This window comes from Rutidosis leptorrhynchoides, chromosome 5 (genome assembly GCF_046630445.1).
Source record: "Rutidosis leptorrhynchoides isolate AG116_Rl617_1_P2 chromosome 5, CSIRO_AGI_Rlap_v1, whole genome shotgun sequence".
Lineage (NCBI taxonomy): Eukaryota > Viridiplantae > Streptophyta > Magnoliopsida > Asterales > Asteraceae > Rutidosis > Rutidosis leptorrhynchoides.
In genome coordinates, this window is record NC_092337.1 from 374,368,052 (window position 1) to 374,512,230 (window position 144,179).

At 34.8% G+C, this 144,179-nt stretch overlaps 5 protein-coding genes across 6 annotated transcripts in view; 1 reads left to right on the plus strand and 4 right to left on the minus strand.

Moving 5' to 3' along the window:
* The window catches only part of LOC139849751 (kinesin-like protein KIN-1), a 10,285-nt gene extending 9,855 nt beyond the window's left edge, over nt 1-430 (minus strand). Inside the window, exon 1 of the mRNA XM_071839377.1 lies at nt 187-430. Coding sequence (XP_071695478.1) covers nt 187-430 — 244 coding nt within the window. The remainder of the gene's footprint in view (nt 1-186) is intronic.
* Nucleotides 431-34,934: 34,504 nt separating this feature from the next.
* LOC139849752 (F-box/FBD/LRR-repeat protein At1g13570-like) lies at nt 34,935-52,029 on the plus strand. The gene is made up of 6 exons (XM_071839378.1): nt 34,935-35,561; nt 35,640-35,747; nt 35,849-36,007; nt 50,989-51,286; nt 51,562-51,635; nt 51,976-52,029. The coding sequence occupies exons 1-6, from the start codon at nt 34,935-34,937 to the stop codon at nt 52,027-52,029; spliced, it is 1,320 nt and encodes a 439-aa protein (XP_071695479.1).
* Nucleotides 52,030-52,789: 760 nt separating this feature from the next.
* Nucleotides 52,790-58,873, minus strand: LOC139849753 (kinesin-like protein KIN-1). The gene is made up of 15 exons (XM_071839379.1): nt 58,769-58,873; nt 58,571-58,673; nt 57,603-57,646; nt 56,783-56,812; nt 56,578-56,700; nt 56,452-56,477; nt 56,227-56,308; nt 55,860-55,901; nt 55,709-55,742; nt 55,521-55,596; nt 55,212-55,431; nt 54,846-54,937; nt 54,340-54,469; nt 53,694-53,888; nt 52,790-52,981 (listed from the first exon to the last, which is right to left on the minus strand). Exons 1-15 carry the CDS (start codon nt 58,871-58,873, stop codon nt 52,790-52,792), a joined length of 1,494 nt encoding a protein of 497 aa, XP_071695480.1.
* Nucleotides 58,874-61,849: 2,976 nt separating this feature from the next.
* Nucleotides 61,850-66,692, minus strand: LOC139847425 (protein RETARDED ROOT GROWTH, mitochondrial-like). 2 transcript variants are annotated; one of them, XM_071837096.1, is made up of 7 exons: nt 66,283-66,692; nt 65,584-65,695; nt 65,153-65,309; nt 63,076-63,224; nt 62,816-62,967; nt 62,440-62,554; nt 61,850-62,342 (listed from the first exon to the last, which is right to left on the minus strand). In XM_071837096.1, the coding sequence occupies exons 1-7, from the start codon at nt 66,615-66,617 to the stop codon at nt 62,202-62,204; spliced, it is 1,161 nt and encodes a 386-aa protein (XP_071693197.1). In that variant the 5' UTR covers nt 66,618-66,692; the 3' UTR covers nt 61,850-62,201. The 2 variants fall into 2 exon arrangements, with proteins under 2 accessions (XP_071693197.1, XP_071693198.1); XM_071837097.1 differs by having other exon boundaries at nt 62,208-62,342; nt 62,440-62,562.
* Nucleotides 66,693-93,926: 27,234 nt separating this feature from the next.
* On the minus strand, nt 93,927-98,840 carry LOC139847734 (O-fucosyltransferase 39-like). Its single transcript, XM_071837457.1, has 10 exons — nt 98,613-98,840; nt 97,925-97,987; nt 97,737-97,818; nt 97,562-97,632; nt 96,979-97,067; nt 96,679-96,882; nt 96,084-96,360; nt 95,230-95,457; nt 94,937-95,134; nt 93,927-94,368 (listed from the first exon to the last, which is right to left on the minus strand). The coding sequence occupies exons 1-10, from the start codon at nt 98,715-98,717 to the stop codon at nt 94,156-94,158; spliced, it is 1,530 nt and encodes a 509-aa protein (XP_071693558.1). The 5' UTR covers nt 98,718-98,840; the 3' UTR covers nt 93,927-94,155.
* Between the last annotated feature and the right edge of the window lie 45,339 nt (nt 98,841-144,179).

Genomic DNA, 144,179 nt, shown 5'->3' on the forward strand with positions numbered 1-144,179 from the left:
GAACACACAGATTATAGATTTAACAAAACCTAAAATCAGAATACGAGCGATCTAAGAGTAACATGAAGATTTCGCACCAAATTAAACCAAATCACGAATTCACGATGTTTACTTGCAGAGGAAGACATAAGCTGAATTAAATTACACAAGATAGAGCGCTAAAACACAGAGATCAGTACACGATACCTCTAACAATTGGAGCAGCCAAAAAGTCGTAGACGTCAGCTTGTGCGGAATCTTCATAGAACACTTTATCGAAATTAAACAAATAGTGTTCATCTTTTTCATCCTGTAATATACAAAAATTAAAATGAACTGTTGTGACAGTAAATACAGACGGAATTAAGTTGCGAATGACTACAGGAGTGTGATCGTTCGTTAACAGATAACCTTGAGAGTAAAACTCTGAGAATCCGAGCGTGTAATGCATATAGATTCACCGTTTTCTTTTGAATTTAGAGGCCTGAATCTCGCGCACACACAAATGTTTGCCATTATTGGAATTTAATTTTGATTGGAGTGTATCTTACTGTTTAAATCGAATTCCGTACTGCCTTTATAGTTCCCGCCTTAAGTTATCATTTTCCGGAATTGAGGGTGGTTGGGTCGGGGTTAGTCTGATCCGCAACCCGAAAGTTTTTTCAGTAATTAAAGGTTAAATGTTACTCCGTAATTGTTATGGGACAATACCTACGGTTTGTAAAAGTGGTGGTAGTGATAATTGTGTTAATTTTAATTGTATATAAAAGAATGACGATGTCGTTTCTAATGGTGTCCCGCAGCCAAATGATGATAACATAACGTTTGCGAAAGCTTGGCGCAATTGAAGGAGAAGAATAAAAAGTAATAAGGATTGTTGGCTAAACGTAAGTTATAATCGAACGAAGATAAGCCTTTAACGGTGTTGATTGGCCGTAATTGAAGAATATATTGGGATTGCGAGGTCCCTTCGTATGATGGTTTTTGTAAATCGTGGTACATCTTGAATAGAGATGTTTCAAGAAGTTTACATGGTGAAGCTAATCCGAAGTCTGGAATGGGGACGCAATTTGAAACTTGTTTTTGGGTAAGTAAATTACTAAACTAGCAACCCCTACAGCTTTCAAAGGGAGTTTACTAATTAAGAGTAGACTTCCTAGTCCATTCATTTAAAGTGACTAGTACGAGGCTAAGCCTGAGGCTTTTAATGATTCAACTAAGATAACCATGCGTGGTCAATTAGTAGCCATTCGGTGGTGAATCACATATGTGAGAGAGAAGTGGGATCGCTTCGAATGGTATTGTTGGGGCACAATACTTGATAAGCTCTCGCAGAACCAGGCAAGTGTTTCAGGACCATAATGAACACGACTATGAGGACTTGATTTTGTCAAGGAGAGTCTTGTGTGAAGCGTATTGTCGCCTACACAAACGGCAGACGAGTTCAATGACATCCCTTCTACTCATAGCTAGTAGACTAAGTGCGTTTCATAAGCGAAGGTTCAAAGGGTAACACCTACCTACCGTATGCAAGATTCAACTGCTGAAACTTCATCGGAACATTGTTGTTTCTGAGATCGATCTCCATTCATGTGGGGGATTGTTGGAAATATGTTGAAAAAAGTGTGTTTCACCATTCTTGGACAACGATTAATATATGATCAAGTGACATATATTAATAACTAGTTAGCATGTTTTATAATCTTTGACGAGGGCTTTAAAATGAGCTAAGATGTGTCCAAAATTAAATAATGGTGAATGAGATATTCGATCTCAAAGTTGGTTGTTTGGTACATAATTTGTAAGTGAAACAACTTGTCCCACATAGGAGTGGGAACAAAGTTGAAAGGTAGTTATAAGAGATTAACTACAGGACATGTTAAGTTGTTATAATGCTAAGTGGATGGATGTGGTTATGATTGAGTGGGCAATTTTTGTTACATATTTTTAACTATAATTGCATCATTAAAATAGCCACATCAGTTACAAGTCTTTTGACTTCTACTATAATGATCAAGTTATGGTATTAAATGTTGAAATGATTTTAATATCTATTGATATAACTGCAACGATTGAGTTGATCATTTTTATGGCCATTATGATGATTATAGGAGTTACAACTTAGTGCTATATATTGATGATTTGTTCCTGGCAAATACACACAACCCAAAAGCAATACATAACAAACAACAAATACGTGCACTAGAAACACACTAGGTTACAACGTTTTTCTCGATTCAACACGGTCTTCCTTTTCGACGATTTTTCAGGCAAGTTCAAGTCCGGCAGTACGCTGCTTAGGACCGGTGTACCCTGGGAACTGAGTACGTATACAACAGACTAAATGCTATATAATCCTAATTAGTTGACGTTTTAATCTGCTCTATAACCGGTGTTATTTGCCTATATGGTATGTTATTGAGTTCCGTATGCTATTGATATATATGGAATAAATTGCATATTTAATTTGATGTCTATATGATTTGAATGGTCATCTTATCTTTTCGGTCCATAATATTGGTTTTAATATTGCACGGTTACTATTTTTTAATTTAATTCATATGGTCATATTCTACCCTGCTCTTATAGTCAAACCTTTTGATTTTATACTAAATCAAATTTATTAGATTTGTTAAGAACTCTTTAGTAATATATGATTATAATTTGGATTTAAGATGCGATCACATGAGATGTATCTATTGATTTAATTGCTACAATTATATTGTTGTTGAATCTATTGTTGAAAGTTTGGTGACGGATTATAATTGTTCGTCGAGAGTGCAATAGAATTTGTAAGGTTCTCTTTCTCTTTTGCTCATTGGGATATTAACAGATGTGAATTTAATTGTTTTATATTATTATGAACTGAGTTGTATAACATAAATTTGGGACGTTTGGGTTGAATATATTATGACTACAACGTTTGGTTTTAATTAAGTGATTATATCGTTTGTTACTACAACTTGTTTGTTTGTTTATAATGTTATGTCGAACATCGTGATTATAGTTTGTTTATGTAGCTACGTAAACTGAAAAGAAATAAACAAATTGAGATGTTAATGACTAAGTGATTTTAGCCAAACTTTGCATTTGCGAATACATGGAAGTTTGAATATTAATTCTGGTTTTATAGTAGCCATTATCAGTATTTTACTCGGTTGTGTTATTAATTTTCTTTTCGACGATTTTTCAGATTTCGGAATGGAATCTCAACCCATGAGCACTCAACCAATTCCTACTTTGGGTGTTACTGTTATGTCTGCAACGATGACATCTGCTACTGTTGTTACCCCTGTGGTGGTTGCACCGCTTCCGAACACGGTTGCAACTCATGCTGAAAAACCCGAGAAGTTCACGGGTTTGAACTTCAAGCGCTGGCAACAAAAGATGTTGTTTTACTTGACAACGCTGAACCTTGCGAGGTTCTTGACTGAAACCGCTCCCCGAGTTGAAGGGGAAGAAAATGCTCAAACTGTGAGCGCGGTTCAGGCTTGGAATCATTCTGATTTCTTGTGCCGCAACTATGTTTTGAATGGCATGGTTGATTCGCTCTATAATGTGAACTGCAAAACAAAGACTGCCAAAGAATTATAGGAGTCTTTAGAACGTAAGTACAAGACTGAGTATGCGGGTACCAAGAAATGGGTGGTGGCTAAATTCTTGGAGTTCATGATGATTGACTCAATGACTGTGATGAGTCAAGTCCAAGAACTGCAAGTCATTATTCACGATATACATGCCGAAGGTATGGTGATTAGTGAAGGATTCCAAGTTGCTGCGATAATCGAGAAATTACCACCAAGTTGGATGGATTTAAAGAATTATCTTAAGCATAAGCGAAAGGAAATGACCGTTAAGGACCTTGTGGTCCGTCTTCGAATTGAGGAAGACAACTGTAACAACCCGAACCAAACCCGTGTAAAATATTACAAAACAAAAAAAAAATTGCCTGACCAGCATATGGCGCGGCGCGCCAGGTAGTTGCGCGGCGCGCCAAACCACCTGGACAGCCTGCTGTCCCCGAGAGTCAAATACACGAAAATGTTTGGCCGTTTCCCGACATAATTAGACAAAACGCTTTTCACAACATATTTATAAATGTAAAACTAACATGTTCCATTAATAAAATGAGTTTTACGAAGCGGGGCCCACACGACCCAAATTACAAGTTTAATACAAAATATGAGTTTCGACCACCAAAAGTTTAAGTACCAAACTACACTACGAGCATGGCGTTTGGGATTAAACTACCCAAGTCTCGGTCAAACTCCAAAAGTCAACACCTCCAAAAGCGTCCCCTAACACAATGGGATCTTTAATCCAAGATAATGCCCTTACCCTTGTCCACAACCGAACCTATAAAAAGGTAAACAACGAGAGGGTAAGCAAAGCTTAGTGAATGCAATAATTATACATACATATATATAACCCGCCTATTTTCAATCACAACCACCAAATACCTCGTACGATCTTGTAACTCAAATAGCATGTCAATCATACCCGTAATACCAACAAGTCGTACATTATCACAGAACCGCATTAGCATATACTCAATACAATGTATATATATATATATATATATATATATATATATATATATATATATATATATATATATATATATATATATATATATATAAACAATATGCTAAATAATCGACAATCTCAATATGGTTAACCATAAACGCTATGGTACTACCGGCTCGTGGTTCACACCATACGCAATTGAGTCATACTCTTTTATAGTGCTACCGGCTCGTGGTTCACACTCGATGCTGCCGGCTCGTGGTTCACATCTTATTTTACAGTGCTACCGGCTCGTGGTTCACACTCGATGATACCGGCTCGTGGTTCACATATAGTTTATAGTGCTACCGGCTCGTGGTTCACACTCGATGCTACCGGCTCGTGGTTCACATCTTATCGCACACATGTTATGGCACTACCGGCTCGAAAATTCATACCATAACACCCACAAATAAACGCGTCATATACACATACGTATAATTACTCCACTCACCTCAAAATCTCTTGTGAAAGATAATCAAGCTCAGAAATCTTCAATGTACCGTACCTATTACATTATACATAAATCAATCACAAACTCAAGTTGGTCAACCAATTAAAACTCCACTCTAGTGTTATCTTGACCCATGGTGCAATTTCGACCCATTTGCAACCCTAACCCTAATATTTGGGTTAACATCCCTAAAACCCTAATCATTATCCAAGTTAGGTCCTAAGACACTTTCCAATACAAAGTTTATGCATCAAACACATACATTTACCCACTTAGGTCCATCATGACCCATTTGACCATTTAAAGTCAATACACCCATTTCGGGTCACCCACTAACCCACTTAACACCCATTTACATATATATAAGTGTGCTAGTACTTTAACTAACCAATTTAGGCTCATAAACATAGTTTAATACTTTGAAAACCCTAGTTAGTCATCTTTGGGTCTACATGACCCAAATTCACCCAAAACACCCAATTTACTAACAAATGGGTTTTAGGTTCATCACTTACCCCAAACCCTAACCCATAATCAAATTAAAATCAAGATTAGAGCATACCACTACCACCAAAACGTAGCTAGAGGAAAGATGAACAACTTTGAAACTCGCACTAAGACCCGATTCAACCTCCTTCTTCCTTTAATGGAGCTTTCTCACTCTAGAACCTCCTCTCTCTCTAGGATTTAATGGAAGATGATTAAGTGGGGTGGAAATGGAGTAAATGAGGCTCCAACAACTGATCCCAAGCCTTAAAGTCGGATTCCTTGTGATTTTACCAATTTGCCCTCAAAATATCTAATTAAAAAGGAATCTGTCACAGAACAATGGCGCGGCGCGCCAAATGGCCGCGCGGCGCGCCAAACGCCCAGACCAGTTTTCTGCATTCTTTTTAATATGTACAACCAAAACTCCACTTCAAGTACATTAACTATACTTATGTACACTACAAATATACGGGTCTTACAACTCTCCCCCACTTGAATCGGAGCGCGTCCTCGCGATCCACGTCGCATGACAAGAAGGAAGATAAACCAACACAAACTCTTCGGGATCCCAAGTAAACTCGGAACCTTTACTACGACGCCATTGAACTTTAAAAGTTCTCACCTCTTTATTTCTCAACATTTTCACCTTCTCATCAAGTATAGCAATCGGCTCTTCAACATATTCTAACTTATTGTTTAGCTCAATTTCGTCTAATGGCATCCATGAAGAATCATCCGCAAGACACTTACGGAGATGGGAAAATGAAATGTATTATGAATCCCCGCAAGCTCTTTGGGTAATTCCAAACGATACGCGACTTCACCAACGCGAGCTAAAACCTTAAATGGCCCAATAAACCGAGGAGCTAACTTTTCCCGTTTTCGAAATCGAATGATACCTTTCCATGGCGAAACTTTGAGCATCACCATGTCACCTTCTTGAAATTCGATCGTTCGTCTACGTTTATCGGCATACGACTTTTGTCTATCTTGAGCCTTCTTCAAATGATCCCGAATAATATCAATCTTGTTATTCGTCTCTAAAACCAAATCGGTACTCCCGATTTCCTTTTGTCCCACTTCACCCCAACAAATCGGGGTTCGACATCTATACCCATAAAGCATCTCATATGGCGGCATCCCAATACTAGTATGATAACTATTATTGTACGAGAATTCCACCAAAGGAAAATGCTCATCCCAACTACCACCGAAATCAATAATGCACGCTCGTAACATATCTTCCAAAGTTTGATTCGTACATTCAGTTTGACCGTCCGTTTGAGGATGATACGTCGTGCTTAATTTTAATTGCGTACCCATATCTTCATGAAATTTCTCCCAAAACCGAGATGTAAAACGGGTATCTCGATCCGAAATAATAGATATAGGAACTCCGTGTCGAGAGATAACTTCCTTGATAAACAACTTAGCCAAGGTCTCCGACAATATTGCTTCTTTAATGGGAAGAAACAAAGCACTTTTCGTCATTCGATCAACTATAACCCAAATCGAATCAAATTGGGTTCTCACCGTTTTAGGTAACTTTGTGATGAAATCCATGGTAATGTGCTCCCATTTCCATTTCGAGATTTCTAACGGTTGTAACTTGCCATACAGCTTTTGGTGTTCGGCCTTAACTTGCAAACACGTGACGCATTGCTCAACATACTTTACAACATCACGTTTCATGCCCGGCCACCAATAATCCTTCCTCAAATCAAGATACATTTTCGTCGCGCCCGAATGAATGGAATACTTTGACTTATGTGCTTCATCAAGTAGCACCCGCCGGTAATCACCCATCTTAGGCACCCACACTCTTTCTTGAAAAGACAATAAACCACGCGAGCCCATAGTGATGAACTCCGATTGCCCCACAATTCGTTCTTCGTTTTTGTTGTGAACGTAAGCCTCTATTTGAATCTCACCAAGTTTTTCAAGAAAATCGTTAGTAATAATCATACGTAACAATCCCAATCGTAACGCCGGGTGATGACTCTTTTGACTTAACGCATCCGCGACCACATTCGCCTTGCCCGGATGATAAAGTATTTCACAATCATAATCTTTCACCACATCCATCCACCTACGTTGACGATAATTCAAATCTCGTTGATTAAAGAGGTGTTTCAAGCTCTTATGATCCGAATAAATCGTACTCTTGACAACGTACAAGTAATGGCGCCAAATTTTCAACGCATGCACAACCGCCGCCAACTCAAGATCATGAGTCGGATATCTCGTTTCGTGTTCCTTTAATTGTCGAGAGGCATAAGAGATGACTTTACCTCTTTGCATTAGAACACACCCGAGCCCATTTAACGAAGCATCACAATAAACCGTCATGTCTTCCACTCCTTCCGACAACACTAACACCGGAGCTTGACACAATTTCTCTTTTAGCAATTGAAAAGCAATTTCTTGCTCGTTCTCCCAAGTAAATCTCGCGTTCTTCCTCGTCAATTTCGTTAACGAAGAAGCGATCTTAGAAAAGTCTTGGATAAACTGACGATAATAACCGGCCAATCCGAGAAAACTTCGGATTTTCGTAGGCGTAGTCGGTCGTTCCCAACTCTTCACCGTCTCTATCTTCCCCGGATCTACTTGAATACCGTCTTTGTTCACAATGTGGCCAAGGAATTGAACCTCCCTTAGCCAAAATTCACATTTGGAGAACTTAGCATACAACTTCTCCTTTCGTAACGTCTTCAATACTTCGCGCAAATGACGCTCATTGATAATGCTAAAAACTAACATATATTTCATAGCATTATCCCTCAAGAAAGACAAGCTTTTATTTGCAATTGTTCTGTTTACAAGTAATATTCGTTTAAATAATAAAAGGTGAAGACGAAAGGCAGATTCGACGAATTGAAGACGCAAACGACCAAAAAGCTAAAAAGTACAAAGTACAATCAAAGTGGTTCAAATTATTGATGAGAAACGTCTCAAAATTACAAGAATACAAGACGCAAAACGTAAAGTACAAGATATTAAATAGTACGCACGGACGTTCGAAAATCCGGAACCGAGACATGAATCAACTTTCAGTGCGCGACGCAACGGACCAAAAATTACAAGTCAACTATCATAAGAATAAAATATAATATATAATTAATTTATATATTATTATATAATATAATTTTACGCAGCCCACGTTTTGGATCAATATGTGAGCTGTAATCCAGACCTCCGCACTCGCGGAGTTCTGATGTATAAAATATCCGCACTCGCGGAGATCTATAGGAAAACGTGGGCCTATAAAAGCCATCGAATTCTGCACGAATTTTACATACCTTTTCTAATTCATTCTCTCTATCTCAACGTATTTATATATATATTTATATTATAATTTTAATTTTAATTTTAAATTCTAATAATAAGGGTATGTTAGCGAATGTTGTAAGGGTGTAAGTCGAAATTCTGTCCGTGTAACGCTACGCTATTTTTAATCATTGTAAGTTATGTTCAATCTTTTTAAATTAATGTCTCGTAGCTAAGTTATTATTATGCTTATTTAAGCCGAAGTAATCGTGATGTTGGGCTAAATATTTAAGACGGGGTAAATGGGCTTTGTACCATAATTGGGGTTTGGACAAAAGAACGACACTTGTGAAAATTAGACTATGGGCTATTAATGGGCTTTATATTTGTCTAATTAAATGATAGTTTGTTAATTTAATATAAAGATTTACAATTGGACGTACCTATAAATAATCATATACACTCGATCGGACACGATGGGCTGGATATTTATAAGTACTAATAATTGTTCATTTCACCGGACACGTGAATGGATTAATAGTCAATGGATTTATTAAAACAGGGGTGAATTATATACAAGGACACTTGGTGTAATTATAGTTTATGTCCCCAATTAGTTGGAATATTTGACTTCAGATATAAGGATAATTTGACGAGGACACTCGCACTTTATATTTATGACTGATGGACTGTTATGGACAAAAACCAGACGGTCATATTAAATAATCCAGGACAAAAGACAATTAACCCATGGTAATAAACTAAAAATCAACACGTCAACATCATGATTACGGAAGTTTAAATAAGCATAATTCCTTTATTTCATATTTAATTGCACTTTTAATTATCGCACTTTTTAATAATCGCAATTTTATCGCACTTTAATTATTGTCATTTACTTTACGTTTTAAATTAAGTCTTTTATATTTTTAATATTTTACATTAGGTTTTAACTGCGACTAAAGTTTTAAAATAGACAAACCGGTCATTAAACGGTAAAAATCCCCCTTTTATAATAATAATACTACTTATATATATATTTATATTTTTACAAATATAGTTTTAAAAATATAGCGTTAAACTTGGCTAAGATCCCTGTGGAACGAACCGGACTTATTAAAAACTACACTACTGTACGATTAGGTACACTGCCTATAAGTGTTGTAGCAAGGTTTAGGTATATCCACTCTATAAATAAATAAATAACTTGTGTAAAATTGTATCGTATTTAATAGTATTTCCTAGTAAAATATAAACTATTTCGTATACACCTCTACGCACATCACTCATGTTCGTTCATACTTTTCGAGTAGACTAGTATGTCGTCAATGAACACAATCACCGACTTGTCCAACATAGGTTGGCACACTCGGTTCATAAGATCCATGAATGCCGCCAGTGCATTCGTAAGACCAAAAGGCATTACCACAAACTCAAAATGCCCGTAACGCGTTCGAAAAGCCGTTTTCTCGATATCTTCCTCACGGACCCGCATTTGGTGATAGCTGGATCGTAGGTCGATTTTAGAGAAATACGTTTCACCTTGGAGTTGGTCAAACAAATCGTCAATCCGAGGTAATGGATAACGATTCTTGATCGTCACTTTATTTAACTCCCGATAATCGATGCACATCCGCATACTACCATCCTTCTTCTTCACAAATAAAATCGGAGCTCCCATGGCGAAGTACTCGGTCGAATAAAACCCTTCTCAAGCAACTCTTGGGTTTGATTTAACAACTCTTGCATTTCCGTCGGCGCTAAATGATAAGGAGTTTTAGCAAAGGGGGTAGCCCCCGGAACCAACTCAATGCGAAATTCAACTTGTCTTTCTGCCGAAACACCCGGTAACTCATCCGGAAAAACGTCTTCGAATTCACTAACCACCGAAATTTCACGAATGGGTGGTGGCTCATCACGAGTATCAACAACATGGGCAAGAAAAGCCATGCCACCACTATCGAGGAGACGACGTGCCCGTGCAAAAGTGCATATCGGCACAAGTCTTCTACGCTTATCACCGTGAATAATTAACTCTCCCCCACTTGGGGCCTTTACACGAATAAATTTTTCATGGCATGCAATATCGGCTCTATTATGATCGAGCAAATCCATACCAACGACGATATCGAAATCGCCCAAAGTCATCGGGATAAGATTAATCTTAAAGTTTTCGGTACCAAACACAACATCACAATTTTTACACACATCAACCACTAGCACCGTCTTGCCGTCCGCTATTTCGACTTCTACCGGACGACTTAACTTAGCTAACGGTCTATTAAGTCTAGGCACAAATCTTGGAGATACAAACGACAAATTTGCACCGCTATCAAATAGGATCCTTGCCGGATTAGAATTAACCATGAAAGTACCTGAGACAACTTTGTTGGATTGTTTGGCTTCGTCATTGGTCATCAAGTAGTTGCGACCCCTAGCTGTACCCGCCGCCTTCTCTAACTTCTTAACATGATCATTATTCAAATCGGGGCATTCCGGCCTCTTGTGCCCCTCTTTACCACAATTAAAGCAAGTGATTTTGGTCGACGCCTTGGTGCAATCACGAGCCATGTGTCCTCTTTGATTACAATTATAACACGTGGGCCCGAAACCCCCGGAAGCACCCTTCTTCACACTATTTACGCTTTCAGAGCCTTTCTTATTCTTTTTATTTGAAAAGTTCGAATGGCTCGAACCTTCAAATTTTCTCTTTGAAAAAGTGAAATCACTCTTCCTCGACACCTCCGGTTCAAAACCCCGAGCCAACTCGAATAGCTCTTCAAAAGACTTAGCCATTCCCCGGCTAATCTTACCCTTTAACTCATCGTTCAAGGTACGGTAGAAATCTTTCATTAGCTTTTGATCGTCACCAACATATTCCGGGAAAAAATGAGTCTTTGCCAAAAAGGTAGACTTGAGAGTAACCAAGTCCATTGAACCTTGTTGCAAATGATGCAACTCGTCCCGGATTCTATCAAGGTCGGAAGAAGTTCGGTATTCTTGGAAAAATTCCTTCTTAAACTCCTCCCATGTCAAGCTCATGCATTGCTCTTCACCATATAAATTGATTTTATCGTCCCACCACAACTTGCCTTCTTCACGTAACATGCTAGACCCATATCTCGTCTTCTTCTCGGGAGGACACTCTGCGGTACGGAACGCCCCCTCGATATCGGAAATCCAACAAGTGCTTTTCAATGGATCCCTCACCCCATTAAACATCGGAGGTTGAGTATCCTTGAAATTTTTGTAGTGGAAGTCCCGCCTTCCTTCACCTCCTTCACCACGAGGATAAATGTTTCTAGCATCAAGTGCCTCTTCGACAGTGGCCTTCATTCGTTCATTAATTAAATCGGTTATTTGCTCGTCAACCGATTCCTTGAAAACCTTTCTCACGCTAACAAGAAAATCCTCATTGTAGTTCTTCAAGATGGCCTCAACCTTGGCCGTAAACTCGGAGTCCTCGCTTGTAACTCCGATATCGTTATGGTGTCCGTTTCTCGTCTTCATTCTATAAAACGGAAAAGGTTAAACAAAGAACGAAAGAACATAACGCGTAAGTATATACATGTACACCACGCTACCCCATCTTGCTCAACAATCGTCGTACATTGCTTGTTTGATACGATTTACACCCGTAACGGTAGCTAATCGTTGCTACGCAAGCACGTCGCATTAACTTGCTAGTACGACGTCCATCTCGCTTGATGTTTGCTAAACACAACACAAAACAATTAGCACAAGGTTAGTTCACATAAACCAAAGCACTAATAATTCCCGATTAGACCCAAAGTCCTACAAGTCCCGCATAAAGCGCTCACACAATAAAGTCTAAGTCTAGGCACCTATCTCAAGTCGCCTAAATCCCTTAGACCATGCTCTGATACCACTTGTAACAACCCGAACCAAACTCGTGTAAAATATTACAAAACAAAAAAAAAAAAAATTTGCCTGACCAGCATATGGCGCGGCGCGCCAGCTAGTTGCGCGGCGCGCCAAACCACCTGGACAGCCTGCTGTCCCCGAGAGTCAAATACACGAAAATGTTTGGCCGTTTCCCGACATAATTAGACAAAACGCTTTTCACAACATATTCATATATGTAAAACTAACACGTTCCATTAATAAAATGAGTTTTACGAAGCGGGGCCCACACGACCCAAATTACAAATTTATTACAAAATATAGTTTCGACCACAAAAAGTTTAAGTACCAAACTACACTACGAGCATGGCGTTTGGGATTAAACTACCCAAGTCTCGGTCAAACTCCAAAAGTCAACACCTCCAAAAGCGTCCCCTAACACAACGGGATCTTTAATCCAAGATAATGCCCTTACCTTGTCCACAACCGAACCTATAAAAAGGTAAACAACGAGAGGGTAAGCAAAGCTTAGTGAATGCAATAATTATACATACATATATATAACCTGAAATGTCCCGTTCTTATTGACTAAAAACGTTCCATATTAATTGATTTCGTTGCGAGGTTTTGACCTCTATATGAGACGTTTTTCAAAGACTGCATTCATTTTTAAAACAAACCATAACCTTTATTTCATAGATAAAGGTTTTAAAAAGCTTTACGTAGATTATCAAATAATGACAATCTAAAATATCCTGTTTACACACGACCATTACATAATGGTTTACAATACAAATATGTTACAACAAAATAAGTTTCTTGAATGCAGTTTTTACACAATATCATACAAGCATGGACTCCAAATCTCGTCCTTATTTAAGTATGCGACAGCGGAAGCTCTTAATAATCACCTGAGAATAAACATGCTTAAAACGTCAACAAAAATGTTGGTGAGTTATAGGTTTAACCTATATATATCAAATCATAATAATAGACCACAAGATTTCATATTTCAATACACATCCCATACATAGAGATAAAAATCATTCATATGGTGAACACCTGGTAACCGACATTAACAAGATGCATATATAAGAATATCCCCATCATTCCGGGACACCCTTCGGATATGATATAAATTTCGAAGTACTAAAGCATCCAGTACTTTGGATGGGGTTTGTTAGGCCCAATAGATCTATCTTTAGGATTCGCGTCAATTAGGGTGTCTGTTCCCTAATTCATAGATTACCAGACTTAATAATAAGGGGCATATTCGATTTCGATAATTCAACCATAGAATGTAGTTTCACGTACTTGTGTCTATTTTGTAAATCATTTATAAAACCTGCATGTATTCTCATCCCAAAAATATTAGATTTTAAAAGTGGGACTATAACTCACTTTCACAGATTTTTACTTCGTCGGGAAGTAAGACTTGGCCACTGGTTGATTCACGAACCTATAACAATATATACATATATATCAAAGTATGTTCAAAATATATTTACAACACTTTTAATATATTTTGATGTTTTAAGTTTATTAAGTCAGCTGTCCTCGTTAGTAACCTACAACTAGTTGTCCACAGTTAGATGTACAGAAATAAATCGATAAATATTATCTTGAATCAATCCACCACCCAGTGTATACGTATCTCAGTATTGATCACAACTCAAACTATATATATTTTGGAATCAACCTCAACCCTGTATAGCTAACTCCAACATTCACATATAGAGTGTCTATGGTTGTTCCGAAATATATATAGATGTGTCGACATGATAGGTCGAAACATTGTATACGTGTCTATGGTATCTCAAGATTACATAATATACAATACAAGTTGATTAAGTTATGGTTGGAATAGATTTGTTACCAATTTTCACGTAGCTAAAATGAGAAAAATTATCCAATCTTGTTTTACCCATAACTTCTTCATTTTATATCCGTTTTGAGTGAATCAAATTGCTATGGTTTCATATTGAACTCTATTTTATGAATCTAAACAGAAAAGTATAGGTTTATAGTCGGAAAAATAAGTTACAAGTCGTTTTTGTAAAGGTAGTCATTTCAGTCGAAAGAACGACGTCTAGATGACCATTTTAGAAAACATACTTCCACTTTGAGTTTAATCATAATTTTTGGATATAGTTTCATGTTCATAATAAAAATCATTTTCTCAGAATAACAACTTTAAAATCAAAGTTTATCATAGTTTTTAATTAACTAACCCAAAACAGCCCGCGGTGTTACTACGACGGCGTAAATCCGGTTTTACGGTGTTTTTCGTGTTTCCAGGTTTTAAATCATTAAGTTAGCATATCATATAGATATAGAACATGTGTTTAGTTGATTTTAAAAGTCAAGTTAGAAGGATTAACTTTTGTTTGCGAACAAGTTTAGAATTAACTAAACTATGTTCTAGTGATTACAAGTTTAAACCTTCGAATAAGATAGCTTTATATGTATGAATCGAATGATGTTATGAACATCATTACTACCTTAAGTTCCTTGGATAAACCTACTGGAAAAGAGAAAAATGGATCTAGCTTCAATGGATCCTTGGATGGCTCGAAGTTCTTGAAGCAGAATCATGACACGAAAACAAGTTCAAGTAAGATCATCACTTGAAATAAGATTGTTATAGTTATAGAAATTGAACCAAAGTTTGAATATGATTATTACCTTGTATTAGAATGATAACCTACTGTAAGAAACAAAGATTTCTTGAGGTTGGATGATCACCTTACAAGATTGGAAGTGAGCTAGCAAACTTGAAAGTATTCTTGATTTTATGAAACTATAACTTTTGGAATTTATGAAGAACACTTAGAACTTGAAGATAGAACTTGAGAGAGATCAATTAGATGAAGAAAATTGAAGAATGAAAGTGTTTGTAGGTGTTTTTGGTCGTTGGTGTATGGATTAGATATAAAGGATATGTAATTTTGTTTTCATGTAAATAAGTCATGAATGATTACTCATATTTTTGTAATTTTATGAGATATTTCATGCTAGTTGCCAAATGATGGTTCCCACATGTGTTAGGTGACTCACATGGGCTGCTAAGAGCTGATCATTGGAGTGTATATACCAATAGTACATACATCTAAAAGCTGTGTATTGTACGAGTACGAATACGGGTGCATACGAGTAGAATTGTTGATGAAACTGAACGAGGATGTAATTGTAAGCATTTTTGTTAAGTAGAAGTATTTTGATAAGTGTCTTGAAGTCTTTCAAAAGTGTATGAATACATATTAAAACACTACATGTATATACATTTTAACTGAGTCGTTAAGTCATCGTTAGTCGTTACATGTAAATGTTGTTTTGAAACCTTTAGGTTAACGATCTTGTTGAATGTTGTTAACCCATTGTTTATTATAACAAATGAGATATTAAATTGTTATATTATCATGATATTATGATATATAATATATCTCAGTATGATGTATATACAGTTAAATGTCGTTACAACGATAATCGTTACATATATGTCTCGTTTCGAAATCATTAAGTTAGTAGTCTTATTTTTACATATGTATTTCATTGTTAATACACTTAATAATATATTTACTTATCATTTAACATAATTAACCAAGTGTATCAATATCTTAATATGATTCATATGTACCTAGTAAGACGTTGTTATAACGATAATCGTTATATATATCGTTTTCTAGTTTCTTAAATTAATAGTCTCATTTTTATGTATATAACTCATTGTTAAAATACCTAATGAGATACATAATTATAATAAAAACATGTTAACTATATATATAACCATATATATGTCATCGTATAGTTTTTACAAGTTTTAACGTTCGTGAATCACCGGTCAACTTGGGTGGTCAATTGTCTATATGAAACATATTTCAATTAATCAAGTCTTAACAAGTTTGATTGCTTAACATGTTGGAAACATTTAATCATGTAAATATCAATCTCAATTAATATATATAAACATGGAAAAGTTCGGGTCACTACAGTACCTATCCGTTAAATAAATTTCGTCCCGAAATTTTAAGCTGTTGAAGGTGTTGACGAATCTTCTGGAAATAGATGCGGGTATTTCTTCTTCATCTGATCTTCACGCTCCCAGGTGAACTCGGGTCCTCTACGAGCATTCCATCGAACCTTAACAATTGGTATCTTGTTTTGCTTAAGTCTTTTAACCTCACGATCCATTATTTCGACGGGTTCTTCGATGAATTGAAGTTTTTCGTTGATTTGGATTTCATCTACCGGAATAGTGAGATCTTCTTTAGCAAAACATTTCTTCAAATTCGAGACGTGGAAAGTGTTATGTACAGCCGCGAGTTGTTGAGGTAACTCAAGTCGGTAAGCTACTGGTCCGACACGATCAATAATCTTGAATGGTCCAATATACCTTGGATTTAATTTCCCTCGTTTACCAAATCGAACAACGCCTTTCCAAGGTGCAACTTTAAGCATGACCATCTCTCCAATTTCAAATTCTATATCTTTTCTTTTAATGTCAGCGTAGCTCTTTTGTCGACTTTGGGCGGTTTTCAACCGTTGTTGAATTTGGATGATCTTCTCGGTAGTTTCTTGTATAATCTCCGGACCCGTAATCTGTCTATCCCCCACTTCACTCCAACAAATCGGAGACCTGCACTTTCTACCATAAAGTGCTTCAAACGGCGCCATCTCAATGCTTGAATGGTAGCTGTTGTTGTAGGAAAATTCTGCTAACGGTAGATGTCGATCCCAACTGTTTCCGAAATCAATAACACATGCTCGTAGCATGTCTTCAAGCGTTTGTATCGTCCTTTCGCTCTGCCCATCAGTTTGTGGATGATAGGCAGTACTCATGTCTAGACGAGTTCCTAATGCTTGCTGTAATGTCTGCCAGAATCTTGAAATAAATCTGCCATCCCTATCAGAGATAATAGAGATTGGTATTCCATGTCTGGAGACGACTTCCTTCAAATACAGTCGTGCTAACTTCTCCATCTTGTCATCTTCTCTTATTGGCAGGAAGTGTGCTGATTTGGTGAGACGATCAACTATTACCCAAATAGTATCAAAACCACTTGCAGTCCTTGGCAATTTAGTGATGAAATCCATGGTAATGTTTTCCCATTTCCATTCTGGGATTTCGGGTTGTTGAAGTAGACCTGATGGTTTCTGATGCTCAGCTTTGACCTTAGAACACGTCAAACATTCTCCTACGTATTTAGCAACATCGGCTTTCATACCCGGCCACCAAAAATGTTTCTTGAGATCCTTGTACATCTTCCCCGTTCCAGGATGTATTGAGTATCTGGTTTTATGAGCTTCTCTAAGTACCATTTCTCTCATATCTCCAAATTTTGGTACCCAAATCCTTTCAGCCCTATACCGGGTTCCGTCTTCCCGAATATTAAGATGCTTCTCCGATCCTTTGGGTATTTCATCGTTTAAATTTCCCTCTTTTAAAACTCCTTGTTGTGCCTCCTTTATTTGAGTAGTAAGGTTATTATGAATCATTATATTCATAGATTTTACTCGAATGGGTTCTCTGTCCTTCCTGCTCAAGGCATCGGCTACCACATTTGCCTTCCCCGGGTGGTAACGAATCTCAAAGTCGTAATCATTCAATAATTCAATCCACCTACGCTGCCTCATATTCAGTTGTTTCTGATTAAATATGTGTTGAAGACTTTTGTGGTCGGTATATATAATACTTTTGACCCCATATAAGTAGTGCCTCCAAGTCTTTAATGCAAAAACAACCGCGCCTAATTCCAAATCATGCGTCGTATAATTTTGTTCGTGAATCTTCAATTGTCTAGACGCATAAGCAATCACCTTCGTTCGTTGCATTAATACACAACCGAGACCTTGCTTTGATGCATCACAATAAATCACAAAATCATCATTCCCTTCAGGCAATGACAATATAGGTGCCGTAGTTAGCTTTTTCTTCAATAACTGAAACGCTTTCTCTTGTTCATCATTCCATTCAAATTTCTTCCCTTTATGCGTTAATGCAGTCAAGGGTTTTGCTATTCTGGAAAAGTCTTGGATGAACCTTCTGTAGTAACCAGCTAGTCCTAAAAACTGGCGTATGTGTTTCGGAGTTTTCGGGGTTTCCCACTTTTCAACAGTTTCTATCTTTGCCGGATCCACCTTAATACCTTCTTTGTTCACTATGTGACCGAGGAATTGAACTTCTTCCAACCAAAATGCACACTTTGAAAACTTAGCGTACAATTCTTCCTTCCTCAATACTTCTAACACCTTTCTCAAATGTTCACCGTGTTCTTGGTCATTCTTTGAGTAAATAAGTATGTCATCAATGAAAACAATGACAAACTTGTCAAGGTATGGTCCACACACTCGGTTCATAAGGTCCATGAACACAGCTGGTGCATTAGTTAAACCAAATGGCATGACCATAAACTCGTAATGACCGTAACGTGTTCTGAAAGCAGTCTTTGGAATATCATCTTCTTTCACCCGCATTTGATGATACCCGGAACGTAAGTCAATCTTTGAATAAACAGACGAGCCTTGTAGTTGATCAAATAAGTCATCGATTCTCGGTAGTGGGTAGCGGTTCTTGATGGTAAGTTTGTTCAACTCTCGGTAGTCGATACACAACCTGAATGTACCATCTTTCTTCTTGACAAACAAAACAGGAGCTCCCCACGGTGATGTGCTTGGTCGAATGAAACCACGCTCTAAAAGTTCTTGTAATTGGCTTTGTAGTTCTTTCATCTCGCTGGGTGCGAGTCTGTAAGGAGCACGAGCTATTGGTGCAGCTCCTGGTACAAGATCTATTTGAAATTCAACGGATCGATGTGGGGGTAATCCCGGTAATTCTTTCGGAAATACATCAGGAAATTCTTTTGCGACGGGAACATCATTGATGCTCTTTTCTTCAGTTTGTACTTTCTCGACGTGTGCTAGAACAGCATAGCAACCTTTTCTTATTAGTTTTTGTGCTTTCAAATTACTAATAAGATGTAGCTTCGTGTTGCCCTTTTCTCCGTACACCATTAAGGGTTTTCCTTTTTCTCGTATAATGCGAATTGCATTTTTGTAACAAACGATCTCCGCTTTCACTTCTTTCAACCAGTCCATACCGATTATCACATCAAAACTCCCTAACTCTACTGGTATCAAATCAATCTTAAATGTTTCGCTAACCAGTTTAATTTCTCGATTCCGACATATATTATCTGCTGAAATTAATTTACCATTTGCTAATTCGAGTAAAAATTTACTATCCAAAGGCGTCAATGGACAACTTAATTTAGCACAAAAATCTCTACTCATATAGCTTCTATCCGCACCCGAATCAAATAAAACGTAAGCAGATTTATTGTCAATAAGAAACGTACCCGTAACAAGCTCCGGGTCTTCCTGTGCCTCTGCCGCATTAATATTGAAAACTCTTCCACGGCCTTGTCCATTCGTGTTCTCCTGGTTCGGGCAATTTCTAATAATGTGGCCCGGTTTTCCACATTTATAACAAACTACATTGGCATAACTTGCTCCGACACTACTTGCTCCGCCATTACTCGTTCCGACACCATTTGTTCCTTTCGTTCTATTAACCCCTGGTCCGTAGACCTCACACTTCGCCGCGCTATGACCATTTCTTTTACACTTGTTGCAAAATTTGGTGCAGAACCCCGAGTGATTCTTTTCACACCTTTGGCATAGCTGCTTCTGATTGTTGTTGTTGTTGCGGTTATTATTGTTGTTGGGATGATTGTTGTAGTTGCTGTTGTTGTTGTTGTTGTTGTTGTTGTTGGGCCGTTTGTTGTAGTTGCGATTGATGTTGCGATTGTTGGGATAATTGTTGCGATTATTGTTGTAATTGCTGTTGTTGTTGTATTGGTGATTCTTATCACCGTTTTCCTCCCACTTTCTTTTGACTTGCTTCACATTGGCCTCTTCAGCAGTCTGTTCTTTAATTCTTTCTTCAATTTGGTTCACGAGTTTGTGAGCCATTCTACATGCCTGTTGTATGGAGGCGGGCTCGTGTGAACTTATATCTTCTTGGATTCTTTCCGGTAATCCTTTCACAAACGCGTCGATCTTCTCTTCCTCATCTTCGAATGCTCCCGGACACAATAGGCACAATTCTGTGAATCGTCTTTCGTACGTGGTAATATCAAATCCTTCGGTTCGTAACCCTCTAAGTTCTGTCTTGAGCTTATTGACCTCGGTTCTGGGACGGTACTTCTCGTTCATCAAGTGCTTGAATGCTGACCACGGTAGTGCGTACGCATCGTCTTGTCCCACTTGCTCTAGATAGGTATTCCACCATGTTAACGCAGAACCTGTGAAGGTATGCGTAGCGTACTTTACTTTATCCTCTTCAGTACACTTACTTATGGCAAACACCGATTCGACCTTCTCGGTCCACCGTTTCAATCCGATCGGTCCTTCGGTTCCATCAAATTCCAAAGGTTTGCAGGCAGTGAATTCTTTGTAGGTGCATCCTACACGATTTCCTGTACTGCTAGATCCAAGGTTATTGTTGGTATGTAGCGCAGCCTGTACTGCGGCTATGTTTGAAGCTAGAAAAGTACGGAATTCCTCTTCATTCATATTCACGGTGTGTCGAGTAGTCGGTGCCATTTCCTTCAAAATAGTTAAATGGAACAAGTTAATCATACAGAATATTAAGAGTAGTTAATAGTATTTCGTAGCATAATATGAACTCATTTATAAAAGCTTTTTCTTCATATTAGCGTTTTATAAGTTTAAATTCGGGTAGTACCTACCCGTTAAGTTCATACTTAGTAGCTAATATACAATTCAACTACTACAATTCTATATGAAAAACTGATTATAATAATATTTCGCGTTCAAACTTTTATACAATATTTTACAAACTTACAATACCGCTTATTTTACATAAAGCATGAAATATAGCACACAATAACTTTGATACAAGATAGTTGTGAAGATAATTCTAGCTAGTACACAAGTCGTTCAGCAAAGGCAATAAAGACACGTAATTCATACGTCCAGAAACAAGTCATGCATTCTGGTTTTACTAGGACTACTTCCCATCCTTGGTCTTGTGCAACATAACCGTTATGGCCGTTGATAAGACAGCGTGTTGTAACGTCGTCAAAGGGACGAGGGTTACGTAATGTCCAACAGTCCCGTAATAATCTAAAAACCTCATTTCTTACCCCAATTACCGACTCCGTCACTTGTGGAAACATTTTGTTTAATAGTTGTAGCCCGATGTTCTTGTTCTCACTTTGGTGAGAAGCGAACATTACTAATCCGTAAGCATAACATGCTTCTTTATGTTGCATGTTAGCCGCTTTTTCTAAATCACGAAGTCCAATATTCGGATATATTGAGTCAAAATAATTTCTTAACCCGTTGCGTAAAATAGCATTTGGGTTCCCCGCAATATATGCGTCAAAGTAAACACATCGTAACTTATGGGTTTCCCAATGTGATATCCCCCATCTTTCAAACGAAAGTCTCTTATAAACCAAGACATTCTTGGAACGTTCTTCGAATGTCTTACAAACTGATCTCGCCTTAAATAGTTGTGCCGAGGAATTCTGGCCGACTCTAGACAAGATTTCATCAATCATGTCTCCGGGTAGGTCTCTTAAAATATTGGGTTGTCTATCCATTTTGTGTTTTTAAACTGTAAAATAGACAAGAGTTAGATTCATAAAAAAATACTTATTAATACAAGCAATTTTTACATATATTATAAAGCATACGAACACTATATTACATATATTACACCACACGAATACAACTATCTTATTTCAACTCGCTCGTTTCTTCTTCTTCGGTTTTGGTTCGTTTTGCTAAGTTTCTAGGGATATATGATGTTCCCCTAATACGAGCCGTCGTGATCCACATTGGTTTAGAAAAATCTGGTGGTTTAGAGGTTCCCGGGTCATTGTTACAACTTAAGGACTTCGGGGGTTGACGATACATATAAAGTTCATCGGGGTTGGAATTAGATTTCTCTATTTTTATGCCCTTTCCCTTATTATTTTCTTTTGCCTTTTTAAATTCAGTTGGGGTAATTTCTATAACATCATCGGAATTCTCGTCGGAATCCGATTCATCGGAGAATTGGTAATCCTCCTAATATTTTGCTTCCTTGGCGGAAACACCATTGACCATAATTAACCTTGGTCGGTTGGTTGAGGATTTTCTTTTACTTAACCATTTTATTATTTCCCCCACCGGTTCTATTTCTTCATCCGGTTCCGATTCTTCTTCCGGTTCCGATTCTTCTTCCGGTTCCGACTCTTCTTCCGGTTCCTCTTCGGGAACTTGTGAATCAGTCCACAAATCATTCCAATTTACATTTGACTCTTCATTATTATTAGGTGAGTCAATGGGACTTGTTCTAGAGGTAGACATCTATCACATAATATCAAACGCGTTAAGAGATTAATATATCACATAATATTCACATGTTAAAAATATATAGTTTCCAACAAAATTTGTTAAGCAATCATTTTTCAAGTAAACACGGTCGAAGTCCAGACTCACTAATGCATCCTAACAAACTCGATAAGACACACTAATGCAAAATTCTGGTTCTCTAAGACCAACGCTCGGATACCAACTGAAATGTCCCGTTCTTATTGACTAAAAACGTTCCATATTAATTGATTTCGTTGCGAGGTTTTGACCTCTATATGAGACGTTTTTCAAAGACTGCATTCATTTTTAAAACAAACCATAACCTTTATTTCATAGATAAAGGTTTTAAAAAGCTTTACGTAGATTATCAAATAATGACAATCTAAAATATCCTGTTTACACACGACCATTACATAATGGTTTACAATACAAATATGTTACAACAAAATAAGTTTCTTGAATGCAGTTTTTACACAATATCATACAAGCATGGACTCCAAATCTCGTCCTTATTTAAGTATGCGACAGCGGAAGCTCTTAATAATCACCTGAGAATAAACATGCTTAAAACGTCAACAAAAATGTTGGTGAGTTATAGGTTTAACCTATATATATCAAATCATAATAATAGACCACAAGATTTCATATTTCAATACACATCCCATACATAGAGATAAAAATCATTCATATGGTGAACACCTGGTAACCGACATTAACAAGATGCATATATAAGAATATCCCCATCATTCCGGGACACCCTTCGGATATGATATAAATTTCGAAGTACTAAAGCATCCAGTACTTTGGATGGGGTTTGTTAGGCCCAATAGATCTATCTTTAGGATTCGCGTCAATTAGGGTGTCTGTTCCCTAATTCATAGATTACCAGACTTAATAATAAGGGGCATATTCGATTTCGATAATTCAACCATAGAATGTAGTTTCACGTACTTGTGTCTATTTTGTAAATCATTTATAAAACCTGCATGTATTCTCATCCCAAAAATATTAGATTTTAAAAGTGGGACTATAACTCACTTTCACAGATTTTTACTTCGTCGGGAAGTAAGACTTGGCCACTGGTTGATTCACGAACCTATAACAATATATACATATATATCAAAGTATGTTCAAAATATATTTACAACACTTTTAATATATTTTGATGTTTTAAGTTTATTAAGTCAGCTGTCCTCGTTAGTAACCTACAACTAGTTGTCCACAGTTAGATGTACAGAAATAAATCGATAAATATTATCTTGAATCAATCCACCACCCAGTGTATACGTATCTCAGTATTGATCACAACTCAAACTATATATATTTTGGAATCAACCTCAACCCTGTATAGCTAACTCCAACATTCACATATAGAGTGTCTATGGTTGTTCCGAAATATATATAGATGTGTCGACATGATAGGTCGAAACATTGTATACGTGTCTATGGTATCTCAAGATTACATAATATACAATACAAGTTGATTAAGTTATGGTTGGAATAGATTTGTTACCAATTTTCACGTAGCTAAAATGAGAAAAATTATCCAATCTTGTTTTACCCATAACTTCTTCATTTTATATCCGTTTTGAGTGAATCAAATTGCTATGGTTTCATATTGAACTCTATTTTATGAATCTAAACAGAAAAGTATAGGTTTATAGTCGGAAAAATAAGTTACAAGTCGTTTTTGTAAAGGTAGTCATTTCAGTCGAAAGAACGACGTCTAGATGACCATTTTAGAAAACATACTTCCACTTTGAGTTTAATCATAATTTTTGGATATAGTTTCATGTTCATAATAAAAATCATTTTCTCAGAATAACAACTTTAAAATCAAAGTTTATCATAGTTTTTAATTAACTAACCCAAAACAGCCCGCGGTGTTACTACGACGGCGTAAATCCGGTTTTACGGTGTTTTTCGTGTTTCCAGGTTTTAAATCATTAAGTTAGCATATCATATAGATATAGAACATGTGTTTAGTTGATTTTAAAAGTCAAGTTAGAAGGATTAACTTTTGTTTGCGAACAAGTTTAGAATTAACTAAACTATGTTCTAGTGATTACAAGTTTAAACCTTCGAATAAGATAGCTTTATATGTATGAATCGAATGATGTTATGAACATCATTACTACCTTAAGTTCCTTGGATAAACCTACTGGAAAAGAGAAAAATGGATCTAGCTTCAATGGATCCTTGGATGGCTCGAAGTTCTTGAAGCAGAATCATGACACGAAAACAAGTTCAAGTAAGATCATCACTTGAAATAAGATTGTTATAGTTATAGAAATTGAACCAAAGTTTGAATATGATTATTACCTTGTATTAGAATGATAACCTACTGTAAGAAACAAAGATTTCTTGAGGTTGGATGATCACCTTACAAGATTGGAAGTGAGCTAGCAAACTTGAAAGTATTCTTGATTTTATGAAACTATAACTTTTGGAATTTATGAAGAACACTTAGAACTTGAAGATAGAACTTGAGAGAGATCAATTAGATGAAGAAAATTGAAGAATGAAAGTGTTTGTAGGTGTTTTTGGTCGTTGGTGTATGGATTAGATATAAAGGATATGTAATTTTGTTTTCATGTAAATAAGTCATGAATGATTACTCATATTTTTGTAATTTTATGAGATATTTCATGCTAGTTGCCAAATGATGGTTCCCACATGTGTTAGGTGACTCACATGGGCTGCTAAGAGCTGATCATTGGAGTGTATATACCAATAGTACATACATCTAAAAGCTGTGTATTGTACGAGTACGAATACGGGTGCATACGAGTAGAATTGTTGATGAAACTGAACGAGGATGTAATTGTAAGCATTTTTGTTAAGTAGAAGTATTTTGATAAGTGTCTTGAAGTCTTTCAAAAGTGTATGAATACATATTAAAACACTACATGTATATACATTTTAACTGAGTCGTTAAGTCATCGTTAGTCGTTACATGTAAATGTTGTTTTGAAACCTTTAGGTTAACGATCTTGTTGAATGTTGTTAACCCATTGTTTATTATAACAAATGAGATATTAAATTGTTATATTATCATGATATTATGATATATAATATATCTCAGTATGATGTATATACAGTTAAATGTCGTTACAACGATAATCGTTACATATATGTCTCGTTTCGAAATCATTAAGTTAGTAGTCTTATTTTTACATATGTATTTCATTGTTAATACACTTAATAATATATTTACTTATCATTTAACATAATTAACCAAGTGTATCAATATCTTAATATGATTCATATGTACCTAGTAAGACGTTGTTATAACGATAATCGTTATATATATCGTTTTCTAGTTTCTTAAATTAATAGTCTCATTTTTATGTATATAACTCATTGTTAAAATACCTAATGAGATACATAATTATAATAAAAACATGTTAACTATATATATAACCATATATATGTCATCGTATAGTTTTTACAAGTTTTAACGTTCGTGAATCACCGGTCAACTTGGGTGGTCAATTGTCTATATGAAACATATTTCAATTAATCAAGTCTTAACAAGTTTGATTGCTTAACATGTTGGAAACATTTAATCATGTAAATATCAATCTCAATTAATATATATAAACATGGAAAAGTTCGGGTCACTACATAACCCGCCTATTTGTAATCACAACCACCAAATACCTCGTACGATCTTGTAACTCAAATAGCATGTCAATCATACCCGTAATACAAACAAGTCGTACATTATCACAGAACCGCATTAGCATATACTCAACACAATGTATATATATATATATATATATATATATATATATATATATATATATATATATATATATATATATATATATATAAACAATATGCTAAATAATCGACAATCTCAATATGGTTAACCATAAATGCTATGGTGCTACCGGCTCGTAGTTCACACCATACGCAATTGAGCCATACTCTTTTATAGTGCTACCGGATCGTGGTTCACACTCGATGCTACCGGCTCGTGGTTCACATCTTATTTTACAGTGCTACCGGCTCGTGGTTCACACTCGATGCTACCGGCTCGTGGTTCACATCTAGTTTATAGTGCTACCAGCTCGTGGTTCACACTCGATGCTACCGGCTCGTGGTTCACATCTTATCGCACACATGTTATGGCACTACCATCTCGATGGTTCATACCATAACACCCACAAATAAACGCGTCATATACACATAAGTATAATTACTCCACTCACCTCAAAATCTCTTGTGAAAGATAATCAAGCTCGAAAATCTTCAATGTACCGTACCTATTACATTATACATAAATCAATCACAAACTCAAGTTGGTCAACCAATTAAAACTCCACTCTAGTGTTATCTTGACCCATGGTGCAATTTCGACCCATTTGCAACCCTAACCCTAATATTTGGGTTAACATCCCTAAAACCCTAATCATTATCCAAGTTAGGTCCTAAGACACTTTCCAATATAAAGTTTATGCATCAAACACATACATTTACCCACTTAGGTCCATCATGACCCATTTGACCATTTAAAGTCAATACACCCATTTCGGGTCACCCACTAACCCACTTAACACCCATTTACATATATATAAGTGTGCTAGTACTTTAACTAACCAATTTAGGCTCATAAACATAGTTTAATACTTTGAAAACCCTAGTTAGTCATCTTTGGGTCTACATGACCCAAATTTACCCAAAACACCCAATTTACTAACAAATGGGTTTTAGGTTCATCACTTACCCCAAACCCTAACCCATAATCAAATTAAAATTAAGAAATCAAGATTAGAGCATACCACTACCACCAAAACATAGCTAGAGGAAAGATGAACAACTTTGAAACTCGCACTAAGACCCGATTCAACCTCCTTCTTCCTTTAATGGAGCTTTCTCACTCTAGAACCTCCTCTCTCTCTCTAGGATTTAATGGAAGATGATTAAGTGGGTGGAAATGGAGTAAATGAGGCTCCAACAACTAATCCCAAGCCTTAAAGTCGGATTTCTTGTGATTTTACCAATTTGCCCTCAAAATATCTAATTAAAAAGGAATCTGTCACAGAACAATGGCGCGGCGCGCCAAACGCCCAGACCAGTTTTCTGCATTCTTTTTTATATGTACAACCAAAACTCCACTTCAAGTACATTAACTATACTTATGTACACTACAAATAAACGGGTCTTACAACAACAAAATAGCTCTTAAAAGGAGTTATGCCCCTAGTTCAGCAAAAGTGAATATTGTTGAACACGGTCAATCCTCGAAAGGTAACAAAGTCAAAGTAAAGGTTGAGAAAAAGAACAAGGGGAAAGGGTCCAAGCTCGGACCTAAAGGTGGTGTCGTGAAAAAGAAATTTCAGGGCACGTGTTATAACTGTGACAAACTGGGTCATCGGGGAAGTGAATGCAAGAAGCCCAAGAAAGAGAACTCGCACCAAGCAAATATGATCGAGGATGTTGAAAACTTTGTGGCTATGATTTCTGACCTCACGGTGATGATCTATGAGGTTAACTTGGTTGCCTCAAATACCAAAGAATGATGGATTGATACTGGGGCTAATCGTCATGTCTGTGCTGACAAGAGCCTCTTCAACACCTTCAAGGATGTTACTAGTGGAGATAAGCTCTTCATGGGAAACTCTGCCACTGCTGATATCAAGGGAGAAGGCAATGTGATCTTGAAAATGACCTCTGGAAAGGAACTCACTTTGACAAATGTGTTGTATGTTCCTGAGATTCCTAAGAATCTTGTGTCTGGGTGGTTGTTGAATAAGTTTGGTTTTAAAATTGTGTTTGAGTCTGATAAGGTCGTGTTGACCAAAAATGCTATGTATGTTGGTAAGGGGTATGCCCTTAATGATATGTTTAAGCTGAATGTAATGGTTGTTAACAATGAACCTAATAAAACTGGCACTAGTTCCGCTTACTTGCTTGAGTCTTATAATGTGTGGCATGGTAGACTTGGTCATGTTAACTTTAATTCCATTCGTCATTTAATTAAATTGAATTGCATACCAGCATTCCATATTGACTCAAACCATAAATGCGAAATGTGTGTTGAAGCCAAACTGACGAGATCATCATTTAAGTCGGTTGAACGAAAAACCGATCCCCTTGATATGATCCACACAGATGTGTGTGATTTAAAGTCTATTCTAACGAGAATGGAAACAAATACTTCATTACATTTATCGATGATAGCACGAAGTATTGTTATGTTTACTTGTTGAAAAGTAAAGATGAGGCAATTGACACGTTTATTGCTTACAAGAACGAAGTTGAGAATCAACTTGAACGCAAAATCAAGGTTGTTTGAAGTGATAGAGGTGGTGAATATGTCACACCATTTGCCGAATTTTGTTCACAAAATGGAATTAGACATGAATTCACTGCACCTTACTCACCCCAATCTAATGGGACTACTGAACGATAGAATAGAACCTTGAAAGAAATGGTGAATGCCATGTTAGTAAGTTCTGGTGTAAATCAGAACATGTGGGGGGATGTCATCATATATGCAAACTATCTTTTAAATAAGATACCCCTAAAGAAAAAAGATGAAACCCCATATGAGTTATGGTGGAAAAGAAAACCATCTTATGAATCCTCAAAGTGTGGGGGTGCCTAGCAAAGGTAGCTGTTCCGTTACCTAAGGCACAAAAGATAGGTTCAAAGATTGTTGATTGCATATTTATCGGATATGCTGAACATAGTAGCGCTTATCGTTTCCTCATGCATGAATCCAAGATTTCAAACATACACAAAGGTTCGATAATGGAATCAAGAAATGCGTCATTCTTTGAAAATGTATTCCCGTGCATTGCAAAAGAACATGTGAGTTCGTCTAGGATAGACGATGAAGGTGTCCCAGATGAAACATCAAAGGAGCTAGTTCAAGAAGAACTAGAACAATCCGAGGAAGAAGAGCTTGAGCTTAGGCGAAGCAAAAGAGCAAGGACAGAAAAGTATTTTGGTCCTGATTTCTACACCTACATGGTAGAAAGTGAACCTACAACATACCGTGAAGCGGTATCTTCCTCAGAAGGTCCTCAATGGAGGGAGGCTATAAAAAGTGATATAGATTCTATTTTACAAAACCATACCTGGGAGCTAGTGGATCTTCCTTCAGGATGTAAACCACTAGGATATCGATGGATCTTCAAGAAGAAGATGAAGCCTGATGGCACCATTGATAAATACAAGGCAAGGTTGGTGATCAAAGGGTATAGACAATGAGAAGGTCTGGATTACTTTGATACGTATTCGCCAGTAACGCGAATAACCTCCATCAGATTAGTAATTGCCATTGCCACCATTAGAAACTTGGAAGTACATCAAATGGATGTGAAAACTGCTTTCCTGAATGGAAATCTCGAAGAAGAGATTTACATTGAACAACCCGAGGGGTTTATAACGCCTGGACAAGAAAGGAAAGTATGTAAACTTGTTAAATCTTTATACGAATTCAAACAACCTCCCAAATAATGGCATCAAAAGTTTGATCATGTCATGCTTGATTCTGGATTTAAAATCAATGAATGTGACAAATGTGTGAAAGACACACCAAATGGATATGTCATCCTATGTCTTTATGTAGATGATATGCTCATTGCTGGTAGTAATGAGAGAATGATAAAATCTACAAAAGACATGTTGAAATAAAAGTTTGACATGAAAGACATGGGTTTAGCGGATGTGATTTTGGGAGTACAAATCACACGAACTCAAAGTGGACTTGTTTTAAGTCAAACCCATTACGTGGATAAGATTCTTGGGAAGTTTAATGCGAATGACTCTAATATAGCTAGAACTCCCATTGACATAAGTCAACATCTAGCTAAGAACAGAGGTGAACCTGTTAACCAATTAGAGTACTCAAGAATCATTGGCAGCTTAATGTATTTAATGAGTTGTACTCGACCTGACTTAGCATATGCTGTAAGCAAGCTAAGTAGATACACGAGTAATCCAAGTACATCTCATTGGAAGTGTATTACTAGGTACTTTGGTACTTAAGATACACTCGAGAATATGGGTTGCATTATAACAGATATCCTGCAGTGATCGAAGGACACTGTGACGCAAATTGGATATCTGACACAAATAATTCCAGAGGGACAAGTGGGTATGTATTCACACTTGGAGGTGCTGCAATATCGTGGAAATCCTCTAAACAAACGGTTATTGCTAGATCCACGATGGAATATGAATTCATCGCTTTAGATAAAACGGGTGAAGAGGCAGAATGGCTACGTCAGTTCGTTAAGGATATACCAAGATGGCCTAAGCCGGTGTCGGCCATATGTATACATTGTGATAGCTAAATAGCGATTGGTAGAGCTCGCATAATGTATAATGGTAAGAATAGACATATAAGACGTAGAAATAATACGGTACGACAACTAATCTCTACATGAATTATCACTGTTGACTCTGTGAAGTCAAAGGATAATATTGCGGATCCGCTAACAAAAGGCTTAAGCAGAGAGTTAGTTTATAAGTCGTCCATGGGAATGGGACTAAAGCCCTTGAGTAAATAAAGTTTATATGAAGGAAAACCTAACTCAGTTGACTGGAGATCCCAAGATCTGAGTTCAATAGGACAACCTACTTGTATGAACTAGTGAAGTCACTGTGGGGGAGTAAATTACTAAACTAGCAACCCCTACACCTTTCAAAGGGAGTTTACTAATTAAGAGTAGACTTCCTAGTCCATTCCTTTAAAGTGACTAGTACGAGGCTAAGCCTGAGGCTTTTAATGATTCAACTAAGATAACCATGCGTGGTCAATTAGTAGCCATTCGGTGGTGAATCACCTATGTGAGAGAGAAGTGGGGTCGCTTCGAATGGTATTGTTGGGGCACAATACTCGAAAAGCTCTCGCAGAACCAGGCAAGTGTTTCAGGACCATAATGAACACGACTATGAGGACTTGATTTTGTCAAGGAGAGTCTTGTGTGAAGCGTATTGTCGCCTATACAAACGGCAGACGAGTTCAAAGACATCCCGTCTACTCAGAGCTAGCAGACTAAGTGCGTTTCATAAGCGAAGGTTCAAAGGGTAACACCTACCTACCGTATGCAAGATTCAACTGTTGAAACTTCATCGGAACATTGTTGTTTCTGAGATCGATCTCCATTCATGTGGGGGATTATTGGAAATATGTTGAAAAAAGTGTGTTTCACCATTCTTGGACAAAGATTAATATATGATCAAGTGACATATATTAATAACTAGTTAGCATGTTTTATAGTCTTTGACGAGGGCTTTAAAATGAGCTAAGATGTGTTCAAAATTAAATACTCCCTCCGTCCCATATTAATAGTCCACCTTTCCTTTTTCGTCCGTCCCAAATTAATAGTCCACTTCCATAAATAGAAAAGAATAATTGGATAAAGTAATTATATACCCTTGCTTTATTTAAGTAAGACAAAAGTATAGGTAAAAAGTAATTGGTAAAAATGAAAAGTATGGAAAAAGTAGACAAAAAGTACATGTGACAGTCACTTTTTCTTAAACTGTGTGTTTTTTGTCTGTGGACTATTAAATTGGGACGGAGGGAGTAATGGTGAATGAGATATTCGATCTCAAAGATGGTTGTTTGGTACATAATTTGCAAGTGAAACAACTTGTCCCACATACGAGTGGGAACAAAGTTGAAAGGTAGTTATAAGAGATTAACTACAAGCCATGTTAAGTTGTTATAATGCTAAGTGGATGTGGTTATGATTGAGTGGGCAATTTTTGCTACATATTTTTAACTATAATTGCATCATTAAAATAGCCACATCAGTTACAAATCAGTTACAAGTCTTTTGACTTCTATGATCAAGTTATGGTATTAAATGTTGAAATGATTTTAATATCCATTGATATAACTGCAAGGATTGAGTTGATCATTTTTATGGCCATTATGATGATTATAGGAGTTACAACTTAACTTAGTGTTATATATTGATGCTTTGTTCCTTGCAAATACACACAACCCAAAAGCAATACATAACAAACAACAAATACGTGCACTAGAAACACACAAGGTTACAACAACGTTTTCTCGATTCAACACGGTCTTCCTTTTCGACGATTTTTCAGGCAAGTTCAAGTCCGGCAGTACGCTGCTTAGGACCGGTGTACCCTGGGAACAGACGAAGAATCTGTTTAAGGGAATTGTGTCAAACGCAAGCCCGGTTCCATTCTCGTTTCGGTTTGATCGTTTATATTTTTGTTTCGTTTATGTGTTTATATATGTTCGTAATCGGTTTCGTTAAGCTTTCCTACCGTTAATCGGTAAACGGGAAAGAAAAATATGTTTGCGGAGGCTTTTGTGGTATTCGATGAAATGATGAAACGTTTGGACGGTGAGAGTGTACTAGTGATGGATCTTCCAATGTGTTATCTTACAAGATTGATAATCGGTCTTGGATGAACACTTTGAAAGAGACGGTTAGTGGTAGGTTGAAAATGACAAAACCTAGAGGTTGAGAGCTTGGGTTGTCTCGTGTTTTTTCGTTTACTTTTTTTTGTTGTTGATTTCACTTAGTTCGTTTGGTTTAGTTCCCGTTATTATCGTGTTGTATTCAATTTAGTGTTGGTTAGTTCGTATTAAGGTTTTTCGGGTTTTTAGTGGAGGCTCGTTTATACATGTTTTTTGTTTAGATGGGTGCTTTTTAGATGCGAGTTTCACGTCTCCCTCGTTCTTTCACACATAGTATAGGGAATCGAAGAAAACTAATTAGGGTGTGGTTAAATCGACGCACCAAGAATTGACATGTAGAAATTTCAATTAATCCAAAAGCGTTAACCAAACTCGGAGTTATATTTTTGATTTGATTAATTTGATTCGGTTTTAACAGTTAGGACTTTAGTGAGTTCAGTTTTTAACGTCCTAATTGGAAGTGGTTTAAGACCGCTGGGATTATAGTAGAACCTTTTGAGCGAGTTTGAAATGATATTTTTTAAATGGAAATAATTAGAAGCATCGGACAAACTTTTTTAAGTTTACTTCTTGTGATTTCAGACATATATTTGTTTATATGATTACATCGTTAAAATTATTATTTTTTAATCAAACCTTACAAATTTCAATTAAAAGTCTAAAACCAAATATTATATCACTTTTAATTTGATCGGTGTTTAAGTTGTGATGCCTAAACTTGTCTTTAAAAGAAGTTGCTTTTTATTAGGCCTGTGTCTGAAATTAAAATAGGATGAAATGGGCCAAATGGGCCAGATGAGCCGAATGGGAAAGATGGGCCCAATGGTCTCTATAGTCTATTGTACTTCCAATTTATAATCATCAACTACAAAAATCGGTGAAATTTCCCAAATTACCGCGTGTCAATTATCTTGGCGCTTAAAATGCTGCTGATCTTTGTAAGTTAAACAACGATCGTATTCATTTTGTAAGATAAACATCTTCTCTTTTGATCTTATAATATGATATGATATATGATGAAGTGTTTCTGTATTGTTTTGATTTTGTTTCTTCTATAGCTTTGTGTATTTAGGATTTTACTACTTTCATTTTACTATTTCGTTTAACTTGTAAACTTGTATGTGTACATTTTGCATAAGTTAGGGTTTTACTGTTTATATAATTGTCTTCTATAATTATATCTGTTTTCATCAATTGGTATCTATTTTGAAAAGTGTATTACTCCACTACTCGTATTTAGGGTTAATGGTCGATAAAACTTCTTCCATTTTTTGTGGTTTGGTTAACTTCTTTCAAGATTACAAACATACTATAAATGCTACACGTATGTTAGTATCATAGTATGTAAGACTGCTATAATGCACAAAGTTGGTTGTATATTATCCAGTTAACTTGTGTCTAAGAAACTCAGTTTATCTTGAATTTTTTTTTTTTTTTTGCAGCATTATATAATATTGGTCCCACAAGATTAATTATCATAATATGAAAGCTCGACGACGTTTTTCTATGGATCGAATCAGCGCCCTTCCACCGCCTATAATTGAAACAATCCTATGCCTTTTACCAATTAAAGTTGCAGTCAGGACAAGTATCCTCTCGAGGGAATGGAAGTACCGTTGGACCAAAATTCCCAAACTCTCTTTTAAAGAGAACGCGTTTAAACTATCAGCAGATGGTACGGATCAACTATCTATTCTGGAGAAAACCTTCAAGTTTTCACATCTAGGAAATGTGATGATCAGGAGATGCAAGTTTTTCAATGCTATAAACCAAGTTTTGTTATTTCATCAGGGTCCACTACTCGAGTTTTCCCTTAGCGCGTTTTGCCTTGACTCAATCAAAGGCGAGATCTGTGTTGAACTTGACCAAATCATAAGTCATTTGTCAAGGAGGAATACTGTTAAAATATTCAGTGTTGACTTGAATGAAACAAGTGAGTATCGGTTACCGTTATCTATCTTCTCGTTGCATCAGTTAACGAACCTACATCTCCATAAGGGTTGTATGTACCGTCAACCACCATTTAATGGTTTTCGCAACCTGACAAGCTTATATTTGCACGATGTGAAGTTCTCTACAAAAACTCTTTTACATCTTGTATCTAGCTGTCCATTACTTAAGAGCTTCACTCTGGTAAGTAAATAACTTGTGATTATATTATGCATTTTAAACAATTTTCATTACTTATCTGAATATTATAACTTGCTGCAGTTTATTAGTGAAGATGATATTCTCGGTAATGATGTATTTTCCATTGCCGACCTACTTGAGTGCTTGCCTGTTATTGAACATTTGATTACTTGTCTTTGGGTTTCCCAGGTAAGTTAGTTAGTTAGTTATTCACATGATGATATATAGTTGATTTCACTTGAAAAATATAGAGTGTGTTTATTAACGTTTGTTTTGGCCTATGGTTCAAGTGTTTTTCTGTAGACTCGCTTCCGCAAGAGCTTCCGATTTACTTAGTCCACCTTAAATACTTGCGTATAGATGACATGTGTTTGCTCGACTCCGGTGGGTTACCTTTGCTTTTCTTTTTGATCCGATGCTCCCCGAATTTGGAGAAACTCGAGCTACATGTAAGTTAAGTCCATCATGTATCCTATGTTGGAAGCTTCGACGAGCCCAACACACCCACTATAGAGGATCTAGACTATACAAGACTCACTACACCAACACTTTGGCGTTGTTTAGCCTTTAATTTTATAAATCCTTAGTGCACAATGTACTTAGGCGACAGTGTCGACCATATATCTTTAGGCGGTATAACCGACCATGTATTACTTAGGCGGCAGAGCCGACCATATAATAAGAACAACAAAAGTGCACTAAGAACTTAAACACAAACTAAGGCTTGATCGGGAAACTTAACAAAAACACTTATATTAAATTACAATTACAATATTACTTACAAGCTTTCTCTTCTCTACTTTCGCTAACTCACACTCTTCTTCTCTTCTTCACAACTCACTTCTTATTTCACTCTTACTCACAATTCTCACAACTTACTTCACACTCTACAAATGAAATCCTCACCCTTATTTATACTACTCTATGAAAGTTTCTAGAAACTAGATCTTTCCATGGATATATATAAATATCTAGATATTTTTATACATATAAATATCTAGATATTTCTTACACACATAAATATCTAGATTTTTCTTTACATTTTAATATCTAGATATTTTTCATATACATATTAATATCTAGATATTTTACCCATATACATATACTAATTCCATATTATTCTAAATTTGCATTGTATTTTAACACTCCCCCTCAATGCAAATTTTCTTCCAACGATGTCTTGCAGACCATTCCAAGTGCTTCTCTGAATTTTGTAAACTTCGGTTTACTTAGGCTCTTGGTGAATATATCTGCAACCTGTTCATCTGTCTTTGTTGGCATCATCTTGATCTCTCCTTCAAGGACCTTCTCGCGAACATAGTGATAGTGCACTTCTATATGTTTTGTTCTCGCATGAAAGACTTGATTTTCTGCTAGACGAATAGCTGATAGGTTATCGCAGAAAAGCTTTACTTGATAATCTGTTGATTGATGAAGATCTTCCATTAGTTGCTTCAACCACATAATTTCTTGTGTTGCTGATGCTGCCGATCGATATTCTGCTTCAGTGCTTGACAAGGATATTGTTGGTTGTCTCTTGCTGCACCATGATATTACTCCCGATCCAAGACTAAACATGTATTCAGTTGTTGACCGTCGTGTATCATAGTCTCCAGCGTAATCGGCGTCACAATATCCAGTCACGTGACATTCTTTTGTTTTCTTGTATAAAATACCAAAGTTAATAGTGCCTTTAACATACCTTAAGATGCATCGTACAACATCAAGGTGAGGCTTCTTCGGATTGCTCATGTATCGACTAACCACTCCAACTGCATAAGATATATCTGGCCGGCTTATTGTGAGATAAATAAGACTTTCGACCATCTTTCGATACATGGTAACATCTTGAAGACATTTTCCTTCATCTGCTCGTAGTTTTGTATTCGGATCCATCGGAGTTGAGATAGGTTTGCAATTAAGCATTCCGTACTTTTGTAAAAGATCTCGCGCATATTTCTGTTGTCCCAGAAATAATCCTTCTCTTTTCTGCTCTATTTTGAGTCCAAGAAAATGTTTGAGTTCTCCAAGCTCCTTCATATGAAATCTGATAGACAGATTCTCCCTTGTTCTTTGGATCTCCTCATAGTGATCTCCCGTGATGATTAAGTCATCCACATATACTAGCACTATGGCTAGTTTTCCTTGATCTTGTTTCACAAATAAACTAGAATCTGAAGGAGCAACTGTGAAACCACTTTGTACTAAGAACTCGCCAATCTTCCCGTACCAAGCTCTTGGAGCCTGCTTCAAGCCGTATAGTGCTTTCTTTAATTTGCAGACATGCTCAGGATGGATCTTGTTCTCAAAGCCTCTTGGTTGCTCCATATAAATGTCTTTGTCAAGTTCTCCATGTAAGAAAGCGTTCTTGACATCCATCTGCCATAACTTCCAAGATTTGCTAGCAGCTAAAGCTAGTAGAGCTCGAATTGTTGTTATCTTCGCCACTGGACTAAACGTTTCTTCATAATCCAGCCCATATTGTTGAGAAAAACCTCTAGCAACAAGTCGAGCTTTATACCTGTGACGATCGCTCCAAATCCATATGGATAATACGTCATTCATTGATTTCATTACGAGGTATTTGACCTCTATATGATACGTTTTGTAAACATTGCATTCTTTTGAAAAGGCACACCATAAATGAATATTTAAATCAAAGGTTTTCAACATCTGATGATTTCTACATATAGACAATCACCGTAAATAATAGTTTACAATAGTACTTCCGTTGACAATGCAGTCAAAATAAGATACATGGTGATGATTTGGTGAATGCAACGTTTCCTTGAAAAATATGCCATATAAGACTCCATGCACATAGCTTGTCTATCATATAAGCAAACAGCGGAAGACTTCTAGGGAACCTGAGAATAAACATGCTAACAAGTGTCAACACAAAGGTTGGTGAGTTCATAGTTTGTATGTTTCGCATAATCTGTATATAAAGATGGATCACAAGATTTCAGTTGTTTCATCCAGAAACGTTTATCAATAGATTCTACATAACAGAGCACCCTGGTAACTAAACTTTAACGTTATAATGATAAATACCCCATTCGTTTTAATACACGCAACCAACGTGTCCTAAACTCAAATAACACACGTCCGTTAAAAGGCTAGCGCTCTAGCTCGGACGGGGATGTCAAGTCCTATGGATCCATATACTGTTATTCGCGCCCACCAGTCCATATCCTATGTACTGGCGGCTACTAGTTACCAAAGCTAAGGGATTTTCGGTTCAAACTCAGTGTAGAATTTAGTATGTACTTGTATCCTTTGCGTTATAAAATAAATTGCATGTATTCTCAGCCCAAAAATATAGATTGCAAAAGCAATTAAAAGGGGAGCAATGAAACTCACCTTAGCAGCACATAAAGTTGTTCATCGTAATGTGACCGAAACTCGGTATATCAAATAATCGTAGATCTCAACCTAGAGAACATATGTTGGTCAATAAATGTCTATCAAGCTAGGTCAGGTCATAGTGTACAACAATCCTAATGCTCGAAATTGACATACAAAAGTTATTCAAAGTTGTTTCAAAAAGTTAATTTTGACAATAGTTCTACAAACGAGACGTACCTTATATAAGGATTCATTTACTCGGTTGGTAATATTTAAAAATCCATTTTATCAATCTCGTAAACAAGTTGTTTAAGTATTAATTGCAGATTCAAAAAGCAATTCCAATTAATGTCAATTATAATTCAGTTGACCATATCTTTTGATTCGTTCCTCGAAACTATTCGATATCTAAATGAAAAGTTATTGATTTTTCGCCAGCTTTCCGAAAACATGTATATCATATACCTTTTACCCGTAATATATGTATTTAATTCGTGATTTATTATAAACTGTTTAACGACGAAATTTAGCATACAAGCATGTATAAATATATACACTCGAGCACTAGTATGTATACACTATTAATTTATAAAATATAAAATATAAATGCTTACGTATTAATATTGAGATTCAATATTGTAGAAAAGTACGTAGACATAACGTAGATGATAAACACTAAGTTTGATTCACAATTATACCCCCGACCATTACCCATAACCTCCTTGGCAATAACCCATAATTTCCTTAGCTCTATCCCGCTTGAAAACCATTTTGAAAGTGACACGCTCATAACCTCGTCGTAGTATTTTATTAATAATATTAATAATAATTAGATTAATAATAATATTAATCTTAATAATAATAATAATAATAATAATAATAATAATAATAATAATAATAATAATAATAATAATAATAATAATAATAATAATAATAATAATAATAATAATAATAATAATAATAATAATAATAAATGAAATAAATACGAAGTAATATATGATTAACAGAAAGAGTGTGAAAACTGGGCAATTTATAGAACCTTTTCTGAAAAAGTACCCCATGCGATCGCATGGGATTTGTGCTTCAAGGCCATGCGATCGCATGGCCCTCTGATCCAGCTCACAAACTTTTGTTTTTTTGTTTGTCGACATATTATTTAAATATATATATAATATATTTAATTTATATAATTAATTATATATTATATTAAATTCATGTGCATAGTTGACCTGTAATTTTCGTTCCGATGACTCGTACGTTGTTACTCAACTTATGTCCCGATTTCGGTTTCTCGAACGCATTTTCGTACACTTAGAAAACTTGCATTTTACGTTTCGTGACACGTACCCTTGTCAAAATATAGCCTTAAATTATCCATAAACTATATCACTCAAAGTATATCTTAATCTTTCGAGTGTTTTGATTATTTACTTCTATAAATCATTGTCTCGTTATTTATTAATATAATAGTATTTATCAAACGTTTCATAACCAAGTTAATATCTATTCTCAATATTTTTAAACACATTTTAAAATATACGTCGCAAGTTATTCATACAATTAATATTCCAACTTATCATATATATTCAAATAAATATTTAAACCAATAATTTTAATGTACGATATCAAACAATTAATACATTGTTATGTTTTCAAGTTATAGTGTGTTATATATATATATATATATATATATATATATATATATATATATATATATATATATATATATATACATATAATTGTTCGCGAATTGTCAAGAACAACCAAAAGGTATTTGAATATATGAAAGTAGTTTAAAAATTTTGAGATTCAGTTTTACAGAGTTTGCTTATCGTGTCGGAAATGTTAATCATACAAAGATTAAATTTAAATTTGGTCAAAAATTTCCGGGTCATCACAGTACCTACCCGTTAAAGAAATTTCGTCCCGAAATTTGAGTGAGGTCGTCATGACTAGCAATAAAAATGTTTTCATGCCGTATATGTGTAGATAAATAGAGTTTTATCACCGTTAAATAATATGGATAAAACAATCCGATTTTTCGAAGCGTATGAGAGAAGTTATCGTAAAAGAGTGAAATGAAGAATAGAGATTCGTCTTAACTCTTGACGTATTAACGATTGATTTCCATAATTTAAGGAATAGAAAATCTTCATAATCTAAATAAGATTTGATTCTTCGGAATTTAAGGAAATTAAGATTTCTTTTGATTAAATGCGTAATTTGTTTCGATTGCTATGTTTGATATTTCGCTATAAATTGACCTCTTCTGTTTCATTATTTTCATCACTCTTACATCTTCTTCCTCATTTCCTATTTTCAAAAGATTGTAAAAAAATGCTTCATCCAGTTCTGATTCTTGATATACTCCTAACTTTCATATCTGTCATTCTTCTTTTTCATCTACCACCGGAGGAGGTTATTTTCTTCTACCATTACCTTGGGGTTATAGTATTTTTCATTCTCCCGTGTCTTTATATTGCTATACGCATTGATATACACAGTTTGTAATTTCTGGGTAGTTGTTGGGTTTTATATCTTCCCTTATATTTCGATGTCTCTGCTTCTGTCTTTCCATAATTATTGACATCCACAGTTAATACTCTCTCCAATTTACTTATATATACTCCCATTGATATTTTGAAGCTTCATGCTTTTGTTTTATCTTCCCGACTTTAAATCAAGCGAATAATGGTCCAGAATTCGTAGGTATGAATTTCGGAATGAACATAATTAATGTTTAAAAAAAAACGGTAATAGCACAATCTGACTTGTCAAATTACCAGAATACCTCGAAAAAGACCGAATCATTAAGAAAATATTTTCTTGATAGTTTAGAGGTTAAATAGAATGAAAGAGTTATGTAACATGGTTTATAATGAGGGTATGATCTGTGAACCTTTATCACGTTCCATTAGAAACTCAGCATGACTTACTGTAATATAATCACGTTGATCAAGTGTCATTATATTATACAAACTCATGCTTCAGTTCCCAACACCGCTTCAAAAATATTCATATTTTAAACTCAAAGGTTTCAGAATTTAGAAACTAAAATAGTTTCTTTTATGATGTTACACAGATATCGTAAGGAGAAAATTGATTTTCGATAAGAATGATTATGGAATTATCTCCAGAAATATGGAGGATATTTATAATGAAAGATACGATGATATCTTAGAATTTCTAATATCAGAGGATGATGAAGAATATTGTCCGCAAGGGTTTAGATTCGGAAGCAAGGTATTCGTTAATGGCTTCAGCAGATACTGAATAATTTGGATTCTTTGAAGGTAGGTTTAGTCTTTGTGATTTATCCACAGCCTCCTTCATACTTTGCTCAATCCGTTTTCCAGTTCCAAACCTTCTCTTTTTCTGAGCTTTGCCAACACACTATTCTTTATCATCAAACTTTTGGCTGTTAAGGTCATTTACAGTTTTTGCTGCTTCATCAGCATTCAAAGTTATCATAACCGAATCGTTGATTATCAATCATAGGTGTTTTCAAAAGTTTGAAGGGTTTGCATGAAGATTGTAATTGTCAAGATACATATGATGTTCTAGAATTTTGAACGATACAAATTTTTTTTTTTCTGGGTTTATGAATAGAAGTGATGTTCTAGCACAGTTTTGAAGTCAATGTATAGCATTTGAAAGATGTAAGAATCTAAGAGTGATGTTTTCTGTTAAATCTTGGCTTGGATTCTGATTTTTCAAAATCAGATTATGTAATTGAATTTGTATGGAAACGATTGTATATCACTGTGAGCATAGTTAATAATTTTTGAATCAAAGTTGAAGAATGTACAGTATAACATATTAATTGTGAACTTATATATTTTCCGAGTATTACCTACCCGTTAAAGATTTCACAATTAATACTTTGTACAAAAGAATTTTTTTTTACCGTCTTTATGAAAATATATGTATGTATATTTTCTTCAGATGTAATACAGATTTGATGAGTTAATATCATATTAAGCTCATTTGATTTTTGAATTGAATGAATAATCTCTAAAACATTAAAGATTACATAATCTTCGCGGAGTATTTCACTAATGAAATCAATACTTCATTATTTATTCTTATTCCTCGGTGAAGGATGTTGATGCTCGTGGAATTCTTCTGAACTTCATAAGATATAAATGATGTTTTCTAGAAAGTTTCGAGTACATCGAAGATAAAAGTGTAAAATCAAACATGTAATTGATTAATACACTAAGTTCATTATGAAATGGAATTCATTGAGTTGAAACAGATATTTGTAGTTAACGATGGTTAAGTTGTTAATGAAGGATGTACATCATAGCATATTAGTAATATGAATTAAGCGAGTAGTATCTACCCCTTAAAATTCACACGTAATAGCTTAGTACGAAAAGATTCATGATGGTTTTAAAATTTATATATATAAGATATACATATAAATTCTTTAGATGAATTGAGTTATTACTTCATAACTCATTGATACAATATACTCGTTGTTGACTCTTAATGATGTCCACGGTGCTATCTTGAACCGACGGAGCTTGTGATGTTAGAGGTGCTGCTGATTCTGACGATGTTGACAGCACTGACTGTGCTGGTGAGGCTAAGGGTATTGTTGATGCTGTTGGTAAAACAAGTCTAGCTTGTATCTTACACCATTCAGATAAGGGTTTCTACTCTATCTGATTTAGGGTTAAGGCTAGAATAGATAATCTCTAAACTTTAGAAATTACATAATCGCCGTAGAATGTTTCTCCGATGAAGTTATGAATCCATACTTCATCGTTTGTCGTTGCTGGTACTTCTTGGTACCTATGGTGCGTATGATGTTGATATCCAAGGTACAAATTGTGATGTTGAGGCGTGTAATGCGGATGTGGTTGTTGGTGGTGGTAATGATCGTGTTGGTGTGGATGATGGTGGTACCGGTTATGCTGCGGGTGCTGCTGCTGGTGTTCGTAACCCTTGTACCATATTCTCCAAAGTCACTACCCGAGCACGAAGCTCGTTGACTTCTTCTATTATACCGGGATGATCGGTGGTTCGGAAGATCGGATAAATAAGATTTATAATATGGGATAGTATATAATCATGATGAGATACTCTGGAAATGAGAGAGAAAATAGTATTACGAATAGGTTCGCCGGTAAGTGCTTCAGGTTCTTCGCCAAGAGGTGAATGTGGTGGATGAAATGGATCACCTTCTTCTTGTCTCCAATGATTAAGTAGGCTACGAACCCATCCCCAATTCATCCAGAATAGGTGATGGCTGATTGGTTGATCCATTCCGGTTACACTTTCTTCAGAGTTCAGGTGAATATCCATATCGGAATAGCTGTCGGAATTTAAGGAATTTGAACTAGATATGAGATCCATCTTGTATAATTAGAGAGATGATTTTTGATATAAAATAGATTATAGAATTTGATTGGTACTCTTCAATACATAATTTACATATGTATATATAATACCAAAATCCCGTAAATTACGGAGAAATTTTCGGAAGATGGCAGTCAAAGTTTACTGTAATAGATATGCCAAGATATGAATTTTGTCTATACACTATCTATGCAATCAATGCAATAAGACGCGTTTAGACTTAAGATGATAGACAGGTAATTTCTGACAAGGAATGATAAGCAAAACTTTTGACATGCAGACACAGTCGAAGTCCAGACTTACTAATGCATCCTAACAACTATCAGTTAGACACACTTATGCAAGACCTGGTTCACTAGGACCAATGCTCTGATACCAACTGTGACGATCGCTCCAAATCCATATGGATAATACGTCATTCATTGATTTCATTACGAGGTATTTGACCTCTATATGATACGTTTTGTAAACATTGCATTCTTTTGAAAAGGCACACCATAAATGAATATTTAAATCAAAGGTTTTCGACATCTGATGATTTCTACATATAGACAATCACCGTAAATAATAGTTTACAATAGTACTTCCGTTGACAATGCAGTCAAAATAAGATACATGGTGATGATTTGGTGAATGCAACGTTTCCTTGAAAAATATGCCATATAAGACTCCATGCACATAGCTTGTCTATCATATAAGCAAACAGCGGAAGACTTCTAGGGAACCTGAGAATAAACATGCTAACAAGTGTCAACACAAAGGTTGGTGAGTTCATAGTTTGTATGTTTCGCATAATCTGTATATAAAGATGGATCACAAGATTTCAGTTGTTTCATCCAGAAACGTTTATCAATAGATTCTACATAACAGAGCACCCTGGTAACTAAACTTTAACGTTATAATGATAAATACCCCATTCGTTTTAATACACGCAACCAACGTGTCCTAAACTCAAATAACACACGTCCGTTAAAAGGCTAGCGCTCTAGCTCGGACGGGGATGTCAAGCCCTATGGATCCATATACTGTTATTCGCGCCCACCAGTCCATATCCTATGTACTGGCGGCTACTAGTTACCAAAGCTAAGGGATTTTCGGTTCAAACTCAGTGTAGAATTTAGTATGTACTTGTATCCTTTGCGTTATAAAATAAATTGCATGTATTCTCAGCCCAAAAATATAGATTGCAAAAGCAATTAAAAAGGGAGCAATAAGTTGTTCATCGTAATGTGACCGAAACTCGGTATATCAAATAATCGTAGATCTCAACCTAGAGAACATATGTTGGTCAATAAATGTCTATCAAGCTAGGTCAGGTCATAGTGTACAACAATCCTAATGCTCGAAATTGACATACAAAAGTTATTCAAAGTTGTTTCAAAAAGTTAATTTTGACAATAGTTCTACAAACGAGACGTACCTTATATAAGGATTCATTTACTCGGTTGGTAATATTTAAAAATCCATTTTATCAATCTCGTAAACAAGTTGTTTAAGTATTAATTGCAGATTCAAAAAGCAATTCCAATTAATGTCAATTATAATTCAGTTGACCATATCTTTTGATTCGTTCCTCGAAACTATTCGATATCTAAATGAAAAGTTATTGATTTTTCGCCAGCTTTCCGAAAACATGTATATCATATACCTTTTACCCGTAATATATGTATTTAATTCGTGATTTATTATAAACTGTTTAACGACGAAATTTAGCATACAAGCATGTATAAATATATACACTCGAGCACTAGTATGTATACACTATTAATTTATAAAATATAAAATATAAATGCTTACGTATTAATATTGAGATTCAATATTGTAGAAAAGTACGTAGACATAACGGAGATGATAAACACTAAGTTTGATTCACAATTATACCCCCGACCATTACCCATAACCTCCTTGGCAATAACCCATAATTTCCTTAGCTCTATCCCGCTTGAAAACCATTTTGAAAGTGACACGCTCATAACCTCGTCGTAGTATTTTATTAATAATATTAATAATAATTAGATTAATAATAATATTAATCTTAATAATAATAATAATAATAATAATAATAATAATAATAATAATAATAATAATAATAATAATAATAATAATAATAAATGAAATAAATACGAAGTAATATATGATTAACAGAAAGAGTGTGAAAACTGAGCAATTTATAGAACCTTTTCTGAAAAAGTACCCCATGCGATCGCATGGGATTTGTGCTTCAAGGCCATGCGATCGCATGGCCCTCTGATCCAGCTCACAAACTTTTGTTTTTTTGTTTGTCGACATATTATTTAAATATATATATAATATATTTAATTTATATAATTAATTATATATTATATTAAATTCATGTGCATAGTTGACCTGTAATTTTCGTTCCGATGACTCGTACGTTGTTACTCAACTTATGTCCCGATTTCGGTTTCTCGAACGCATTTTCGTACACTTAGAAAACTTGCATTTTACGTTTCGTGACACGTACCCTTGTCAAAATATAGCCTTAAATTATCCATAAACTATATCACTCAAAGTATATCTTAATCTTTCGAGTGTTTTGATTATTTACTTCTATAAATCATTGTCTCGTTATTTATTAATATAATAGTATTTATCAAACGTTTCATAACCAAGTTAATATCTATTCTCAATATTTTTAAACACGTTTTAAAATATACGTCGCAAGTTATTCATACAATTAATATTCCAACTTATCATATATATTCAAATAAATATTTAAACCAATAATTTTAATGTACGATATCAAACAATTAATACATTGTTATGTTTTCAAGTTATAGTGTATATATATATATATATATATATATATATATATATATATATATATATATATATACATATAATTGTTCGCGAATTGTCAAGAACAACCAAAAGGTATTTGAATATATGAAAGTAGTTTAAAAATTTTGAGATTCAGTTTTACAGACTTTGCTTATCGTGTCGAAAATGTTAATCATACAAAGATTAAATTTAAATTTGGTCAAAAATTTTCGGGTCATCACAATACCTTTCAATGGAGCCATCTGATCGAGTCTTCACCTTGTAAACCCATTTACAAGATATTGGTTTTACATCTTTTGGCTTTGGAACTAAACTCCATGTCTGGTTTTCTTTTAGTGCATTAATTTCTTCTTCCATCGCTTTCTGCCATTCTTGACTTTGTGCTGCTTCTTCATAAGTGGAAGGCTCAATAGGTATTGATTCATCCACATGAGCAGCATTGGCATACCTCGGATTAGGTTTCCTCGACCTTGTTGATCTTCGTAATTCTTGCACATGCTCCTCGGCATCCATTTGGCTTGGACGAACCTCTTCGGATGTAGATTGATGTACCCCAGTTTTCCATGGACTCGTTTCCTTAGAGTACGATCCATCTCCTTCTTTAATTGGATCCGATATGTGCTCTTTATGTTCTTCTTTTTCTTCTGGACCTTCTTCTAATCCATGAGATTCTGGAAGCTCTATCTTTTGAGGTGACCACCATGAAGACGCTTCATCAAATACCACATTTCTTGAAGTATGACACTTTCCGGTATTTGGATCACAACATCTCCATCCTTTTCTTGATTCATCATAACCGACAAAAATGCACCGAATTGCCTTCTTCTCAAATTTGCTTCGTAGATGATCTGGCACGAAGACGTAGCATACACATCCAAAAACTTTGAGATGGTTGACGGTTGGTTTGATCTTCCATAATCTTTCATATGGTGAAATATATCCCAACTTTGTTTGTGGGAGTCTGTTAATCACGTACGATGCCGTCCTCATACATTCGGCCCAAAATCTGCCTGGTACATTCTTACCATGAAGCATACTTCGACAAGTTTCGGCAAGGTGACGATTCTTGCGTTCCGCCACTCCATTCTGCTGTGGAGTATTGCGACAAGTTAATTGTCTTCTAATCTTGTGCTTCTCAAGATAGATATTGAACTCAGTCGATAAATATTCTCCTCCATTATCTGTGCGTAAGCACCGGATCTTAGTATTGAGCTCACTTTCTACCTTGTTCTTGAACTCTTTAAACTTCAGAAAAGTCTCCGACTTCTCCTTCATGAAGTAAACCCACACATATCTTGAGAAGTCATCAATGAATGTCACCATATATTTCATACCTCCAAGTGATGTTTGTTTCACTGGGCCGAAGACATCTGAGTGTATGAGCTCTAGTGGTGTCTTGGACTGATGCTCTGACTCCTTGAATGGCAATTGGTGAGCTTTGCCAAATTGACATCCAGCACATATTGTATCTGTTCGGATATCAATTTGAGGAAGGCCATTTACTATGTGTTTCACCATCATCTCCTTTAACTTGTTGTAGCCCACATGCCCAAGACGTTCATGCCAAAGATCAGCCGTCTCATTCTTTCGAGTCTTATCGACATATGCCGTTTCAGCAGATAGTACATAGACCGACTCTATTCTTCTTCCTTGCATAATTGGATTGCCAACCACCTTCACTCTCTTGAATACGGACACATCTTCTGGTCCAATGAGCACATAATTCCCTTCTGCTGTCAATTGTGGTACTGATAGTAAATTCTTCTTTAGGCCAGGGACAAGATACACCTTCTCGAGTTGGAGCTTATGAGAGCCGCCTTCATTTGGAATTATTGTCTTTCCAATGTGAGAAATAGACAACCTTGAATTGTTGGCTGTCAACACGACTCTCTTTCCTTTGTAATCCTCCATTTCTTGCAGCTTCGTCCCATCGTTGGTCATATGATTTGAGCACCCAGAATCGATGATCCAATCATCTTTGTAGTTTATTTTTGACTTTAAGGTTGCTGCAAGAGCTTGATCATCCATGTCAGCTTCAACGGAGAGTCCTGCTTCTGCATCCCATGTTTCCTCATTAATGGTTGCTTCGAATGTGACCTCTTTCTTCTCATCTCTTGCGGCGGCCACATTTTCTTCGAAAGTTCGCCTTCTGGGGAATCTACAATCTCGAGCAAAATGACCCTTCTTGCCACAATTGAAGCATTCTCCATTCTTTCTCTTATCATTTTCCCCGTATTGTTGGCGATGATCTCTTCTTCCTTGTTGAGCTCCCCCTGAAGCGTTTCCTTTTGATTTTGGGTGACCCTTCCACCCATATGTCTTACTTTCTTTCATCGCCTCTTGTCTTCGAGATGTTGCTTTCTTCTTATTGGTGAAGAGTGCATCTTCTCCGTCTTTTATGGTTACTTCATTCATCTGCTTGGCTAATGCCTCTTGATTAGCCAATAAATTCTCCAGCTCTATTAATGATGGTTGAGTAGGCCATCCTCTCACAGCAGCTATAAATCCATTATACTCGGATCTTAAGCCATGGATGATAATTCTCTTCATCCTTGCATCACTCACTTTCTCTTCAGGAGCAAGTTGAGATATCTCACGACAAATAGATTTCACCTTGGTAAAATACTGAGAAATAGATAGACTTCCTTGTGAGATACCCGCAAGCTCATTTTCCAAGAGCTGGAGGCGTGCTTCATTCTTCTTTGAAAATAATTTTTCAAAAGTTTCCCAAGCTGCCTTTGGTGTTTTCTCGTCACGGATGTGCTCCAATAGATCCTCCTCGATTGTAGTCTTCAATATAAATAAAGCCTTCCCGGCCTTGATGTTCCATTTTCTCAAGGCTTCGGCATTTTCTTTCGGTGGATGCGTTGTGTCATTGCCAGCAATGATTTCCCATAAATCCTGTCCTTGTAGGTAGGATTCTATACAAGTTCGCCAATAACCATAGTTGTGGTTATTGAGACTCTTGATTCCACTGCTCGTACTTGCAAGATCTGCCATCATGACGTCCAACGTCCAATAAGCTTGGTCCCAGACCGATGAGCTTTCACAGTTCCTAACTGTGCTCCGACAGAATCTCCCTTAGAGCCTTGGTGAAAACAAGTCGATGTAAACGTCCAACATTTACCGATGAGTACCTCCACTAGCAATGGTCCCGAACGACCCGCTCTGATACCAATTGTTGGAAGCTTCGACGAGCCCAACACACCCACTATAGAGGATCCAGACTATACAAGACTCACTACACCAACACTTTGGCGTTGTTTAGCCTTTAATTTTATAAATCCTTAGTGCACAATGTACTTAGGCGACAGTGTCGACCATATATCTTTAGGCGGTATAACCGACCTTGTATTACTTAGGCGGCAGAGCCGACCATATAATAAGAACAACAAAAGTGCACTAAGAACTTAAACACAAACTAAGGCTTGATCGAAAAACTTAACAAAAACACTTATATTAAATTACAATTACAATATTACTTACAAGCTTTCTCTTCTCTACTTTCGCTAACTCACACTCTTCTTCTCTTCTTCACAACTCACTTCTTATTTCACTCTTACTCACAATTCTCACAACTTACTTCACACTCTACAAATGAAATCATCACCCTTATTTATACTACTCTATGGAAGTTTCTAGAAACTAGATCTTTCCATGGATATATATAAATATCTAGATATTTTTATACATATAAATATCTAGATATTTCTTACGCACATAAATATCTAGATTTTTCTTTACATTTTAATATCTAGATATTTTTCATATACATATTAATATCTAGATATTTTACCCATATACATATACTAATTCCATATTATTCTAAATTTGCATTGTATTTTAACATCCTATATTTTTATAAATGTGCCAAAATATATATGGTGAAGAATTAAATACTTATTTCTGGTAGATTCATGGAGATCTTGCTACCGATTCAGTTTTTCTGGAGATGCTTAAAGACGACCCTGTCACGCTTGAAAGGTATTCAGATATTTGGTTGAAGAACCTGAATGAATTAAAGATTGATGAGTTCATTGACTTTAAGCTTTATTTGGAGTTTGTGCAACTAATATTGGCCAATTCCCCCATGCTTAAGAAGGTAAGCATACGGCTTTTTGATGAGGTTACTGCCGATGAAGAGTCAAATATATCAAGAATTCTGTTACATTCCTCACGTGCATCAGGAGCGGCAAAACTGATTGTTAAGCGTTAGACCTCCATCATTACATATATGCCTTGCTTCTTCATGCAATGGCTTAATTAAATCACCGTAGATTACTCTACTTTTTTGCTAGTAACTGTTTGTTAGCTGCTACTTATTTATTTATTTATCATTTCTTTGGTTTTATATTTTGATATTCTTCTACTGAGAGGTGAGTTATATGTCAAGAGTCAAACGAAATAATTCTGTTGACATCTACTGTTTTTGGTGTTGCTGTTACTATGATTTATATCTTCTCATAATTTAGGTTTCATTTCATAGGTACTATGACTATGATGGGTTTTTTTCTTGCTAGGGTTAAGTACGATGGTAATCATGTAATAGTCATTGATCATGTACGTTTCTCCACATTTTAAACAAGGGAAATTTATTAGGAGTATGAGTTTTTGAATATGTACAGTTTTGTCTACTCATATGCAAGGTTAAAAGTTTAAAGAAATGTGGTACTCGGAAGACTTTGAAAGTTAACATGAATTTGGTTATATTTAAATGTGCTAGCTGTAAATCGTTTGCTTGAATGGTGATATTGGGTTTTAAATCAGATATCCTTGCATCAAGTTGATTTTATATAAAAGTTTTAGGATAAACCTGCAAATATTTGACTTTTTGGTAAAAGTCAAATGATTTGTACGATTTTTTTTTTTTTTTTTTTTTTTTTTTTTTTTTTTTGAAAAGCAAGATAATTTTATTGATAAGGAAATGATACAAAGAAGATTACAACATGAGTAACACTAATTTGAGCGAAACTCGAGGACCTATACTAGATATAAAGTAAGAAACTAACAAGATGTAAGAATTTATACTCAAAAAATCAAAAAGTTGAACACAATCAGAGCATAACACAACACTCATGGTAATTTGAAATGTGTAAATGTAATTGAATCATCCAAACAAACTTCCAGTTTCAAACAAGAGATGAGCTTACAATAATGGTATCGGCCTGCTAACCAAAATCAGCCTTAAAGTTAAAACATACATACAGTAAGTAGTTCATATATAGCAATCACCAGCCTCCAAAGATGCTGACACTTTGGTTGACCCATTCAATTCAATTCACTCCAAAACATACAAAAGTGCATACAAACTTAATCTCCTGTTAGTTATGTGAGGTTAAACTTTAAATAGATAGGTGTTTCGTAAAATTTTGCTCGTCTAGGGTTAGTACTCTCCATCGTTAATTTTGTGAATTGTGTTTCTCGAGGAAATTTTGTAAAAGTCCATCTTAATTAGCTGATTAAATGATTCAGTTTTCGAAAGTCATTCTGAACATGCGTATGGAACTTATGTCATCGAATCTCTACTCACGAACCATTTCAATATTACAAATACTATGCATATATTCGAAGAACGTCATAATGTGTATGAGGTAAATCTTGAAGAAAATACACGAATCCAGTAGCGTATGTATCATGTAGTAGTATCTATTACATACATGTATAGAGCTGATGAATAAGTTTCAACGCTTTGTAGACCGACTTTTTACCTGTTATTACATGTTAAACCCGATTGATATTATAATGATGATAGCCAGAACTGAACACATAAAGTAGAATCCCAGGTCCAGATAATCTTGTGATTTTCTCAATTTGGTCTTGAGTCCCCTGACCACACTCACCATGATCTCGTATTCCCCCTTCATCGATTGGTACTGGTTCATCAACATTTCCTTATCTCTTCTTAACTGTCATCATCCCAAAACAAAAATTAAAACTTGCAGTTTGTGTGAAGAATCACATCGAATATGACTCTGAAAACTGTCTTCAACTTATTCGAATGTGGCAATCGAGTTCTTCAACTACTAAATTGGTTAAGTTTATACATTAGAATCGCTTGCAGTTTATACAGGTTGATTATGTGAGCAATAACCTACATGTATCTTTTGTATCTAAATCCGTAAAAGTGATCTGAATTTTGACTTGTACATGAAACATATACTTTTTAACTAAAAAGTAGGATAATAACTATACCTGACAAACGGGCCAGGTTTAGTCGGTTTGGGTAACGGGTCAAAATGGTTTTGGGTTGAAATGGGTCATGGGTCAAATTTTAAACGGGGCCAAATGGGTCATGTTGAGTTGGTTGGGTAAAGGGTAGAAACGGGTCACGGTTCAGATGGGTCCAAGACCCATTGGACCTATCTCTATATATTGAGCTTTGGGTATTAATACCCATTGGACATGTTCCTTTATATTTTGTATAGGACCCAATAGGTTGGCGGGAAACCCATTAGACCTTTTTTTAAGTTGTAATTTACATTGCTAGGCCTAAGTTTTCTTTCAAGACCCAATTGACCCGAAAGCTTGACCCAATTGACCCAAATTCGAGAGTATGGGTCCCAATTGCCATGTATAATAATAACTTATTTCTTAAACTGTAATGACACCAGATGTTACCTCAACAACAGTCTTTACAATCTTATCTGTCGCCTCCTCCCATGCAGATATTGTTTCTGAGCTAAGTGTAATTCCATTTACAGAGCTTGAATTGACCTCCTGATCACTTGAAGTGGGATGAGTAGTAATAAGTCCTTCCAAAACAAACTCCTCCCTAATCATACTCACCGTCTCAGCATCTAACTTCTCTCCAAACTGCACAATTCCATGTCTACAACTTGGTATCACTTTAGCTATAATAAAGATATAATATATAATCATTGATCCCAAACCTAGAGGAAGTTATCACATTTCAGATGTTAACAGTAAAGACTATGATCATCAAGACATGAACCCTCATCAGCTGATATACTCAAGTTATGATTATCAAAAGGGTCGAATTGGTAGAAGAATAGTCTATAAGAAAACATGTCAAACGGGTCTAATAGCCGCCAAAAGTGTATTAATATTGTATAAAGCTTCTTAGATAATCTTATTCATAGATCAAGTTTATTGTTGAACAAATATAATATTTGTAATCATTTTTGTTACTTTTAAGTATTTACCATAACACTAAAATTTGGGTACAACTTGGTCACACTTTAGTTTAAAGTAACAATATGATATGGTGAATTAATAGTACATATTAATATTATTTACCCCGAACCTTTTTTAGGATTCTGTCACGTAGCACAGCTAATTTAAGCTTCACATCATTCATAGACAAAGCCTCCTGCTTCCTGTCAGACAGCTCTTCCTTGCAAACGACGCGCACTGATGCCTTTATATGCTTAGCTCTGCCAATTTATAATTTTCATAAACGCATACCATAAAAAAGGACTAGATGGAAACAATCAAGAACTTAAATAGAGATGTGGTTTCCTTTGAACCAAACTTTGTTATATCACCCGGTTGACCCAATAAAGATAAAAGACGATGCATATCAACTCACTGATAGATATGGAAACTCTAAATTTTATATATTTTCAGAAGTGTCACAGTTACAAATAAAGCCTGAGCTCACTTTTAGTACAATAATTACACTAACTCATCAAGCAATAAGAATATGCTCAAAAGTGTGCCTATTCATTTTTTTTATTTTTTAACAGAAAAAATAAAAGGAAACCACATTGGAGACAGAGACATTAAGGATGACATAGGTGATATACAGACCTTGCTCCAAATCGGAGAGTAGATATAGTCTCTGATGAATTGCAAAGACTTGGTGAGCAACAGCAAAGTAATGCAGTCTGGGAGCTTCCTCCCTGCATCCAAAATAGTACAGATTAACACCATAAGCTCAATGAGATGGAGCTAGAGGTGCCAATTTATACCCATTTGTTTTAGAATGTGTTTGGGTTGATTTTATCTCAATTTGGTTAAGTAAATAGTCAGCTAAAGGGGGAACAGATCCAACAACTTAAAAGTCAATAAATGATTGCTCTTAACACATACAAGCTCCTAAATCAAATTATTCATAGATTTAGGTCACTGTTGTGAAATAAATTTTAAAAGAATGAACTATAGTATAGTACTAACAAGAGCATCCTGAAGGATTCTAGTAAGCTTTGAATCACGATACGGGATGTGATTAGATTTGCCATGTGGACTTGAAGTCAAAGCATTAATGACATTTCCAAGTGCAGAAAGAGATTTGTTTATGGTTTTGGCTTCTTCAAGAACTCTCCCCTCGGCACCTGTTTTCTCAACCTTCTCAGATCCTGCTAAGTCTACAAGAACAACCTTACCACTGCTCACCCTGTTCATAACCCCATAGTAAATTAGTAATAGTAATTTCAGACGTATGATAGTAGAGTAATTTGTAATTGGTTAAGAGAGATATGAGACCTTTGGTCATTTTTTACTTCTTTCTGAATGGTAAATATGTACATGCAATGACTTCTACTGCTTGCCATGTTCATTTCTACACGAGTTAGCAAGTAAATCAAAAAATGAGTATAAAATTCTTGTTTTAGTTATTAAGCATATTAGTTAACTTAAAACAGGACAAGTAAAAGAAAGAGATGGAGGAATACGAGTCTCTCCAACTGCTCTGTTTGCTATTCCACTCTGCATTTACCAAAAGAGACAGAAGATACTTAATATCCACAACAACAACAACAAGATACTTAATATCCAGTTTTCTTATATAGTGTGTAGAGATATGTATAATAAATCTGATCTTACATTTAGGAACTTTGATGCTTCTTCACCATCTGATATCAAGATCTGTGAATAGGCAACTCAATTAATTTATACATCTTGACAGACCAATTACAAGGGAAACTTATTTTGGAAGTACTTTGAGATAAAAAAAGGCATAACTTAAAGTTATAGTCATAGTGATTGTGATCGAGATTTTTCCTTGAAAAGCTGCTCGATTCTAGTTCTGGTGGGGTGGATATTGAATACAATGATCATTTATTCTACATTAAGGTTGGCCCTATAAGTTGAAGGTTTTCTTATAGCTTATAAAGAAATAGTAGTGAGAAATATGAAAATGCCACCTGCTGATGGAAGAGGTCATTTCCATATGAAAGAGATTTAAACTTACTTCTGTTACTCCACACAGCAATATCCCTTGTCCTTTGTGCTCTTTCACCTGTATGTTGTCCTTTGACAGATCAAAAAGGTCCCTGCAGGAAACGTTCCCAGATACAATTATAAAAATACAGCTGATCTTTAATTTACAAACTACATGAAATAATAATTATGGAATTTATGTGTGTTTTAGTGAAGAAAAACACACAAGAGAGATAATTAGTTAACAGTTGCTAACCTTACTCGCTCCATATAAATCTCTACCTGCATGTGTCACATTATTAGAATCGCATGGAATAATAAAAATTGTAAGTGAATTATCACATTTTAATCCAAAAGGTTTCAAGAAAGAGTTATATTCTACCATTGACAGTTTAATTTTGTAAGCAGATGCTTCACGGCCGAGGTTTATAGCCTCAAAGAGTTCACCGACCACTCTAGGCAGTAATCCTTTCTTGCGGTTGTCTGTTTCCAGAATATTACCTCCCTGCTCAAAAAATCCAATAATTCACTTCTTTTTAAACAGGCGTTTTTAAAGCATTGCATATATATACTATAACATGCATCACCTCCATGGTATAAGTCTTCCCCGCTCCTGTCTGTTAATTTATAAACAAGAACTCATCAGTTTGATACTGCATCTAGAGGAATTTCCTTCTAAACTTAAACTGTAGGAAACAATATGTTTTTGTTCAGATCATGTAACTTTGTTGACTAACACAAAAACATATACAGAGTATTTTTTTTTTTTTTTTTTTTTTTTTAAAGCAAACTCACCCACCCACCTAATACTAACACGAATATATACACCACGAAATGTCCAAACCAGGACTCGAACCCTCAACCTCAAGGTTGTAAGAGTGACCTCGATACCGCCAAGCCATTGGCTCTTTGGTCATATACAAAGTATTTATCCAGTGAAAATCAGTGCTTGGACAAATAACATGAACTAAACGAATCTATATAACCTAATCACATAACTAACTAATTATAGATATAGAATCATGAACAGAAGTAGGTATGTTGGCTTCTCATCATCTACTCTTATCCTGCTTCCCTACATAGATTATTTAGCCATTTTCTAATTAAAGAATTTCCTAATTCTTCTTTGTTTCAGCGAGTTCTTTAAAGATATGATTAGATGTTAATAACTTTTTGTGACAAGAAATATTACAACATTTAACATTGACAAAAACTTGTTATGTATTCTAATTACATTTTATCAAAATTCTATCTGCATCTTAATACAACATTCAAAATTCCAAAAACATATCAAAATACAGAATTACCACTATTTCAAATTTCTACTTAAAGAAGATATTTCAAAATTCTATCTGCATCTTAATACATGGAGTAATTTATAAGTACAATAACTGATGCTATACGTACCTGTCCATATGTGATGATTGTACCATTAATTGCATTCAGAGCATCTGTTAAAGACAGATAAATACTCAGATTAGGATTTGAGATGAAGAAATTACTCATGTAGGCTCCAACAATAAGTTACAGTCATCAATATGTGATGATTGTACCATTAATTGCATTCAGAGCATCTGTTAAAGAGCAGAGGCGGATTTAGTGTAGTAGGGGGGGGGGGGGGGGGGGGGCGCCCGCCCCCGGTGGATTTCGAAATTTTAGTGCAAATTTTTTTCGGTTTTTCGATTTCGCCCCCGGTGGAATTTTTTTTTTGCCCCAAATCCTTCATATTTTGCAGCAAAACCTCCATATTTTGCCCCAAAATCTTCGTATTTTGCTCAAAAACCTCTATATTTTGCCCCAAAACCTCTATATTTTGTCAAAAAAAAATATCCACACGTTTTAAAAAAAATTCGCCCCCGGTGAAAATTTTTCCTGGATCCGCCACTGTTAAAGAGAGATAAATATTTAGACCGAGAACTGAGATGAAGACATTACTCATCTAGTCTCCAACAATAAGTTACATTCATCAATATGTTCAATCTATACTGGCATGTAAAGATAACTTAAAACGAAAAGTAATAGGTAATCTAGGAAGCAACATGAAGATTTAGCTCCAATTTAATTTTAAGTACAACAGTTACAGAAATTTAATTGAGGATTTACAGATTATTCACGAAACTAGCCAAAATAGACCATTAAAACACGAATAAAAGCATAGGACACCTCTAACAAAACCTCCGATCAGGTTAGGACTGTAGATCACACAAATTACAGATTTAACAAAACCTAAAATCAAAATACGAGCGATCTAAGAGTAACATGAAGATTTCGCACCAAATTAAACCTAATCTCGATGTTTACTTACACAGGAACATATAAGCTAAATAAAATCACACAAAATAGAGCGCTAAAACACGCAGATCAGTACACGATACCTCTAACAATTGGAGCAGCCAAAAAATCGTAGACGTCAGCTTGTGCGGAATCTTCATAGAACACTTTATCGAAATTAAACACATATTGTTCATCTTTTTCATCCTGTAATATATGAAAATTAAAATGAAATGTTGATAGTAAATACAGACGGAATTGAGTTGCGAATGACTACAGGAGTGTGATCGTTAACAGATAACCTTGAGAGTAAAACTCTGAGAATCCGAGCGTGTAATGCATATAGATTCACCGTTTTCTTTTGAATTTAGAGGCCTGAATCTCGCGCACACGCAAATGTTCGCCATTATTAGAATTTAATTTTTGATCGGAGGGTTTCTTACTGTTTAAATCAAATTCCGTACTGCCTTTATAGTTCCCGCCTTACGTTATCATTTTCCGGATTTTGGTGTGGTCGGGTCGGGTTAGTCTGATCCCAAGGATCCCAACCCGAAAATTTTTTATAAATAAAAGGTTTAAAGTTATGGTATTCCAGGAAAAAGTAGTAGGGAGCAAGGTTGCAAAATTCGCTATTCGGGGATTAATCGGTCGGGACTTTCGAAAGATTAATCGGTAATTCGGGAATTAATCGGGGATTTATCGGATTGTACTGTATACATTTAAATATTAAATTTTAAAAGTTATATGTATAAATATAGATAAAAACCATAAATATAAAAATAAACTTTAACATAATTGTCTAAAATATTCATTTTGCTCAAAAATTATAAAGTTATAGTTTAAATTCATGTAAAAATGTTAACTATTTTTGACTTTGACCGACTTTGATTACCTAATTCGATTTTGACTCATCAATTGACGTTGACCATTTAATTAAACGGATTTTCAGAAATCGGAACGGATTGCTCTTAGAAATGATTAATTGGGAATTAATCGGCGAGTAATCGGGTTTTTACAACACTGGTAGGGAGTAATCTTTGGGGTGGCAGGGGTGGGCAGTGGCCCCTCCAAAAAAATATCTCTTAGTATAAATTTTATTTTCTGGGATCTAAAATATAAATATTTTATATAATAGCCCCTCCAAGATTTTAGAATTTTTCTTAATAATTTTTTTAAATGATTTTGGCCCTCCCACTAAAGTCATTCAAGATCCGTCTCTGAGGGAGTATAAGGATTTTTTTTTAAACAACAATTTTGACATCGAATCCTCTTATTTGTCAATCACACACCCGTTAGGAAGAAACTCCTCGCATCCATCGCGCAAAGCGTACCCAGAATGCTTTAGGTTAACTGCTTGGCCCACACAGAGTGAAGGATACCGGAGGCACAACCTTGAAGAAAACTCCCCCTCAGAAGATTTGAACCTGCATATATTTTTTCAAGGATATGGACCCAGAACCAACTGATATTTTTTAACAATCAACCAATAGTTCGATAGTAGAGTATAAGGAATTTTTAAATAAGCTGTCATTAAAATTTTGATGGAATTATCTTAATTTGCACATGTATTCTTGATAAGACAATTATTAAATTAGGATTTCAACAAATATTCCTAATAATTTTGTATCATTTTCGTCCTGATTTTCCATATTTGCCCCTAGATTTGATTATTTAAAGTGACAAGATAAAGGGTATAATTGAAAGAATTATATGTAGGGTGTGTTTGGCACAACAGCTTATGGGAGCTTATGAGAGTTTATGGGAGCTTGAGCTTATGTTTTTAATAAACTCCAAATAACAAGTTTTGTTTGGTAGACATAACAAGTAGAGCTTATGAAAATCATAAGCTCTAGAAAAATAAGCTACTTCTAGTAGCTTATGAAAAAAAATAGAGCTTATGAATTGAAAAATATACTCCAGCTAGTTTACCAAGCACTTCTAAAAATAATAAGCTCCAACTACCATCTTTTAAAAATAAGCTCCAGCTCCAGCTCTAATCCATAAGCTCCAGCTCCAGCTAATTTCATCCAAACACACCCGTAATATTTAATCTTATATGTAATAATATTCTTATCATATGCCTTTCAGGCACACAATTATATTGATCAAGTATGGTTATTTAAAGAAAACGATAATGTACAAAATAATTATGCATATCTCAATGACATAAAAACAATTATTAAAATTGTCATTAAAATATTCCTAACTAAAATTATTAATTGTTATACCTACTTTTTATTAATAAAAATAGTGCAGTAATTAATTACTATCTTCGTCCCAGTTCAATTGTCCTGTTTTCACTATTGAGGTTTTTTCTTTTCAACTTTGACTTTAAATATATTTATTTGTATTATATATTATTCTATGAAGTTTATATCAATGGATTGGTTTTTTAGTGTATTTTTACACGTATAATGATCGTCAAGTATTATATGACATACAAAAAGTAATTTAAAGTCAAAGTTGAAAAGAAAAGACCTCTAAAGTCAAAATAAGACAATTGAACTAGGACGGAAGGAGTCATTTTGTTTGGACATCAGTTTGGGATCACCCAGGGGGACTAAACGACCCACGTGTTCAGCTCCCGTAGTTGCATACCCTCTCCCAACTATCCCACACTAAGCGAAAGGCAACCTAGGTGGATACTTCAGGTCAGGGATAATATTGAGTGCAATGTTGCAACCCAGCGAAGACGGAAGGAGTATTTAGCTTTCATTTTTTGAATTAAGGGCTATTATTATTATTATTGTTTATAATGATTATAATTTTTTTTTTTTTGGACACCAGTTAGTTGGCGATCACCTAGGAGGACTTACCACCCACGCGATCGACTCCCGCAGTTGCTATAACCGCCCCAACTGCGTGCCGAGGAGGAAACCCGCACCAATCCAATACGGAGCATGGATGGTACCCCCCCCCCCCCCCCCCCCCCCCCCCCCAAGGCATGAGCTTGCATTCAATTTGAGCGAGTGCTAGTCAACCAGGCGATCCAACTGTAACCGAGTGCGAGCGAACCAAGTCTTTCTCCAAGTTTTGTGTGAATTCATGATATCATTCTTTTAAATTGCATGCTAGTTCACACGGTCGTGGCTTGTAAAATGTGTCACGACCTTGTTCAATAAGTTCAGATCACGTTTTGTTCAAAATCAATTCAAACAACTGAGTTCGAACCAATTGTTCTAATTCAGTTCAAATAAAGTGAGTTCGGATCAATTGTTGTTTTGTACATTTTGAAAGGATATCCAAACACTTATTTCTAAACCTATTTGACAAATACTTGATCTGCTATCTGTACATTTTGAAGATGAAACAATCTTTTGAGTGTAACTAACCAAAAACATCCACTATATATATTTAAAAAAAAATAAAAAAATCTTCTGGACCAACAATTATAATAGGGGGATTACATCAGAGTTTATGTTAAGTTTTAACATGTTAAGGTTTAATGGCACAACTCACAACTGTTACCAAGTCAAAATTTAACAACCTGACCACACTTGTGTAAGTGCAAGTTGATATAGTGTTGACTTCAACATATACAAAGACACCATACACATCATCTAATATAGCATTCTCTTACCATATTAGTAAAAATAAAAATAAAAAAATGGCAATATTGTCATTTCCCATTCTTTGGGATAAAATCAGTGTTTGTTTTCCTATTCCGTTCTATGTTCTACTTGAAAAGGGAGAAGCACCTCTAACTTGATCCATCTTTATCAATACATCCATCCTTCATATTACGACTATACTTGTTTCCCGCACAATTTCATATATTCCTATAATGTTCTCGATACTCAGCAACACTATGATGCACCATTCCAAGAGATCCGATTTCCGGTTTTGTAGGGCTTCTTGCAGAAAATGAATATTATGCTGTAAAATAAATAAACACTACAGATAAGTAGAGAGTAATAGTAACACTAAACACGTTAAATTAACTAATACCAGTGACAAACTGAAAAAAAGTTACCTCCACAAACTTCAGTTTATAATCAAGATTCCCAAAGCGCTGAGTGACTTCATATTCTTCACGAAGGTACTCATATATTTGAGCATATTTTGCCTCTCTCCATGCAATCTCTGATCTGAATTACTAAAAGAAAATTATATATTTTCTGTGAATAGATAAAAAAAAGATATAGGTACTTTACGTGCACACATCAATTTTCGATAATATAGTAGGGAGTTTTTTGGTAGAAGGTAGTTAAGACACCAGTTCTATTTATTATTATTTTTTTTTAAACAACAGTTTGGGATCACCCAGGGGGACGAAACCACCCACGCGCTCATCTCCCGTAGTTGCATTCAATAGTTTGCTTTGAAAGTGAAAGAAAAAAAAAAATTACCTGTCAAAAATTCCTACTTTAAGAATGACGTCAGCAAGATTTGAATTAGCCTTTCCAACAAGCTGAAAAAGCTTCTTCCTTTCCATGGTAAATGTGCCGGTTTTCTCCATTACACGATTGATATCCGTAAATTCTTCAACCATGCCATCAACCTTTGTAAAAAAAAAAAAAAAAAACGTAGACGTGTAAGATAAAGTGTGTACACAAATTCAATTTGAACATACGATGAAAATGTTAGAAGATAAAAAGGTAATACACACCTGTGAAACAAAATAATCCAATGCGATACTTTGGCCAAGCACACTACTAATGATACGAATACTATCAATATCTAGTTTTTTCAAAACGATGTAATCTGGGCCACCCTGCATGTCCTCACTCAACAATGGCTTCTCCTTGACGACATAATCTGTTTACTCAATCACACACCTTTTTAAAGACAATAGACATTATGGAGGGAAACATATGAAATTGACAAGAATTAAACCATATTATTTGCAAAAAATTATACCCACTTCGTCATAAGTTTTATAAAACAGTGATTGATTAATACTTGTTTAGAATTAAAAAGAAAACAGAGAAGCAATTTAATTTAAAAACTAAGTGATATTAGTTTAGCAGCTATTGATATCCATTACTATATCTTATGGTACTATATTACTTGGTCATGGGACTTATACATCAATTGTCATTATATACTTATCACAATAATGCATTAGTGGGACCATCAAGGTGTGCTTTTAAGGTTGACATACATAAAGAAAGCTTTATGACACTGTGGAAAGCAAAGGTAAACTGGAATGATGTTTGTAAAGCAAAAAGAAAAGGTGGTTTGAGGTTGAAGAAGCTTCATGAGTGGAATATTATATTGCTCTAATGTCAAGACATGTAAGGAATTTGGCAACAAAATAAAGACTCAATGTGGGTAGTGGTATTCTCATATATGTGTGTGTGTGTGTGTGTGTGTGTGTGTTTCCATTGAGTTGGTCCTACATTATGGGACTACAGAGTTGTGTGTGTGTGTGTGTGTGTGTGTGTGTGAAATGGTATTAAATGAGTCTGTCCAAGGGTGTTCTAGAATACCATATAGGGTTTTGGAGGGGGAGATGATATGGTTTTGGAGGGGGAGATGATATAAGGTGGAGATGGTTAGTTGTGTCAAACTGACTGTATACCATATTTTTATGTTTTGAAAATATGTCATGTGTTTTCTATATATTCTGGTTTATAAAACCTTTTCATAAACTAGAATGGTCAAAATTGAAAAAGTCAAATGGTAACAATTGTTAGGAAAGAAAGGAGAAATTGGTCAATGTGCAGAAGGAGTATTGCAGTATAATCTTATTTAATAAAGGGGAAATAAGGATGGAAAAAATGTTCACTTTATTCCTTATGCTGTTAGTTTGACTTCTGTTAGTCAAACTGATAAATCAAGTAATGGGTAATTTGTGATATCTGATCCAGATAGGCTTGAGAATATTTATATATATTGGAAGTTTATGGTTAAACATTGCCTTGGTTGATTCTATATGCGTATATGTATGCTTGCTGCTGTTGGAAGGAAGTGGACGACAAGTTTGACTGTTCTTGAATATTGAAAAATAGTCATTAAAGGAGAGTTGCAGGATATATCTATCTATGAATTGCTACAAACAAACTGATTTTAATCAGGATGCAATTTTGGAGGGTTTTAAGTATGCGGTCTGGAAAAAGGAAATGGATTGTGTGTAGTATAACCAATTTTTTGTTTGCTTTAATCTTGAAATGCTAGTAGTAGTATATGCAATGAGCTTTATAGTTGTGATATTTTTCGTATTTTGATAAGTTTTGTCACACAATAGGCAATTTTGTTTCAAAGTTTGGAAGGTGCACTAAATAACTTCTCTCTAGCTCTTTGTATATAGTTTTCTTTGATTTATAAAATTTTGTCGGTATCATCCCTTTACCAAAAATAAATAAATATATATATATATATATATATATATATATATATATATATATATATATATATATATATATATATATATATATAAAATAGTCCAGCAGTAGTATTAGGTGGTTTAATTAAATTTTTTTTTTCTAACCAATGTATTTAAAGGCTATTTAAGGTGACATGCCTCTGTTTTTGCCTAAGAGGAAGGGTGAAAAAAGGGGATCGACCGATTGAACCACACTTTTCATTATGCTAGGAATGATTGTATATCAGATAATCTAACATTTAAAATTTAAAATTAACATAAAAGTAGACATAATATGATGTTATAAAGCATGATTACGTTTCTTTTTTTTAAAGACAAAAGAAATAGTAGTAGTATTTCTAGGAGAAAGTTAACTAACCATCTTTTCTTGTGTCTTGAGAACGAATTACTCCAGAAGCATGTCTTCGTATTATGTCAAGGTATGACTCTACTTCATGATCCTCCATGTTAAGCAACACGGCAGATCCATACTGAAACACCACCATGTAGCTATCACGGCTACTGTTTTCTTCACCCTGCAACAAATATACCTCATTCACATTTATCTTTCAGTTACATTATCCTGTTTACTTTCCACTTAATGATAGTTTTGTACAACTCTTAATTCAGTCAGTAAAATTGTAAAATTGTTGTTTTTTTGTCACTTAATCTGAAAAATGGTATGTTTGTAGGAGACATAGAAACAGAGACCCCTCCACCCCTCCACGAACAGAGGCATAAGGAAACAACACTCAATACAAAACAAAAGTAAACAACCCCTAGACAACACGAAGTAGCACATGTTTATACCGTATAATCAGAACTATGATTGCAAAATCTGAGAGCAATATGGTTGGTTGATCGAGAGGTAGGACGAACAACATGGCTTGACATCTCAGTTTGCAAGCCCTTCAAATCGACACTGTCAAAACCATATATCTGAGAAACTAAACCAAGAAAGCAAGAAGTAAAAACATGCAAAAGCACACACATTGATCACCAACAAACCATAAACAACAGTTAACTAGTGCATCCAAGAGATAACATTAAAAGTTCAACATTCATTGCCCAATAAAGGTTAATTAGCTATTAGCTATACATAGGAAGGAGCTCTAGTGAGATCCGGACAAATCATTTCGTACAAGCAGATAAATAAAACTTAAAGGCTTATATATCAAGGGCATTGCTACTAAATTCCACATACGCAAATTAGATGTGCGTCTTAATGTTGAACATTGACTGGTTCATAGTATTCTTGCTTCCTAATTTAATCACTCCTATGTCTATATATAGTATATTACAATCACTTTATATTATATATTACAAGTGTATTACAACTAAAAAAGTAAGGTCATTCATATTGTAATAGCTCTTCTTACATAGCTTAATGCATCTCTTCAAGTCTGCAAATAAAAAAATGCTTACTTTGGCATTTTATCAAACACTTTGCAAGCACTGTAACAAATAGTCATGATACATACATATATATATATATACACACACGTGTACCTGGTACATAGAAAGATGGCTTTCATAGAAACCTTGGTGACCTCATCAATATCATCGTCCATAAACATTTCTTCTGTATATTTATTATGTTCATCATCATAATCATAATTAGTATTACCAACAAGATCAAAAATATGGTTTGCTGCATATGGGTAAGAAGAGAATGGTCTAAAGTTACATACGGTTATGAAAGAATTGGGTGATTGATTGGTGGGTATTAAAAGAGGATTATTAGTAATAAATCGGCGGTAAGCAATATTAGGTTGAATTCGAGATATTGAATCGGCAGCGAATCTTGATATTAATAGCGAGGTTAACCTCCATCTTCCCCCCATTCGCTGATAATATCGATTGATGACGATGGAATTACTTTACTGATTTCGTCATTTTGTGTATGTTCGTGCAAGTGTTTCTGCTTTTGATGAATGCCGGCAAATATGGGATTTGTTCATCGTTTGTGTTATTGTGTTCACTGATCGTATCACCGGCCCACACCCAATTGGGCTTATATCATGTTCTTACTTCACACGTGTATATTATCACCAAAAAGCCCATTTTTATTACCTTTCTTGCGTGAGAGCCAAAAAAATTAAAAAATTGCCAATTTTCACTCGCAAGGAGCAAGGTGCCTTGCTCTCTTGCGCCTTGCGTCCTTGCGACTTGCGTCCTTGCGACCTTGGTTTCACATGGGAGCAAGGAGCAAGGTGCCTCTTGCTCCCTTGCTTCCACCTGGGAGCAAGGACGCAAGGTGCCTCTTGCTCCCTTGCTTCCACCTGAGAGCAAGGTGCATCTTGCTCCCTTGCTTCCACCTGGGATCAAGGACGCAAGGTGCCTCTTGCTCCCTTGCTTCCACCTGCGAGCAAGAGGCACCTTGCGTCCTTGCTTTCAGGTGGAAGCAAAGGAGCCAGATGCACCTTGCGTCCTTGCTTCCACCTGGGAGCAAGGGAGCAAGGTGCCTTGCTCCTTGCTCCCATGTGAAACCAAGGTCGCAAGGACGCAAGGTGCAAGGGAGCAAGGCACCTTGCTCCTTGCGAGGGCAAATTGGCAATTTTTTTTTTTTTTTTGGCTCTCACGCAAGAAAGGTAAAAAAAATGGGTTTTTTGGTGATAATCCCATTTTTTAACAAAATACTGAAATGACCCGTAAAATCACGAGTTTGTTTAAACGAAACAGTTTAAAAATACTACCTCCGTCTCATTCCAATAGTCCACAGACAAAAAACACGCAGTTTTAGGAAATCCCACTAACTTCATTTCTCCACCAATAAAATATCTCCTCTCTCCAAATCCATCAATGAAATATCTTCTTTTCTTTCTATTTATGGAAGTGGACTATCAGAATGGGACAGCCCAAAATAAAATAATGACCTATTGGAATGAGACGGAGGTAGTATGTTTTAGGTATTAAGAGAATGTAAATGTTAAAGTCATTTAGTTTAATGACCCGTGGATAAGAAATTTGTCATTGTTTTTACAAATATATTGACGTACTTAACTTGGTCAGAATAAATAAACTATATATATATATATATATATATATATATATATATATATATATATATATATATATATATATATATATATATATATATATATATATATATATATGCCTACATTACAACCTTTTATTGAGACATGCATTTTGCATACATATGTAACGTAATTAATATCGTAAAAAACACTCATATTTGAATAATAATAATATAATAATTATAATTATAATTATAATAATTATAATAAAGTTTGTTTAAAAATTGAATATTTATATTTTTAATAATAATTATTAGTAATAACAAATGTCTCTTGATAAATTATTAAAAATTAAAATACAATTATTATATGAAGGTTGTACAATATGCTTCAAAATTTGTACACGTGTTTATGAGGTGATTTGTAAAAGATTGTACAAATGGTGATGTGATTGTTTTATCATAAGGTTGTACATAATGTTTCAAATAGTGTACATTTGATCATGATGGTGTTTTATCATAAGATTGTACATAATGCTTCATATATTATAAATTAACATGTTAATATTTTTTTTTTACTAACTACAATTAATTATTTCAATCAGATCATCATAAAGGCTTAGAATTTTTTTCTTTATTTATGATTTTTTTAAGCTTAGATAATCCTTATTTATGATATCATTAAGTAGATTTAATTTAATTGTAAAAATAATTTTATTTATGGCATCACCTACATGCCCTCACAATTTTTCTTTTTTCTTTTTGATTTTTTTATATAAAGAAAAAAGTTAATTATTTCATCATCATTTTAGAATTTTAATAGAACTTATAGATTACTGTACCATTTTAAATTGATTTTCTTTTCTTATACATAGGATGTGTTTGGCACAACTGAGTTTCAGCTTATTTTTTATAAGTATTTGACAAAGTAGCTGGAGCTGTAAGTTTATTTTGTAGTAAATTGAGTAAAGATGATTATAAAATTAATTAATTTTTAAAAAAAAAAATTAATTAATGGCATATAATTATATAAAAGTTACTTATGTAATTTCTTACTTTGTCACCTAAACAATGTTACTAGCTTGGGCTTATGAAAAAATAAGTTTAGTGTTGAACCATTACTTTGTTGTACCCTATTATAACTACACATTTTTTATTGTCATCCCACCGTATTACTAGACCTTGTGACGACACAATGAATGGTAAATAACTTGTTCCAGTGGGCGTAATTAAGCTTTGCGAGATCAAGCTTGATGGGTATGAGATGGGTGACCGAAGTCGCAGTGTAAATTTTATCATATTTGGAAGCTGACATGCTAGGAAGAAGGGGATAGAAATCAGGTCAGAAAAGATGAAGAAGGAGAGGTTAGTAGTGGCAGATTAGGGTTGGAGGGAAGAAGAAACGTTTTTAATTTGGAAGGAGAGCGTATTTTCTGATACCATATTGGAGTGGAAATAATGCGCATGATTATTGAATACCACAGATACAATATACATCAACATATAGGGCTAAGCCCTAACATAATAACCTGCTCGGCAAAGTCGTACGGGTTTATGAAACCATGTGTTATAGCTCGAATCCGCAATCAATCCTATTTCCGATAGGAGCAGTTGACAATCGAATCCAACTTTTTCTAGAATTTTCATATCCGTAATAGTGTGGAAAAAATAAAGATGGCTAGTAGAATTTAGAGATAAAATTCTCTCGTAACCATTAAACACTTAAATGTACGGAGTATGTAATATTCTCTTTAAATTATATCAGTAACACTTATTACACAACTATATTGTAGTTTTATTCATGTCAAGGTTAATAAGATAATTTCACATCATTCAAATAATTCGTTCAATATGATTATCAAACAGATTATCGTCATTTATATGCAACTTTTTCAAAACCTTTAAATTATTCGAACTATTCAGTGCTTAATTATTCAGTTTTATCAAAGGCAACATATAACTTAATGTAGGCATAAAATAATTTGTTAAATATAACCCTTAGCCGACAAAACTTAGAAGAACCTGTCAACAAAAACAAAGTATTCAGCTTTAAAATATTCAAGTATTCAGCTTTATTATGTTTAATTCTCTAATGTTTAATAGTTGTATGAACTATGAGGGTTAAAACCAGATACTTTTTGGATTTTTTCACGTGGGTATTAATGGGCTCAATTTGAATTCAAGCCCTTCGGAAAATGTTGTGTTCAGGTGTGAATGTAATGATGGGGAACTTAGGCAGGAGATTGTGGCGCTTGTAAGGTAATGATTGATAATGATTGGTAAATAGCTCGGTGGTTTGTTTTCATCATAAGAAAAGAAATTTGCATCGCTTAAATAAGCATGGTTTGTTTAGTATGTCCTCGAGAAAAACATTTAAAAGGTAAAAAATGTCTTGATAACTGATAAATGTACCTAGTATGAAAGAGCTAACCTCGTTAATTTTATGAATAAATTGGATGCGGACGATGTTGAAGTCGATTTTTCATCATCCAGTTGGGACACACAGAAGATTGTGGTTGGGGTTGTGATTGGCAATTGCTGCGTATTGGCGCATTGTTATTTCGTATAATGTTATTCGGGGATTAGCTCACCTTCACTTTGTTTTGTCTTTTTTTTTTTTTTTTTTTTTTGGTTTTGATTGGATAATAACGGTTATCTAAAGACTGATCTTCGTTTAGTTTTCTTTTCCGTGGTGTGATGACCCGGAAATTTTTGAACAAATTTAAACTTTAATCTTTATATTATTCCGACACGATAAGCAAAGTTTGTTAAGTTGAATCTCAAAAATTTTATACTATGTTCATACATTCATTTAACCTCGACCAAATTCCAATGATTCACGAACCATTATATGAACGGACATGATTATATATGTATATGTGTATATATTATAACTTGAAAACGTTAACAAAGTATTAGACGTATAATACTTTACACGAACGTATTTGTTTCGATATAGGTTTAATATAATTATCAACGGAATTAAAAGATAATATCAAATGATTGATTTATTAGATACATTGTATGATCGTGAGTCTCTATTGAGAGGTCCACTTTGATTTAGGAAACCTTTCCTTTTTAACGATATTCGGAATAAATGGTAAAGTGACCTACAAGTAAGAACAAATATGTCAATTAACGATTACTGGACAAAGGTTAGTAGAGATTAACTTTCAATACAATGATTGTCTCGTGTCTCTTGATAAAGTTAATTATTTAGTTTTCTTAATATTGAAAACGTTTTACGATATAGATGAAACCTTTTAAAGAATAATTTTGAATATAACTAATTCTGGAAAAACTAAATTATATTTATTCGATTTAGTTCAAATATATGAAAGCGTTCTTTGAAATAATAGATTTTTAATTATTATAACGTTTCGATAAAAAGATGTGAATGTAATTAGTTTTAGAGAACTATAGTTATTCGATTTAGTATGGACACGTTTTTCGATATAATTAAATTTGATTGTTAAAATCTTTTTATGGATTTTCAATGATATGAAAATGAAAATAAAGATAAAATAAAGATTTCTAATGAGCACTAAAAGACTACAACATTTCATCTCAAGATTTCAAGTTAAAATGATGGAAATCACTAAACCTGCGCACTTGCACGAGAAAAATCATAACTAAATCATACTGACTCGAAAAAGGGTGATTCCGGTGTCCAGACGTCCGTAACTCAAAAATCTACAACTTTCGTGAAGACACCATACGCGGAACGTGTACCTATCTACGCGAAACGCGTAATGTTTGTCGACATAAAAAGTTTGTCGACATAAAAAGTGATGGCGGCTTACCTTTTTATTATTATTATATTATATATTATATTATTATATTATTATTTTACATATATATATATATATATATATATATATATATATATATATATATATATATATATATATATATATATATATATATATATATATATATATATATATGAACGAAGTACTTATTAGGAACTAAAAAAAAAACACTCACACACTCACATAAATAAATCACTCTGTATATTTTCTAGCTTAAAATTTTAAATTAGTAGTATGGTACTGTAACAAGTGATACACGGGTATTTTTATTCGGGTTACAAACCGATTATAACTAAGGAAACTATGAGTTATTGCCAAGGAGGTTATGGGCAATATTCGGGGATATATTTATGAATCAAACCTAGTGTTTATCATCTCCGTTACGTCTACGTACTTTCCTACAATATTGAATCTCAATATTGATATGTTGAGATCTACGGTTAATTTTGCATTCCGAATTTCGGTCACTTTTTGGTGAATGACCTTATGTGCTGCTAAGGTGAGTTTCATAAGATCCCTTTTACTCTCTACATTTTTGGGCTGAGAATACATGCAAATGCTTTATTAACAAATATACAATATTTATATGTGTGAGTTTCATAAGATCCCTTTTACTCTCTACATTTTTGGGCTGAGAATACATGCAAATGCTTTATTAACAAATATACAATATTTATATGTGTGAGTTTCATATGATCCCTTTTACTCAATATATTTTTGGGCTGAGAATACATGCGACTGTTTATAAATACTGAAAATACTAGATTTATATGCGTGAGTTTCATTGCTCCCTTTTTAATTGCTTTTGCAATATATATTTTTGGGCTGAGAATACATGCACTTTATTTTAAACACAATGGATACAAGTACATACTAAATTCTACACTGAGTTTGAACCGAAAATCCCTTAGCTTTGGTAACTAGTAACTGCCGGTTATAAGAACTGGTGGGCGCGAGTAGTAGTATATGGATCCATAGGGCTTGATATCCCCGTCCGAGCTAGAGCACTAGCCTTTTAACGGACGTATGCTATTTGAGAAGCGTACACATTGGTTTGCGTGTACTATTAAGATGATTATACAAAGGGTACAAATTATTAAACATTAAGTTTAGTTACCAGGGTGCTCAATCTTGTAGAATATTTTGATAAACGTTTCTGGATGAAACAACTGAAAACTTGTGATTCACCTTTATAAACAGATTATGCATAACACTAAAACTATGAACTCACCAACCTTTGTGTTGACACTTGTTAGCATGTTTATTCTCAGGTTCCCTAGAAGTCTTCCGCTGTTTGCTTATATGATAGACAAGCTATGTGCATGGAGTCTTACATGGCATATTTTTCAAGAAAACGTTGCATTCACCAAATCATCACCATGTATCTTATTTTGACTTCATTGTCAACGGAAGTACTGTTGTAAACTATTATTTACGGTGATTGTCTATATGTAGAAATCATCAGATGTCGAAAACCTTTAATTTAAATATTCATATATGGTGTGCCTTTTCAAAAGAATGCAATGTTTACAAAACGTATCATATAGAGGTCAAATACCTCGCAATGAAATCAATGAATGACGTGTTCGTCCATATGGATTTGGAGCGATCGTCACAGTTGGTATCAGAGCGTTGGTTCTAGCGAACCAGGTCTTGCATGAATGTGTCTAACTGATAGTTGTTAAGATGCATTCGTAAGTCTGGACTTCGACTGTGTTTGCATGTCAAAAGTTTTGCTTATCATTTCTTGTCGGAAATTACCTGCTTATCATTCCTAGTCTAGACACGTCTTACTGCATTTATTGCATAAATAGTGTATAGACAAAAATTCATATCTTAGCGTATCTGTTACTGTAAACTTTTTCTGACATCTTTCGAAAATTTCTCCGTGATTTATGGAATTTGGTATTATATATACATATGTAAATTATGTATCGAAGAATACCAAACTAAATTCTATAATCTAATTCATATCAAAAATCATCTCCCTAATTATACAAGATGGATCCCGTATCTAGTTCAAATTCCTTAAACTCCGACAGCTATTCCGATATGGATATTCACCTGAATTCCGAAGATAGTGTAACCGGAATGGATCAACCAATTAGCCATCATCTATTCTGGATGAATTGGGGATGGGTTCGTAGTCTACTTAATCATTGGAGACCAGAAGAAGGTGATCCCTTCCATCCACCACATTGTTCTCTTGGCGAAGAACCTGAAGCACTTACCGGCGAACCTGTTCGAGACACCATTTTCTCTCTCATTTCCAGAGTATCTCGTCATGAAAATATACTATCTCAAATTCTGGATCTTATTCATCCACTCGTCCGAACCGCCAATCATCCCGGTGTAGTAGAAGAAGTCAACGAGCTTCGCGCTCGGGTAGTGGCTTTGGAGAATATGGTGCAAAGGTTACAAGCACCAGCAGCATCACCGGCATCAACACTACCACCGACAACAACACCAACAGTACCATTACCACCACCAACAACATCCGCATTGCAAACCTCAACTTCACAATCTGTTCCACGAGCATCAACGTCATACGCACCGTAGTTACCAAGAAATACCCGCAACAATAACCGATGAAGTATTAACTCATTTTCCCTGAAGAAATTTTATGTATATTTAATATATATGAATTTTGAAATCAAAATAAATCTTTTCGTACTAAGCTATTACGTGTGAATCTTAACTGGTAGGTACTACCCGGTTAGTTCATATTACTAATATGCAATGATGTACATCCTTCCTTAACACCTTAACCATCGTTAACTACAATCTCTGTTTCAATCTAATGAATTTCATTTCATAATAAACCAAGTGTATTATTCAATTACATAATTGATTTTACATTTTTATTTTCGATGTACTCGAAACTATCCAGAAAACATCATATGTGCCTTGTAAGGTTCACAAGAATTTCACGAACATCAACATCCTTCAGCAAGGAATATCAATAAGAATAAATAATGAAGTATTGATTTCATTAACGAAATAATCCGCAAAGATTAAGTAATCTTTAATATTTTAGAGATTATTCATTTCTAATTCCAGCCAAAAATCAAATGAGCTTAATATGATATTAACTCATTAAATCTGTATTACATCTGAAGAAAATATACATACATATATTTTCATAAAAACGGTAATAATAATTCTTTTGTACAAAGTATTAATTGTGAAATCTTTAACGGGTAGGTAATACTCGGGAAATATATAAGTTCACAATTAATATGTTATACTGTACATTCTTCAACTTTGATTCAAAAATTATTAACTATGCTCACAGCGATATACAATCGTTTCCATACAAATTCAATTACATATTCTGATATTGACGGATCAGAATCCAAGCCAAGATTTAACGGGTGACATCATTCTTAGATCTCTACATCTTTCAAAGCTATACTTTGACTTCAAAAAAATGTGAAAGATCCTTTAGCATTGTTATTACCGAAAATAATCTTGCAATCCCTTTTCAAAGTATTCAGTTTTATCACACTTTCAACCAGTCAACTTCGACTTTTCAGATTACCCTTATTATAACCTTGACATATACATTTTTGTTACTGGGGAACCTTTCATGTTTCACCACATTAGCAGTAAATTTACCAACAACTTTATTAATCCTTGACCTTTCGAAAAATTCTTATACTCATTGAAACCCTATCATGTACTCATTCACATCTTGTAACAATAATTGCCATACCAACCACCGGGAATTAGCAATCAGTATTTTGAATCTCGCAGCATTTTCTACGACAACAGTTATATATAGATAATATCTATCTTCTCGACTTACATACTTCGAATGTGAAGTTTCTGAAAAACATCCCAAACTATGAACTAGTTCTCTGAAATTAGAAAAATGCTGATGAAGCAGCAAAAACTGTAAACGACCTTAACAGTCAAAAGTTTGATGATAAAGAATAGTATGGTGGTAAAGCTGAGAAAAAGAGAAGGTTTGAAACTGGAAAACGGATTGAGCAGACCATGAAGGAGGCTGTGGACAAATCACAAAGACGAAATCTACCTTCAAAGAATACAAATGATTCGGTGTATGCTGAAATCCTTAGCAAATACCTTGTTCCTTACTCTAAAACCCTTGCGGACAATATTATTCATCATCCTCTGATCTTAAATGTTCTAAGATATTATCATATCTTTCATTATAAATATCTTTGTTGTTTCTGAAGATATCTTCACAACTATTGTTATCCGAAATCATTTACTTCTTCGCGCTATCTGTGTAAAATCATAAAAGAAACTATTTTAGTTTCTAAATTCTGAAACCTTCGAGTTTAAAATATGAATGTGTTTGAAGTAGTGTTGGGAACTAAAGCATGAGTTAGTATAATATAATGACACTTGATCAACGTGATTATATTACAGTAAGTCATGTTGAGTTTCTAATGGAACGTGATAAAGGTTCACAGATCACACCCTGATGTGCGAAATCGTGTCTATTATTTATCTTATGGAAAATACCGGTTTTAAAGATTGCTACACACTAACGGGCAGTGTACCCGATCGTGTAGTAGTATAGATAATGGTAAAATCCGTGTATCGTTCCAAGGACAGTATATCAGTCAAACTAGAAGTAGCAACTATATTATGATTAACTAAGTTAATTAAAGTAAAAAGTACAAGTTTTATGTTTTGTGGCTGTTTTAACGATTTAGCCAAATCAAAGAAGGTTAAATGTAAAAACAATATTTTTAGTCTTTTGATTTATAAGATGCAAATAAATGCAAATAAAGCAATAAAGATAGTTTTGAATTAAATCAAAGAGATGAAATGTTCATCTAGATATTTTACCCTCGGTATTGGATGTAAATTAGATATTAAGCCCTGATTGAATAATTATGTGTGTAGTTATCTAATAGGTTTTACTAAGAGTTCTCTCGGATAAACACTCAAATACAATAACAAGCTCAAGGGTTCCCTTTTCACTATAGTTCTTGTATTTGTAATTAAATAACTATAAGCATGCTAATCACCTAAATCGACTCGCCAAGAGTTCTCTTTAGCAAGTACTCAAACTAGAATTACTAAGCGAGGGTTCCCTATAACTTAGACCTTTTCGTTTGTGACTAGTTGATCAACAAGATTAAAGACTTGAATAACAATTGCCTTTGCGTTCGCTCTACACAATTCATTCCTATTTTGTCTAACCGTTTTAATCTAGTTTACCCCCTTGGTCCGGTTTAGCAAACAATCAATCTAAGACAAGTTGATTGTAAATCAATATGATACATTAACAAGAGTTCTCTTTATCAACAACATATCAATTAACTAGATACAAATGGTTCTAACAACAATAAGCATGGTTCTCTATTCAAGCTTCAATCTAACACACATAATACATTCAATCAATAAGATTACATCCAATACCTTGGTTATTAATCTAGACAAACATTAATGAAACTAGCCAATAATCATTGTAACAGACAACAATTCACTCAAATTATAAACTGAAATCATTTCTGAGAACAAGTATATAACCTACAAGAACAAGAGTTCTTGGATGAAGAAGATGTTGATGGATGATGCTTTGATCTTTGGCCTCTTCAAAGAGGATGGAATTCTCCAAGATGCTCCTGAAAATCGTCTCTAAACTTCTCTGTACGTAACTCTAATGAAACAGTCCCAAAAACTGACATTTTAAGGTGGAGAAATTAGGTAAAAAGCAGAAAGTTCGGTCACACCTACTTTGGGACGGCGTCCCAAAAGGCAGGACGGCGTCCCATTTAACTGTCCAGGACGGCGTCCCAATCCACCAAAACGGCGTCCCGTTTCTCAATCCAGGACGGCGTCCCACAGCCCAAGACGGCGTCCCAGGTGGGTTATAAGCACTGTTTCGTTTTCTTTTCAATATTACTTCATTTGAACGAACTCTCACATATCGGAGGCTTTGTTATATCATTTTAAAGCGCTATCTTGATACTAACTCGTATCGGGATCAACCGATGTCATAAATCATCGAAATTCTTTGCAAACTACTCTTCCGATACAAATTCGCGCATCTTGACATATCCCTTGTAGATCATCTTCATTATCTTCGAATATAGAGTATTTTTAGTGATATTGCGATAGATATATATGATGTAATTGAGCAATATCAAAACACCCCACACTTAAACCTTGCTTGTCCTCAAGCAATTCTTTCGTTACAAAGTAGAACACTATCAATCATAATCACACAATATAGATTACAAACATTACATGAATTACTCGAAACACACGAAACACACACGTTGATATGAAAACACAATTCACACTATATGAAACGCACGCTTTAAGTAACACACTCACGCTATATACACTATGGAAACACATGCTTTAAGTATAGTATACTTTTATTGAAATCACACGCACGCTTTATACACAATGGAAACACACACACACATTTTTGGGAGATTAGAGCCAAGTATCCGAAAAATTTGATCCTAGGGAAATCAGGACCTTGATGAAAACGTTTTATGGTTTTGAAAATATCATACTAGTTTTTAAATACTAGACACGTTTTCCGATTTTGTCGGATTTTTAAATTTTTGAAAAATGAGTGCGGGTTTCCCGCTATTGGTCAAGCCAATCCCTCCCACGGTACCTAACATTACAAGATGTCGGTAGAAAATAATGTGCTTAGGAGGATACACATCACATCCGGATATCATTGACAATTATGAGGTAATCATCTAATCCGTTAAGTCAATCATAAAGATTGAATTTTATCAGGCTTAAAAGCTGATATATTACCTTTCCGGAGGTTATCCACTGGGAATCTGATCAATCACTGATAATTTGTGTATCATGGTGCGCTTCCCATTTGGCTAGCAAATCTTCCTCATTGAGATAAGCTTTGACTACCAGTTTCCCTGTTTGATGTTGAGGCCTGGTAGATTTCCAGTCGATTTTAGCAATGACTTTTCAAGACTTTTCGTCACCCTACAACTGGTCTGGACTACAACTTTTGAAATAAATCAGCAAGTGTGTCGTTCGGGAGACTTGACTCCCTTTAGGATGGAATAGATACATCCTATTGGTCATAAGAGGTGGTCGGACGCAACATTGTCCTTGTTAGGAGAAACAATGAGGATCGTCCTTAAGGTTTTCGATCTGGCGCGAGATCCGGTTTCCGACCACGCTATACAATCACCGCTCTCTCACGGTTTACACTCGTTTTGGTACAAGTGACCTACTCGTTAGCTTACTAAACTAGTAGGATTTTCATTCAAATAATTGAATGATGGAGCAACTTCAAAGACTATTAATAATTTAAAATGCAAAACAACATTTGTTTTCTAATTTTTAAGACCATAATGTGTATAAAATGTTTTTTTTTTTTTTTTTTTTTTTTTTTTTTTTTTTTTTTTTTTCGGGCTTTTAATCGTTTTTAAGGCTGCTTGAAAATTTTTAAAAAAATTTTATATAAGCTTATAATCAATTAAATTTATAAAATATCTTTAAAAATTTATATTTATGATGGAAATTCGGTTGTTAAACCTGATCTTAATCCGTCTATAAATTTTAAAATCAATTTTATAAAATTTAACCTTTTATAAGTTATTTTGCCTTTAACGCCTTATTTTTAGTAAAACGAGTTCCCGATAAATTTCTACTCCCCACCCCACACTTGAGATCATGCAAGGCCCTCATTGCATGAAATCAGAAAAAGGTTTAAATTTAGAGGGCAAAGTGATAGGGTGATTGTAGAAATTTCCAATTTTTAACCTGTAAATCGTGGAACAAGTAGACGGATGCCGCTGAACTTACTGCCAGCATAAGAACATCATCTAGTCCGCGATTATCATTATACACACATCATAATATCAAATGTCGCTGAACTTAATGCTAGTCTTGGAAGTTCAATCATGCTGCAAAAAATAAACAAACCACACAAAGCATATAAAAATAACGGTGTTTATTCAACCACATCCGTTTAATCAAACCACACATTAGTATAATTATTACAAACCATAAATGTATCCAAATACATCACACAAATAAAATAGTCTCAAACCAATAGTACAAAATGATCAAATAGGCACGCAGGCCTAGTTACCGTATGGAAAGAAATAATTACCCGAACCATCGCGGTACGGGTGCCCATGTGGATACTCTCTCTCAAATCTTTCCCGAGCTTCCTGCATCGCAGCTGAGGAGTTATAAATCGGATGAGGTGGAGGTGGGTGTTCCGGATCCGTGTAATACTGTGGCGTCAGACGTGTGGTACCGTAGTACTGTTCAGGGTTAGAATAAAATAGCTCAGAGTTATGGTTATTCCAATCAATACCATAACTCATCCATCCCTGATCGTGCACTTGAGCAATCTGTCGTTGCTCCATTCTTTCCTGACTATCCCGCATTTGTTGGTTGTGTGTCCTTTGTTCATTCGGGCTCAATCGCATGTTGTTGACACTACCAACTAAACTATCCCAATTCTCTTGGGACGGTTGCCACGGAACCTGCAAATTAACATTAGTTTGGGCCTCCATTTCAGCCTCCTCTTCCTGCTCCTGTTCCTGTTGAACACCACTGCCACTCGCGCCACCTGCACCGGCTGCCACAAAGGGGACCAAATGCCCATTTGCGTCTTTCATAAGGATTTCGGCATTAATATAAAAAACCTTTTTCAAAGGTTTCATTATACTCGGTAATTCCTGTAATCTGTCGAAATCAATGTTAAAGTGTCGGGCAAATCGGGTTATGTAGTGCCCCCCCAAAAGTGGCTTCCGTACCCGCGTCTCGGTAGCAATGGAAAGAAAATAGTTACCGATTAACCCAGGAATATCGGTATAGGCCCCCCGCTTGATCTGATCCATAATCCACAAATCTAAGGTTTTCACCTTCTCATTACCCTCTATCCTTGCATTAAAAGTACATGCAATGAGGCGGTGAAGCAGCTTATCATCACGGGCTGCGATTTCATTGTACCGATGTTTGCTTGATCGAAAATGAGCAGGCGCAATATTTGGCTTACAAATTCTGCGCCAATAAGAAGTGTCATCAAACTGATGTCGGCCAACGTAATCCGAAGCCCTCAAATATTCACCTAACTGTGTGTCGGTGAATTCTTCAAAAATACCCAAAATTCTACACACTTGAAAACTGCTCAAAGCCCTGTCTTGGCCTCCAAGACGAAACCGTAGAAACTCAGCGGATAAATAATCGGCTACATTGCTAAACCGCATTGTAGAGTAGAATTCTTTAAGAAGCACCGGGTAGATTGGTTCATTGATGCTAAAAAGATGTTCCCAGGCGTGGGCTACTACTCTATTGTATGGAATGGCGAGTAAATTAGTAACATGACGGCGCATGCCCGCCTCCTCTAATGGCCCCCAAATGAAATACCAAGTAGCATTAATGGGCCTGCGGTTTATTCTTTCAAAGGTTCCGGTGTAGTCATCGTCATTCTGTACCTGATTTAACCAAACCCTAGGATCATTGAGATCCTCCCCTTCTTCTTCTCCCGAAGAAGATGATGAATGAGGTTGTTCTTGTGGTGGTGGTGGTTGTCTTGGTGGAGCTAAACCTGATGGTCTTCCCCTTTTAGGTGCCGGTCCTCCCCTGCTTGTTTGTCCCTGCAAAACATTATACACAAAACCAAAAGAACATAGAAATCGTTGTGTTAATGTTAGCCAAAATATAACCGAATAGCAGGAGAGATTAATCACTCAATTCCTAGTTCAAAAGTAGTATGATTCATTTACACAAAAGTGCATGTTCACAAGTTTATACCAGAGTCAACCAAAGTCAACTTGAATTCATTAGCACACTTTCAAAAATGAAAATCATAACATCACAATGTAACACAAACATAGGACTTAAAAGATTCAAGTATGATGTGTCATAGGTCATAGCATTTAACTTTGCATTCTAAACATATTCAACACAAATCATAATGCAATTTTCACAATTTAGCTCAAATGACCTTATAACAACATACATTATGGCATTCCATTCTATTAAATTGATTCAACAGGCCCATACATGTGAAAAACAAGCATACATACTTCAAAATTTCATTACAATTCACAATATGCTTAGCAATTCACTAACTTTCAAAAACGACCCGGCCAAATTGACATCAACATCATCAACACAATCAATTACTTCACAAGAATCATAATCATCAAACATTAACCCAACATCATGAATTAGACACTCACAATTCGGATTTAAATTTTACAAACCCTAGCATCATGAACAAACCCTAAAGAACATGTAATCTTTGCAAAATAAACACATTAGGGCAATTAAAACAATCTAAGGCATGTTAATCTTCACAATAATCAAGCAAATCAAACACCCCACACTAATCTTTAACCAATTGATATATATAAACATACAATGTAAGTAATTGATAAAGAAAAGTGAAGAAATGTAGAATCCATACCCAGAAGTTCATGATTAGAGGCTTGAAATTGAAGAGGAAATCACGAATTTGATGTAGAAATTTAGGGTTCTTGAGAGTGGTTCGGTTTTTGGGCAGAGAGAAAGAGATAAGAGTGTGTTTTTGTGGATGAAAATGAGATAGAATGGGTATAAAACGCGTAAAAATTTTCTGACTTGGGGTTCGGGACGTCGTCTCGGAGTGAAGGACGGCGTCTCGATTAGTATTTTGGGACGGCGTCGAGAAAATTAAGACGGCGTCTTGCTCTTTTAAGTGGGACGGCGTCTTGTCGGTAGGGACGGCGTCTCGGTCTGCATATTGGGACGTCGTCTAGGCCAAATGGGACGGCGTCCCGTAACACTAAAACCCACTGATCTGAATTTTCGAGTCGTTCGCGTTTCGAGGTCATACGGGAATCGTTTTGTACCAAACAAAAATTTATAGCACACACAATACAAACCTAATTACAAATGTGAACCATTTTTTTACGAGTCGTTCACCAAACTCGTCCCCGTTTTGATTTAAGCGTTTTTCTTGAAGTTGAGGCTAACCTCATCCTCAATTTCCAGGGGACCATCAACGTAGTGTTTGACCCGGTGGCCATTCACTTTAAAAGTATCGCCTTTCCAGTTCACTATTTCAATTGTACCATAAGGGTACACTCTTTTAACCACATATGGTCCCGTCCATCGGGACTTTAGCTTTCCTGGCGATAACTTAAAACGAGAGTTATAAACAAGGACACGGTCTCCTTCCATGAATTCTTTCGGGTGTTTCAACCGTTTGTCGTGCCATTGTTTCGTCTTTTCCTTGTAAATTAGAGAGTTGTCATAGGCTTCAAGCCTCAACTCGTCTAATTCATTCAATTGGGTCAAACGTAACCGACCCGCTTCTTTGTAATCCAAGTTGCATGCCCTTAATGCCCAATGAGCTTTATGTTCAATCTCCAACGGGAGATGGCATGCTTTTCCGTATACCATACGGAAAGGAGTAGTTCCAATCGGTGTTTTGTAGGCCGTGCGAAATGCCCACAATGCATCATATAACTTGTTGGACCACTCTTTTGGATTAGCACCAACGGTCTTTTCTAGTATGCGTTTTAACGACCTGTTGGTGTTCTCTACTTGCCCACTCGTCTGAGGATGATAGGATGTCGAAATTTTATGGATTACTCCATATCTTTTCAACACCTTTTCCATTTGCTTATTGCAAAAGTGGGTGCCTCGGTCACTTATTAGAGCTTTAGGCGTGCCAAATCTAGAGAACAGCTCCATCAAAAAATTTACTACTACTCGGCCATCATTTGTTGGTAGAGGCTTTGCCTCCGCCCATTTAGACACATAATCGATGGCGACAAGTATGTAGAGATAAGAGTGAGATTTTGGAAAGGGGCCCATAAAGTCAATTCCCCAAACATCGAACACCTCGCATACTTGGATGCTTTGTTGAGGCATTTCATCCCGTTTGGTTATTTGACCCGCCCGTTGGCACGCGTCACAAGCCTTGCAAACAGAGTAGGCATCTTTGAATATAGTAGGCCAATAGAAACCGGCCTCATAGACTTTCCTCCCCGTAATTTGGGGACCAAAGTGACCACCTGTGGGACCACGGTGACAGTCAAGTAGAATTTCGGTGCATTCCTTCCCTGAAACACACCTGCGGATAATTCCATCCGCACATCGCCTGAATAAATAAGGGTCTTCCCAAAAATAATACTTTAGGTCACTAAAGAATTTCTTCCTTTTCTGATGTGACCAACCTGTTTCTAGGTACCCTCCAACAATGTAATTGGCGAAGTCAACAAACCACGGATCCTCCACCTTCTCTACCCTCATTAGGAATTCTCCGGGAAAATCATCTGTAATACTCGATTCATGGAGTACTTCAAGATTGGGATTTTCGAGTCTAGAAAGATGGTCCGCTGCAAGATTTTCTGCACCTTTCTTGTCCTTAATCTCGATATCAAATTCTTGCAAAAGCAAGACCCACCTTAACAATCGAGGTTTTGCATCCGGCTTAGAGAAAAGATATTTTAATGCCGAATGATCAGTAAAGACAACAGTCTTTGATAGGACAAGATAAGATCGGAATTTGTCAAAGGAAAAGACTATCGCAAGGAGCTCTTTTTCTGTTGTTGTATAATTTAATTGGGCTCCTTGTAAAGTCTTGCTTGCATAATAAATGGGTTGAAAACGTTTCTCAACCCGTTGGCCCAAAACTGAACCAACCGCAAAATCCGATGCATCGCACATTAGCTCGAATGGTAAAGACCAATTTGGAGCTATAATTATTGGTGCGTTAACAAGTTTTTCCTTTAAAATTTTGAATGCCTTAGTGCATTCACTTGTGAAAACAAAGGGTGCATCTTTTTCAAGAAGTTTATTCAATGGCGTTGCGATTTTTGAAAAATCCTTAACAAACCGCCGGTAAAACCCGGCATGCCCAAGAAAACTTCTCACACCCTTTACGTTTGAAGGAGGTGGAAGGTTGGCAATGACATCAACCTTTGCTGGATCCACCTGAATACCAACACTTGAGATTTTGTGCCCTAAGACAATGCCCTCTTTAACCATAAAGTGGCATTTCTCCCAATTCAGCACTAAGTTCGACTTCTCACACCTGTTTAGCATTTTCTCCAAATTTAGAAGGCATGAATCAAAAGTGTCACCGAAGACTGAAAAGTCGTCCATGAACACTTCCATGCAATCCTCAATCATATCGTGGAAAATGGCCATCATACACCTTTGGAATGTTGCAGGAGCATTACATAGACCAAAGGGCATTCGGCGATATGAGAAGGTGCCATAGGGACACGTGAAGGTAGTCTTTTCTTGATCTTCTGGGGAGATGGGAATTTGAAAGTACCCCGAAAAACCATCTAGGAAACAATAAAAGCTATTTCCTGCAAGTCTCTCTAACATTTGATCAATAAATGGTAGAGGAAAATGGTCTTTTCTTGTGGCTTCGTTTAACTTTCGATAATCTATACAAACCCGCCACCCCGTAACAGTTCGTGTTGTGATAAGCTCGTCCTTATCATTGGTGGTAACAGTTATACCACCCTTTTTAGGAACACAATGAATCGGGCTTATCCACGGACTGTCTGAAATCGGGTAGATTAGACCCGCATCTAGCAATTTAATGATTTCCTTCTTTACAACGTCTTGCATATGAGGATTTAGTCTCCTTTGACGTTGCACCACTGGTTTGGAATTCTCTTCCATTAAGATCTTGTGCGTGCAATAAGAAGGACTAATTCCTTTTATATCATGGATTTTCCATGCAATGGCCGGTTTGTGGGCCTGTAGCAAGGAAACAAGACGTTCTTTCTCATTTTGAGAGAGAAGTGAGGAAATAATTACCGGAAGCTTTGAATCTTCCTGAAGGAAAGCGTACTCAAGATGATCAGGGAGCGGTTTAAGCTCCAAAATGGGAGGTTCCTCAATTGAGGATCGACTCCGGTACTCGCTATCCTTGCTCAGTTTTTCTATTTCCTCTTCAGTAGGTTCACACTCATTTGCCATCAAAAATGTGGCCATCACATCCATTTCTTCTTCAGTGAATTCATCATCTCCATTTGCCAAATCGTATACACCTGTTTCATCCGATTCGGGAGATTCCTGCAAGAACTCATAATGCGAATCTATGCCTTGCATAAAATAACAAGTATCATCCGAAGATTCGGGATATTTCAATGACTTGTCAATTGCAAAAGTCGCACTAGCTTCACCAATTCTAAGGGTCAACTGCTGGTCATAAACATCAATGACACATCGAGCAGTATTTAAAAATGGCCTACCCAAAATAATTGGTATTCTCTCATCAACTTCCATGTCTAAAACCACAAAGTCAGCCGGGAAAATCAGATTCCCGGTCTTAACTAACAAATTCTCTATTATTCCTCGAGGGAATTTTATAGAGCGATCGGCTAGTTGAATAGCCATTCGTGTAGTTTTGAGTTCTCCAGGGTTTAATTTAAGGTAAATTGAATAGGGCATTAAATTGATACTAGCCCCCAAATCGGCTAATGCCCTCATGCAATCAAGGTCACCCATTAGACATGGAATAGTAAAACTACCCGGATCTTGAAGCTTTTCAGGAAGTGTGTTAGACACAAGCGCGGAACATCTAGCATTTAAGGTTACTGATGAAACGCTTTCCATCTTCTTTCGGTTAGTAAGTAAGTCTTTTAGGAACTTAGCATACTTTGGCATTCCTGAGATAACATCAATAAAAGGCATGTTTATGTTTATCTGTTTAAACATATCTAGAAATTTTAGCCTTTCGGCTTCCAACCTTTCTTGTTGTTGTTTTCTGGGGAATGGGAGCGGTGGTTGATATGGTTTCTCTACGGGTTTTTCCAGTACTTCATTTTCAACCACTTTTTCCGGCTCCTTAACCGGTTCATCGTTTTGGTTCAACGGAACGCTAAAATCAGATTTTTCGGGCATTTGTGGAGCATCATACGCCAAACCACTTCGTGTGGTGATAACATTGGCGTGCTCATTTCTGGGGTTCTTGCTGGTATCGCCCGGTAAACTACCGGGTTTTCTCTCACTCAGTAAATTTGCTAAACCACTCATTTGTTTTTCCAAGTTTTGGATTGATGCTTGTTGGTTACGAAACTGATGTTCGTTTTTCTCGTTGGTTTGATTAATGTTTGTGACCAGCTGAGTTTGTGATGCTATTAACTTTTCCAACATACTCTCTAAATTTGACTTTTTCTCCTCCTGTTGGGGTTTTTGATAATAACCCGGAGTTTGTTGTTGGAACCCACTACTTGACCCTTGTTGAAAATTAGAATTTTGACCTTGAGGGTTGTAGGGGTTGTTAAAGTTACGGTTAAATTGGGCTCTACCCTGAAACTGGTTATTATTTCTTTGGCTTATAAAAGCCACCTCTTCTTTTTGAGCCATGGTTAACCCGGCATCACAATCTTTACCTAAGTGTAGACCACCACAGTATTCACAACCTACTTTCATACTATGGATTTCTTTTGTGATTTTGTCCATGTTTCGGACAACACCGTCAATTTTTACACCTAGGGAGCTGAAATCATCATAAGCACCGGCGCTTTGGACTTGAGCATTTCGAGAAATGGGGCGTTCTTGATGCCACTCATGAGAATAATCGGCTAATTTCTCGATTATCTCATAAGCCTCTTGCTCGGTTTTGTCCATAATAGAACCTCCGGATGCTTGATCAATGGAAATTCGGGTTGCAACTTCGCAACCCTTATAGAAGATTTGAACCTGTTGAAAGGTATCCAAACCATGGTTTGGACAACCTCTAAGCATTTTGGAAAATCTATTCCATGCTTCGTACAAGGTTTCCATAGGCTTTTGACAGAACTGGGTAATCTCCTGTTGGAGTCTCGCTGATTTAGATGCTGGAAAATATTTCTTAAGAAATTTTTCCATCATACTATCCCATGTTCTTATCGTAGCCTCGGCTAATGAATCTAACCAACTTCTTGCTTCCCCGTGAAGTGTCCACGGGAAAAGTCTTAGAAATATAGCCTGGTCAGTTTCTGGTTTTAATTTGAAAAGAAGACATATCTCTTCAAAGAGACGAATATGTTCGTTTGCGTCTTCATTAGGACCGCCACTAAATTGACACCTATTATTAATCATTTGAAGAATAGGTCCTTTAATTTCAAAATTTACCTCACCCGTGAGCGGAGTAATAGCACTACCTTGTCCGGTTCGCGTCGCTTTCATCCTTTCTGCCATTGATTGTCTTTGTACCAACGGTCTTTCTCCTTCCATTTCAAAATTTGGTGGTTGAACTGGTTTACCAAAGTCTGAATATCTAGGCTTGGTGGTACTTGATTCTGAATCAAAAGTTTCCTGCTTTGATGAAGATTCAAAAATATCAAGCACTTCTTTTGGAATTCTACCAAGCTTTCTATCCGGTTCTGTCAATGGTGTAAATAATGGAGATTCTGAACTTCGGGTATGTGGCATATGCAACCTATAATCTGCCAATCACACAACTAACAAAAACTATCACACATACCGATTCTACAAAATTAAAAATCAAAAACTATTAATAATTTAAAATAATTAAGAAACTACTTAATCACAAATTAGTCAATAATCCTATTTTGACACAAAACTGTCCCCGGCAGCGGCGCCAAAAACTTGATGTGCGAAATCGTGTCTATAATTTATCTTATGGAAAATACCGGTTTTAAAGATTGCTACACACTAACGGGCAGTGTACCCGATCGTGTAGTAGTATAGATAATGGTAAAATCCGTGTATCGTTCCAAGGACAGTATATCAGTCAAACTAGAAGTAGCAACTATATTATGATTAACTAAGTTAATTAAAGTAAAAAGTACAAGTTTTATGTTTTGTGGCTGTTTTAACGATTTAGCCAAATCAAAGAAGGTTAAATGTAAAAACAATATTTTTAGTCTTTTGATTTATAAGATGCAAATAAATGCAAATAAAGCAATAAAGATAGTTTTGAATTAAATCAAAGAGATGAAATGTTCATCTAGATATTTTACCCTCGGTATTGGATGTAAATTAGATATTAAGCCCTGATTGAATAATTATGTGTGTAGTTATCTAATAGGTTTTACTAAGAGTTCTCTCGGATAAACACTCAAATACAATAACAAGCTCAAGGGTTCCCTTTTCACTATAGTTCTTGTATTTGTAATTAAATAACTATAAGCATGCTAATCACCTAAATCGACTCGCCAAGAGTTCTCTTTAGCAAGTACTCAAACTAGAATTACTAAGCGAGGGTTCCCTATAACTTAGACCTTTTCGTTTGTGACTAGTTGATCAACAAGATTAAAGACTTGAATAACAATTGCCTTTGCGTTCGCTCTACACAATTCATTCCTATTTTGTCTAACCGTTTTAATCTAGTTTACCCCCTTGGTCCGGTTTAGCAAACAATCAATCTAAGACAAGTTGATTGTAAATCAATATGATACATTAACAAGAGTTCTCTTTATCAACAACATATCAATTAACTAGATACAAATGGTTCTAACAACAATAAGCATGGTTCTCTATTCAAGCTTCAATCTAACACACATAATACATTCAATCAATAAGATTACATCCAATACCTTGGTTATTAATCTAGACAAACATTAATGAAACTAGCCAATAATCATTGTAACAGACAACAATTCACTCAAATTATAAACTGAAATCATTTCTGAGAACAAGTATATAACCTACAAGAACAAGAGTTCTTGGATGAAGAAGATGTTGATGGATGATGCTTTGATCTTTGGCCTCTTCAAAGAGGATGGAATTCTCCAAGATGCTCCTGAAAATCGTCTCTAAACTTCTCTGTACGTAACTCTAATGAAACAGTCCCAAAAACTGACATTTTAAGGTGGAGAAATTAGGTAAAAAGCAGAAAGTTCGGTCACACCTACTTTGGGACGGCGTCCCAAAAGGCAGGACGGCGTCCCATTTAACTGTCCAGGACGGCGTCCCAATCCACCAAAACGGCGTCCCGTTTCTCAATCCAGGACGGCGTCCCACAGCCCAAGACGGCGTCCCAGGTGGGTTATAAGCACTGTTTCGTTTTCTTTTCAATATTACTTCATTTGAACGAACTCTCACATATCGGAGGCTTTGTTATATCATTTTAAAGCGCTATCTTGATACTAACTCGTATCGGGATCAACCGATGTCATAAATCATCGAAATTCTTTGCAAACTACTCTTCCGATACAAATTCGCGCATCTTGACATATCCCTTGTAGATCATCTTCATTATCTTCGAATATAGAGTATTTTTAGTGATATTGCGATAGATATATATGATGTAATTGAGCAATATCACACCCTCATCATGAACCAGGTTACATAACTCTTTCATTATATTTAACCTCTAAATATATCAAGAAAATATTTTTCTTGATGATTCGGTCTTTTCCAGATATTCTGGTAATTTGACAAGTCAGATTGTGCCATTACCGTTTCTTTCTTAGAACATTAATTATGTTCATTCCGAAATTCATACCTACGAATTCTGGACCATTATTCGCTTGACTTAAGGTCGGGAATAGAAATCGAAAGCATGAAGCTCTGAAATATAATGGAAAATATAAAGCCCGATAACAACCCCGAAATTTACAAACCGTGTATATCGATGCGTATAGCAATATAAAGACACGGGAGAACGAAAAATACTATAACTCCAAGGTAATAGTAGAAGAAAATAACTTCCTCTGGTGGGAGATGAAAAAGAAGAATGAAGGATACGATAGCCAGGAAAATATCAATAATCAGAACTGGATTAAGCATTTTCACAATCTATTGGGATGTTTGAATAAGGAAGAAGATTATAGGAGTGGTGAAAATAAATGAAACGAGAGAGGTCAATTTATAACGAAATATCATACATAGCAATCGAGGCAGATTACGCATTTAATCAAAGGAAATCTTAATTTCCTTAAATTCTGAAGAATCAAATCTTATTATGAAGATTTTCTATTCCTTAAATTTCGGAAATCAATCGTTACTACGTCAAGAGATAAGACGCATCTCTATTCTCTATTTCACTTTATTACAATAACTTCCCTCATACGCTTCGAGTAATTGGATTGTTTTATCCATATTATTCAACGGTGATAAAACTTTATTTATCTACTCATATTCGTCATAAAAACATTTTTATTGTTAGCCATGACGACCTCACTCAAATTTCGGGACGAAATTTCTTTAACGGGTAGGTACTGTGATGACCCGAAAATTTTTGAACAAATTTAAACTTTAATCTTTATATTATTCCGACACGATAAGCAAAGTTTGTTAAGTTGAATCTCAAAAATTTTAAACTATGTTCATACATTCATTTAACCTCGACCAAATTCCAATGATTCACGAACCATTATATGAACGGACATGATTATATATGTATATGTGTATATATTATAACTTGAAAACGTTAACAAAGTATTAGACGTATAATACTTTACACGAACGTATTTGTTTCGATATAGGTTTAATATAATTATCAACGGAATTAAAAGATAATATCAAATGATTGATTTATTAGATACATTGTATGATCGTGAGTCTCTATTGAGAGGTCCACTTTGATTTAGGAAACCTTTTCTTTTTAACGATATTCGGAATAAATGGTAAAGTGACCTACAAGTAAGAACAAATATGTCAATTAACGATTACTGGACAAAGGTTAGTAGAGATTAACTTTCAATACAATGATTGTCTCGTGTCTCTTGATAAAGTTAATTATTTAGTTTTCTTAATATTGAAAACGTTTTACGATATAGATGAAACCTTTTAAAGAATAATTTTGAATATAACTAATTCTGGAAAAACTAAATTATATTTATTCGATTTAGTTCAAATATATGAAAGCGTTCTTTGAAATAATAGATTTTTAATTATTATAACGTTTCGATAAAAAGATGTGAATGTAATTAGTTTTAGAGAACTATAGTTATTCGATTTAGTATGGACACGTTTTTCGATATAATTGAATTTGATTGTTAAAATCTTTTTATGGATTTTCAATGATATGAAAATGAAAATAAAGATAAAATAAAGATTTCTAATGAGCACTAAAAGACTACAACATTTCATCTCAAGATTTCAAGTTAAAATGATGGAAATCACTAAACCTGCGCACTTGCACGAGAAAAATCATAACTAAATCATACTGACTCGAAAAAGGGTGATTCCGGTGTCCAGACGTCCGTAACTCAAAAATCTACAACTTTCGTGAAGACACCATACGCGGAACGCGTACCTATCTACGCGAAACGCGTAATGTTTGTCGACATAAAAAGTTTGTCGACATAAAAAGTGATGGCGGCTTACCTTTTTATTATTATTATATTATATATTATATTATTATATTATTATTTTACATATATATATATATGAACGAAGTACTTATTAGGAACTAAAAAAAACACTCACACACTCACATAAATAAATCACTCTGTATATTTTCTAGCTTAAAATTTTAAATTAGTAGTATGGTACTGTAACAAGTGATACACGGGTATTTTTATTCGGGTTACAAATCGATTATAACTAAGGAAACTATGAGTTATTGCCAAGGAGGTTATGAGCAATATTCGGGGATATATTTATGAATCAAACCTAGTGTTTATCATCTCCGTTACGTCTACGTACTTTCCTACAATATTGAATCTCAATATTGATATGTTGAGATCTACGGTTAATTTTGCATTCCGAGTTTCGGTCACTTTTTGGTGAATGACCTTATGTGCTGCTAAGGTGAGTTTCATAAGATCCCTTTTACTCTCTACATTTTTGGGCTGAGAATACATGCAAATGCTTTATTAACAAATATACAATATTTATATGTGTGAGTTTCATAAGATCCCTTTTACTCTCTACATTTTTGGGCTGAGAATACATGCAAATGCTTTATTAACAAATATACAATATTTATATGTGTGAGTTTCATATGATCCCTTTTACTCAATATATTTTTGGGCTGAGAATACATGCGATTGTTTATAAATACTGAAAATACTAGATTTATATGCGTGAGTTTCATTGCTCCCTTTTTAATTGCTTTTGCAATATATATTTTTGGGCTGAGAATACATGCACTTTATTTTAAACACAATGGATACAAGTACATACTAAATTCTACACTGAGTTTGAACCGAAAATCCCTTAGCTTTGGTAACTAGTAACTGCCGGTTATAAGAACTGGTGGGCGCGAGTAGTAGTATATGGATCCATAGGGCTTGATATCCCCGTCCGAGCTAGAGCACTAGCCTTTTAACGGACGTATGCTATTTGAGAAGCGTACACATTGGTTTGCGTGTACTATTAAGATGATTATACAAAGGGTACAAATTATTAAACGTTAAGTTTAGTTACCAGGGTGCTCAATCTTGTAGAATATTTTGATAAACGTTTCTGGATGAAACAACTGAAAACTTGTGATTCACCTTTATAAACAGATTATGCATAACACTAAAACTATGAACTCACCAACCTTTGTGTTGACACTTGTTAGCATGTTTATTCTCAGGTTCCCTAGAAGTCTTCCGCTGTTTGCTTATATGATAGACAAGCTATGTGCATGGAGTCTTACATGGCATATTTTTCAAGAAAACGTTGCATTCACCAAATCATCACCATGTATCTTATTTTGACTTCATTGTCAACGGAAGTACTGTTGTAAACTATTATTTACGGTGATTGTCTATATGTAGAAATCATCAGATGTCGAAAACCTTTAATTTAAATATTCATATATGGTGTGCCTTTTCAAAAGAATGCAATGTTTACAAAACGTATCATATAGAGGTCAAATACCTCGCAATGAAATCAATGAATGACGTGTTCGTCCATATGGATTTGGAGCGATCGTCACACGTGGTGATTTTTTTTAACAACATTCGTGGTAATTAATTAGCTAGAGTTTGTCCGTAGGTTACTAGGTCGTGTCCATTTCGCATTCTTGTTTTGTATTTTAGGTTCTTCCTAGGTTCTTTAGTTTATACTCTTTCATACGGAGTACGTATTACTATTCATGCTTTTTTTTTTAAAATCGGTGCTTTTATTTGTATAAGATTATACGTTTATACGGAGCATTATTTCTGCTTTTGAAAACAAATAATAATACAACTTCGGCGAGATAATGGATGTACTTGTCTTGTTATTAGTTGAAATAGATGTCCGGTTATGCACCTTTCTGACTAATATGGCTAGCGCGAAATAAAGATCTAATTTTTCCGCATTAGTTTCTGCAAATAAATTGGTCAGTTTTCAAAAATATATCCATTAACTGTTACCGGACAAGTGGACAACGGAGCGCTTAAAACGCGCCAGAAAAAAAAAAGCTAGACAGTTGTATGATCTTCCACCTCACTTAAGCCGACATTGTCGAACCGGACACGGGCAAAATCTCAACAGTATAAATTACACTATATGACTAAGTATTATACATACATAACATGGGCATAAAATCTCAATGCCATTTATATTACAATATACTTTCTTACGTATTGTCCCTGTAACGCATACAACTACTAATAGCCCACGAACCTCTATAGACACGACACACATGTGGGAAAAATACTCTATAACCAAAAAAACGACCATTAACTCGCCTTATTTCAACTAATGATACAACAATGTGTGGGCTGCAAAACTACACACACATGGAACAAGGTTAATTTATAAATTACCTTAAAGTTGTTGACAAACGCAATCAGGAACTGGATATGTATATATCGACTGTTTTGGTTTTCGTTCCTTGATTTCACCTAGCCTGTTTCGTTGCCCTTCTATCACTGATTCTTGAAACTCTGACCAACTCATGCTTTTGTTCATGAAAATTTGACCCAATAACGCCATGTTTGGCCTTATTGTCTTTAAGTTAAGGTACGTTCTATGTCCCAACTGTCATATAAGACGTTATGAGTATGTGCAAAATTCCGATTTTGCGCCGGTGAGATTTACACCACCGATTTTAGTCAATACACCAAAATTGTGCATTATGTATGTGATTGTACAATTGTTGCACAATTGTGGTGTATTGATAAAAATAAGGATTTTTCTAACGGCAACCCTTAAGGCTGTCATTAAGCTGCACTAATGTGTTGTACAAAATGATTATCGTTGAATTTTACATAGCGATTATTAAAAAATACAAGTCTTTTTTCACTTTAATGACAACCCTAATGGCTGCCGTTAGAAAATTCATTAAATAATGGTGTAACTCAGTGGCGGAACTTGAACCCGGATACAGATGGGGCGGGTGTAAAAATTTAATAAATTTTTCATTGTCAGCAGGGTAAACACTAAAAAAACCTCCTTTTTTGGTAAAATAAAAAAATAAAAAATTTAGTGTAAACTTTTTTTCCTTGTTAAATCCAGGCACCACCTTGTATAAAATTTGTTAAATGAACAAAAATAACATTAAAAGCAATGACGATTAGATAATCGATTTCAAAATGCAAATCCTTACCATTGCATTGTGCATATTTCCGGGTGAAGCCGAAATGAAAATGTCACTATGCATGCTAACGTAATAATCAACAGCAGCCGACAAAGAAGCTTTTCCTTTTATGTGGGCCCTTTCAATTGGTGAAGCGAGGCTCTTTTTGTCTTCCATATACGGAAATAATTTTCGTAATGCTACGATCCTAGCTTCTCCTCCGTACACCTGTACACAAATACCAGTTACATTTCAAAATTACCTTTCAATAACAATAAATAAAATAAATAAATAAATTGTCCCAAAGATTAAAGTATGCAGACCTTATGAGAAGCAAGGTACAAACGGGTACTATTGTCGAAACCTAATGCTGCGAGCAACAAACCGATTTCTTCAGGAGTCAACGGGCAACGTCCCTGGTTCCTTAACTCCTCATCCGTGAACCGCGAATTCATCACTCTTCCTTGCCAAATAGTTTGCCGGTATTTCGCCAGAGCAACTTTCTCGGCTTTTCCTCCACCGAAATCGCAAGCCGAATGAGCCGCCATATCCTGAAAAGTCAATTATTGCAAACCAAATTTAAATGTATGTTTTTTCACTTTTGAAAGAAAATTTTGTTCGTAAAAGCAACATACTTCAGTTGATTTATAATTTAAAGAACATCTAAAATTCAAGGGCTATTCAATAGTATTTCGGCAAGTACTCGGTTTTTGCAACTCGGGGAGTACTCGGTCAAACTTGGTCAAACTCGGCCAAAACATGGGATTACTTGAAAATTCGGTCAAAACTCGGCCAAACTCGGTTAATTGGTCGATACTCGGTCAAAATTGGTAAAAGTCAAACTTGGTCAGCATCTGAGTACTCTCGAGTTGCCGTGTAATCCTTAAAAAGTCTCTACCAAATACACTTCGACTGGCAATATTTGCAACTTTGGGCTATTGTATAGTTTTCTGGTAAACAATGAGTTTTTTTTTTTTTTTGGCAAAAAACAGAAATATAAAATATCAAGACTTTTTGATGAAGTTATCCTCATCTCATTTAATTATTACTTTACATGATACACCCTTTATTGTTGATTTTCAAAGTATGTTTCCTAATATAGAAATTGACTAAATTGACGTTCGCTTTACGTGCAATCTCTCTTTATTAGATAAGATAAGATGGAAATTGTGCATACCTTGTCGAACCGCAAGTGTAGGGTAACGAACTTTCCTGCTCCATAGCCATCTTTGGTATCAACAACTTGCCGAAGGTATTTAGTGCCAACAGTGTCTTCGATATTTTTAACAATTGGGTAGCGAAGACGACTTACAAGTGCCTCACCAAGACTTCTAACATGAGGAACAAAAACCAACGCTTCAAAGTTGACTTTGCAACGCAACCGTTGTATTTCAATCGGCATGTTGTCGAAAGCTAGTCGATGCGAAAACGGTGATATCGCCGCAATCCCATAGCTAAAAATCACAATTCAAGTTTAATACATTAACTCTTACGGTTTTTAGAAATAAGTGATCGGTCGTTCGAGATAACAATAATTGAAAGACGATCAGTGGCGGAATTTGAACCCGGATATAGATGGGATCATGGAGCGGGTGTAAAAATTTAATAAATTTTCCATTGTCAGCAGGGGTAAACACTAATAAAAAACCTTATTTTTAGTAAAAAAAAATAAAAAATTAGTGTAATTTTTTTTCCCGTTATATCCAGGTGGGGCGGATACCCCCTTTGGTACACTATATTCCGCCACTGAAGACGACATCTATTATACCAACCTTTCTAAAACTGGAGAGACGTTTTCGAGATACCAATTTGCAGAAGCATGAAGAGGTGCATTTTTAACTCGGGTAGATCTAATAGCCGAAGCATAATATTCCCGTGTACTCCATGCGTATTCATCGGGTAACTCCCTAATTATTGATATGTCATCCTTTAATATATTCACAAAATGATCAACATCAAAAATATCCGTGAACGAGCTGCAAAAGCACAAAACACCACAAATAAATTTCCATTTAATACAATTTTATGAAGATACTAACAATTTGAAACGGCCATAGCTATGGTGCACGAACCTCGTGTCTTGCCAAACCGGATTTACTTCAAGATATGGTATCATCAGTGTTGCGTTAAGGATTTTAGCAACAGCAACCGCATCACATATCTGATACAAAAAATACATATAGAAATGAGTAAAATGAAATAAAAAGCAAACAAATAAAAAAAATAAAAAAATAAATCAGACACTTGTTTGCTCTAGTTGGTTTATGAAAATTGCAAAGTCATTCTACAAACTATCTAAATTAAAATTTACCTATTAGTCCATCATCCGTGATTCAATATAAGTGGGCTCACAGATTGCTCCCATTCTATTATTTGACAAAGTCAACAACTTTTTCAGAAGTCAAACTATGCAAGTTCTTAACATTAAAAGTACTTGAAGACATTGTTGTTAATAAGGAGTCTAATTAGGCTACAATTGTCTCTAACTGACTAAGTAGGTAACAAAAAGCTAGCAAGAATGGAAACATTTTGGATCAATAGATATGAATGATAATATAGCTTTAATAACGATGTTTGATATGTTCAACTTTTTTCGCCACCCGTACTTGATATGAGATATAAAGTTGTTAATTACTTAATATGTCGAAAACATACCCCCATTCTTTGCTGGTTTAATCCTCCATCAAGGAACACTTGGATGAATCCCGTTGATTCCGGCAACTTCGCTAAATATTATTATTATTTTAAAGCAATATAACAATTAAGTTAAAAGATTGAAAAAATTAAGCAAGGTTAAAATGTTTCAACACTCATATATATACTAGCTTACAAGAGGCGGAGGTGGATTCGACAAATGGTTTCCATCCTTGATTGGATAACGGCGTCCAAAGATCAGCTAATTGTTCATTTGACTATACAAGAAAAACAAGGATATTGAATAGTTAATAGTTAATATGAGTAAAAAGATCAAATTTAATACAAGTGAATTTTATCATTCATTATACAAATCAAACTCACAGCTTTGTTCTGTAACGCGCTCTTGAATAGACGTGAGTGTCGAAGCTTTGAAGCATTTGAATCCTGCAAAATTCATCTTTAAAAACTTTGTAACCAAAGAAAACGAAAAAAATGTATACTTTTGCATCACATTTGTGCCCTGAGGGTTGAGACCTCTATAAAAATAAAAAATTTAGGAACTTTCCCTAAATATTAGTATCAGTTTCATTATCTTGAGTTCTTTCTAGGTTTTTATGGGTGTTTCTTGATTTTTCCAAGAAAAAAAAAAAAAAAAGGATGAACATGGGAACAGAGTTGACTTGCATTACACTTTAATTATGAATTTAAGTAACTAAAGATATTGAATTTATGTTATTTCTGGAAAACAAACAACACCCAAGAATCAAGATTAAAACTACTAACATTCTCACATTGTATATGCACCATAATATTATCTACTAATACATGCTAAATCTTACAATAAAAACAAAAGGGCAAACAAACTGAGTGAAATAAAAAAAATACCCACCCAGAATCAAAAGGCTGTAAAAGGGAATCAAAGAATTAAACTTTAATTACAAAAAATTAAATACAGTACATCTCATCTTACTAAACTACTATACAGACACATTACCATCACAAAACCAAAAATGGATTCTAAAAATGGGGTTTTGATTAATTTTAATTAAAGTACTAAAATAAAACTCACCGACAGAATTGATGAAGAAGTAGATGCGTGAGCAAAAAGGTGCAAAAAGATAAGCAATAAAGCAGTAAAAAACACACCACCATGATGGTGGCGGTGTAGGCCCATTTTTTCCACCGGAAAACCCTCAATAAGGCGGAGCTACAGTGGCGTTGTGGTGGCGTTTGAAGAAAGATGAAAACTTGTAAATAAAAAAAGAAAAAATATTTTTTAGTTTTGTGAGAAGAAATAGAATTGAATGAGAGTGGCAAAGAAGGAAAGAAAGAAAGAGGTCAATGAGCTACTAATAAAAAGCAGCAAGTTCACATGGGGTCATTTGTGTTTGTCATACATTCATTAAAATTATTTAATTTGATTATTTAATAATAAAAAAATAAATCATTGAATGATAGTAAGTGGTGTCATTATCTTGTATTAAAATAAAATTGTTTTTAAAATTTTTAATAATTATATTATACTTAAGATACTCCGAAATAAAGTTGAAAAAGAACAGCTGCTAGCAATCAATTTGTTAACATTGCTTTCTGATTCTTGAAGGATATGATGCATCAAGTTTCGGAGAAAGTCATCGTATTATATTGGCTACGTGTCATTTAATAACAACATAGTGCGCTTTTTTCGAATATTTTATCTCCTTTTATTTGTGTATTTTTTATTAATATTAATAGTATAAATAAAATAATAATAAATAAATAGTACGGAGTAATGTTTTTCTCTTACGTTTTATTATATTATTTATATATGTTAATTAATGTTAATATGTTTATTATTATATTAACATATGTTAAGATAAAGTTAATATGAATATTAATAAATAAGTATATAATAATTTCAGGTTAGTGTATGATTTGTTGGTAAAGCTATTAAAGTGGATTTATGTTTTATAGTAAAATTAGCAGTCATCATTAGTGGTGCTATACTACTACTTTTATATTTTTATTAATCAATAAACTATAATAAAGTGTTCTGTTATAAAATTTCTATGTGTGTTATAATAATGATAATATTAAATATTATTTATATGTGGATAATCAATTTTGTACCAATACTTAGTCAATATTGGGTAGCTTTGTTTGTAGTATAAATAGTCATGTATTGCAAGCTAAAACACTTGCACCATTCTAATATACTTTCAAGAAGTATTCTCTCCTTTCTCTCATATATATATTCTATTCTTATGTTATAAGAAATTTGTAGTTAGATTAGTATACTAAAAGTTGTTAAATACAACTTAATTATAACACGTTATCAGCACGAAGTGCTCTGTATAATCAAGGTTTATCTAAGCAAGCACAAGTCACTAATCAATGTAAGAAATTCTTTAACGATATCTTCTATTATTTATTAGTAAGGTAAATATTATTATCATAAGTAAAATTAAAATTTCTGTAAACTAACTTTTATTAACTTCACTAACATTTATATTTATGTTATTTAAGTTATATATGGTCGGTTATACCGCCTGAATTATATTTATGTAATCTAACTTTTATTAACTTCACTAACATTTATATTTATGGTCGGTTATACCGCCTGAATTATATTTATGTAATCTAACTTTTATTAACTTCACTAACATTTATATTTATGTTATTTAAGTTATATATGGTCGGTTATACCGCCTGAATTATATTTATGTAATCTAACTTTTATTAACTTCACTAACATTTATATTTATGTTATTTAAATTATATATGGTCGGTTATACCGCCTGAATTATATTTCTGTAAACTAACTCTTAACTTCACTAACATTTATATTTATGTTATCTAACATTTATGATTACTTATGCAATTAATCATTATTTATTTCATGCATACTAATGTTTATTCTTAAAATTTATTATTTATGTATAATATGTTTATTCTCTTAATCTTCGTATTTATACTAAACGTATTTATACTAAATGTATTTATAGTAATCGTATGTGTACTAATAAAATTCTTTTATTAAAATTATTATTAATACAACGAGTACATAACAGTCGTTAACGTCAACTAACGACGTTACAACGGTCATATATACATAACGGTTGTTAACGTCAACTGACGACGTTACAACGACTATATCTTTTAAATATAAAATAAACATCTTCGTTTTCACATTTTCACAAATCAATCTTCATTTTCTCAGATTACCATTCTCAAAAAGTTTTTTTTTGTAAAGATGATTCACACAAGAATGATTTTTCCTATTGTATTAGTCATACTAACTATCATCATTATTGCTAATATACCACGGGGTGAACCTATATTCTATCCTGCTCTTGTGGTTTTATCATTTGTAATCATGCCATTATTCTGTTGTTTGCTACTTATGAATTTAAAATGATTCTAATTTCATTTTATTATTTGTCTAAGAATAGAAGTTGAGTATGATTATGATTTATGTTGTTCATCTTTTGATAATAGAAAATGTCGAATTTGAAAAAGGCTTAAATTTGCTCCTTTAGAATCAAGTGGGAACAACTACTTAACATGTGTTATGAATGTAGAAAAACATCTCGAATCAATCGGTATTTTAGAAACCCTGAATGAAAATAACAATTGTTCCGAACAAGAGAAAACAATAGCAAGTATTTTTCTTAACAAACATATTGACGAGTCCTTAGAATCTACATATTATATGATCGAAGATCCAAGTGTATTATGGAAAATACTCAAAGATAGATACGATATTAATTATCAAGAAATAATGGTGATCCATGAAATAATAAAATTGAAAATGTTAGTAGACGCTCTTATAAGAATCCCAGAGATTCTTATTAATGATCTGGTAATGTGGATCATCAGTCTAGTATTTTTTGAATACAGGAACATCTTGTTTAGCTCTACAAATAAGTCCCAAAAGAAAAGAAAACGAGAGTGAATCTATTGAAAAATCTTGATTAAATAAACCCTGAGCTACCTTGAGACTTGAATGGTTTGAATTTTCTAAGATGCCTAGCTTGTTATGTATCAATCATAAATAAATGGTTTTAGACAATAACGCATATGTTTATTAAGTGTCATATTTTATGTACTTCAGATTGTAACTTGTTTGCAGGTAATATAACTTGATTATCTTGCTGAAATATAACTCATTATTTGCTTATCTTATTTGAAGTTTTAGTATGTATCCTGCTGAAATACAACATCAATTAAATGGTAAAGACCTGTGTATTGCAGATAGTGATAACATACACCCTATGATCAAATCTAAGAAATATTTCATTGATTTAAATCAAATGAAGGAATTATAAATATTATATCAGGTCTTCCAAACTTGATATAAGGAACGGAAAAGACAAAAAATTCATATTACCAAATGGTACGGATTTTATGATAAACAATGCCTTGTTTTCTCCCAAATCAAAGAGAAATTTGTTAAGTTTCTTTGATATATATCATAATGGATATGATTATCAGTCAATGATAATCGGAAATGGGAAATATCTATGTAGCACCAAAAAGCGCATATGATGAAAAGCGCAGCGCATATGATAAAAAAAGCATATGATAAAAAGCGCATATGATGAAAAGCGCAGCGCATATGATTAAAAGCGCATATGATGAAAAGCGCATATGATGAAAAGCGCATATGATGAAAAGCGCAGCGCATATGATGAAAAGTGTAGCGACCCCGACAAATCGTCAAGTGACGGCGTCGTCTACGTAGATCCCATTACATGGTCATAAGTCTTTAAGACAACGTTTGACCAAAATATGTCGCCTTCATTTCTAAAGTAAAGATTTTTCCCAAGTTTACAAGAATTGTTCATCCAAAAGTTAAGTTACAAAGTTATTAGTACAAATGAAATCTAGGCGACACGGTTTCAAATAAAGTCAAAAGACGCTTCATGAAATGCATGTATACTCGACATCCAATGCAAGTATCAAATAATGAGCGGAAGCATGTTTCACATATCGTGCAGACCTGAGAAAAACATAGAAAATCTGTCAACGAAAACGTTGGTGAAATCATAGGTTTAAATAAGTAAGTGAGTAAAAGTAAGTCGAACCACAAGATTTGCAACATTGATAAAGTAGTAGTACATTCTAAAAGTTAATATTCACGAGCACCCAATTATCAAGGCTTAACGTTCCGTCCGTTGATACCCCATTCATAGTGCTAGAACAACACTGTTTCTCGAAAATATATTTCATCCGTAGACGGTAGCGAACCGTCCTAGATGAGGGTTTGTCAAACCCATATGGCCATACAACATAAGTTCACGCCTACACTTACACACTGCAAATGTAACTAATGATAATCGAATTGAGGATTTTTGTTCTAAACTCGTATGTAGAATGTTTGTTTTCCTGTACTTGTGTTCACTTAGTTTAAAAGAATCGTTTATGTTTTCTCATCCCAAATATAAGTTCAAAAAGAGTAAAAGTGGGACTATGATCTCACCTTGAGTGCAAGAGTTAATAAAGTACTTCAACAAGTAAACACGTGCAAAGACAAAGCTAGTCTTGACCTAAACATATAGGTTGTATCAATAACGGTAAACACGATAGGTCAAAGGTGTTCAATTAGTCCTATGGCTCGTTACGACTCGATTATGTAGCATGTGATTCAAATAGTCAAGTTTCATGCAAGATATAAGTATAGAATCATGTTAGAAAGATTGCATAATCATTTGGTTAAGTTTGACAAAAAAGTCAAACTTTGGTCGGTCAAAGTCAACGAAAAAGTCAACACATTCGGGTGGGGTCCCGAACTATTTTTCTGATTTTTTTATTCATGTATAAGCATGTTAGAACAAGTCTCATGTGAATCGGAGGTGCGTAGCATAGCAAACATTTTCCAAAAATGGACAAAGTTGGACAGCCTACTTTGGCGCGCCGCGCGGGTATATGGCGCGCCGCGCCATTACCTGTGCAGAGAAATCTGGCAGTTTTTAAGTTTTATGCACGAACCTAACTTCAAACAATCACCATTTATGACCCGCAAACAACCAAAACATGTATCTTATATCATCGGAAAGGTATTTTGACAAGGAACACAACTAACTACTTTTCATCAAGCGAAAACATCATTTACAATAACCGATTTCTAGCCAAGTGGTCATTCAAGGTCCATTTTCAAAGTTTCAAGTTCTTGAAATGCATTACATGATTCGGGAATCCAATCCAAACATGTGATATGCGGTTTCGAAGGTAATTACTCATGCAATACAACTAAACACTTACTAACAACATTTCATGGCATCCAAAGTATCAAAAGTTCATTTCAAGTTCATCAAACCCTAATCAAAATTCACAAAAATCACAAATCATGTATTTGAAGTTTTCTTAATCAACCTACGAATCATAACGAAGCTAGTGATACTAGTAACACAATTAAAACATGAACTTTAACAATTTAACAACATTTAATCTTCCAAAATCAAAGATTAAGCAAACCCATTTTCAAGTGTTCAAACTAGTTACTCAAATCAACAAATCGAACAAACAAAACATATATTCATGTTATACACGAGCCATAGACACTAATTAACACTTTTATAATTCAAAAACATCAAGAACACAAAATCTAGTAATTTTAGAAAGTTACCCAAATGAGATGAAATTGGTATCAAGTCGAAGAGGATGAAGGGAGGATTCCAAATATGTAATTTGTTTTGATGTTTGCTTCTTGATCCGGATTTAGATGATGAATTTAGGATTTGGATATTTGAGAGTAAAAATGGAAGTAATAAAAATGGTGGGAGGTGAATCAAATGAATGGGTGGTGGTGGTGGTGACTAGTTAACCAAATTTGGCCAAGTGCCAAGATTAGTCCCTCAAGTTTCAAAGCGGGTGCGGGAATTAACTAAACGAATATTTTTAAAACGCTCGAGTAACCGAGTGATGATATAATTAAATAGCGGGAAATATTATGAACGTTAGTCAACGGAAACTACGAATATAAATAACGAAAGATATTTTTTTAAAATAAAAAGACGGACGTTAAAATAATTTAACGGAAAAATGCGGGATGTTACATTACCCACACCTTAAAAGAAATTTCGTCCCAAAATTTAGTTGGAAGTAATAGTTGATGTCCCTTACTCGAGACCTTATGTTGTCGATGCTATGAATAGGTGAAGATATGTCCTTGGGCATTTCCACGAATTTTGACAGTCGAGATTTCAGTTTGTATTAAGACTTGGTTTTACGATCCACAATTTCAACCAGTTTCCCATGAAGGGGAGTTTGTCATCAATAGTAAGTTTATCTAGGAGAATAACACGTTCCCGTTCCGTAGGACACGTCTCTAAGTTTGTTACATGGAACGTAGGGTAAACAGAAACTTAATTGAGTCTGAAGTTCTAAACGGTAGGAAGCGGTTCCAATACGCCCCAAATTTTCGAAAGGATCAATATTGTGAATATAACTTTCCTCGATTTTTCCGAATCGGATTACACCTTTCCAGGGTGCGGATTTCATGAGGTTTTCATCTCATATTGGTATGGCTCTTTTGGCGACTACGGGTCGTTTTGAGTCCTTCTCGGACTTGAACGATCTCAATTGTTATTTCTTGAATGAGTTTGGATTCGGTGATTTGCTTGCCACATGCTTTAGTCCAACGAATAGGGGTATGACATTTGCGGTCATATAGGGTTTCGGAAGTGCGGCGTTAATACACGAATGGTAACTGTCGTTGTAAGAGGAACTACTAAAGGTAACAATACCAGTTTGTAACATGTCTTTCCAAGATTTGAGTCGTACGTTTGCTTGTTCTGTCAGTTTGTGGATGATACGTGGTACTCTTGTTTAAACGTATTTCTAAGGCTTCTTGTAAAATTAGAAGTGAAACGAGTATTTCGATCCGAGGTAGTTGACAATGGTACACCGTGTGGGAGTAGAATCTCTTAAGATATGCTCGAACAAGTTAGTTAGGGTTCGAAAACGTTGATTGGGACAAGTTTTTGGTTCTCAAGGATTCCCGCGCCGCGGAAAATTTATCGATTTTTGAAAACGTTCGCTACAGCAAGTTTCTTATCGGGTTCTGGAAATGTTCGTTAGGACTATTCACCCTTGTGGCGAATACCAGTGTAACTTGAAGAGTCTATCCCTCCATGGAGAATTTAGAATAAAAGATTTCCTTATACGAAAGTACGAATGAAAAAGATAGGAGTGAAATGAGGACTTAGAACAGGATGAGTTTATACCTTGAGGTAGCCATATCGCGCATCTAGTGGTCAAATGTTGAGACTGGGTGGGAAACGAGATAGTACACGTAGTTGTATAGTTCGGAGTTGAGTAGTAGTTGGCCGTATCAGGAGCATGAGGACGATAAGTCAAAAAAAGAAAGAAGTATCCTTGGATTGGGTGTTATCTTAAGTTCCAGTAATATCAGACGGTAACGGTGAGATAACAGAGTTATGTAACATGGCATGTGATGACGAGGAGGTTGATCGGGTCCATGATTAAGTATTCAAATTTTTCGTGCTAAAATAACGAAATTCAGTTTCGTTGATTTCGAGTTGAGAGAGTATGCCCTTCAGGCGTTCACGTAGAAATATTTCCATATTTGAGTTCCATCTTGTGCTTCGCAAATTTGGCTAGTAAGGTTGGTGTGAATGATCACGTTCAAAGTTCAGACACAGAGAGGTTTAATTCTTCCCTTAGTGAGTTAACGAGGTTAAAGGACGAGCAACACGAGAAAAGTCGGAAATGAATTTTCAGTAATAACCGGCGAGATCTAAGATTTTACGAATACAAGTTTGAGTCGTGAGGGTTTCCCGATTACGTGTGGTTCCAATTACGAGATGTATTGAAATACTTTGACCACTAACAACATGGTCTAAAAATTGGACTTCGTTTAACCAAAATTCTTACTTGGAGAATTCGGCCTAGAATTGCTCTTTTCTCAAGAGTTCGAGCGTAAGACGGAGATGTCGTTCATTTTCTTCTTTACTTGAATAGGTTTAGACATCATCTATAAATACGATAACGGATTCATCTAGATAAGTTTACAAACGCGGTTCAGGAGGCCTATGAATACGGGCGGAGGCCTAGATAATCGAACGGTACTAAAAGAAGTTTACAACTATTGTAGCGGGTTCTAAAAGCGGGTTAGGAGACATCTTCTCCCTAATCTCTCAATTGATAATAATCGGAACAGAGGTCGATTTGGAATATACGCGAGATTCATGTAAATAATCATGAGGTCATGGATACGAGAAAGAGGGTATCGGTTTCCAACCGAAAATTACTTAGTTCACAATAATCTATACATAATTGTAGGGAAACAATTTCTCCTTAACGAATAGGTTTTGAGCTCCTTAGTTCTATAGGTGTCAAGTCACAATTCAAATTATCCACCCAATAAGTTTAACGTATATCCTCCGATAAAATTTATAGGTACTCAATATTTTTCCGTTGGTCACTTAAATTGCCTAAATAGTATCTAGGGGAAAAGGTGGAGTGCAAAGAGCACGAGTCAAAGCCTTGGTTATAAAACGTCTAGCGGTAACCGAATCGAATAAGTATGAAATATACGGTTTGTTGTGAAGAAACGTACCCATGACTAGTCCATCGTCGTCTCGGGCATCCTAGGTGTCGATGTTGAAAGTTCAACGGCGTGCGTTGGGGTTGATTTTCTTATTTGGGCATTCATTCCTAAAATGACCCGTTTAGCCACATGCGTAGCAAGTGACCGACTTTTGTGTGTTGGGTCCCTTTTGAGTGACGGGGGTGGAACTTCCAAAATGTTTGGCCATATGACCCCTTCCTTGGCACCGGTGGCAAATTAACTTACCACATTCACCATAATGACGGTTGTGGCATTTGTTGCAAAATGGTTTGCTACATTCGCCATAATGATGTTTGTGGCACTTGTTGCAAGATGGTAGACTTCCGGAATACCCTTTCTTGCCGCCGGGGGAAATGGGCTCTTTGGTGAAGTTGTTATTGTTGTGGTTGCTTGATTGAGAGGCTTCCCATGTTCTTTTATTGCCGCTCGATTGGTTCTCGACCATTGGTGCCGGCGCTTCCATTTCATTCACGGCTTCTAAAGTTTGGCGGGCCATTGTTAAAGCCTCTTGTAGGTTAGTAGGTTGGGATGTCATTACCCCGTGTTGAATGCTCTTAGGGAGGCCATCCATGTAAAGTTCAACTCGTAGGGACTCGGGAGTCATGAGATTCGGACAACTTAAGGCTAGTTCGGCAAACCGTTGATTATAATCTTCGAGGTCATTCCCGACCGTTTTTAAATTTCTTAGTCCCTGTTCGAGCCTTCGAGTCTCATCACGCGGGAAATATTCGGTGATCATTCTTTCTCTTAATTCGGTCCAAGGGAGTGTGTGGGCTTCATCGATACTGAAAGGACCCGTCCTAATCCATCCGGACGAAGTCCATATCGATTATAAACGATTCACAACAGTTGATTACATCGCGAGGTACTTGACCTCTATATGATACATTTTACAAACATTGCATTCATTTTGAAAAGACAATCTTTCATTACATCTAAAGTTGACAAACATGCATACCATTTCATAATATATCCAACTATAATTGACTTAATAATGATCTTGATAAACTCAACGACTCGAATGCAACGTCTTTTGAAATATGTCATGAATGACTCCAAGTAATATCTTTAAAATGATCAAATGCACAGCGGAAGATTTCTTTCATACCTGAGAATAAACATGCTTTCAAGTGTCAACCAAAAGGTTGGTGAGTTCATCAGTTTAGCATAAATAATCATTTCCATCATTTTAATAGACCACAAGATTTTCATTTCTCATAAATATACGTCCCATACATAGAGACAAAAATATCATTCATCTGGATTGAACACCTGGTAACCGACATTCACAATATACATATAAGAATATCCCCATCATTCCGGGATCCTCCTTCGGACATGATATAAATTTCGAAGTACTAAAGCATCCGGTACTTTGGATGGGGCTTGTTGGGCCCGATATATCTATCTTTAGAGTTCGCGTCAATTAGGGTGTCTGTTCCCTAATTCTTAGATTACCAGACTTAGTAAAAAGGGCATATTCGATTTCGATAATTCAACCATAGAATGTAGTTTCCATTACTTGTGTCTATTTCGTCAAACATTTATAAAAGCGCATGTATTCTCAATCCCAAAAATATATATTGCAAAAGCATTTAAAAAGGGAATAATGAAACTCACGCATATAAATATTGCAAAACAGTTAATAAAGCATTTGCATGTATTCTCAGCCCAAAAACGTAAAGAGTAAAAAAGGGTAAATGAAACTCACCATACTGTATTTTGTAGTAAAAATACATATAACGACATTTAACAAGTGTAGGGTTGGCCTTCGGATTCACGAACCTATATCATTATATATATATTAACACGTATAATTAACATGTAATAATAATTAAACTAGTTTGTGTATATTACTTATTTAATTTAGTAATCTATTTGTTATTTCAAAAGTTATATATATATTTATTTTATATATTAATATTTATATATATATATAGTTATACCAATACATACATATCTATATAATTAGTATTATATTATTAAATCAAAATTGTTGTATGTAAATAATGTTATTATGTTTGTAGTAATAATAATATTGTAATAATAATAATAATAATATTAATGATAATAAAAATAATGTAAATGAAATTATATAAAACTCGCGTTAATGAAAATAATGGTAATGATAGTAATAATGATAATAATAATAATAATTCTAATAATGATAATAATTATAATGATAAGGAAAATGTTAATACTTATCATAATATTAATAATGATAAAAACAATAATAATTCTAATGATGATAATAATTTTAATTAAAATGTCAATTTTAATGTTAATGATAATAATAATAATAATAATAATAATAATAATGATAATAATAATAATAATAATAAAAATAATGATAGTAATAATAATAAAAGTAATAATAAATACTACCTCACGAGATAAGCTCAAGATAAGCTCCAAAAAGAAATAAACTGCCTCAGCCCAGGCTCGAACCCATGACCTCTCGAATAACAAAAACACACTAAACCACTGAATCATTCAGCTTTTCTGATTTTATATCACTACACAGAATATATAACCCGTATATTTATTACCTCAATTTCTCCCTAAATCATTTTCCAAGCCCAATCTTGCTTAATCCAAAAGAACACCTTCGGCCCAACAGCAATTAACGGCCCAATTAACAATTTCACAACCCAAGATTAACTAACCTATTTAATTAGCCAAAGTTGTAGTTTAACTAAAAAAAAATGTTGCAGGTCAGAATCGAACTCAAGACCCTGCGAATACCCCAACACCCCAAACCATCGATATGTTATTTCATATCTGTTTTAACCCCCGATCAAAACTATATAACTAGTTTATCTGTCTGCTATCATCTCCTCCTTCATCTAAAATTAATCAAACCGTATAATCCTGGCATTATCGTCCCTCCATCATCATCATTATCATTATAATCATTTATCTAAACATCACCTAATTATCATCATGATATCATTATTCTCGTTTCACAGTCATCATCCCATCATCTAATATCATAACCATTATCATAATCACCATAAGCTTCATCTCATTTACTAACGTATCATCAAACACGAACTAAATAAATAAAGACGGTAGTTTTTGCAATTAGTGGCCCAAGATAGAAAAATTGATACCTACGACCCAACAACATAAATATCACCGCCCAAATTAACTTCTAACAATTCAAATAACTCGGCCCAATCTGTGGTTCGCTGATTCAGGTTATAGTATAAGGAGCCATAAAAGATTGATGGCTTTGTAATCTATTACACGTTCCCATCCTCAATCCCTCGTCACATCCCACTAACAATATTCTATCAGAAAAGGAATACAGCTGGAAAGGAAAAAAAAATGTAACGTCTTTATCATCATAGAATAATTTTATTAACCAAGTGGGGTTTTGGTTCTAGCTAATCAGGAATATGAAAGAAACAATCAACAACATCACGTTTATCATTATTATACATCATCATTCATTTTCGTTTTCTATCTTCACCATCATCAATATCCTTGAATGGGTTTCGTGTATATTTAAGAAGGAAGACAAACCGAAATTTGCAGCTGTACAAGAATAATTAAAACTTAGCATAGTGGGAGTCATAGCCTAATCAAAACAGAAAAATAGATAACGATAGCAGTAGCAGCAACCGGTATAACAGTTTCAATTAGTTGGCATGTTAAACAAATGGGTTTCGTGATTTGTAGAAGAGAGAGAGATATATGGTGAGTTAGAGAGAGTGAGATGGAGGTTGTGGTTTGGTTTGGTGTTCGGATTAAACAGAAATAGAAAATAGTAAAGAGAATACGATGGTTATACATGGTGATCGTGAGAATTGAGGTGGAAGAGGTCGATGGTTAACGAGTGGTGGAGTGGTGATTAAGGAGGTGGTTGATCAAGCTCTTAACCGAGACAGTAGCAGCTGAAGCTGGTGGCTGTTGAGTGATTATTCAAATAGAAAAGATAAGTGTAACATTAGAAAAGATAAGTGTAATATAGTAGCAGTATATCGAGCAAGAGATGTGTTTTGTTATCGGATGGAAACAATCAGAATTATATTAGAGAAGTGTTAATGGTTGTTTGTGATGAATATGGTGATCGACTTAGTGGTAGTTCGTGGTGAATCAAGGATGGTGATGATTCTTGTTTGTTGGTTCGAAAAGAAAGTTGACGATGGTGGTGGATCGTGATAGGTTATGGTGACTGAAGTGTTGTTACTTGATGGTGGTTAACCGTGGTTCGTGATGGTGGTTAACCGAAATGTTGAAGGAGAGGGTTTTTGGAGAGAGTGAGGTGATGGAGTTTTATATATAAATAATCATATGTATATCTATATTACTCTGCATGTATATTGTGTCTATATCTATATATCAATATATATTTCAGTTGAAGAAAGTTAGTAACAAACAAACATAGTGATTTAATTTATCAATCACATTGTACTAAATTCACGGATGGAATAATAATATGAAATGGGTTTATGATTTTTCCAATATAGAAACAATAAAGTAGGTAGAAAAAGTTGTTTGGTGGTTGTGAATGGGACTTAAAACAGAAAGCATAATAATTAAGTAAATCATTCAATCAATATGCAATTAGGAGCAGTGGAGGATTTGTCTTGATTGTGGATATTAATTCTCGGGGAAATTTAGAAAAACATAACAAACTGATTTGATGTGTAACAATATATTTCCTTTATTAATTTTATTAATTAATATATTATTAATAATAATACTTTCAATACTATTTATGATAATTACCATTTTCTGAATATTGTTAAAAAGAACAGATTCCTTAAATCATAGTGGACCTCTCAATAGAGACTTATAATCGTACAATGTATCTGATAAATCAATCATTTGATATTATCTTCTAATTCCGTTGGCAAATACGATCATGTAAAGTATTATTACTAATACTTTGTTAACGTTTTCAAGTTATAATATACACATATATATACACGTATATATTCCTATTTAATTATAATGATTCGTGAATCATCGTAATTTGGTCAAGGTTAAATGAATGTATGAACACATTTTAAGATTTTTGAGATTCAACTTAACAAACATTGCTTATCGTGTCAGAATAATATAAAGATTAAAGTTTAAATTTGGTCGGAAATTTCCGGGTCATCACAGATACCCACCGATCGTATGTACGTGTTCCACCATGAGAGAGCAACACCGGTGAAAGTGAGGGTGGAGAATTTGACCTTATCTCGGTCTCGACAACCGCTTATGCTAAAAACGGATTCCGTTTGATCAAACCATCAGGTGAGAGCAACTGGTCCCCCGGTTCCATCGAAAGTGGGAGGGTTGTACTTCATGAAGCTTTTGTAGGAGCACCCCTCGTTTGAATTACCGGCTCCCTGATTATTGTTGTTGGAAAAGTGATCGGCCACGGCCTCACCCACGGCGGTGGCTATCATTTGTTGAAGAGCTTGTTCTAGAGTTTCGAGAGGAGTATTGTGTTGACCTTGGTGAGCCATTGTTCCTTCATGACACAAGAATATCGTTGATTAGTATTTTCAACAATACTAACCGTGATACGGAAAAAGGATAGAGAGAAAATTTTTCCTTGACTCGCCTTAAATTCTTTATGTCATAATGTCGGAACGTTCTTGTGAATCACCGTAATATAATCCCGGAAATTATATTACCCTGATTCACATGTGCATTTAACATTACTTCATAAAGTCAAGGTGGCGCGTCAACAAAATTTATCAACGTAAGATCAAGATTGAATACGAGTTAGATATGATAAAAGAGTTCGAGTATAATGCACAAATAATCAAGTAATTCCTACTTCAGTCTATATGCCGGTTGTAGTCTAGATTCACTAATGTACCCTATGACTCGGGGTTGACACTAATGAACTCTAAATCCCTACAACCAAAGCTCTGATACCACTTGTAGCGACCCCGACAAATCGTCAAGTGACGGCGTCGTCTACGTAGGTCCCATTACATGTTCATAAGTCTTTAAGACAACGTTTGACCAAAATATGTCGCCTTCATTTCTAAAGTAAAGATTTTTCCCAAGTTTACAAGAATTGTTCATCCAAAAGTTAAGTTACAAAGTTATTAGTACAAATGAAATCTAGGCGACACGGTTTCAAATAAAGTCAAAAGACGCTTCATGAAATGCATGTATACTCGACATCCAATGCAAGTATCAAATAATGAGCGGAAGCATGTTTCACATATCGTGCAGACCTGAGAAAAACATAGAAAATCTGTCAACGAAAACGTTGGTGAAATCATAGGTTTAAATAAGTAAGTGAGTAAAAGTAAGTCGAACCACAAGATTTGCAACATTGATAAAGTAGTAGTACATTCTAAAAGTTAATATTCACGAGCACCCAATTATCAAGGCTTAACGTTCCGTCCGTTGATACCCCATTCATAGTGCTAGAACAACACTGTTTCTCGAAAATATATTTCATCCGTAGACGGTAGCGAACCGTCCTAGATGAGGGTTTGTCAAACCCATATGGCCATACAACATAAGTTCACGCCTACACTTACACACTGCAAATGTAACTAATGATAATCGAATTGAGGATTTTTATTCTAAACTCGTATGTAGAATGTTTGTTTTCCTGTACTTGTGTTCACTTAGTTTAAAAGAATCGTTTATGTTTTCTCATCCCAAATATAAGTTCAAAAAGAGTAAAAGTGGGACTATGATCTCACCTTGAGTGCAAGAGTTAATAAAGTACTTCAACAAGTAAACGCGTGCAAAGACAAAGCTAGTCTTGACCTAAACATATAGGTTGTATCAATAACGATAAACACGATAGGTCAAAGGTGTTCAATTAGTCCTATGGCTCGTTACGACTCGATTATGTAGCATGTGATTCAAATAGTCAAGTTTCATGCAAGATATAAGTATAGAATCATGTTAGAAAGATTGCATAATCATTTGGTTAAGTTTGACAAAAAAGTCAAACTTTGGTCGGTCAAAGTCAACGAAAAAGTCAACACGTTCGGGTCGGGTCCCGAACTATTTTTCTGAGGTTTTTATTCATGTATAAGCATGTTAGAACAAGTCTCATGTGAATCGGAGGTGCGTAGCATAGCAAACATTTTCCAAAAATGGACAAAGTTGGACAGCCTACTTTGGCGCGCCGCGCGGGTATATGGCGCGCCGCGCCATTACCTGTGCAGAGAAATCTGGCAGTTTTTAAGTTTTATGCACGAACCTAACTTCAAACAATCACCATTTATGACCCGCAAACAACCAAAACATGTATCTTATATCATCGGAAAGGTATTTTGACAAGGAACACAACTAACTACTTTTCATCAAGCGAAAACATCATTTACAATAACTGATTTCTAGCCAAGTGGTCATTCAAGGTCCATTTTCAAAGTTTCAAGTTCTTGAAATGCATTACATGATTCGGGAATCCAATCCACACATGTGATATGCCGTTTCGAAGGTAATTACTCATGCAATACAACTAAACACTTACTAACAACATTTCATGGCATTCAAAGTATCAAAAGTTCATTTCAAGTTCATCAAACCCTAATCAAAATTCACAAAAATCACAAATCATGTATTTGAAGTTTTCTTAATCAACCTACGCATCATAACGAAGCTAGTGATACTAGTAACACAATTAAAACATGAACTTTAATAATTTAACAACATTTAATCTTCCAAAATCAAAGATTAAGCAAACCCATTTTCAAGTGTTCAAACTAGTTACTCAAATCAACAAATCGAACAAACAAAACATATATTCATGTTATACACGAGCCATAGACACTAATTAACACTTTTATAATTCAAAAACATCAAGAACACAAAATCTAGTGATTTTAGAAAGTTACCCAAATGAGATGAAATTGGTATCAAGTCGAAGAGGATGAAGGGAGGATTCCAAATATGTAATTTGTTTTGATGTTTGCTTCTTGATCCGGATTTAGATGATGAATTTAGGATTTGGATATTTGAGAGTAAAAATGGAAGTAATAAAAATGGTGGGAGGTGAATCAAATGAATGGGTGGTGGTGGTGGTGACTAGTTAACCAAATTTGGCCAAGTGCCAAGATTAGTCCCTCAAGTTTCAAAGCGGGTGCGGGAATTAACCAAACGAATATTTTTAAAACGCTCTAGTAACCGAGTGATGATATAATTAAATAGCGGGAAATATTATGAACGTTAGTCAACGGAAACTACGAATACAAATAACGAAAGATATTTTTTTAAAATAAAAAGACGGACGTTAAAATAATTTAACGGAAAAATGCGGGATGTTACAAAAAGTGCATATGATAAAAAGCACAGCGCATATGATTTAAAGCGCATATGGTGAAAAGGATATATGATTAAAAGCGCATATGATAAAAGGTGCATATGATGAAAAGCGCATATGATGAAAAGCGCAGCACATATGATGAAAAGTGCATATGATGAAAAGCACAGCACATATGATTAAAAGTGCATACGGTGAAAAGGATATATGATGAAAAGAGCATATGGTGATTAATGAAAAAGCACATATGGTGATTAATGAAAAGCATATATATGGAGCAATTCATCCATCATGTAGACCATTATGATATTTCATGGTTCTAATAGACGCATCTAGCGGATGGTCTCATGTTTGTGTGTTATCAAGCCATAATATGGCATTTGCAAAGTTTCTCGCACAAATTATTAAATTGAGAACACATTATTTTGATTATACCATTAAAAGGATGAGACTTGATAATGCTTGTGAGTTAACATCTCAAACATTTAATGATTATTATATGTCTACGGGGATTGTTGTTGAACATCCAGTTGCTCATGTGCATACACAAAATTGGTTTAGCTGAATCAATAGATAAACTCTTGCAGGTAATAACTAGACAATTGGTAATGAGTACAAAACTCTCAATATTTATGTAACATCCCGCGTTTTTCCGTTAAATTTATTTTTAACACTGTCTTTTTTTTTTAGATAATATCTTCCGTTATCTAAATTCGTACCTTTCGTTGACTAACGTTCTAATATTTTCCGTTATTTAATTATAACATCACTAGTTTACTCGGGCGTTTTTAAAATATTCGTTTGGATAATTCCCGCACCCGCTTTGAAACTCGAGGGACCAAAGTTGCAAGGGGGCCTAACTAGTTGACTAGGTCAACTAGTCAAACCCCACCATCACCACTCATTCACTCTTCACCTCCCACCTCTCTTTTCTCTCTAGCAACAAAACCCCATTTTCATCTTCATCAAGAAATCATCATCTAAACCCGAATCAAGAAGCAAACATCAAAACAAATTACATTTTCGTGATCCTCTCTTCATTCTATACATTTTGATACCAATTTCATCTCATTTGGGTAACATTTCTAAAACTCTAGATTTCTCTAAATTCGTGTTTTTGACTTGAAATGGTGTTAGTTAGTGTCTATGGCTCGTGTATAACATGAATATATGTTTTGTTTGCTCGATTCGTTGTTTTGAGTAAATAGTTTGAACATTTGAAATGGGTGTGCTAAATCTTTGATTTTTGGATGAGTTAATGTTGTTAAATTGTTAAAGTTCATGTTTTAATTGTGTTACTAGTATCACTAGCTTCGTTTTGATGCGTAGGTTGATTAAGAAAACTTCAAAAACATGAATATTGATTTTTGTGAATTTTGGTTAGGGTTTGATAGACTTAAAACGAACTTTTTGATGCTTGAATGCCATGAAATGTAAATTGTAAGTGTATAGTTGTAATGTATGTTTCATTATCTTCAAAACGTCATATCATATGTGTGAAATGGATTCCCGAAACTTAAAAATGCATTTGATGAACTTGAAACTTTGAAAATAAACTTTTTGTGATCACTTGACGAGATTTCAGTTATTGTAATTGATGTTTTTGCTTGATGAAAAGTGGTTAGTTGTGTTCTTTGTCAAATTACCTTTCTAGCGATATAAGATACGAGTTCTAAGTGTTTACGGTTTGTGTTTTGTGTTTGTTTGAATTTTGGGTTTGAGACTTAGACAATTGAGACTGACCAGGTACCAGCACCCGTTATTCGCCGCGGCGCGGCCAGCCTTTGTCGCGGCGCGACAATAGGCATGGTTTGATTCTGTCTTGCTTGTCCAATATACGAAAAATGTGTGGCATGCTATGGACCTCCGATTCACATGAAACTTGTTCTAACATGCTTATATATGAATAATTAGCACAGAAAAATAGTTCGGGACCCGATCCGAACGTGTTGACTTTTTTGTTGACTTTGACTTGACCGAGTTTGGACTTTTAGTCAAACTTAACCAAACACTTATGCAATCGTTCAAATCTTATTTTATACTTGATTCTTGCATGAAACTTGACAACGTGATCCACATGCTATATTTAATCGAGTCGTAACGAGCCATAGGACTAATTGAGCACATTTCGCCTGACCCTGTGTCGTAACCGGTTAATTGATATAACTTACTTGTTTAGGTCAAGGCTAAGCAACTTTCATGCACACGTTTACTTTGTGAAGTACATCTATACTCGTGCACTCGAGGTGAGATCATAGTCTCACCTTTTCAACAACTTTTTATGCTTTTAAATAGTGGGCTGAGAAACATATACTTTGTTACATTTTGTACTACCTACTTTTATACTTTGAACACAAGTATGATGAAACAACCATTCCACAGCGAGTTAGAACAAAAATCCTCAATTCGATTATCATTAGTTACACTTGCAGGGTCTAAGCGAGAACTTATATTGTGTGGCCATACGGGTTTGACAAACCCTCATTTCGGACGGTTCGCTACCGTCTACGGATGAAATATATTTTCGAGAAACAATGTATGTTCTAACACTATTGTGATGGGGTTCTATGGAAGGAAAAGTTAAGTCTTGATAATTGGGTGCTCGCGAACAAACTTTTGGAATGCAACTTTTGGATGATCAATTTTATGGAAATACTAAATCTTGTGATTCAAAAATAACGTTTATTACTACATCTATGATTTCACCAACGTCTTTCGTTGACAGTTTTCTATATGTTTCTCAGGTTCATACTTGGCTACTTGATACATGCTTCCGCACACTTTGATTACTTGCTTGGGGTCAAGCATACATACATGCATACGCTAGTGATAACACCTTTGGATTCAAACATATTGTTTACATACTTACGCTATTTATAGCAACCGTGATTTTCAACTTATTATGTCGCAAGTTATATCATTTATACTTTACTACTTTTGTAAACTTAAACTTGTTGTCGATCCGTTTGGTAAACTAAACTTTGTAAGTTTTGTACATTTCAAATGAATGCGACATAATTTTGGTCAAACGCGTCTCATATAGAGACTATGACCACGCAACGGGACCTAAGTAGCAGCGCCGTCAATGACGATTTTGACGGGTCGCTACAATTTGTATGGGGACATGTAAATTTACATGATGCGATATTAATTCACATTAAACCAAGTGCAAGTCATAAGTATTCTCCATTACCAACTTAATTTTGGTCGAGAGACAAATATTTTCCATCTTTAAACATTTGGTTGTGCGGTTTATGTTCCTATCGCACCACCACAACGCACTAAAATGGGTCCTCAAAAAAGGATGAGAATATATATTGGATATGAAACATTTTCAATCATAAGATATATTGAACCCATGACGGGTGATGTTTATACAGCACGTTTTGCTGATTGTAATTTTAATAAAATATTGTTCCCTAGATTAGGGGGAGAAAAAATAAATAAAGAAAATGATGTTTCATGGTGTGAACCTCAATTAATGTATCTTGATCCTCGTACAAAAGAATGCGAGATCGAAGTTCAAAAATAATGCATATGCAAGAACTTGCGAATAAATTGCCTGATTCATTTACAGATATAAGAAAAGTGACTAAATCATATATACCAGCAGCAAATGCTCCAGCTCGAATTGAAATTCCAAAAGTTGGAAATAATGTCACTCTTAAGTCTTTGTCACGCCAGAAACGTGAGAGACCAATTGGTTCAAAAGATAAAAATCCTCGAAAAAGAAAATCAGCTGATAATGAGGTAAAAGAACGTGTTCAAGAAGAACCACAAATCAATATTCCTTCTGCAGAGGATATTGACGATGTAAATATATAAATTGCAATAAATTATGCAATATTATGGAACCGAAACAAAATGACAAATATTGATTTTTTCATATAATTTTACAATGACATCATGAATAAAGATGATGATCTGGAACCAAAATCTGTCATTGCATGTCAAAATAAACATGATTGGACTCAATGGAAAGGAGCAATACGAGCTGAATTAGAATCGCTCAATAAAAGAAAAGTTTTCGGATCAATCGTTATCACTTTTAAAGATGTGAAACGTATGAGATATAAAATGAATTTTTATCCGAAAAATAAATGAAAAAAAAATGAAGTTACAAGGTAAAGCTAGACTTGTAACTCAAGATTTCTCTCAAAGACCATGAATGGATTATGAGGAAAACTTATTCTCCTGTTATGGATGCAATTACTTTTAGATACTTAATCAGCCTAACAGTTTCTAAAAAAAAAATAGAAATGCATATCATGAATGTTATTACTACTTATTTAAATGAATCACTTGATAGTGATATATACATGAATATCCATGAAGGGTTTAAGGTATCAGAAGCATCTAATGCAAAACCCAAAGAAATGTATTCCATTGAATCACAAAGATTTTTATATGGGTTGATACAATAGTATAACTAATTAAGTGATTACTTAATAAGAAAAAGAGTATGCAAATAATCTTATTTGAACATGTGTTCTTATTAAGAAAACAACATCGGTATATGTGATCATAGCTGTTTATGTTGATGATCTTAACATCATAGGTACAAATAAAGAGATCTATGAAGCCATTCAACTTCTAAAGAAAGAATTTAAAATGAAAGATCTAGGAAAAATCAAGTATTGCCTTGGTTTACAAATTGAGCATATGCCTAATGGTTTACTTATACACCAAACAACATATACTGAAAAGATTTTGAAACGTTTCAATATGGAAAAGGCAAAACCATTAAGTAATCCTATGGTTGTTAGATCACTCAATATTGAAGCTGATCCATTTCGTCCATGTGAAGATCATGAAGTTATTCTTGGACCAGAAGTACCATATCTTAGTGCAATTGGAGCTCTTATGTATCTTACAAATTGTACAAGATCTGATATTTCTTTTGCAGTTAATTTGTTGGCAAGGTTCAGCTCTGCTCCTACCAAAAGACACTGAAATGGGATCAAACACATATTTCGATACCTTCGAGGAACTATTGATTTAGGATTATTTTATTCTAACGAATCAAAACAAGATTTGGTTGGTTATGCAGATGCAGGTTATTTATCTGATCCACATAAAGCTAAATCTCAAGCTGGATATGTATTCCTAAATGGAGGTACTGCAATATCATGGCGTTCTAAAAAACAAACACTTGTTGCAACATCATCAAATCATGCCGAAGTGATTGCATTACAAGAAGCTACTCGAGAATGTTTTTGGTTGAGATCAATGACACAACTCATTACTGATTCTTGTGGACTAGAACGCAATAAAAGTCCAACAACTATATATGAAGATAATGCAGCTTGCATAATACAAATAAAAGAAGAGTATCAAAAGTGACAGAACAAAATATAAATGCTGACTAGGCACCAAAGCCATAGACGGTCTTAATGGTCATATACATATATATATATATATATATATATATATATATATATATATATATATATATATATATATATATATATATATATATATAATGTTGGTAAGGCTCAGAAAAGACTAAAAGGGAATAGGAATTGAAACAAGGGTTTGAGAAAACCATGAAGGAGACTGTAGACAAATCACAGGGGCTAAACTTGTACATAAAAGATTTAGATGATACAGTTTCAGATGAAAACCTCAAATTCTTCTCATATACTCAAGATCTCGTAAAAGACAACCAGATTGAAATGACATATGTTCAATTCAGCAAAAACTCTGCTGATCTTTTCACGAAAGCACTTCCAACTGCTATTTTCAGAACACACGTTCATAACATTGGCATAAGACATGTTTAAAAGATGTAACAACTGAAGCGATGTCTACTTGAGGGGGAGTCAACTCCATGCTGCACTCTTTTTCCCTTAGCTAAAGTTTTTTTCCCACAAGGTTTTCTTTAGCAATGTTTTTAACGAGGCAGTAACTTATAGTTGATCTTCAACAAAACAAAATTGATATCCAAGGGGGAGTGTTATAATAATGATAATATTATTTATATGTGGATAATTAATTTTGTACCAATACTTAGTCAATATTGGGTAGCTTTGTTTGTAGTATAAATAGCCATGTATTGCAAGCTAAAACACTTGCACCATTCTAATATACTTTCAAGAAGTATTCTCTCCTTTCTCTCATATATATATTCTTATAAGAAATTTGTAGTTAGATTAGTATACTAAAAGTTGTTAAATACAACTTAATTATAACAATGTGAAATTTGAAGATGTTCAATATTTGATTTAAAGGTGTTAAATATAAAATCGAATTAACCGCAAGACAACTTTTATTAGTCATCTAGCAAACAACTAGAGTAAAGAAAAAACAAATTACATCAAACTACGACTTCGAAAGCAATTGTTTCAAAAAATATTATCTCTACCTATATTTACATTCTAATAATATCTTCTTTTTTAATTGTAACATCAGAGAACACTACTCCATTAGGATATCTCAATAATGTCCATAAGCAGCCCCAAATATTCTATCTATTAACACTGATAACGAATTCAATAATTGATTTTGGATTCGGTTTTAAAATTTTCAATTCATTAAACTGTAAACTAAATTTAATTATATATAAATGTGTGTGTATATATATGCATGCACGTGTATATACTTCGTATTTAATTGAATACATGAAAAGATAATAGAATACTTGTAGAGTTTAGCATTCTAACAAACTTGAGAAAAGTTTAGCTATCATTTGAAATATAGCTTCATATTAGACCACTTTGTAACGCGATGTGTTTGGGCTCGAAACTCATTCAACACGCCACCAACACGCCGTAGCTACGGCGTGTTGGTGGAATTTTTTTGGCGTGCTTTATCTAGCACATGAGACATGAAGGCGTCTTTAGTATATTGTTTGTATATTAGTATTTGATTGTTTCAGGCCATGTTATTTTTTTTAACAGTAGAAAAAAACTTATATTAATCAAAAAGTGTTTTTATACATAGTTACAAGTAAAGAAACCGATGAATACAAAACATGAGTAAAGAACAAACAAAATTGAAGCCTACAAAAAATATAAACAGTCGCGAATACAAAACATGAGTAAAGAACAAACAAAATTGAAGCCTACAAAAAATATAAACAGTCGCGAAACACTAAGTGATGTCACGGGTCGAAGATGCCAAGCAAAAAGGGCGACTTGATGAAGATAGAAGCATGATCGGATTCAGGCCACAATACTGAGTAGACCAATGACAAAGCAGCCCGAAACGCGACACATTTCGCCCCTAAACTTGCCCATCCTTGAGGTAATGCCGCGCAGTTTCAGCCAATACTTGTTCTAGCAACGAAAACGCGATCATAGGACAATGGGTTTCAGGCCATGTTATTCGTTCTCATGAAACTAAACTCTTAGATGTAGCATGCAGCCGCCTCCATCCATCGACATACCTTGGCCTGTCAGGGTGTTTCTAACATCTTATCGCGTCAATTGAAGTCCACCTTATTGTTGATGAGACCATTCGATCAATCGGCTCGACAGGATGCGGAAGGGTGGCGGTTTACAAATATTATTTTAAAAAATATTTTATTCTCTTTTAATCTAACTTTCAATTATATTTGATACATTATCCAACACGTCATTCAACACATCACTCTAGTACTCTTCATTTTATCAACATGCATGCTACGTCATCCCAACTAACTCATCCCATTCATCTAACACGTCGAAAAACCACATCCCTGCTACTAACGGTCTTAACTATCTACCTTCCACATACAACTTTTCTGAACCAACTTAATACACAACTAATTATTCAATAAATTAAGTCTTAAAAATATATAAATCGTAAAGTCCATTTGTTTATGATCGAAGTAAATTTGGTATAGGAATATAGTAGAAAGATAAAACAACACGAAATTTTACATGATTGAAACTAATAATAAAATAGAATAATATATATATATATATATATATATATATATATATATATATATATATATATATATATATATATATATATATAGGGGCAGGATCAATGGGGAAGTAACCAATCGGGGGAAGCGGGGGGAAGCAATTTTTTTTTCGTTTTTTTTGAATTTTTTTTCAGGCATCAAGATCACATGAAAATATGGACATTTAGAAAAGACACTTCGTGATGAATGTTATTATTTAGGCGGGAAAACGATCGACAAAAATAACATTCAAGATAATATTGTTCGTGAAGAATGTTAACGTTTTTTTTCCATGTTTTGTGAAGTAAAATTTAGCCCGATTTAGAGTTTAGGGTTTAGGGTTTAGGTTTAGGGTTTGGTGTTTTGGGTTTATTTCATAAACCCAAAACACCAAACACTAAACCCTAAACCCTAAACTCTAAACCGTTCGTAGTAAAAACTCAATCTAAATCCTAAATCTAAACCCTAAATCTAAACCCTAAACCCTAAATTTCTAAACCCTAATATCTAAACCCTATAAACCATAATATATTATCCCTAATATCTAAAACCTCAACATACGCTCGAAAAACACGATAATTGTTATATACAAAGTGTATTTATTAAATGTTCATATTTTCATTCAATCTATAATATTCGTGAACAAAGTTTTTTCAAAAAAACGATTTTTTTTTTGCTTCCCCCCGCTTCTTCCCGATTGGTTACTTTCCTCTTGATCCTACCACTATATATATATATATATATATATATATATATATATATATATATATATATATAATAAAATAAAATATAGCTTGCTTTTCGAAAAAAAAAATAAAAAAAAAAATAAAAACAATTGATTGGGAATGTTTAAGTGAGTAGTTGTGTGTGAAGTGTGTGCATTGAATATGGAGCCAGCAACGCAAATCAAATCACCGACACCCATTATGGAGATGAATAATGCAACATGGCTTCCTCAACATTCTTATTAAGCCTTTCATCGGAGTTTTTTTATATATATTTTCTACTTCTTTTATAAAATATATAAAGTCAACAGATTAGTACTCGTATCAAACATATAGAACCGATACAGTAATAAATTTTCAATAACTATATCAGCGGGCAAGGAATGAACAGTAACATAGTTATTTTTGTCTTTTTACAATGGATTAGTGGGGCACGTGTCTTCTTTATTATAATATGCCGCGGATTAACTCATACTCATGTGTAGAAACAAATAAATTAAACAGCATGAATGGTTTTAAATAATCAATTTGAGTGTTCTTAGATATCTAATTACGGAGTATTTAATATTACCATGGTTGATTGTCACTCTGTAAGTTAGCGATAGCATTTACAATTTATATATTTATTTATATTTATGATCTTAGAAATATAATAATTAGTAGTTGTAATTTGATCCGAAAGGAGTCTCATTTAGGTAAGGACATGATTGTTTACTGTTTGTACAATAACCGGCAATTAGTATGAGTATGGAGACATACAAGTCACAGAGATTGGAATTGGGTGATTATGGTTTTGATTATGTTCGCTGGCGATTCCCCGAAGGTAACAGTCAGGAGACCGTTTTACGCCAGCGAAGCAAATGGTATAAAATCATTGTGTTATTATGTGTGTCTGGATTGAATGTGAAATGTTTCGTGCATTCTATACCATTTATAAGTGAAATGGAACGGCTTTCCATATCAGTTCGCTAGTTCCCAATGATTTTGGATCACTAGTTGACTTTCCCTTTTGGTAAACCTGCAAAGGAAAGTGAGCTTGTCCCCTTTCCTTTGTGGTATAGGCATGCACCGAGCTAGGAATAGTTTTGCTAGTCTTGACATTGTAATTGACCGGGGTTTTATGGGCTCTAAGCTCACTGTAGTTGCTCTGATTTCATGACCTCGTTCACTGTAGCTGGAGTTTCCTTCGTTCCATATATTGTAGCCATATCCTCCGAAGCAAACTTTGAAGCTGATAATCGTGCCGGAGGTGGGGTACACTATCAAGCCCCCCAGTTTAATTTTACGAAGCGTAAGTATCAACATATGAGCTTCGTGAAGTTAAACTTAGTAATAATTACTTTTGCTGCATTGATTTGACAATTAACTGCGTCCTTTAATACCTTTGTCCTCGAAATTACCTTTTTACCCTTAATGAGAGAATCTTATCTGTTTTTGAGTTAAGGGCACGATCGTCCAATTGCTCGCGGTTACCGAGGGTGCCCTGCAGTTTGATTTGACAACCGACTTTCTCTTTCCCTTAAGGGTTTAACCCTTCCTCTTCTCCCTTTTATCTGTGTTTATCCTTCATTCAAATTTTTGCCTTTCTGGAAATCTTTCTTCTTCGCACACTAAGGTATTCTCCATTTCCTCTTACGCTTTTCTTCCGCTTTTTGTTTATTTTTACCATGTCTACGTGTGGTATTAAGGCCTCTTTTAGCGATGTTAATCCCTCCTTGCTGTCGTATCTGATTGAGATGCTCAGTTTGAAATCTGGCGATATCGTTATTCCTGCTAGCGATAGGCACATCTTGAATCCTCCTAAGGGTTACATTGGCGTGTTGATAGTGCTCCAAACGAACATATATTTAGTCGCAATATCATCCCAATATGTAAAGTTTTTAGTTGTAATTATTCTATTTTTAAGTTGTAATCGTTTAAATAAATAAATGCGAAGACGAAGCACGAAGATTAAAGAATTGAAGAAAAAACGTCCTAAAACTGGAAAAGGGTCCTTAAAGCCATAGTGCACTCAAAAGCGTCTCAAAAATTGAGTTAAAAGACTTGCGCGAATTTTGGGAGTTAAGGAAAATAATTTTCTGTGCAAATTACAAATTGCAAAACGCAAAGTACAAGATATTAAATAGTACGAAAGGACGTTCGAAAATCCGGAACCGGGACCATAGTCAACTCTCAACGCGCGACGCAACGGACCAAAAATTATGAGTCAACTATGCACAAGAATATAATATAATATTTAAATAATTATATAAATTATTTATATATTATATATTAATTAAATATAACGTCGACAAGCTAGCAAACAATTAAGTGTGAGCTGGATTCCTTGGCCATGCGATCGCATGGCCAGCATGACCAAAATCCATGCGATCGCATGGAGGCCTGTAGCTGGCAACATATCTATAAAAGCAGGCCCTGGTCGACGAGAAATAAAAACACCACAATATATATTACTCACTCTGTTTAATTTATAAATATATATATAATATATATATATATATATATATATATATATATATATATATATATATATATATATATATATATATATAGGGTAGTTTTATATTAGTTAGTTTGGGTTATGTAAAGGTTATGTTACGGGTTTTAAAGTCAAAATTCTGTCTGCATAAAGCTACGCGATAAATACTCAATGTAAGTTATGTTCTCCTTTTTAAATTAATGTCTCGTAACTAAGTTATTATTATGCTTATTTGAGCCGAAGTAATCGTGATGTTGGACTAAATATTAAAGACGGGGTTATTGGACTTTGTACCATAATTGGGGTTTGGACAAAAGATCGACACTTGTGGAAATTAGAATATGGGCTATTAATGGGCTTTATATTAACTAAATGATACCTCATTAAATTAATATAGAGATTTACAATTTGACGTAGCTATAAATATCCACTTACGTTCGATCGGATACGATGAGCGGGATATTTATAAATATTAATAATTGTTCATTTGACCGGACACGGGGATGCATTAATAGTCAATGGACTCATTAAAATAGGGGTGGATTACATTCAAGGGTAATTGGTGTAATTGTTAACAAAGTATTAAAACCTTGGATTACACACAGTCGATAACCTGGTGTATTCATTAAACAAAGTATTAAGACCTTGTTACAGTTCGAATCCCTAATTAGTTGGAATATTTGACTTCGGGTATAAGGTTAAATTTGCCGAGCATTTTATAATTATGACCGATGGACTATTATGGGTAAAAACCAGATAGGTTTCAAATAATCCAGGACAAAGGACAATTAACCCAGGATAATTAATTAAAATCAAAACGTCAAACATCATGATTACGGAAGTTTAAATAAGCATAATTGTTTTATTGTATTTCTCATCGTACTTTCATTTACTCGCAATTTTATTTACTGTCATTTTAATTATCGCATTTTAATTATTGTCATTTATATTTACGCTTAAAACTTAAAATCGACAAACCGGTCATTAAACGGTAAAAACCCCCTTTTATAATATTACTACTTATAATTATATATATTTTATATAAATATAGTTGTTAAAAATATAGTATGCAATCACCAGCTCCCTGTGGAACGAACCGGACTTACTAAAAACTACACTACTCTACGATTAGGTACACTGCCTATAAGTGTTGTAGCAAGGTTTAGGTATATCCATTCTATAAATAAATAATAAAACTTGTGTAAATTTGTAACGTTTTCCGTAGTAAAAATAATAACTATTTCATGTACACCTCGCTGCACATCACGTGTATACCCAATTATTTACTGAGTGTAACATTAGGGTTCCTGTTTCTCCTTTTCTTCTCAGTGTTTTGAATCACTTTAAAGTGAATATTTCTGTTTTTCATCCCTTGGCTGTGAAAAAGGTTATGGCTTTTGAGGTAATGTGTAGGGCCTACGGTGGTGAACCTTCCGTTGATCTTTTTCGTCGTTTCTTTCGCACTGGTGATACCGGTGATTGGGTTACCATTCAAAAACGAAAAAGTAGGAGAGGTGCTCTCCTCCTGTTTATTGCTTTGCTTCCCAATTTCCTGATATTCGTAATTGGAAATGTTCTTTCGTTTCTGATCCTGAGAGGGCGTTTGTTCCTAAGGAATACAAGGATCCTATCCCTTTTGTTCCTGAAGATGATGTTTTGTTTAGGAGGATTTGTAACCATCCCATCATACCTTCCACTTACCCTGATGCTATACTTTTAAGTTGGGGATGGCACTTGATTGGGAGGAGGGTACTGCTACTCCTGTGTTCTTTTATGGGGAGCAGGGTATGTTTCGTTTTTGCTTTTGTGTATCGTTGGTTGCCTCTCTAACTGCTTACATTTTTTTTGTTGTGATTTTGGCAGAGATGTCTTTGAGGAACGTTATTAAGGCTCAGGGTTTGAAGGAGTATACTGTTGCTGTCCAAGCTTGGTCGACTGTTGCCAAAGATGTTGGATCTCCTACATGTTCTGGCTTTATGGAGATATCTAGTAAGCCAAAGACTGACCATGTCGAAGTGAGTTCATCAAAGTTTAGTACGAAGGAAAAGTTGAAGCGAGTGGAAGCTCCTATTGATGTAGATACTCAGGATGACCAACCTCTTGCATCCCTTGCGCCAGGAGTTGGAGCTAGGGTGGCACAACGTCACAAAGCTAAAAGTGTAATGAAGCGAAAAGCTCATCCTGATGCTACTTCTGTGAAAAAGCAAAAGTTCGGCCAGCTTCAAGACGAAACAAGTGATGACATTGTTGCTGCTGACCCTTTGTTTGGTATGTTTTACTTCAACCTTTGCTTCGTTCGTTATTATTTGTTTTCATTTATTCTTTTTGTTTTGCAGATTTGCCTGTGTATTATGAAGTTCCTGCTCCAAGCAACTGCTTTGATCTTATTGATAGTCTTGTTCCCAATAACTGGGGGAATTTTTTCGCTGATGATATGAGGAGCTTTCATGATGCTTACTCTGTTATCAACTATCAAGCTGCTTTCATGGGTCATATTGCTTCTTCTCTCCTACAGAAGCGTACTACTGAGCTTGAAGCTTTGAGGGAGAGTCATGCTTCTATGGGTGAAAGGATGAAAAAGCTTGAGAAGCAGATATTGATGGCTCCTAGTTATGAAGAGGATTTGAAGGCTGCACGTGATGAATAGCAGGTTTACAGAGGCAGGTTAAGGTGGACGAGGTTCAGAAAGTTGTCATTGCTGACGAGTTAAAAGATTACAAGAAGCGTTGTGAGGTGTTGAAGTCTGATTACTCTCAAGTTGTTTCTCAGGTTATTCCTCATGCTTGTCAGCAGTTACTGAAAAGTGCAGATTTTGGGCGACTTTTTGGTAATGTGGTGTTAGCTTCTAAAGTTCAGGCCAGGTCTGATCTGATAAGGGATTTGGCGTCTAAGGGGATCGTGCAGCTTGCTGACTTTGCGGATTATACTGATCAAGGACAGGCGATGGTTGACTATGCTTTTGATAAGCTTGAGCAAGCTGATTTTGATTATGTCAAGACCGTTTCAGCCAAGATTGATGCCCCGCCTGGTGAGCTTTTGAAGACTGTCGCTACCGTTGTGCCTGCTGTTCAAGAAGATGACGAAGTGAAGCGTCCCGTTCATATCGAATATAAACGTCACGTACTCATTGATGTCATTGCGAGGTATTGACCTCTATATGTGACATTTTTCAAAATCTGCATACGTTTTTATAATACAAACCATAACCTTTATTATAATCGAAAGTTCAAACAGCATAATAATGATTATCGTTTAGTGATAATGTTACTTTTACAAACTTTACATTTGATAATAACAATACGATTTCGAACATATTTCACATTACAAATCTTCCGATATGCAGTTTTATTTTTGACACAAATATGCATACTCCAAATCTTGCTTAAATTCGGCATAATGCAGCGGAAGCTTTTAATTATCACCTGAGAATAAACATGCTTAAAACGTCAACATAAAGTTGGTGAGATATAGGTTTAATGCTAGCAGCGTTATAAATATAGACCACAAGATTTCATATACACAAACGTTTTAATAAAAATATTCTAAGTGGTTGAGCACTTGATAACTATACTTAACATTTAATTAACGTCGCATATTCCCTTTATTATGAAATCTCACTACACCGTACCAAGTATAGTTACCGAAACGAAGTACTGTGCAACCGTTGAATACTGGTCGTCCAGTCCAGTTGGGGTTGTCAGGCCCGATATATCTATCAACAGGATTCGCGTTTACAATACCGCATGTAAATAGTAGTTACCAAGTTACAGGGAAGTATGCCAGTGGTACAACTCAACGTAGAATATATATATATTTTTTATCACTTGTGTCCATAACGTAAATCATAAAATGCATGTATTCTCATCCCGAAATATTTAGAGTTTAAAAGTAGGACTATATACTCACTTTTGTCTTGAAGATATACGACTTGGTCTCCGATAGATATCACGAACCTAACCATATATAATATATCAACATGTTTTCTTTTCAAATAATCGTTACATGTATGCTTATAATACTTTTAATATCTAATTGTCCGTAGTTAGCAGTCCGATATTAGTGGTCCACAATTAGTTGTTCAATAAAATAAATAAAGACCCCATCGTATTCGTATTGCTCGGAATTAATCTCGACCCATGGTACCATGTTGTCAAATGACTTGTTGCGTACATAAAGTACCGTGTTGTCAAATGACGTGTTGCGTACAATCATGAGGTCTTATGATTAATCTTCTCGTGTTGTTTACGGGTGGTCCTGAAATATGTAGAATTAAATCATGAGTAAATATATATGAAATATCATATTAATTAGCAAAGATATGATTAATTTAGTTTTACTCCAATTAATTTCGTAGCTAAACTAGCTTCGGATACCCAATTTTGTTTTAGCCGTAGTTTCTTCAATATAACTCCGTTTTTGTTGGTTCAACTTGCCACTTCCTTGGATCGAGTCATTATTTATGAATATGAACTGTAAATACCTTAGTTTGCATTCGAAATCACAGGTTATAGGTCAAACTTTGGTAAATCTTATGAAAGTGATCATTTCCGTTGTAAAAACAACATCTAGATGACCATTTTTACAAAAATACTTACACTTTGAGTTACACCATGAGATTTTTATATATTAACATATTCATAAGAAATATCATTTTTCCAGAATATAAACTTCCAATTCAAAGTTTAAGATGGTTTTTAATTATCCAACCCAAAACAGCCCCCGGTTGCACTCCGACGACGTAGATTCAGTTTTAAGGTGTTCTTTGTAAAATCAAGTTGTATCTTGTTAAGTTAGCATATCATTATGATATATTACAGGTCTTGAAGTGTTTAAAAGTCAAGTTAGAAGGATCTATTTAGTTTGCGAACAAGTTTGAAATCATTCAAACTATGTTCTTGTTGTTATATATATTCGTAGTAAGATAGTCATATATGAATTGAACAAGATGATGAACCAAGGTTATACCTCAAGTATGATGAAGAAAGTTACTGAATAAACAAGATATGAACTTGTTCTTGATGACTTGGAAGATTAAGAAGTGAAATCATGAAAAGAAACAAAGGTTGTAAGTAAGTTTATATCTTGATTTAAGATAAATAACTTACATGAATTGAATCAAAGTTTAAACATAGTTTTACCTTGATTATGAAGCTAAAAGATGGTGAAAATGCTTGGAGATGATCAAGTATGATGTTAGGAGTATTTTGAGAGAGAATTTGGAGTGTAAGTATGAGAAAATGGAATGGAAAAATGGGGTGAAATCATAAAAACGAATTTACTTGTTATATAGAAAAAAAAATCCTTAAGTATGTTTTTTAGCTCATTAGTCATACAAGTTGATAAATAATGGTTCCACATGTTTTTGACTCTAAGATGGCTGCTAAGAATGAATGATTAAAGGTGTATACACCAATAGTAAATACATCTAGAAGCTGCGTACAATACGGTTACATATACCCTAGGTATACGTGTAAAAATCTTGAGGAAACGGAACGAGAATTCAAATACAACTATCTTTTGTGTATATACTTATATTGTTTTTTGTATTTAAGCCCTCTAAAAGTAATTAAATACGTATTTATACGATACTTGTATAAGCATTATAGGTTATAGGTATATATATCAAAGAACGTTACGTATAGTTACCGTTTTGAAAACTTTAGTTAGTAGTCTCAAAGTATACTTATAACTCATTGTTATTAGTACACAATGATATGTTAAACCATCCTTAGGTCATGTTAAATATGTATAAATACGTATATGTACACAATCGTATAATTATCGTATGTTATATAGTTCGTGATATCATCGGTCAAATTGGACGGTCAAACGTTGTGTAAAACTCTTTTCAAAAACACAAGACTCAACAATTTGGATTGCTTATCATGTTGGTAATGTTTAGTTTATGTAAATATTAATCTCATATGTATAAAACGATCGGAAAAATCCGGGTCGTTACAGTACCTACCCGTTAAATAAATTTCATCCCGAAATTTTAAAGTTGTACCTATTTTGCGTTCTCGGGAAACAAATGTGGGTACTTTTGTTTCATCTGATCCTCTCGTTCCCAAGTAAACTCAGGACCCCTTCGTGCATTCCAACGAACCTTAACGATTGGTATGTTGCTCTGCTTGAGTTGTTTAACTTCACGGTCCATGATTTCGACTGGTTCTTCTATGAATTGTAGTTTCTCATCGACTTGGATTTCTTAAAGAGGAATGGTGAGGTCTTCCTTTGCAAGACACTTCTTAAGGTTTGAAACGTAAAACGTATTATGTACTCCGGCGAGTTGTTGTGGTAACTCGAGTCGATAAGCTACCGGTCCAATGCGTTCGATGATCTTGAACGGGCCTACATACCTTGGGTTCAGTTTACCCCTTTTGCCGAAATGTATTACACCTTTCCAAGGTGACACCTTTAGCATAACAATGTCACCGATCTAAAACTCTAATGGTTTCCTTCGGACATTGGCGTAGCTCTTTTGGCGACTACGGGCTGTTTTCAATCTCTCCTTGATTTGTACTATCTTCTCAGTAGTTTCGTGTATGATCTCGGGACCAGTTAATCGTCGATCTCCTACTTCATTCCAACAGATAGGGGATCTACACTTCCTTCCATACAGTGCTTCGAATGGTGCAGCTTTAATGCTCGCATGATAACTATTATTATACGAGAATTCTGCTAATGGTAGATATTTATCCCATCCGTTTCCAAAATCGATCACACATGCCCTGAGCATGTCTTCAAGAGTCTGAATTGTTCTTTCACTCTGCCCGTCAGTTTGCGGATGATATGCGATGCTCATATCCAAACGAGTTCCCAGGGCTTCCTGTAGTGATTGCCAGAACTTTGATGTAAATCTACTATCACGATCGGATATAATGGAAATAGGTATTCCATGCCTTGAAACAATTTCCTTTATGTATAATCGTAATAGTTTCTCCATTCTATCCATTTCTTTTATAGGCAAGAAATGTGCAAATTTGGTGAGATGATCAACTATTACCCAAATGGTGTCATAACCCCATGCAGTCTTGGGTAACTTTGTGATAAAATCCATGGTAATACCGTCCCACTTCCATTCTGGGATTTATGGTTTTTGAAGTAACCCTGACGGCTTCTGGTGTTCTGCTTTGACTTTGGAACAAGTTAAACATTCGCCGACATATGTTGCAACGTCTGTCTTTAAATTAGGCCACCAATAATGCGTCTTAAGATCTTGACACATCTTTCCAACTCCAGGATGTATCGAGTATCTTGTCTTATGTGCCTCGTTCAATATCAACTTCCTTAATCCACCCAACTTTGGTTCCCAAATACGTTTTGCAAAATATCGAATTTCATCTTCCCGTATAACGTGTTGCTTCTCATACTTCTTCATTATTTCATTTCCTATGTTTTCTTTAGTAAGAGCTTCTCGTTGAGCCTCTTTGATTTGTGAGTTAAGATTCATGCGAATTTTTATGTTCATTGCTTGTACTCGAATTGGCTCTCGTTCCTTTCTGCTTAGAGCGTCGGCCACTACATTTGCTTTCCCGGGATGATAGCGAATCTCACAATCATAGTCGTTTATCAGCTCGACCCATCTACGTTGCCTCATGTTCAGCTTTTTCTGATCGAAAATATGTTGAAGGCTTTTATGATCGGTAAACACAGTGCATTTAACCCCATATAAGTAGTGTCTCCATATCTTCAATGCAAACACGACTGCTCCCAGTTCTAGATCATGCGTCGTATAATTTCGCTCGTGAATCTTCAATTGTCGGGATGCGTACGCAATAACTTTCTTTCGTTGCATAAGGACGCAACCAAAACCTTGTCGCGAAGCATCACAATATATCTCAAAATCATCGTTCCCTTCAGGTAACGATAAAATAGGCGCCGTAGTCAACTTCTTCATCAGTAATTGAAATGCACTCTCCTACTCAGAGGTCCATTCGTACTTCTTCCCTTTTTGTGTTAATGCTATCAATGGTTTAGCTATTCGGGAAAAATCTTGAATAAACCTTCTATAATAACCGGCTAGGCCCAAAAATTGACGTATCTGCGTTGGTGTCTTAGGAGTCTACCATTTTTCAATGGCCTCAATTTTAGCTGGATCAACCTGATTCCTTTGCTACTAACAATGTGGCCAAGAAATTGCACTTCTTTCAACCAAAAAGCACATTTAGAAAATTTGGCATATAACTGTTCTTTTCTTAAGAATTCTAATACCAACCTTAAATGCTGCTCATGCTCTTGCTCATTTTTGGAATAGATGAGAATATCGTCAATGAAAACGATAACAAACTTATCTAAATACGGACTACAAACTCGATTCTTGAGGTCCATGAATACAGCTGGCGCATTCGTAAATCCAAACGGCATGACCAAAAATTCGTAATGACCGTAGCGTGTCCGAAAAGCAGTTTTCGGAATATCTTCTTCTTTGACGCGTAGTTGATGATAGCCCGATCTTAGGTCGATTTTTGAATAAACACATGATCCTTGCAGTTGATCAAATAAGTCGTCAATTCTCGGTAGTGGATACCGATTCTTGATAGTTAACTTATTTAATTCACGGTAATCTATACACATTCGGAAGGATCCATCTTTCTTCTTGACGAATAAAATCGGAGCTCCCCACGGTGAAGTGCTTGGTCGAATGAAACCACGGTCCAGTAATTCTTGTAACTGCCTTTGTAACTCTTTCATCTCAGATGGTGCAAGTATGTATGGAGCACGAGCCACTGGTGCAGCTCCTGGTACTAGATCTATTTGAAATTCTACAGATCTAAATGGAGGTAATCCCGGCAACTCTTCCGGAAAGACTTCAGGAAAATCTCTTGCCACAGGCACTTCATTGATGCTCTTCTCTTTTTCCTTCGTTTCGACTTTATTAACATGTGCTAAGATTGCATAGCACCCTTTCTTCAAGCACTTTTAGGCTTTCAAACAGCTAATGAGTTTTAGCTTTGAGTTACCCTTCTCTCCATAAATCATTACCGGCGTTTTATCCTTACGAGAAATGCGAATTGCCTTCTTGGCACACACAACTTCAGCTCCTATTTTGGACATCCAGTCCATGCCAACTATTGCATCAAAACTTCCTAATTCTACGGGTATCAAATCAATTTTAAACGTTTCTCCGGCTAAATTTATTTTACAATCACGGCAAATTTTATCGGCTTTAATTAGTTTACCATTAGCTAACTCAATCATTTACTTAGCATCTAGAGGTAATGATGAACAATTCAATTTAGCATAAAAGTCTCTACACATATAACTTCTATCGGTACCAATATCAAATATAATAGATGCTGATAAGTTATTAATGGTAAACGTACCCGTAACAAGCTCCGGGTCTTCACGCGCCTCTCTAGCATTAATAATAAATGCTCTTCCACGTGCAGGTCTGTTATGCTTCTCTGGATTCGGGCACTGGCTCTTATAATGACCCTGTTTTCCACACCCATAACAAGTAACAGTGGCCAAGGCAGCTCTATTTGCATTTGTGGCAGGAGTCTTGGTGTCATTTGTAATTGTAACGAGAACCCTACAATCTTCAGTAAGATGACCCCTTCGATTACAATTGTTGCACACCACATTACAATAACCAGAGTGATGTTTGTGGCATCTGTTACATAAAGTATTTCATCCCTTGTAACCTGAGCTCGAACCGCTACCCGCACCTTGCGTGGTTTCTTGTTTCTTGTTGGATTATTGATGATTACCTTCCCACTTTCTTTTGTTTCCTGATGTCTTGACATCGGTGTTCTTATCCAGAATAATCTGGTCCATCAACTCGTTTGCCATAGTGATGGCTTCATGAATAGTCTTGGGTTTCGATGCTGTAACATTTGCCTTGACATTTTTAGGCAACCCATATTTGTACAGTTCAATCTTCCGTTTGTAACGACCCGTACTTATCCACCTGGACGAAGTCATCAACATTTGGTCCCATTGCGATGATCGACTCCAAGTAATGTCCTTAAAATGAGCTAATGCACAGCGGAAGACTTAATTCGCACCTGAGAATAAACATGCTTAAAAGTGTCAACCAAAAGGTTGGTGAGTTCATAGGTTTATCATAAAAATCATTTCAATATGTTAATAGACCACAAGATTTCATAATCATAAACATAATACACTCGCAAGTGTATGTAAAGCATTCTAAGTGGTTGAGCACTTGGTAACCATACTTAACATTTAATCAGCGTCGGATATTCCCTTTATTATGAAATCTCACTACACCGTACCAAGTGTAGTCACCAAAACGAAGTACTGTGCAACCGTTGAATACTGGTCGTCCAGTCCGGTTGGGGTTGTCAGGCCTGATAGATCTATCAACAGGATTCGCGTTTACAATACCACATGTAAATGGTAGTTACCAAGCTACAGGGAAGTATGCCAGTGGTACAACTCAACGTAGAATATATGTTTAAGTACTTGTGTCTATTTCGTAAACATTTATAAAAGCAACGCATGTATTCTCAGCCCAAAAATATATATTGCAAAAGCAATTAAAAAGGGAGCAAATGAAACTCACCTGTTATATTTTGTAGTAAAAATACATATTACGACATTGAACAAGTATAGGGTTGGCCTCGAATTCACAAACCTATATCATTTATATATATATTAACAAGTAAAATGGTAATCGAACGAATTTATATATTAGAGATTTAATTGTTATTTTAATTAGGTTTTTCATTAATAACCTTATTAATTATACTTATTAATATTTATTATTAATATAGTTATGTTATATGTAGTAAATATAGTTTTATATAACTGATAGTTATTTGATATTGATAATAATAATAAATAAAAGTTGTCTTATTTTACAATAATAATAATAATAATAGTTATTATGATAATATTGATAATAAAACAATATTAATGTCAAAATAATAATAATGATAGTAATAATAATAATTTTGATAAAGATGATAATTTCTCTAATAATGATAATAATAATAGTAAAAATGATACTTTTAATATAAATAATAGTTTTTAATAAAAATGATACTAATAATAATATTAATGGTATTATTAATAATAATTTTAATAATAATAGTAATAACAATAATAATAAAAATGATAATATTAATAAATAGATAAATAATACCTTAAGGAAGTAGCCCTAAATAAATGCCTAAGTTCGGGTTTGAACCCGCGATGTCCCGCTATCCCGAAAACAACCTAAACTATTATCATTATCAATCTCGTGAACATCATCATCTTTACATCCTTATGTTATCATTTCTACCATCATACATCACCATTCATCTAACATCGTAATACGAAATCATTATCATAATCTTATGCATAATCATCCTAAAATTACCTTCATCCTTTTCTTATAATCGTGACACCCATTATCCTATCATATATCATCATCAAAATCGATATATAGCATCATCATCAAAATTTTTTTTCTCGCTATAGCAGGAGCTACCAGATGGGTCTTTGGGCTAACAACACAAATAGTTCAATGAATAAAAATAAGTCTCGGCCCAAGACTTAAAAACATGCACTGCCCTATATCTTAAACAAAGCTTACGGCCCTCAATAACTTTCTAAGTCTAACCGAAAAAAAAAATTCATGGCTTTCTGTTGGTTTGGTGGCACAATTTGCGAACAGCAGCAACAATAACAAATAGCAAGGAAACATCTGCACACTACACTATTTCATCATCTATACCTCACCATCCACTATCATAAATAAAAGAAAAAGAATGTCGCTGTCTCCCTATCCATATAATGCAAGTTGAAATTGCAAAATTTCAATATAATTGAAGTAATATTCGGCCATCAAAAAGATATAGATACGTGGCCCCTAATTCCAAATAATTCGGTATCCTTTTTCTTCTTCTTTAATAATCTAGTGATGATATCTACTTTGCAATTGTCGGCTAATAATGGACTTTATCTATATATATACCGTAAATCATAACCCTTGTTATCCCTAAAGCTTTTCACAACTCAATATTATTTGAAATCAACGTTTGTCATTCCCAAAACCTTAGTCTCATCGTTATTAGTTTTCAATTGAGTTTCCTTGTTGCAGTCTGTGGTGTGGCGGTTGTGATCGTAGAAAGAACAAGCAAAAGCGAAATATATAGGTGATGGTGATTCAACAAGAAAAAGGGAGAGATAGTGATGTGAGTGTGGCGATGTTTTAGTGGGTTTAGATAGAGAGATAGAAGATAGGGAGAAAATAACAGTGGTGGTATTCCGAAACAGAAGATAGAAGATGTTTGGTCGGATAGTGATCGGAGGAGGGTTGTTTTGAGTTGGGTTTTCTTTTGGAGTACACGATAGCAACAACAAACATCAAATATCGAACATCAAAGGTGGTTTAGAGCTTCGTGGAGCTACAACAACAGAAGACAAAAGGTGTTTTATTTGAATGATGATTATGATAATCGATGGTGTGGTGATGACATGATGCCCAACGAAAATGATATTGATGAAAGTGATGGTTCAAGAAGGTGGCGTTTTAAACAAATAAAGTGAGGGTGTTTGCTAATGGTGGTATACTGTGTTCACGACATGGAAACTGAAAACAAGTATATTTCAATGGGTGTTTGGCTTGTGACTCGTTAGAAAAAGAACAGGAAGACACAGCCTCAATAGCAACCGAGCAGAAATTTGCAATCCTTCGTGATGTTTTGATAATTATGAATGTAAAAGGAGAGTGGTTAATTTGGACCCGACACAAACAAATATGATACAGAATGATTAAAAGTGGTGGGGATGATCAAGAAAATGTTAGTGTTACATTGGTGGTTTTGTAGTCTAATAAGGTGACGGGTTGAATGGGTGAAATGATTTGACAGAAGATACTCGTTCATAAGCCACCAAATATAAAAATTTAAAAGCAGTTTATAAATTTTATTTGATTGGTACGAACGATTTGATGTTTAACAAATTCTGCATTTAAGACAAAATTATATACAGGTTGATAACGATTTAAAGCTAATTAAGTTCCTAAATTTGTGGATTAATTATAAATAGATAATAATAAAAATTTTTTATAATAATAATAATAATAATCATAATATTCTATTTATTTTTTTTAATTTATTTTTAGTAGATTAAAGTGTATTTTATTAATTCAAATTTTTATATATACACTTATATGTATATATATATATATATATATATATATATATATATATATATATATATATATATATATATATATATATATACATGTTTAATTACACACCAATGTTCGTGAATCGTCGGAAATAGTCATAGGGTACTTTAATATATTAAGCGTTTCAAAAATTTTGAGACTCACATGTACAGACTTTGCTTATTGTGTCAAGAATATTAAATCGTATCGAGAGTTTGGTTCAAAATTAGTCGAAATTTTCCGGGTCATGACAGTACCTACCCGTTAAAGAAATTTCGTCCCCGAAAATTGAGTGAGGTCGTTATGGTTGACAATAAAAATGTTTTCATGAGGAATGTGAGTTGGTAAATAGAGTTTTATCATTATTGATTAATGTAGATAAAACGATTCAATTATGTGAAGCGTACGAGTGAAGCTGTCACAAAAGATAGAGATTTAACTTTGACGTAGTCACGGTTGATTTCCGAAATTCAAGGGATTTAAAAGAAAATCTTGGAAATCTATAGGATTTGATTCTTCGGGATTTATGGAAAATTTAGGATCTTTTTAATTAAATGTGGTTATCTGTCTCGATTGCTTTATCTGGTATCTTCTCTATAAATGAACTTCTTTCGTTCCATTATTTTCACCACTCCAATTCTTTCTTTCTCGATCCATACTTTCAAACGATTGTGAAAATGCTTAATCCAGTTCTGACCCTTGTCCTCATCCTTACTATCGCAACATTCATTCTCCTTTTCCAACTTCCACCAGAGGAATCTACTTTCTTCTACTTTGCCTTTGGGGTTATAGTGTTTTTAATTATCCCGTGTCTTTATGTTGCGATAAACATTGACATACACGGTTTGTATTTTATGCGTTGTTATCGGGCTTTATATTCTCCCTTATATTTCGAAGCTCTATGCTTTTGTTTTCTCTTCCCGACTTCAAGTCAAGCAAATAATGGTCCAGAATTCATAGATATAGAATTTCGAATGATTATAATGTTCTAAGCAGGAAGGAACGTGATAGCACGATTTGATTTTCAAATTTATCAAAATTACTGAAGATAGAACTATCAAGAATGTATTCTTCTTGATATGTTAGGAGGTTATGTAGAATGAAAGAGTTATGTAACATGGCACATGATGATGTTATGATCTGGGAATCATCATGTTCCATTAGAACTTAGCATGACTTACTGTAATATAATTACGTTAGCCAAGCGCCATTATATTATATTAACTCATGCTTCAATTCCCTACACTTCTCCAGAATTCATTCATGATTTATACTTAGATTTTACAGAAGTTTTCAATATAATGGAATACAGAAAACACGAAGAGGTTGATAATTTCGGACAAGAATATTTATGAAAATATCCTTAGAAATATCGAAGATATTTATGATGATATTTTGGAATTTCTAAGTTCGAAAGATGATGATGAAAAATATTCGCAAGATTTTTTTAACATGACTTCAGAACAAGATAATCTCTAAAGATTTCATCGGATTCAGAATTACCTGGATTTATGAATATAGGGTTTGGTCCATGTATTTGTCCTTGGTCCCCTTCATGGTTTGCTCAATCCGTTTTTCATTACCAAATTTTCTATCGAGCGTTCCTATCACTCCTTTCTTTATCATCAAACTTTTGGTCGTTTAGACCATCTACCATTTTACTGTTTCCTATGCATTTATTACAGCCATATCTGAATCGTCGGTTGTCAATCCGAGGTGGTTTTAGGAGAATTGTGTTTTTAGATGATTAAACGCTGATGGTAATATGGTGGAATATAAAAGGTCTTCCGGTAATGATGAGGAAAGCCAATCATATATATCAAAGTTATAATAAGACTTATTTGAATGAAAGGTCGAAGTTGCCCTGCTGGAGCTACGACAAAATTGGCTAATTTGGAAAGGAATTACCAAATTATTTTGGGTAATAATAACACTAAAGGAATTAGCACAGCTATGTGTTAACGTTTACTCAGTTTCCGAGAGTTTTTTCAGGTGCATAACTATATGCATCAATCTTTTCTTCCGTAGATGAAGTACAGCTGGTTCATCCTCTCGATCGAGGTGTTTTCAAGAATCATGAAAGGTTTGAACATGGATTGGAATCGTCAAGATTCAAATGAGGTTTAAGATGAAATCAAGTGGCAAACTTGAAGAGATGTTTAGTTTCATATATTATTAATCAATATTTTAATTCATTTTTAATTGTCCAATGTTTGTAGTTCGCAGTTGATAGTCCACAGTTAGCAGTTTAATAATTCATATATAGTTTAATATATAATATTCGAATTAATTAATACATTTCGTGACCCGTATACATCTCAGACTCGATCACAACTCAAACTATATATATTATTGTAGAATCAACCTCAACCCTGTATAGCTAACTTCCGCATTACTGGATATAGAGTGTCTATGGTTATTCCAAATTATATATATAGATGCGTCAATATGATATGTCAAAACCTTGTTTACGTGTCCCGATATTTAAAGTGCGTAAAAAAAATAAATAACATAAATTAAATGACGATAAATAAAGTGCGTAAAGTAAATAATAGAAATTAAATGACGATAAGTAAAATTGCGAGAATGTAAATTGCGATAAATAAATTACGATAAATAAAATGTAATCAGTTAGCTAGGAACAATTAGCTAGGAACAGTTAGCGTGGATTCTTAACAACATTTTTCTCGTAGTTAATTTGTTTGTTTCTAACAAGTTTTATTTTGTCCAGTGTTTTCTTCATTATGCCACTTGTTGGATTCTGATAGATCAAAATCCAAATATGAAATTGAATGAAAATGGTTATTCTGTGGTGAACGGATACGTATATCAGTGGCTGTAAATAGGATCATAAATGACTATTAAATTAGATTTAGAAGAATGTACAGTATACTTATTAATGTGAAATCTGAATATTCCTCGGGTATTACCTACCCGTTAAAATATTTTCAACATTAACAGTTTGTACTAAAGAATTTTTTTTTTAATTACAATCTTTATGAAAACATATATACATATATATTTTCTTCAGATGTAATAATGGATTCATTGAGTTAATATGATATTAAACTCATTTGGTTTACCGTTAGAACTAGAATACATAATCTCTAAAACATTTAGAAATTACTTTAATCGTCATGAAGAACTAAGATAATCGATGTAGAACGATACGTAGAACGATGATTATACTCGAGGTACAGAATGAGATGTTGAGGCATGGATTTTTGATGGTACTGATGCTGTTACTGATGGTATTGTTGGTGCCGATGATGTTGCTGAAGCTGGTAAATTTTTACACCATATTCTCCAGATTGACTACTCGAGCGCGAAGTTCGTTGACTCTTCTATTATTTCGGGATGATTGTCGGTCGGAACGAGCGGATGAATAAGGTTTAGAATCTGAGTTATGATATAATCGTGGCGATATATTCAGGAAATGAGGGTGAAAATAGTGTTACGAACAGGTTCGCCGATAAGTGCTTCAGGTTCTTCATCAAGAGATGAATTCGATTAGTGAAAGGGATCGCCTTCTGCGCGTCTCCATTGATTAAATCGACTACGAACCCATCAGATGAATTGGGGATGGATGATTGGTTGATTCATTCTGGTGACACTGCTTTCGGAGCTTAGGTGAAACTCCATATCGGAATAGCTGTCGGAATCCGAGGAAATCGAACTAGTTGAGGGATTCATCTCGTACGATCAGATGAAGGATTTTTAATAAGAAATAGATTATAGGATGTAGATTAGTACCCTGCAATACATAATTCACATATGCATATATAATACTAAAATCCATAAGTTACGGAGGAATCTACGGAATATGTTAGGCAAAGGTAACTATAACAGATACGCTAAGATATGAATTTATCTATACACTGTCTATGCAATAGAGGCAGTAAGACATGTCTAAACTAAAAATGATGAGCAGGTAATTTCCTAAGGATGATAAGCAGATGATTTCCGACTAGAAATGATAAGCAAAACTTTTGACATGCAACACGGTCGAAGTCCAGACTCACTAATGCATCTAAACGACTATCAGTTAGACACACTAATGCAAGACATGGTTTACTAAGACCACCGCTCTGATACCACCTGTAACGACCCGTCCTTATCCACCTGGATGAAGTCATCAACATTTGGTCCCATTGCGATGATCGACTCCAAGTAATGTCCTTAAAATGAGCTAATGCACAGCGGAAGACTTAATTCGCACCTGAGAATAAACATGCTTAAAAGTGTCAACCAAAAGGTTGGTGAGTTCATAGGTTTATCATAACAATCATTTCAATATGTTAATAGACCACAAGATTTCATAATCATAAACATAATACACTCGCAAGTGTATGTAAAGCATTCTAAGTGGTTGAGCACTTGGTAACCATACTTAACATTTAATCAACGTCGGATATTCCCTTTATTATGAAATCTCACTACACCGTACCAAGTGTAGTCACCAAAACAAAGTACTGTGCAACCGTTGAATACTGGTCGTCCTGTCCGGTTGGAGTTGTCAGGCCCGATAGATCTATCAACAGGATTCGCGTTTACAATACCACATGTAAATGGTAGTTACCAAGCTACAGGGAAGTA

What these genes read in the sequence shown, in the direction of transcription:
- LOC139847734 (XM_071837457.1), bottom strand. Translation starts at nt 98,717, where the DNA reads ATGGGCCTACACCGCCACCATCATGGTGGTGTGTTTTTTACTGCTTTA. An exon ending in CCGGTTTGGCAAGACACGAG is followed by an intron (nt 96,883 to 96,978) that starts GTTCGTGCACCA and finishes GTGCTTTTGCAG; the next exon opens with CTCGTTCACGGATATTTTTG. An exon ending in GTCTCTCCAGTTTTAGAAAG is followed by an intron (nt 96,361 to 96,678) that starts GTTGGTATAATA and finishes TGTGATTTTTAG; the next exon opens with CTATGGGATTGCGGCGATAT.
- LOC139849753 (XM_071839379.1), bottom strand. Translation starts at nt 58,873, where the DNA reads ATGGCGAACATTTGCGTGTGCGCGAGATTCAGGCCTCTAAATTCAAAA. An exon ending in CTCAGAGTTTTACTCTCAAG is followed by an intron (nt 58,674 to 58,768) that starts GTTATCTGTTAA and finishes CATATATTACAG; the next exon opens with GATGAAAAAGATGAACAATA. An exon ending in CAGAGCAGTTGGAGAGACTC is followed by an intron (nt 55,597 to 55,708) that starts GTATTCCTCCAT and finishes TAACTCGTGTAG; the next exon opens with AAATGAACATGGCAAGCAGT.
- LOC139847425 (XM_071837096.1), bottom strand. Translation starts at nt 66,617, where the DNA reads ATGGGGGGAAGATGGAGGTTAACCTCGCTATTAATATCAAGATTCGCT. An exon ending in GCCATCTTTCTATGTACCAG is followed by an intron (nt 65,696 to 66,282) that starts GTACACGTGTGT and finishes TGGTTTTGACAG; the next exon opens with TGTCGATTTGAAGGGCTTGC. An exon ending in AAAGTAGGAATTTTTGACAG is followed by an intron (nt 62,555 to 62,815) that starts GTAATTTTTTTT and finishes TTAGTAATTCAG; the next exon opens with ATCAGAGATTGCATGGAGAG.
- LOC139849752 (XM_071839378.1), top strand. Translation starts at nt 34,935, where the DNA reads ATGGATCGAATCAGCGCCCTTCCACCGCCTATAATTGAAACAATCCTA. An exon ending in TACTTAAGAGCTTCACTCTG is followed by an intron (nt 35,562 to 35,639) that starts GTAAGTAAATAA and finishes AACTTGCTGCAG; the next exon opens with TTTATTAGTGAAGATGATAT. An exon ending in ATGTAATAGTCATTGATCAT is followed by an intron (nt 51,636 to 51,975) that starts GTACGTTTCTCC and finishes TTTTTTGAAAAG; the next exon opens with CAAGATAATTTTATTGATAA.